We start from the raw sequence: 144,179 nt of genomic DNA on the forward strand, positions 1-144,179 counted from the left end.
CGTCTCGAAATACGAGAATCTAAAATCTTCTCCACCACATAATCCAACTCCCGCTCGACCAACCCCGGAGCAGGAGGGTCAACGGAGAGAACCATAGGCGCCACATATCTCCGCAACAACGACCTATGGAACACATTATGGATGGCAAAAGAAGCTGGAAGGGCCAAACGAAACGACACAGGATTGAGAATTTCAGAAATCTTATAAGGACCAATGAAACGAGGCTTAAACTTAGGAGAAGAAACCTTCATAGGGACATGACGAGACGACAACCAAACCAAATCCCCAACACGAAGTCGGGGACCAACACAGCGACGGCGGTTGGCGAAACGTTGAGCCTTCTCCTGTGACAATGTCAAATTGTCCACTACATGAGTCCAAATTTGCTGCAACCTGTCCACCACAGAATCCACACCAGGACAGTCCGAAGGCTCAACCTGCCCTGAAGAAAAACGAGGATGAAAACCAGAATTACAAAAAAAAGGCAAAACCAAAGTAGCCGAACTGGCCCGATTATTAAGGGCGAACTCAGCCAATGGCAAGAAGGTCACCCAATCATCCTGATCAGCAGAAACAAAGCATCTCAGATAGGTCTCCAAAGTCTGATTAGTTTGTTCGGTTTGGCCATTTGCCTGAAGATGGAAAGCCGAAGAGAAAGACAAATCAATGCCCATCTTAGCACAAAAGGACCGCCAAAACCTTGAAACAAACTGGGAACCTCTGTCCGACACGATGTTCTCCGGAATGCCATGCAAACGAACCACATGCTGGAAAAATAGTGGAACCAAATCAGAGGAGGAAGGTAATTTAGGCAAGGGTACCAAATGAACCATCTTAGAGAAGCGATCACAAACCACCCAGATGACCGACATCCTTTGAGAGACAGGGAGATCTGAAATAAAATCCATGGAAACATGCGTCCAAGGCCTTTTCGGGACTGGCAAGGGCAAAAGTAACCCACTGGCACGAGAACAGCAGGACTTGGCTAGAGCACAAGTCCCACAGGACTGCACAAAAGAATGCACATCCCGTGACAAGGAAGGCCACCAAAAGGACCTAGCCACCAAATCTCTGGTACCAAAAATCCCAGGATGACCAGCCAACACCGAACAATGAACCTCAGAGATAACTCTACTAGTCCATCTATCAGGGACAAACAGTTTCTCTGCTGGACAACGGTCAGGTCTATCAGCCTGAAACTCCTGCAGCGCCCGCAGCAAATCAGGTGAGATGGCAGACAGAATTACCCCCTCTTTGAGAATACCAGCCGACTCAGGAACTCCCGGGGAATCAGGCACAAAACTCCTTGAAAGGGAATCGGCCTTCACATTCTTAGAACCCGGAAGATATGAAACCACAAAATTGAAACGGGAGAAAAACAGCGACCATCGAGCCTGTCTAGGATTCAACCGCTTAGCAGACTCGAGATAAGTCAGATTCTTGTGATCCGTTAAGACCACTACGCGATGCTTGGCTCCCTCGAGCCAATGTCGCCACTCCTCGAACGCCCACTTCATAGCCAACAACTCCCGATTGCCAACATCATAATTACGCTCAGCAGGTGAAAACTTTCTAGAAAAGAAAGCACATGGCTTCATCACAGAGCCATCAGAAGATCTTTGAGACAAAACAGCCCCTGCTCCAATCTCAGAAGCATCAACCTCGACCTGAAAAGGGAGCGAAACATCTGGCTGACACAACACAGGGGCCGAAGAGAAACGACGTTTCAACTCCCGAAAATCCTCAACGGCCGCAGAGGACCAATTCACCACATCAGCACCTTTCTTGGTCAAATCAGTCAATGGTTTAACAACACTAGAAAAATTAGCGATGAAGCGACGATAAAAATTAGCAAAGCCCAGGAATTTCTGAAGGCTCTTCACAGATGTAGGCTGAGTCAAATCATAAATGGCCTGAACTTTAACAGGATCCATCTCGATAGTAGAAGGGGAAAAAATGAAGCCCAAAAAGGAAACCTTCTGAACTCCGAAGAGACATTTAGACCCCTTCACAAACAAAGAATTAGCACGAAGAACCTGGAACACCATTCTGACCTGCTTCACATGAGACTCCCAATCATCCGAAATGACCAAAATATCATCCAAATATACAATAATGAATCTATCCAAATACTTTCAGAAGATGTCATGCATAAAGGACTGAAACACAGATGGAGCATTAGAAAGCCCGAATGGCATCACCAGGTACTCAAAATGGCCCTCGGGCGTATTAAATGCTGTTTTCCACTCATCGCCTTGTTTAATACACACGAGATTATACGCCCCTCGAAGATCTATCTTGGTGAACCAACTAGCCCCCTTAATCCGAGCAAACAAATCAGACAGTAGAGGCAAAGGGTACTGAAATTTGACCGTGATTTTATTGAGAAGGCGGTAATCTATACAAGGTCTCAGAGAACCATCCTTCTTGGCCACAAAAAAGAACCCTGCTCCCAACGGTGACGACGACGGGCGAATATGCCCTTTCTCCAAGGACTCCTTTATATAACTCCACATAGCGGCGTGTTCCGGCACAGATAAATTGAAAAGCCCTCCCTTAGGAAATTTACTACCAGGAATCAAATTAATAGCACAATCACAATCCCTATGAGGAGGTAGGGCACTGGATTTGGGCTCATCAAATACATCTCGGTAATCCGACAAAAACTCAGGGACTTCAGAAGGAGTAGAAGGAGAAATTGACAACAACGGAACGTCACCATGTACCCCTTGACAACCCCAACTGGACACAGACATTGATTTCCAATCCAATACTGGATTATGGACCTGTAGCCATGGCAAACCCAACACGACCACATCATGCAAATTATGCAACACCAAAAAGCGAACATCTTCCTGATGTGCAGGAGCCATGCACATGGTCAACTGAGTCCAGTACTGAGGTTTATTCTTGGCCAAAGGCGTAGCATCAATTCCCCTTAATGGAATAGGATACTGCAAGGGCTCCAAGAAAAAACCACAGCGCTTGGCAAACTCCAAGTCCATCAAATTCAGGGCAGCGCCTGAGTCCACAAATGCCATAACAGAGTAGGATGACAAAGAGCAAATCAGAGTAACGGACAAAAGAAATTTAGGCTGTACAGTACCAATGGTGACAGACCTAGCGAACCGCTTGGAGCGCTTAGGACAATCAGAGATAGCATGAGTGGAGTCACCACAGTAAAAACACAGCCCATTCTGACATCTGTGTTCTTGCCATTCAGCTCTGGTCAAAGTCCTATCACATTGCATATGCTCAGGCCTCTGCTCAGAGGACACCGCCAAATGGCACACAACCTTGCGTTCACGCAAGCGCCGATCGATCTGAATGGCCAAGGACATTGATTCATTCAGACCAGCAGGCGTGCGAAACCCCACCATAACATCCTTAAGGGCTTCAGAAAGACCTTTTCTGAAAATTGCTGCAAGGGCACACTCATTCCATTGAGTAAGCACAGACCACTTTCTAAACTTCTGGCAATATACCTCCGCTTCATCCTGACCTGTCCTTGACACAAAGCCAGCAGGATTTTCTCTGCCTGATCCACAGAGTTAGGTTCGTCATAATGCAATCCAAGCGCCAGAAAAAACGCATCTACATTTAGCAATGCAGGATCTCCCGGCGCAAGGGAGAATGCCCAGTCTTGTGGGTCGCCACGTAACAAAGAAATAATGATTTTTACTTGCTGAATGGGGTCACCAGAGGAGCGGGGTTTCAAAGCAAGAAACAGTTTACAATTATTTTTGAAATTCAGAAATTTAGATCTATCTCCAAAAAACAAATCAGGAATTGGAATTCTAGGCTCTAACATAGGATTCTGAACTACATAATCTTGAATGCTTTGTACCCTCGTAGTGAGGTGATCAACACAAGAGGACAGACCTTGAATGTCCATATCTACACCTGAGTCCTGAACCACCCAGAGGTTAAGGGGAAAAGAAAGACAAAACACACTGCAGAGAAAAAAAATGGTCTCAGAACTTCTCTTATCCCTCTATTGAGATGCATTAACACTTTGTTGGCCAGCTGTACTGTTATGGACCTGGTGGTTAGGTACACCTGGAATGACCTGATGGTTAAACTAAAAAACAGGACAAGCTCTGGGAAGTGGGAGTAGCATTTTGTGCTACTCAGCAGAGTACCCCACCTATGAAGCAAGCTACACCGCCTGTTTACCTAACTACTATTTTTTAATGGCATTTGGCCAAGGAAATCCTTTTGGGCCTAGTAGCAATTTCTGCTACTCAGCACAGTACCCTGTTATGGACCTGGTGGTTAGGTACACCTGGAATGACCTGATGGTTAAACTAAAAAACAGGACAAGCTCTGGGAAGTGGGAACTCTGCTGACCGCAATCCTGATCCTAACACACACACTAGAAATAGCTGTGGAGCGTACCTAACTCTCCCTAGATGCCTCTTCACAGCCTAAGAGCTAACTACCCCTAAAGATAGGAAAATAAGCCTTACCTTGCCTCAGAGAAGTTTCCCCAAAGGTAAAGGCAGCCCCCCACATATATTAACTGTGAGTTAAGAGGAAAGTCACAAACACAGGGATGAGACAGGTTTCAGCAAAGGAGGCCAGACTTACTAGATAGACTGAGGATAGGAAAGAGATCTATGCGGTCAGCACAAAAAACTACAAAAAGCCACGCAGAGTGTGCAAAAAGACCCCCGCACCAACTCACGGTGCGGAGGTGCCACTCTGCAACCCAGAGCTTCCAGCTAGCAAGGCAATATCATGTAAAAACGCTGGACTAAAACTTAGCAAGTACTAAGAAACATATTCAGTACAAAATGAACAACAAAGAACTAGCAGGAACTTAGCTTTTGCTGGAGTAGACAGGTAATCAGAAAGATCTGAGAGAGATCTGAACCAGTACTAATACATTGACAGCTGGCATGGAGTAAAGATCTGAGTGGAATTAAATAGAGAAGCCAGCCTAGCTGCAAACGAGGGCAGCTGAGGAGGCAACCTCAGAACCAGCAGTTCCACTCACAGCCACCAGAGGGAGTCCACGGACAGAACTCGCCGAAGTACCATTCATGACCACAGGAGGGAGTTCGAGAACGGAATTCACAACAGTACCCCACCCATGAAGCAAGCTACACCGCTTTCTTTCTTTCTCAATCTAACCCCTCGGCTCTGGGGTGTCCACTCTCCCTCCAGCTCTCTCCTTCTCACAGGTGGACTACCGCGTGTTTTCACACTGTGGCGAATCTTTTGGGCCCAGGCATAAGAAGTCGTCGAAGTAATGGATAATATGTGCCGCCTTACAAACATCCATGACAACACATTCGAGGAAGCAACTAAATGCCTCAAATAGTGAGCAGGATATGGAGCACCCCATGGGCAAACAGTGATCTATGTAGTATGCTCCTTCACAGAAGCAGCCCAATGGGAGGACACTATCCGGAGGCACAGGTAGTAACCGGAACGCCCCCTCAATGTCTGTTTTGGCCATTAGGGTGCCCCTTCCCAACTTCTTGACCCATCTGATTGCCTCGTCAAAGGAGGTACAGTACATAGTACTGTACTTGGTTCCGCGTCGATGTTGTCGTTTACTGACCTGCCCCTTGGATATGACAAATGGTGGATTAGTCTGAATGTATTGGGTTCATTTTTTGGCACAACTCCCAACGGGGGTACCACTACGTCTTCTAAGGAAAGTGTTCTGAATGGACCCGCCGCCATTCTACCTAAAGATATTTCTTTTTTTTTTTTGTCAAGACGTCTGGGTGTTGGTAGAGTGAGTTTAGATTTTTACTCCAGCCTTTCTTAACTTTAGAAGGGCATGACATGCCTACATCTGTGTCTCCTCCTCCTTTTACTCCTCCACCTCTTTTCTTTTCGCATGACTATGTGTAGTTGTGACTTTTCCATGTCTTTGTTGTGTCTTCTGAGCAGTTTGTCAGCTTTTGGACACCTTTTAAGGTGTTTTCCATGTGTTTGTATGTGTTTGTGTTTGCCTGCCATTGGTTTCAATGGGGTTCGACGGTGTTCATCGAACAGTTCGACAAACAGTTCGGCGAACATCTCCCTGTTCAACGAACCGAACCGGAACACTAGGGATGTGGCTCATCTCTATTAACTAGCCCAAAATATCAAATACAAGGGATAAATACCACCCCACCATAATTGACCTAATATTGCCACTACATAGTAACTGAATACATCACACAGAAGTGGAGAAGAACAGCACTCACCACTGTACTAAAACTAATATTAGCACTGGTGACATTAAGCACAGGAGCTCTGTAGATCGTGTAAGTGCATATAGTACAGGTAAGAGCAATGATGACATTCATTTTCGATTTTCTTCTTCATTCTTACTACTGCCAGACAGGATTACAGAAAGTTACATACACATCTGCGACACTCGCTAGGGCTGTGGGGTATCAGAACCAGGTCAGATGGTTCTTAAAGGGGTTGTCACAGCAGCAGTGACCTGGTCCATGGCCCGGGGCATGCAATAAAAGGGATGAGGGAATGTTTGTAGGGGATTTCACATGACGCCACCTGTGGTGTTCGGCAATGGGTAGCCAACGCTGATTAATCGGAATGCTGGGGCCGATGGTGTTGCAGCTGAGATGGTTCTGCTCCCCACAGGTGGAGCAAGGCCCCGGGGCTACGAGTACAGTCTATCAGGGATCGTGGATGTTGGGGTGCAGGACTGAGGGTGCGGCAAAGCACTAGAGGATACAAGGGCTGCAGTTTTATTTACTTTTAATTCCTGGTTGAAGATGCAGTTTGGAGCACAGGTAACAGGTGGTATTGGAGATCCGGGCAGCCTGGAAGCAATTCAGAATCCACCTAGCCAGGTGGAGTTGGAGGCCTCCCTACTGCGCTGTTCTGTGGGTTCTTGAAGCTTTATTCTCTACTCAAGTCCCTCTCTCAGTCTGTCCATTAAATGGAACACTACCCGCATGGCAGGCAGCTTGAGCCTGTTCCAGGTGTCACTCCCTCGTGGTGACTCCGGGCTCTCATATGCTGCTGTACCTCAGGATGTAAGCTGGGGCCAGGGGACCTGCAATCTCCTACCCTCCAGTTGTAGTTGCTGGGCCTGCAGTTCTCACACAACCACAGACTCTGGTGTCCGGTCTTTGGCGCTCAGTCCTGGTGTGAGCTCAGTCACAGCTCCAATCCCCCAGGTTCTCCTCACATGCCTCTTCCTCCTTCACAGTCTCAGATACTGACTAAAACTCACTAACCCTATCTCCAGGCAGAACTTATAGCGAAGCTCCCCTGAAATCAGGTGTTAGAGCTCCCCCTTCTGGTCTGGAGTAGGAAAGGTGTTGCATGCTGATGTACCTGGAATGGGGATCCCTTCTTGCTTCCAGGCATGACATCACCCCTTGTAAGGGATGCAATGCCTCTGTGGCAACCGGACTCCTGAGGTGCCACATTCCCTCTAGTGGAATTCAGTACTCCCGGACTGAGAAAACATAATCAAATAACAGGTGAACAATTATAACTAGTGTTGAGCATTCCGATACCGCAAGTATCGGGTATCGGCCGATACTTGCGGTATCGGAATTCCGATACCGAGTTCCGATATTTTTGTGGTATCGGAAATCGGAATCGGAAGTTCCCAGTGTATGGTTCCCAGGGTCTGGAGGAGAGGAGACTCTCCTTCAGGCCCTGGGATCCATATTCATGTAAAAAATAAAGAATTAAAATAAAAAATATGGATATACTCACCCGTCCGGCGGCCCCTGGACCTTACCGATTGTAATGATTACTCAATGAGGAGTTTAGGACCTGCGATGACGTCGCGGCTTGTGATTGGTCGCGTGAGCGGTCACATGAGCGGCACGTGACCAATCACAAGCCGCGACATCATCGAGGGTCCTAAACTCCTAATTCTTAGGAACGGAGGCTGCCGGTTACAATCGGTAAGGTCCAGGGGCCGCCGGACGGGTGAGTATATCCATATTTTTTATTTTAATTCTTTATTTTTTACATGAATATGGATCCCAGGGCCTGAAGGAGAGTTTCCTCTCCTTCAGACCCTGGGAACCATCCAGGATAGCTTCCGATACTTGTGTCCCATTGACTTGTATTGGTATCGGGTATCGGCTATATCCGATATTTTTCGGGTATCGGCCGATACTATCTGATACCGATACTTTCAAGTATCGGAAGGTATCGCTCAACACTAATTATAACAGTTTACAGGATTTCAAAAACAAAAATTACAAAAAACTCAAAAATAGTCCTGTGACGATTAGTCCATGTGCTTGAAAAAGATCATGTACTGTAGATCGAAATGATGCCACAGAGGGCAGAATAAAGGAACTGCGATTTTTCACCAACATTTGAGGCGCTGTCTTCATTTTCTACTTGAATGTTTTGATGTTTTCGGGGAAGGACTCTCTGGAATTGGCATGCGCCTCCTTTGTAGGTAAAAGTTAACCCTGTATTTGCTATGAGGTGCTGTGAATTATTTATTCTTTGATTAGTCCATTTGTCATTCCTGAGCCAAGTTGGTAACTTTGTACAATTAAGGTTTTCACCACACTTAGTCCTGTGGCCCAATTGTCCTTCAACAGGTAAAATAGAATGCTTCAAAAGTTCTTACAGAATCTCTGTAGGCTCATTCGCTTGGTGGTTGCAATTATATACATTTCAACTTACTTACATTTTTTGTACATTGACATTTTAGTCCCTATACCGGGCTGGGATCTGACCTCTGGTACTACGTGTGTCTACGCAGTACAGGTTCCTCTGATGATCTAGCCTGGTCTGATGTGTTTGCTGCTGCTGTTGTGGACCCACTAGTGTGTTTGCTACTGGTAGGCCTGCAACTTACGGGTAAACTGGGCAGCCGTCTGCAACTTCTTAGACTCACCATGGGTCTGACAGATTCACCGCTAGCAGGGGTAGATTATCTTGCTCCACTGCTGGTGTGGAATTTGCTGTTTGAACTGACGGGTCTCTGCTGTTTCAGGTGCAGTAGGCTGGGGAAAGATCAGGACAGGTACTACGATGGCTTGGTTCACCTCTGTCCTTGACTAGGGAAAATCTGCAAGAACGGTATGGATTTTCTCTTCCTCTTCTTCTATGGGTTGACGGGCATCTTTATCTTCTTTGTTTTTCAGTTGGTCAGGGCATACTTTCAGATGATCCCTTGATACTGCTGCCGAGGTTTCTCCTCCATCTTTACTGATGAGGCACACTTTGGTGTTAACAAAGTTGGAAGGCATGACAGTGTAGGGTTCAGCCTCCCACTGATCTTCTAGTTTGTGAATCCTCCTTTTTATTTTGAGGACTTGTTTTCCCGGTGCTAAAGGAGTAGCCGGAGCTTCTTGGTTGTAGCTCTTTTCCTGTCTCTGTCTTGTCTGGGACAAACTTTTCTCTACACATTCTTGCACTTTGCGGTATTGCTGTCGCCGCTCTGTATCGCAGTCTGCATCTGGTGATGTCGTCTCAGGAGTTAGGACTCCCATGTCCAAGTCAATGGGTAACTTGCCAGGTCTCACTCTCATCGCATAGGCCGGAGTGCAGTTGGTGGAGTTTACCTGGATATGATTGTATAGATCTACCAAATCTGGCAACTCCTCTGGCCACAGGTTTCGCTCTGCCAGGGGTAAGGTCTTCATCAGGTCAATTACCACCTGGTTCATTTTCTCGCACATGCCATTTGTCTGCGGATGGTACGGCATCGTCCAGATTTTCTTGCTGCAGTACAGGTTACAGGATTCCTGGAACACTTCTGCCTCAAAGGCTGGCCCTTGGTCAGTGAGCACTTGTTCAGGGCAACCGTGCGATTGACAAAACTATTCTTGAAACGCTTTGGCTGCTGTGTTTGGTCTTTGACAGGCACAACTACCAGGAACCTTGAGTAATTGTCCACTATGGTCAGGGCATAAACATAGCCTGACCGGCTTGGGGCTAGCTTCACATGGTCCAAGGTTACCGGTTCAAGTGGCTGCTTCATGACTATGGGCTGTAGGGGAGTCCTCTGGCTGTTGCAGTGTTTCCTGCGCAGGTTGCATGGGCTACATTCTCGGCACCACCTCACAATGGCTTTCTTCATGCCAGTCAAATAGAATATCTCAGGAAGTAGGACTTCCAGCTTCTTCCACCCGAAGTGTCCTGCTCTATCATGGTACGCCTCTAAGACCATTGGCGCATCCCGCTTCAGGACTACCACTTACCAGACAGTTCGTGTGTGCATGAGTTGCTGTTCCTCCGACACAGGTTACCCTCATAGATGAACAGCTTGCCCTTCTCTTTCCACAACTGTTGTCAGGACTCTGAACATTTTTTATTACCTTTTGTGCATTACTGCCCTTTTCCAAGATGGCGTCTTTGGTCTCATGTGCACTGTGTCTTCCTGCTATAAAACTCCACCCCAGTCTTCAGTCTGTGCTAGAGTATTCTGCCTTGCATCCAGCTCCTGACCTCTGGTTACTCCCTGGCTATATACCTGCTCCTGTGAACCTGTGGGGTTATCCTGCTACTCTGCTCTGAGTTCCTGCTGCATACACCAGTTCCAGTAATCCTCCTTCATCTGCTGCTTGTGTTTACTTCCATCTGCATTTGCTGGACATGTAAGCTGTTGCTGCTCTGCAAGAACCTAAGACTATTACCCAGGTCTCCCTGGTTGAGCTAAGATATTATTTGAACTGCCTTATAAGCATATCTATCTGTGTTTTGGATTAAGCAAGGACTTATTCGTGTCAAGTATCCTCAAGAATAATTGTACTTCATAGACTTTCTGCATGATTGCATTTTCCTCTGAAGTTTCCTATAGACTGCTAAGCTGCATTTAATATTTACTCCAAGTGTTGTGGACTTGAGTTTCTCTCTGCACCTGTTTGAATCACCGTGTGATAATATAGACTTTACCACTTATAAAACTGTGTCCTGTAGTTGTCTTGTTCCACGCAAAGAGTCTCCTGAGTTATCCCCTATAATTATTACAACTATTGGGTCTCTTATGGAGCTTCTGGACCCGGGTGCGAATCAGCTTGTGTCAGCAACTCCTTTACTAGGCGGACTGCCGGGTCACTATCCTTCATCTCTGCCCAAACATGGTGAAGCAATGAGTTAACTGTGGCCTCTTGCATGACATAGCGCTTGTTCCTCACACAATGGGAGCACTAGGCCACCTCGGGGTGGTGAAAGGCTGGTAACTCGATTTCTTCTAGCTCTTCCGGGTCTTCTCCCTCGTCTGGTCAATTGGGCATCCTGGACAATGCATCAGCATTGGCATTCTTATGCCCCGCTTGGTAATTGATGGTAAACTCATAGTTAGACAGCCGGGCCATCCATCGGTGTTCCAATGCACCTAGCCTTGTGGCTTCCAATTGCATCAGCGGATTATTGACGGTGAAGACAGTAAACTTCTCTGAAGCCAGGTAGTATTTGAATCGCTCAGTCACAGCCCAGACTATAGCGAGAAACTCCAACTACAAGGAACTATAGTTGTCGGGTTTCAGTGGGACGAAGCTTCTTGCTGGCGTAGGCAATCACTCTCTCTCTGCCTTTCTGCACTTGTGACAGCACTGCTCCCAATCCCACATTGGTGGCGTCAGTGTAAAGTATGAATGGTTGGTCATAGTCAGGGCAGGCCAGGACTTCATCCCCCATGAGAGCCAACTTCAAGCAGGTGAAGAATTCTTCTAGCCTGCAGTCCCACTCGAATGGAAAATTCTTGTTCTTGGCATTCTTGGATTGACCCACTAGCAGGTCTTGCAGGGGTGTGGTTATCTTGGTGAAGTCCTTGATGAATCTCTGGTAGCAGCCTACCAACCCAAGGAACTGCCATACTTCAGGAATGGTGTTGGGTTTTGGCCAGTCCCTCATAATGGTGACTTTGTCAGGGTCTGGTGCCATGCCTTCTGCACTTACTACATGGCCTAGGTACTGCTCCTTGGCCTTCAACAGGTGTCACTTGGACGGCTTCACTTTCAGGCCAAAGTTGGACAGGGCTTCAAATGCCTTGGCCAGGTGCTTCAAGTGGTCTTCATAGGTCTTGGAGAAGACGATGATGTCATCCAGGTACAACAGAATGGTTTCAAAGTTTTTGTGCCTGAGGCAACACTCCATCATCCTCTGGAACGTCCCAGGTGCGTTACAAAGCCCGAATGGTATGTAATTGAACTCGCTTAAGCCCATGGATATCGTGAAAGCGGTCTTCTCTTTATCTGTCACGGGAACCTGCCAATACCCACTGGTGAGATATAAGGTAGAGAAATAGCGGATTTCGGTGCAGCTAATGTTTCCTCATTTCTGGGTAATGTGTAGGCATCCTTATGTGTAATGCAGTTAATCTGCCTGTAGCCAACACACATCCTCATTGTACCATCTTTCTTTCTAACGAGGACCATTGGAGCTGCCCAGGGGCTACAACTGTCTCTGATCACCCCAGCCTCCTTCATCACCCGTAACATACCCTTGGCACATTGATAGTGAGCTGGAGGTGCAGGCCTCTCTTTAATGGGTGGATGATCTCCAGTGGGGATATGGTGTTGGACCCCTTTTTCCTGCCCAAAGTCTAGAGGGTGTTGGTAAAGACCCGTTCATATTCTCAGACCACCCGTTAAACCCCATGCTTTTGGTGCAAAGGGGTGGAGTCAGTGCCTACGTGTAACTTCTGACACCAATCCTCCAACAGCCCCTCAGAGCCATTGTCTTCCACGTTGTCAGATGGAAGCAAGGGTTCTACTGCCTGTATTTGTTGTTATTTACAGTGAACAGCTTAGCAAGGGTGGCATATCGGGGTAAATGGACCTCTTTCTCCCCACAATTCAGGATGCGTATCGGTACTCTCCCCTTGCAGACATCTACTACCCCTCTGGCTGTCAGGATGGGCCTACTATCAGAGTACACAGGTTCTACCAGGGCTTGGTTGTCTTAACCCGAGGCCTATTGCTGCTCGACACCAGATTAACATTTCACTCCTAGGGGATATTGCAATGGGGATTGGATCACTCACTCTCACACTGCCGACTTCTCCACCAGACAGCTCTAACTGTTGTCTCTGCATCAGGGGTTTGATCTCTTTTTGCAGGACTCGCTGCTCACCGGAACTGGTGGTCTGAGCTACCTGCTGCAATAAAACAATTACCTCGCCAAGACAGTTTTCTATCACATTGGTACCTAGGGTCATCATTGGATTACATTCTCGCCAATCAATATCTACAATTATCAGACCTTGGGCTTTCAACTCTACTCACCCCACCTTAATGGTCACCTCCTTATACCCCACTTGTGGCAAAGGCTGACCATTTCTGACGACTATGGTGAGATCATTAGAGTCAGCCCAGTACCGTTTGTAAAGAATATATGGCATAGTCGTCACCTGGGAGCCAGTGTCCAATAAAGCGTTCATCGGGATGCAATCTGGACTGAAGGCCAGCTGTATCTTTTCATTTGGGGAAGATACTTGCATGGACTGCACGGTTTGAGTCTGCATAGCCATACTTTTGGTTAACTCCTGAACTTGGAAGCGTAGTTCTGCAGAAGGGTCATTATCTAGGGTCTACGCGTTGGCCTCAATGGTGGCCTGGGGAAAGCATGTTGCTTCCTGGTGGTATGTAATTGCTGGCTGCCAAGGCAGTGCTGTGCCGCTGGGATTTGGTTCACGCAGCACCTGGATGGCCCTATCTTTAAAGTGCGCAAAGTCCAGGTCTGGATTTTGTAGGACCATGATGCACAGCTGTTTCCATTGAATCAAGCGTGCAGTGGTTCCGGGTTGGGGCCTCCTGCTTCCCACCAGCTGACATCAGAGTGCGGGGCAGGGTTTCTCTTCACACCCTTTCTACTTCTTGCACGCCGCGCGGTGTGATAATGGCTGTTACCAAACAGTTCAGTAAAGTTTATGGCACGCAGGACCCGGTGGTACCGGGCTACTTTATTCCCACTCGTGATGCCAAGTAATGCAACACCCATTAGGGCCGTGGGGTACTCGGAACCATGTGGGACGATTCTAGAAAGGGTGATCAAGGCACCGGTGACGCGGTCAATGGCCCTGGTGCAATAAAAGTAATGAGGGAATGTTAGCAGGGGATTTCACGTGATGCCACTTGTGGTGTTTGGCAATGGGTAGCTTAAGGGGACCGCTGAGGCTGATGGTGTCACAGCTGAGATGGTTCTGCTCCCCACAGGTGGAGCAAGGCCCCGGGGCTACAAGTACAGTCTATCAGGGATCATGGATATTGGGGTGCAGGACTGAGGGTGTGGGAAAGGACAAGAGGACACAAGAGCTTCAGTTTTATTTATCTTTAATTCCTGGTTGAAGGTGCAGTCCTGAGCACAGGTAACAGGTGGTATTTGAGATTTGACGCTCCCGCCAAAACGCAACTTGCTGTGTTCTGGTGCGGTCAGTGGGCGCGTCTAAACAACGCATCCACATATATCTGTCCTGCATACCCAGTGTTAAAGATAGGTATGCAAGACGCATGCAGATGTATGCAGAAGTAGGTGGAGCTTAACGGAGGAAGTATGCAGCCCTCCGCAAAGCCTCCAAACGCTAATGTGAACTTAAGGTACCTTCACACGAAGCGACGCTGCAGCGATAGCGACAACGATGCCGATCGCTGCAGCGTCGCTGTTTGATCGCTGGGGAGCTGTCACACAGACCGCTCTCCAGCGACCAACGATGCCGAGGTCCCCGGGTAACCAGGGTAAACATCGGATCTCAGTCAGAGCAGGAAGCAGACGCTGGGGGACGCGCAGGTGAGCATGTACTGTTTGTTTTTTTTACTTTTACGCTGGTAACCAGGGTAAACATCGGGTTACTAAGCGCGGCCCTGCGCTTAGTAACCCGATGTTTACCCTGGTTACCAGTGTAAAACATCGCTGGTATCGTTGCTTTTGCTTTCAAACACAACGATACACGGCGATCGGATGACCAAATAAAGTTCTGGACTTTATTCAGCGACCAGCGACATCACAGCAGGATCCTGATCGCTGCTGCGTGTCAAACGAAACGATATCGCTAGCGAGGACGCTGCAACGTCACGGATCGCTAGCGATATCGTTACAAAGTCGTTTCGTGTGAAGGTACCTTAAGTCTAAGAGCAGTGATTGGAGCTGAGCTTTAATTGCTGCTAATAACCATTTATCCATTTAAATGCCGTTGTTATTCTCTGACCGTGGCACTAAAATGGAGAGAATTATGGTGTTCTTGCATTCAGACTCCCAGCAGTTCCCAATGACGCAATCTTCTAATCAGAAAAAAACTCAACTCTTAAAAAATAATCTATCAGTTTTCATACTTTCCCATTCAGGGCCCATTTACTGTAGATAGGCCAATATTTGACATAGAAACACTTGATTGCCGATTAACAGCCTGTATAAACTTACCATCAATCACCCAATGAACTAGCAAAACACTAGTCTGTGAATTTATAAGTATCCTTAAAAAAATCATCATTTTTAGTAGCACATTTTCCTACAGTATGTAATCAGAACATGCTAGTAATATGATGTGCTATGTGCACAGAGCGATCATATTATTTGTGCGATCTGTGAGTAAAGAGGTGCAATGATTGTCAATCAGTTTACTTCCTTGTTTATTTAATTATCATTACCATGTCAGGGAGGATAAATATTACCACTAACTCCTCTATTATACTGTAGATAACTACAGGATCTACAATTCATAGTCAGGGCTGCCACTAGAAATTTCGGGGCCCCATAGTGGCAAAATTTTGGGGGCCCCCTTGAGACTCTGCCCAGGCTCCACCCCAGCCCCGCCTCCATGCTCCACCCCTCGAACTGTCCACAGTCCCACTGCTCTCTCTTGGAAAATCTCCACTTCTCACCTATCACACATTAACAGTTCCCATCACCAGATCACACATATAGCCAGCAGCTTTTGTTTTGGCCAAAAGATTTTTTAAGCCGCGATCATAACACGGTAGACACTTTTGGCCAGGCCCTACTCTACTGTATCCTATTAAATATTTGTTAAAATATGCAGTACAATTTAGGTATATTTTTATTTATTTTTCAATTTTTAAAATGACGATTATTTTTCAATTTACCGCTACACCATGACCAGACCACATATTACCACCACACTGATCGAATAATATCACATACAAGGAACAAATGCCACAACGCCATGACCAGACCACATATTACCACCCCAAAGTGACCAAATAGCGCATACAAGGAACAAATACCACAACACCATGTCCAGACCACATATTACCACCACATAGTGACTGAATACCACAATACTGATCAGTAATAAAAAAAACCACAATACTATCACCATCAGTGCCATTATACACAGGAGATCTGTACTTAGTATGCAGTGTCTGTGTACAGGTAATACAGTGATCACTGGTGATATTATACACAGGAGCTCTGTATATAATGTATAGGTAATACAGTGATCACTGGTGACATTATACACAGGACCTCTGTATATAGTATACAGTGTATAGTATCAGTGTATAGGTAACACACTGACTCACCAGTGACGTCTCTATGTGAAGTACTTCATCTTTCATCCAGCACAGACCACCATCACTTCTTCCAGCCAGGGCTCATCTCTGCAGGAAATAACACAGTTATCTCAAGCTCCGCTTGCAGAACACATTACTTAATTTTTCCCAACTTCTACATTACACCACATGCAGAAAAAAAGGTGACATAGTGTCACTCTACACAGTAACAGGACCGCCCCCCCCTCATTTAAAACAGTAAATTCAAAAAATAAAATAAATACATCACTGCAGTAATAATATACCTTAATTAGCCACTATGGTGAAAATGTACCCCATCCTGGCCCCCGTGTGTCTCATTCCTGGCATCAGCCATATGTTCCCCCATCCTGCCCTCATGAGCATCCATCCTGCCCCATGATCCTGCACAATCTGTCTTCAATCCTGCCCCCAGTGTCTCCAATCATGCCCCCATGTCTTTCATCCTGCCCCGTGTCTCCATTCTGCCCCCTATGTCTCCAATCATGCCCCCATGTCTGCAATCCTGCCACGTGTCTCCAATAATGCCCCCTGTGTCTCCATTCTGCCCCATCTGTCTCCAATCCTGCCCCATCTGTCTCCAATCCCACCCCATCTGTCTCCAGTCATGCCCCGTGTCTCCAGTCATGCCCCCAGTGTCTCCAGTCATGCCCCCAGTGTCTTCAGTCTTGCCCCATGTCTTTCATCCTGCCCCGTGTCTCCAATCATGCCCCGTGTCTCGCATTCTGCCACCTTGTCCAGCATTCTGCCCAATGTCCAGCATTCTGCCCCTGTGTCCAGCATTCTGCCCCTGTGTCTCACAGTCTGCCCCTGTGTCCAGCATTCTGCCCTAGTGTCCAACATTCTGCCCCTGTTTCCAGCATTCTGCCCCCGTGTCCAGCATTCTGCCCTAGTGTCCAACATTCTGCCCGTTTCCAGCATTCTGCCCCCGTGTCCAGCATTCTGCCCTAGTGTCCAACATTCTGCCCCTGTTTCCAGCATTCTGCCCCCGTGTCCAGCATTCTGCCCCTGTTTTCAGAATTCTGCCCCCGTGTCCAGCATTCTGCCCCTGTGTCCAGCATTCTGCCCCCGTGTCTCACAGTCTGCCCCTGTGTCCAGCATTCTGCCCCCGTGTCTCACAGTCTGCCCCTGTGTCTAGCATTCTGCCCCCATGTCTCAGTCTGCCCCTGTGTCCAGCATTCTGCCCCCGTGTCTCACAGTCTGCCCCCATGTCCAGCATTCTGCCCCCGTGTCCAGCATTCTGCCCCTGTTTCCAGCATTCTGCCCCTGTGTCTCACAGTCTGCCCCTGTGTCCAGCATTCTGCCCCGTGTCTCAGTCTGCCCCTGTGTCCAGCATTCTGCCCCCGTGTCTCATAGTCTGCCCCCATGTCCAGTGCTCTGCCCCCGTGTCCAGTGCTCTGCCCCCGCGTCCAGCATTCTGCCCCCGTGTCCAGCATTCTGCCCCCCTCCGTCTCACACTCTGCTCCGGGTCCCCCAGATCGCCGCTCAATAAATAATTAAAAAAAACAAGCTCTTCCTACCTGGATGCGCTCCTGCGGCGAAGCTCTCTCCACGCAGCTGAAGCATGCAATCACCGGCGACTGACAATGACGTCAGACGCCGGCGACGTGCGCGCTACGGCTGACGTCAGCTGCCAGCCTCTGATTGGCTGGCAGCTGTTAACTATTGATGTGCGGGTGTGCGCCCAATGCGGGCCCCCTCTGCCCACCGGGCCCCATATGCCAGTCGGGGCAGTAATGCTCTGATGGCGGCCCTGTTTATAGTAGGTGATTATCAGAGCTCACCTGCTGCTTCTCCCTTAAAAAATGTCAGTGCAGAAATTAACTCGGTGCAATTTGATGAATGAGATGAATGAAAGTTAGTCAATGACTGCTGAAAAGCACAGGAAATATGGGCCCAATATTTCAATTAGTGGCAGTGTTAAAATAGCAAGATTTAACATACCGTAGATAGTGATATAAAAAAAAACATTATAAAATATTAAAAAATAAATTTAACATAAAAACCTGATTTAAATACTAGATCATTTTCTGCTTACACTTTTCTTTAAGTATTGCATTGTTATATTGATGTTTATCAATGTGGAGTGTAGAGTGCAATATGAAACAATATTTCTTAAGTTGTTGAGCTTAAACATAAATATTGAAAATTAAAATGAGATCTTTTATTTTTGTAATTATTTGCATACATTTACTTAGGCTTAAGAAAAATCATGCATTTTAAGAAAATCTGGAGAATTATTGAAATTCACAATCGATCACATTGATAACTAGGATTATCAGGTGCTATATCTAAATGACAGGTGCAGACATCTTTCATTTCCAGTGGAGGGCTATTGCTAGGGCTTCCCACCCCAGAGTCTTCACATGGTACTACTTGTGGTTCTGGATTTTCAATGCATTTTTTATGCCTGAATTGTTGTACAGTTTCCTGCTTGTGCTTTAGACGTTTGAATCGTTTCAGGCGGACTGGATCCTTGCCACTCTTCTGCGTGCATGGAATCAAGATACTCAGATCCTTTCTAAACTTGGAGCTCATCCCAAAGTAGATCAGCGGATTATAGAAACTGGCAGATTTAGCAAAGAGGCTTGCCAATATGCTGGTAAGACTGGGCACATAGAATCCCCACGCAGACCACATAGATATAACAGCATATGGAGACCAAGCAATAATGAAGGCTGTGCAAATTACAATTGAAACCTGAGAATCGTAAAATAAAGATAAAGTTTACACGATCAAAACAAATAAATGTTACAGTACTCTGAAATATTCTAATATATGGTAATTAGACAGAGAAAGTGTCACAAAAGGAGAGTCTCTTGCTCTGTCAGACCCACCTCTCATTAGGCCTACCTCATTGAGAACATTAATTTATGTTGTGCTGCACCAATGGCCTTATGGCATTATGAACTGTTCAAGCATTGTTAGCCAAAGCTAATTTAATTTTTAGCTAAGTAACTGAAAACATGGCGGAAAATAATACGATTATTATATTATCAGTTTGAAACTATTATTATTCTATATGGGATGATCATTTTTCAGTACGCCTATCCACCTGCCACATCATTAGTCTCTGGCCATTGGATGGGAGGTTCGCAAATCTCTTACCTTATGGTGAACCCCAGTGCGGCTTTTGATCACCTGGGCTAGCGGATTATGTCTCGCTATCCCAACTAATCAAAAACCATGCAGGGAATCTTGGATAGCTAGAGATTCGAGAGCCTCTCATCCTCTGGCTAGAGACTACTGACTTGGCTGATGGACTGAAGTCCTGGGAATCAATCCGCCCATTGCGATTACTAGCAGTTCAAAACTGATAAGGCATTAATTGTATATTAACATGGGTTCAGCTCCCCCTTTTTGAGCTAGGCATTTCATTCAGTTTCCCATGGGTCCTGCTCTGCCCACATCTATATTGAGATTGGCTGAGACAAGGTGAGGTTTAAATATTAGAGATAGATCCATCCCAACTGGCTACATCTTGTCACAGTGGGATGGCTTTTACGCTTTTTATATCAAAATAGTGTTAACTAAGTACCCTATGTTATTTACATGAAATATTACTATTTATTCATTTACTTTCTACAGAGTGTATGCTCATTTTCTTATTATCCAAGGTTTTGCATATTAACTGTATATTAACCAAGTTTTCAGCACTAATAGTTCTTGAATATGTAGTTAATACTTGCTTCATAAAACATACCCTGGTTACATCTCTTTCCATCTTCCTTTGCCTTTCTGATAAATTTCCTTCTGTAGTTAAAGCACGACTTGATTTCACCGTATTAATTATTGAAACATAGCAGAACACCATGACCAACACAGGTAGGAAGAAACAGCAAATAAAAATGGACACAATATATGATTTATAAATTGTAGAGAAACTAGCTTTGGTCCAGTCAATTTCACAAGTCCCATACATGCGATCTAAGAAAATGAGAGAATGAGTAGTTAATATTTTAACCAAACTAAAATTAATAGAATTGATGATATGATGATTGCAGGCATTCGGACCTATGAAATATGCCCCACAGTCTCTTTTTGTTTTATCTAAAGTAAGATCATAAGCTTGACCTTATATGAAGATGATACAAACACTATGGCTTTAATTCATCTTGACCACATAGGCCTGTTTGCAGTTACTTGAAGATAAGGAATACAAAACAGGAAGACATACAAGGGAAATCTTGGGGAGCCTTAGAAAAATCAATTTTGCAGATGTCCCACCTGAATATAAGTATACTGTGAGCATGAACACATACAGTCCAGAAAAATGAATTTAGTTAGCCACCAATTGTGCAAGTTCTCCCACTTAAAAAGATGAGAGAGGCCTGTAATTGACATCATAGGTAGACCTCAACAATGAGAGTCAAAATGAGAAAACAAATCCAGAAAATCACCTTGTCTGATTTGGCAAGATTTATTTTGCAAATTATGGAGGAAAATAAGTATTTGGTCACCTAAAAATATGCAAGATTTCTGTGTCTCACAGACCTGTACTTCTTCTTTAAGAGGCTCCTCTGTCCTCCACTCATTACCTGTAGTGATGGAACCTGTTTGAACTTGTTATCAGTATAAAAGACACATGTGCACAACCTCAAACAGTCACACTCCAAACTCCACTATGGGGAAGACGAAAGACCTGTAAAAGGACACCAGAAACAAAATTGTAGTCCTTCCCAGCCTGGGAAGACTGAATCTGCAATAGGCAAGCAGCTTGGTGTGATGAAATCAACTGTGGGAACAATAATAAGAAAAAGGAAGACATACAAGACCACTGATAATCTCACTTGAACTGGTGCTCGACGCAAGATCTCACCCTGTGGGGTCAAAATGATCACAAGAACGGTGAAAAAAATCCCAGAACCACACGGGGGACCTAGTGAATGACCTGCATAGAGCTGGGAACACCGTAACAAAGGCTACCATCAGTAACACACTACAGCGCCAGGGACTCAGTCCAGCAGTGCCAGACATGTCCCCTGCTTAAGCCAGTACATGTCCGGGCTCATCTGAAGTTTGTTAGAGAGCATTTGGATTATCCAGAAGAGTATTGGTAGAATGTCATATGGTCTGATGAAACCAAAGTAGAAGTGTTTGGACGAGCCAGAATGCTGAGTTGCATCCAAAGAACACCATACCTACTGTGAAGCATGGGGGTGGCAACATCATGCTTTGGGGCTGTCTCTCTGCAAAGGGAAAAGGACAACTGATCTGTGTACATGAAAGAATGAATGGGGCCATGTATTGTGAGATTTTGAGTGCAAACCTCCTTCCATCAGCAAGGGCATGGAATATGAAATGTAGATGGGTCTTTCAGCATGATAATGATCCCAAGCACACCACCAGGGCAACAAAGGAGTGGCTTCATAAGAAGCATATGAAGGTCCTGGAGTGGTCTAGCCAGTCTACAGATCTCAACCCCATAGAAAACCTTTGAAGGGAGTTGAAAGTCTGTGTTGCCCAGTGACAGTCCCAAAACATCACTGTTCTAGAGGAGATCTGCATGGAGGAATGGGCCAACATACCGCCAACAGTGTGTGCCCACCTTGTAAAGACTTACAGAAAACATTTGACCTCTGTCATTGCCAACAAAGGATATATAACAAAATATTGAGATGAACTTTTGTTAATGACCAAATATTTATTTTTCTCCATAATTTGCAAAATAAATCTTGCCAAATCAGACAAGGTGATTTTCTGGATTTGTTTTCTCATTTTGACTCATTTTGACTCTCATAGTCGTGGTCTACCTATGATGTCAATTACAGGCCTCTCTCATCTTTTTAAGTTTCGAGAACTTTTTCAATTGGTGGCTGACTAAATATTTTTCTTTCCCCATTGTACTACGGGAAAGCAAGGATAATTGGTGGTGCATCGCAAAGGCTGATTCATTTGAGGTTTCATGTTTTACTATTCCACATCAGTCAAAAATGGCTTCTCACCAACTTCCACTCCTCAGAGAAAAATCCCATGGACTCTTACCTTTTCATACCCACCACAACTTCACCCCAGGCAGATCATATACTGGTGAAACAGACATACATTGACAAACAGGGAAAACCGATGGGCGGGCATCATAAAACATCACCAGACATGGTACGCACAGAAGAGGACAATTGTAACTGCTATGGGGCATACTTCACTTAAAACCTGTATTAATGGTAAACTACATTTTTATAACATTGTAACATATCTCCTGTATCATTACAAATCAGTAGACTACATATATTGTTCAAACTTCACAATTGTACAAGTATGTTCTCCACCATATGTTCAACTCTCCAAAACCATGGAGGAGGGTGTAAAACTTGCTTTAGTGATTGAACTGACTTAATGTAGGGCTTGTAAGACTTCCACGAAAAATCTTATGGGTGCTTATTCCCTATCATCAGTTTTCAAAATTTGTCTTAGGCTTTAATAAAGATGAGTAATTTGTTTCACTCTGCACTGGTTCGGCATCCAATTCAGTTCTCCATGAGAGCATGGCGCTTACTAGGAACCTCGACATAAGCAGGACTAGGCCTCATTATTAAATATAATGAGGAACTACTGTATAACCATTCAAGTAACATTGGAACAATATATTCGAGCAGTGCATATATAGCAAGGATAAAATATATGCATCACTTCAAATATTGAGCCAATAACAGAATGAAGAGCAATATATTCTCAATGGTATATAACATCTCAAACTCGGACAGATTTAATAAACATAATGATGAATACTGAAAGCCTGTTGCAATATAAAGATAATATTCAGCACAATTATACGATGGCATGTACCTGACATGTTGGTGGTATAACGGTACACCCTCAATGTGCATTTCACCACACTATGGTAGTTTTCATCCAGGAGGTAATAATAAGAGGGCCTTGGTAAATGTATGAGATTGTGTTGGATGCTGGACTAGGGCAGCCAAATCAAAGTGCTCATCTCTAATATTTAATTTTTGAATATTTTTTCACATGTGTGTTTTTAGCTTTACATTTCAGTTTCTGCTTTAATTATCCGGAACCACTATCATTAGTAATGTGTAATAACCCAGTTTGTAGGCAACTCACCTCTATAGCTTCCCCAGCCTAGTAAGGGTGCCATTGACCAGAACAAAGCTGCAATCCAGATGAGGATCAATGATATTGTAATGCTGCCATTGCTAATGCAGTTTGCTGTAGAACATAACATAAGTATTATTGATGCATTTGGTAAAAAAAAAAAGAAAGTTAGAAAGTACAACTTTAGCTTAAACAGATCCTCAAGTTACACTTATTAGCCCCTTAAAGGGAACTGGTCAGCAGATTTTGCTGCTATAAGATGTGGCCACTGCCTTTCAGGGCTCATCTACAGCATTCTATAATGCTGTAGATAAGCCCCTGGTCAGACCAGCAAGTGAAGAAAAATAAGTTATATTATACTCACCTGGGGGTCAGTCCTGTGAAGTCCGGTCCTATGGGTGTCGCAGGTCCGGGTCCGGCGCCCTCCCGCTTTTTCATCGCTCCCCAGCATCGGCGCTCCTGTGCAGGCGTACTTCTCTCCTTTGTTGAGGGCAGAGTAAAGTACTGCAGTGCCAGGCGCTGGGAAAGCTCAGAGAGGCCTGGCGCCTGCGCACTGCAGTACTTTACCCTGTCCTCAACAGGGCAGAGAAGTACGCCTACGCAGGAACGCCGATGCCAAGGAGCAATGAAGAAGCAGGAGGGCGTCGTCGTAAGAAGATGGGAGGCGCCGGACCAAGACCTGCAACACCCATCGGACCGGACCGCACAGGACCGCCCCCCGGGTGAGAATAATAAAATGTATTCTTCTTCACCTGCAGGTCAGATCGGGGGCTTATCTACAGCATTATAGAGTGCTGTAGATAAGCCCTGAAGGGCGGTGGCCGCATATTATAGCGGCAAAATCTGCTGACAGGTTCCCTTTAATGCAAAATGACATATTGGTACATTAATGATAGGATGCCCTTGTGTGGAGGGGACATATGGGCTGCTGAGCTCCTTTCATTAGCAATAGATGCTGGCTATGTTATATAACTAGCATCTGTGTCTAGCAGCAGCTGGAACTGAGCTCCGATTGTTGCTGTTAACTATTTAAATGCCTCCATAACTATCTGACAGTGGCATTTAAATAAAGAGGTCCACAGTGTTTGCGCACATCAGCTCCCATCGGCCCTCCGCTACATGATCAAGAGGCATCAATGTGTTACCAAGACAGCCGAGTCCTACTGAAGACCCCATCACTGCCATCTCAGGCTACATTTACATGTTTTGCCGTGTTTTTGTGACATTTTTTCTGCACAGATATGTTAAAAAAACATGATGCCAGCAAGTGAATGAGAGACCTGAAGTGTCATACACATATTGCTTATTTGTGACTTGCAGATTTGGAGCAGAAAATAATCTGCAGCATTTCAATTCTCTGTGCATTTTTGCCAGCGTTTTTCACCATTGACTTCACTCAAATCAGCCAAAAACACAGGCAAAAGGCAAATAAAACACGGGTAAAAAATGCACCAAAAACGTGTGTTTCTGCAGTTGCGTTTTTCCTGCCAAGAGATGCAGAAATTGTGCTGAATTTTTACTCAACGTGTGCACATAGCCTTAGTCTTCCTGTGTGGTATTGTAATATATAGTATAAGCAATCAGATGATCACAGGTTCAAGTCCCCTAAGGATCAAAAAAAAAGAAATTGATATGTTGTGTATTTCAAACACACACAGCAGGATCTGGAACCGCATTTTTGATGCAATAAAAATAGGCAGCATAAAAAACATACCAAAAGCTCATCGTGGGAACATAGTATAAGGCAATGGTCACACAATGAATATTTGGTGAGTGTTTACCTCAATATTTGTAAGCCAAAACCAGGAGTAGGTGAAAAAATGCAGAAATAGTGACGTGTTTCTATTACACTTTTCCTCTGATTGTTTCACTTCTGGTTTTGGCTTACAAATAGTGAAGTAAAAAACTCACACCAAACACTAAACCTGTGCACGTGGCCTAAGGAGGAAAAAGTCAAAATGCCAGAATTAAGTTTGTTTGGTGACCATACCACTATGAAAATAAAACGGGAAAAAGCATCATATGTATTCAAAATTGGTATCAATATTCCAAATTTGAATAACAGAAAAAAGGCAAAATCAAGTGCTGTGTAAAATTTTGACCATACCCTTGGCCACACCCCAATTCATGCCCATTTACCATTTCTTTCTACCTTGGCAGGAAGAGATGTCAAAGGGGCGGTGGCAGTGAGAGAAATTCAGCAGTGACGCATGAGACTACAGGGCGTAGAACCAAATCTGGGACTGTCTGCTGTATCTTGGACAGTTGGGACTACAGAGGAGAGTATCAATTCATGGGACTTCGGTCCAGCATCTAGATCAGTGCTAACTGATGGCTGGCTGCGACTCTCTTATCTTCCCAGGCGCAGCTTTTGCATAGACAGGGCTGGTGCGACATCATCTGTGCATCACGCTCATCTCTAGTTAGGTCTTGTGGATTTATTTTTTGTTCATTCATAGTCATAGCAGCCAGAACTTTGTCATGTGTATGTAGCTTTACTATACGACATCTGGATTTTTTGTGTCTGTAAGGGCTATTTCACACGTCCGGATATTTCTGGTACTGGAAAAAACTGTATCAGAGACACTGAAGATGCAGGAAATTTCTGTGTCTGTGTGTTTGATATGTGTGGCATACGTGTGACAAACGTGTGCCGCATCAGTATCACACGTTCCATCACCCGGGAATCAATGGTACTGATCGCACTGTTCCCCAGTGCCGAGTTGTGAAGACAGCTCACATCACTGTCCCCTGTGCCCTTTATGGGATTGCTGTGGGCCACTATTTTCAGGCAGGTGGGAGCCAAAATCCATGGCCCCTTACCATCTGAGAATTCTAGTCCCCAGCTGTCTGCTTTAGCTTGGCTGATTGTCAAAAATTGGGGGGACCGCAAGCAATTTAAAAAAAAAATTAAATAATTAAGAAATTAAGAAATATGGCTTGGGGACCCCTCTATTCTTAATAACCAGCTTTGCTAAAGCTGACAGCTTAAGGTTGCAACCCGCAGCTGTCAGTTTTGCCTGGTTGGTTATCAAAAACACAGGGGAACCTACAGCATTTTTCTTTTTTAATTTATTTAAAGCACAGGTGCTGGCTAATCAAAACACCAATCAGCGGCTGCCTGTTCTTGCTGTTATCATTGAATACAACTCTCAACTTTGTCCCCTGCTCTCGCTGATCGCAGGGACAGCAGGGGGCAATGATGTGAGCTGTCTTCAGCATCAGGTGCCGAAGAACAGCGCAAACAGGACTGCTGATTCCCAGGCGCCAGTACATGTCACATGGATGACACACGGGTGTCATCTGTTAGTCATCAGTATTCACATGTGTGGGACGTATTGTGGCCTGTGCTGCTGTTGAAAAAATGGACACTTCAGCATGTTTTGCCCAAGGATACACGGTCCGTGGAAACACAATGGCATGTGTGCAGACCCATTTACTTGAATGGGTCTACATATGTAAGTGTTGCCGGTACGTATGAAAACTGTCATCACACGTACCGGAGACATTGACATGTGAAAGCTCTCTAAGGCCGTGTTTACACGTTGCAAAAATACACTGTCTTTTGTTCTCTGCAGATACCTGCACCAAACTACACAATAACAATATTATCTGATTATTGCTACATTTTTATGCCTTTTCCTCCTTTTACAGTGGGGGAAATAAGTATTTGATCCCTTGCTGATTTTGTAAGTTTGTGCACTGACAAAGACATGAACAGTCTATAATTTTAAGTGTAGGTTAATACAATGTGATTTTCTGGATTTTATTTTTGATATTCTATCTCTCAATGTTAAAATTAACCTACACTTAAAATTATAGACTATTCATGTCTTTGTCAGTGGGCAAACTTACAAAATCAGCAATGGATCAAATACTTATTTCCCCCTCTGTATGATGCATTTTAGCGCAGATGTGAAACCGTGATTTTAATGTCTTTTTTATAGAACAGAAAAGCTTTGCTTTTTTTAATAAAATAACTACAGTTTTTTTACATGCATTTTTTAGGCTCCATGTAGAAGCTTCTAGAAAGAAAAGCACCAAAACTGCACAATTCAGCAGCGTCTTTAGATGCACAAGGGACGCAGTTTTCATAAAATCACATCCACTTTGCTTGGACAGTTAGGGTATGTTTCCACAGTCAGGAATAGCTCAGTGTTTGCTCAGGATTTGACGCAGGTGAAATCTGCATCTGAGTTCACTGGCAGGTCACCTGGTTTTTATGCATTTTTTTACATGCGTTTTTGATGCCTTTTTTCCACATGCTTTTTTTTCTCACTTGAAATAAAGCTAATTGTAAGTTGGTATCTGGGAAGGAAAAAAAAATAAAAAAGTGATTTCTTGTTTGAAGGGTATGTTCCCACAGTCAGTAAATGCTGCGGGTTGGATGCTGCATACATCCACAGCGTCCCACCCGCTGTGGCCAGATGTTACAGCATAGTGGATGGGATTTGAAGAAACCCCATGTCCACTATGCGTGCACCGATGCCCGCGGATCACCCGCAGAGTCGGACATGCAGTGCATCTTTCCAGACCGCAGCATGTCTATTTATGTAGTGGAGGCGCTCAGTCTCTGCTGTGTAAATTGCCCATAGGGTATGTTCCCACGGTCAGGAACTGGCAGTGCTTTGGACGTAGCACATGTCCACTGCATCCAAAGCGATTTCGGCTTTTGAACGCAGGTGATTCCACATGTGTTCACTGAACCATGCGGAATCACCGCTCCCAATACACTGGATGGGAATTTTATCTTGCAGAGACTGAGCTGTCTCCGCAAGATAGATTGACATGCTGCGGTCTTGAAAGATGCGCCGCATGTCTGTCTCCACAGGGAAACCAGAGGCATCTGTGCATGCATAGTGGGCATGGGATCCCATCCACTATGTTGTAAGATCTGGCCACTGTGGGTTGGATGCTGCGAATGAACGCAGTGTCAAACCCGCAGCCTTTACTGATAGTGGAAACATATACTTTCATTAGATGCGGTAAAACTGCATTATCTTCCTAGTCACATGTGTATTAAGTGCGGGAACACAGCTTACTACTCATGTGTACAAATTTAAATAATGGTCAATCTTGTGACACAGATGGACATACACGACACAGGAAGGGGAGGAAAGCATGGAGGCCCCCTCTTTAATAAATAAATAATAATTACAAAAATGGTGTGGGGTCCCCCTATATTTGTTAACCAGCCAGAGTAAAGCAGACTACTGGGACTGATATTTCAGGCTGGCAAGGATCCAATATCCATGAACCTTACCAGCTTGATAATACCAGGCTGCAGCAGTCTGCTTACCTTGGATGGTTAGCAAAAATAGTGGGATCCTCTCAAAAAAAATGGCGTGGGGTCCCCTTATTTTTGTTAACCAGCCAAAGAAAAAGCAGACAGCTGAAGCCTGGTATTCAAAGGCTAGCGAGACCCATGGATTTTAACCCTCACCAGCCTAAAAATAGCAGCCCGCAGCCACCCCACAATTGGCACATCCAAGGATGCGCCAACTGTGGCACTTTACCCTGCTGTTCCCACTTGCCCTGTAGTGGTGGCAAGTGGGGTAATATTTGTGGAGTTGATTTCACCTGTGTAATGTTCGGTGACATCAAGCCAACGGATTAGTAATGGAGAGGCATCTATAAGACACCTATCCATTACTAATCCTATAGCTGTATGGTCTATAAAGACACAGCCAGAATAAAATCCTTTAACAATCTTAATTAACCATACTTACTGCACGCCGTCGATCTCCTGCAAAAAAATAAAATACTAAACCAATAAAAATACTCCCTGTCTGACGTAGTCCAATTACCGAGTTTCCCACGATGAGTCCTGCTCTGCTACATCTGGATGCCTTTGGCTGAACAGTGGCAATATGCCACCATCCAGCCGGACATCCAGATGTAGCAAAGCTTGTGGGTGACTGCCCGAGATAACTCGGTCTCCAGCAGTCACCTGCAATGCAGTTCTCACAGTTCTGATCTCATCGCGAGAACTGCAGTGGACGTGAACTTCCGGCTGTGGCAGAAGGTAAGACATTATTGAAATTAGTACCCATGTGTAGTAAGCTGCGTTTCCGCACTTACTACGCATGTGATTATAAAGATGATGCAGTTTTACCGCATCTAATGATAGTGAATGGGAAATTTATGTTGTGGAGGCTGAGCATTTTCACAACATAAACAGACATGCTGCGTTCTATAAAGACGCGCCGCATGTCAGTTTACACAGGGAACAGCGAGCGTCTTTTAATGCATAGTGGAGATGGGATTTCTTGAAATCCCCTCCAAAATACTGTAACATCTGGACGCTGAGGGTTTGACGCTGCAGCTGTACGCATAGTCAAACCCGCAGCGTTTACTGACCGTGGAAACATACCCTTAAACCGAGCAGAATTTTTGTGCTAAAAAAGCAGCAGAAAATACACTGCTCAAAAAAATAAAGGGAACACTAAAATCCCACATCTCAGATATCACTGAATGAAATATTTCAGTTGCAAATCTTTATTCATTACATAGTGGAATGTGTTGAGAACAATAAAACCTAAAAATGATCAACGTAAATCACAACTTATATCCCACGGAGGTCTGGAGTTGGAATGATGCTCAAAATCAAAGTGGAAAATGAAGTTACAGGCTGATCAAACGTCAGTGGAAATGCCTCAAGACAAGGAAATGATGCTCAGTTGTTTGTGTGTGGCCTCCACGTGCCTGTATTACCTCCCTACAATACCTGGGCATGCTCCTGATGAGGCGGCGGATGGTCTCCTGAGGGATCTCCTCCCAGACCTGGACTAAAGCATCCGCCAACTCCTGGACAGTCTGTGGTGCAACGTGACGTTGGTGGATGGTGCGAGACATGATGTTCCAGATGTGTTCAATTGGATTCAGGTCAGAGGATCGGGTCGTCCAGTCCATAGCTTAAGTCCATAGCTTAAATGCCTTCATCTTGCAGGAACTGCTGACGCACTCCAGCCACATGAGGTCTGGCATTGTCCTGCATTAGGAGGAACCCAGGGCCAATTGCACCAACATATGGTCTCACAAGGGGTCTGAGGATCTCATCTCGGTACCTAATGGCAGTCAGGCTACCCCTGGCGAGCACAAGGAAGGACGTCCACCCCACACCATTTCTGACAAACTGCAAAACTGGTCATGCTGAAGGATGTTGCAGGCAGCAGATTGCTCTCCACGGTGTCTCCAGACTCTGTCATGTCCGTCACATGTGTTCAGTGTGAACCTGCTTTCATCTGTGAAGAGCACAGGGCGTCAGTGGCGAATATGCCAATCCTGGTGTTCTGTGCCAAATGCCAAGTGTCCTGCATGGTGTTGAGCTGTGAGCACAACCCCATCTGTGGATGTCGGGCACTCAGACCATCCTCATGGAGTCAGTTTCTAACCATTTGTGCAGACACATGCACATTTGTGGCCTGTTATAGGTCATTTTGCAAGAGCTCCTCCTGTTCTTCCTTGCACAAAGGCTGACGTAGTGGTCCTGCTGCTGGGTTGTTGCCCTCCTACGGCCACCTCCACGTCTACTGGTGTACTGGCATGTCTCCTGGTAGCGCCTCCAGCCTCTGGACACTACGCTGACAGACACAGCAAACCTTTGCCACAACTCGCATTGATGTGCCATCCTGGATGAGCTGCATTACCTGAGCCACTTGTGTGGGTAGTAGAGTCTATCTCATGCTACCATGAATGTGAAAGCACAACCAACATTCAAAAGTGACCAAAACATCAGCCAGAAAGCATGGGTACTGAGTTGTGGTCTGTGGTCCCCATCTGCAGAACCACTCCTTTATTGAGTGTGTCTTGATAATTGCCAATAATTTACATCTGTTGTCTATTCCATTTGCACAACAGCATGTGAAATTGATTGTCAAACAGTGTTCCTTCCTAAGTGAACAGTTTGATTTCACAGAAGTTTGATTTACTTGGAGTTATATTCTGTTGTTTAAGTGTTCCCTTTATTTTTTTGGGCAGTGTACAAAGCATTTATGCTATATGTGGACATGGTATAAATTTAAAAGCAAAGTGGATGTAATTCCATGAAATCTCCTCCCTCTGTGCATCTAAAGACGCTGCTGAACTCTGATTTTTCTGTGCATTTTTTCTCTATACACTTCTTCTGAAAAAATGCATGAAAAAAACGCTGTTGCATTTTTAAGAGCAGAATTAACAGCTTTTCTGTACTATCTTTTAAAACACTTATTCAAAACTCAAGTTTGTAACTGCATCAAAATTTCATCAAATAAAGAAAATGCATAAAAGAAATGCTGCAAATATTCAACAATCAGAGAAGATTCTTATTGCATTGTGTGGTGCGGACCCCTGCAGAAAAAAAGCAGTAGAAAAAAAAACATTTACGCACATGTGAACATGGCCTCAGCGTTACATTTTTATTACTTTTTATGGTTTTAATAGAGAAAAAATATCAATCATACGTGGCTTAGTGGATAGCATTGCAGCACTGGAGTCCTGGGTTCAAGCCCCACCCTGGACAACATCTGCAAAAGTGTTTGTATGTTCTCTCCGTGTTTGGGTGGGTTTCCTCCGGGTTCTCTGGTTTCCTCACACATTCCAAAGACATACTGATAGGGAATTTAGATTGTGAGCCCCATTGGGGACAGCGATGTTAATGTGTGCAAACTGTAAAGCGCTGCGGAATATGTTAGCGCTATATAAAAACAAAGATTATTATTATTAATCATACCATTCTTTAACATCATTTACCGATCCTCATAAATAATTCTGATCACTGTTGTGTGGGTTATTACAACTATAGGGGCACCAAATGTCTGTTATTTGCTGATTTGTGATGTTTATTTTTACTTTTTAAATGTTAAATGCATTAATAAGACATTATTTTAAGTGTTTTCCATTATTTTTATTAATTTTATAGGGTGAAAAAAAATCTGTTATTCTCACTCTAGAATACAAATGCATAAATTGTAAACAGCAGTGAATTTCTATCAGTACGATCTTCCTGTAGAGTGAGAGCCTGCAATACAGTTCAAGTATACAAAATTCTCCCTGTTACATCACCAGAGCCTTTAGCTCCTGCCTGTAATGAAGGTTGTGGGTTTGATTACTGAGAAGCCTTACAAAAAAGAAAACAAAATTGAATTTTTTTCATTATTTTTAGTAGTTTAATATGAACAAAAACGATTTCTTCACCTTTAGTATACAGAGAACATAGAAATACATTGTTATATAGAATATATCTCTATGGACATGTACAAGTATAATCTGCTTCTGGGTTCATTACATGCAATACATATCAAGATCACCAAATTCTTTTATACAGGAAAGAAATATATCTTGGTACCGTGTTAGCCAGTAGATAGAAAAATATTTAGAATTGAGAGTCCTCAGTGGTTGATACCTTTTAATGGCTAACTGAAAGGATGGTAACAAATTGCAAGCTTTCGAGACTACATACGTCTCTTCATCAGGCAAGACTAGTCTCGTATGTAGTATGTAGTCTCGAAAGCTTGCAATTTGTTACCATCCTTTCAGTTAGCCATTAAAAGGTATCAACCACTGAGGACTCTCAATTCTAAATATTTTTCAAATTCTTTTATGTCACTTATTGCAGGCTGTGGCTCATAGCTAGAGCTGCTGCATGAAGACATGAGTTCATGTCCCAAGTAAATCCGATTACAGGAGAAGTGTATACTGTAATTTAATTTTTGCCAGAGCAGAAAGATGCAACCCCCCAAACTTCTGAATATTTTGCTTTTCTTAAATAGAAAAAATCCATGTAGCTTTGGTATTGCCGTAATCGTCCTGACATAGAGAATCATGCTGCTAGCCTGCCAGGTAATTTGTACTATACAATGAAAGATGTAAAAACAAGACACACATAACAATAGAGGAATTACAATTTTAAATCATTTCATCAGACTTGGGAATTTATTTCCAAGTTTTCAGAGGATTCTACAGTAATACAGATGATGTCATTCAAAACTGTAACTTAACCTGCAAAAAACAAGCCCTCCTACAGCTCTGTCAATGGAAAAACAAAGAAGTTATGGCTCTTGGAAGAAGAGGAGAGAGAAACGTAAATGTAATATTTAAAAATTAGCTGCAGAGGCAAAGGGTGTAAGGTCAATGTCCAAAGGGTGAAAATGAGCAAAGTACGTCACTGCAGATGTATTTCTAAAATCTTCCTGTTCTAGTTTGCTCCAGCAATGACCCTGTTCATCTTTCAGTTTTTTACAGATGTATTAACCAGAAGCAGTGTTCAGGGTCATCAAGGTGATGAGTTCCTTGATGTATTGACTAGTCTGAAATATATGACTGCTCTGGAGATAAATAGAAGATGATGGCCTACAATTTTAAGTTATTTAACTATGTCACTAGATGGAGTGTACATGTTCTTTTCCATCTGGGAAAAGGGAATGACCACTTCCAGTCAGTTCTGTTAGTGAGTTTATCTGTCCCGAAAACAAATAATTTTACATGTTTTGAGATCCAACATACAGGTGCAGCTCACAAAATTAGAATATCATCAAAAAGTTAATTTATTTAAGTTCTTCAATATAAAAAGTGAAACTCATATATTATGCAGAGTCATTACAAACAGAGTGATCTATTTCAAGTGTTTATTTCTGTTAATGTTGATGATTATGGCTTACAGCCAATGAAACCCCAAAAGTCATTATCTCAGTAAATTAGACTACTTTATAACACCAGCTTGAAAAAAAGATTTTAAAATCCGAAATGTTGGCCTACTGAGATGTATGTTCAGTAAATGCACTCAATACTTGGCCGAGACTCCTTTTGCATCAATTACTTCATCAATGCAGCGTGGCATGGAGGCGATCAGCCTGTGGCAATGCTGAGGTGTTATGGAAGCCCAGGTTGCTTTGATAGCAGCCTTCAGCTTGCCTACGTTGCTAGGTCTGGTGTCTCTCATCTTCCTCTTGACAGGTCAGATGAGTTTGCTGGTTGTTTTTAAACCATGTATTGGTACTTTTGGCAGTGTGGACAGGTGCCAAGTCCTGCTGGAGTATGAAATTTACATCTCCAGTAAGGTTCTTGTAAGATTGTGAAGATTCCACAATCAGTGATAGTTTGGAGAGCTATGTAATCTGCTGGTATAGGTACAATGTGTTTTATCAAGACCAAAGTCAGCACTTCATGCTTCCCTCTGCAGACAAGCTTTTTGGAGATGGAAATTTCATACTCTAGCAGGACTTGGCACCTGTCCACACTGCCAAAAGTGCATGGTTTAAAAACAACAGTATTACTGTACTTGATTGGCCAGCAAACTCACCTGACCTTAACTGTTATGATCCTTAGTGGCTGAGGATCACAGAATAGACTAGCTAAGTAACTGAACATAGAACAAGCTCTAGGGAGGTGGTAACTGGACTGACCGCAACCTGATCCTAACCAAACACACTAAAGGTAGCCGGTGAACGTGCCTAAATTCCTGGACGTCTCGACGCAGCCTGAGAAACTTGCTACCCCTATAGAGAAAGTAAGACCTCACTTGCCTCAGAGAAAAACCCCAAAGATATAGGAAGCCCCCAACAAATAATAACGGTGAGGTAAGGGGAAAGTACAAACGTAGAAATGAAACAGATTCAGCAAATGAGGCCCACTAATACTAGATAGCAGAAGACAGACAGGGAACTGTGCGGTCAGTAAAAAACCCTATACACAATATCCACGCTGAGAATACAAGAACCCCCACACCAACTAACGGTGTGAGGGGAGAAACTCAGCCCCCTAGAGCTACCAGCAAGCAAGGAAATCACATATTAGCAAGCTGGACAAGGACAAATAAAAAACCAAGAAACATATTGAACACTGATGAGCAAAAAATAACCAAACAGAAACTTAGCTTCTCTTGGCGAGACTGATAACGAAGGGATTCAGGAGAGATCAAAATAGCACTGAATACATCGACAGCAGGCAACCACTGAAAGTCCAGGTGAGCTAAATAGGAAACCAGCTAACAGATAACGAGACAGCTGAACCAGCCTCAGACCTGCAGAATGACACAAAGAGCCACCAGAGGGAGCCCAAAGACAGCACTCACACAGTACCACTTGTGACCACAAGAGGGAGCCCAAAAACAGAGTTCACAACAGTACCCCCCCTTGAGGAGGGGTCACCGAACCCTCATCAAACCCCCCAGGGCAATCAGGATGAGACACATGGAAGGCATGAACCAAATCGGCCGCATGAACATCAGAGGCGACAACCCAGGAATTATCCTCCTGACCATAGCCCTTCCACTTAACCAAATACTGAAGCCTCCGTCTAGAAATACGAGAATCCAAGATCTTCTCCACCACGTACTCCAATTCGCCCTCAACCAGCACCGGGGCAGGGGGCTCAACAGAAGGAACCACAGGCACCACATACCTCCGCAACAAAGACCTATGGAACACGTTATGAATGGCAAACGACGCTGGGAGGTCCAAACGAAATGACACCGGGTTAAGGATTTCCAAAATCTTATAAGGACCGATGAAGCGAGGCTTGAATTTAGGAGAGGAGACCTTCATAGGAACATACCGAGAAGACAGCCATACCAAATCCCCAACACGAAGTCGGGGACCCACACCGCGACGGCGGTTGGCAAAGCGCTGAGCCTTCTCCTGTGACAACTTCAAATTGTCCACCACATGGTTCCAAATCTGCTGCAACCTATCCACCACAGAATCCACCCCAGGACAGTCAGAAGGCTCGACCTGACCCGAGGAAAAACGAGGATGAAAACCAGAATTGCAGAAAAAAGGCGAAACCAAAGTAGCAGAACTAGCCCGATTATTAAGGGCAAACTCGGCCAATGGCAAAAAAGTCACCCAATCATCCTGATCAGCAGAAACAAAACATCTTAAATAAGTTTCCAACGTCTGATTAGTTCGCTCGGTTTGGCCATTCGTCTGAGAATGGAAGGCCGACGAAAAAGACAAATCAATGCCCATCTTAGCACAAAAGATCCGCCAAAATCTGGACACAAACTGGGATCCTCTGTCAGACACAATATTCTCAGGGATGCCATGCAAGCGAACCACATTCTGAAAAAACAGAGGAACCAAATCGGAGGAGGAAGGCAACTTAGGCAAGGGCACCAAATGGACCATTTTGGAAAAACGATCACACACCACCCAGATGACAGACATTCTCTGAGAGACTGGAAGATCCGAAATAAAATCCATGGAAATGTGCGTCCAAGGCCTCTTCGGGACAGGCAAAGGCAAAAGCAAACCGCTGGCACGAGAACAGCAAGGCTTAGCCCGAGCACAAATCCCACAGGACTGCACAAAGGAACGCACATCCCGCGACAAGGAAGGCCACCAGAAGGACCTAGCCACCAAATCTCTGGTACCAAAAATCCCAGGATGGCCTGCCAACACCGAAGAATGAACCTCAGAAATAACTCTGCTGGTCCATCTATCTGGGACAAACAGTCTCTCTGGTGGGCAACGGTCAGGTCTATCCGCCTGAAATTTCTGCAGCACTCGTCGCAAATCTGGGGAAATGGCAGACAAAATCACTCCCTCTCTGAGGATACCAGCCGGCTCTGAAACTCCCGGAGAGTCAGGCACAAAACTCCTAGAAAGAGCATCAGCCTTCACGTTCTTCGAACCAGGCAGGTACGAGACCACGAAATCGAAACGGGAGAAAAACAACGACCAACGAGCCTGTCTAGGATTCAGCCGCTTGGCAGACTCGAGATAAATCAGATTTTTGTGATCAGTCAAGACCACCACACGATGCCTAGCTCCCTCGAGCCAATGTCGCCACTCCTCAAATGCCCACTTCATAGCCAACAACTCCCGATTACCAACATCATAATTCCGCTCGGCAGGCGAAAACTTTCTTGAAAAGACAGCACAAGGCTTCATCACAGAGCAATCAGAGCTTCTCTGCGACAAAACAGCCCCTGCTCCAATCTCAGAAGCATCAACCTCGACCTGAAAAGGAAGAGAGACATCAGGCTGACACAAAACTGGAGCCGAAGAAAACCGGCGCTTCAGCTCCCGAAAGGCTTCCACGGCCGCAGGAGACCAATTAGTCACATCAGAACCCTTCTTGGTCAAATCCGTCAAGGGTTTAACCACGCCAGAAAAATTAGCAATGAAGCGACGGTAAAAATTAGCAAAACCTAAGAACTTCTGAAGACTCTTAACAGATGTAGGCTGAGTCCAGTCATGAATAGCCTGGACCTTGACTGGGTCCATCTCAATAGTAGAAGGAGAAAAAATAAAACCCAAAAAGGAAACCTTCTGTACTCCGAAGAGACATTTTGAGCCCTTCACAAATAAGGCATTAGCACGCAGGACCTGAAATACCATCCTGACCTGCTTCACATGGGACTCCCAGTCCTCAGAAAAGACCAAAATGTCATCCAGATACACAATCATAAATTTATCCAGATATTCTCGGAAGATGTCATGCATGAAGGACTGGAACACAGAAGGAGCATTAGAGAGTCCAAAAGGCATCACCAAGTACTCAAAATGGCCTTCGGGCGTATTAAATGCTGTTTTCCATTCATCCCCCTGTTTAATATGCACAAGGTTATACGCACCACGAAGATCTATCTTGGTGAACCAACTGGTCCCCTTAATCCGAGCAAACAGATCAGATAATAATGGCAAAGGATACTGAAATTTAACCGTGATTTTATTTAGAAGACGATAATCTATACAAGGTCTCAGAGAACCATCCTTCTTGGGCACAAAAAATAATCCTGCACCAAGAGGGGAGGAGGATGGGCGAATATGTCCCTTCTCTAAAGACTCTTTTATATAACTCCGCATCGCGGCATGTTCTGGTACAGACAAATTAAAAAGTCGTCCCTTAGGGAACTTACTACCAGGAATCAAATTTATAGCACAATCACAATCCCTGTGAGGAGGCAGGGCACTGGATCTGGGCTCATCAAATACATCCTGGTAGTCTGACAAAAACTCAGGGACCTCAGAAGGAGTGGAAGAAGCAATTGACACCAAAGGAGCATCGCCATGAATCCCCTGGCAACCCCAACTTGAAACAGACATAGCTTTCCAATCCAGAACTGGATTATGAGCCTGCAGCCATGGCAGACCCAAAACGACAACATCATGCAAATTATGCAGCACAAGAAAGCGAATCACCTCCTGATGTACAGGAGTCATGCACATGGTCACTTGAGTCCAATACTGAGGCTTATTCTCAGCCAATGGTGTAGCATCAATTCCCCTCAGTGGAATAGGGAATTCCAAAGGCTCCAGGACCAAACCACAGCGCCTGGCAAACGACAAATCCATCAGGTTCAGGGCAGCACCCTGAATCCACAAAAGCCATAATCGAATAGGAAGACAAAGAACAAATTAAAGTAACAGACAAAATGAATTTAGGCTGTATAGTACCAACGGTGACAGATTTAGCAATTTTTTTTACGCGCTTAGAGCATGCTGAGATAACATGAGTTGAATCACCACAGTAAAAGCACAACCCATTTTGACGTCTATGATTTTGCCGCTCAATTCTGGTCAGAATTCGGTCACATTGCATAGACTCAGGTCTCTGTTCAGAAAACACCGCCAGATGGTGCGCAGATTTGCGCTCCCGCAAACGCCGATCAATCTGAATGGCCAAAGCCATTGAGTCATTCAGACTTGCAGGCGTGGGGAACCCCACCATAACATTCTTAAAGGCTTCAGAAAGACCTTCTCTGAAATTTGCAGCCAGGGCACACTCATTCCATTGAGTAAGCACCGACCATTTCCGAAATTTTTGACAATACACCTCAGCTTCATCCTGGCCCTGAGAGAGCCAGCAAGGCCTTTTCTTCCTGGTTCTCAAGATTAGGTTCCTCATAAAGCAATCCAAGCGCCAGAAAAAACGCATCCACATTCAGCAATGCAGGATCTCCTGGCGCCAGGGAGAAAGCCCAATCTTGAGGGTCGCCACGTAACAGGGAGATAACAATTCTAACTTGCTGAGCGGAATCACCAGAGGAACGAGGTCTCAAAGAAAGAAATAATTTACAATTATTCTTAAAATTCAGAAACCTAGATCTATCTCCAGAAAACAACTCAGGAATAGGTACTTTTGGCTCAGACATAGGACTGTGAACAACAAAATCCTGAATGCTTTGCACCCTTGCAGCAAGATGATCCACACTAGAAGTCAGACTCTGAATATCCATGTCTGCAGCTGAACTCAAAGCCACCCAGAGATTAAGGGGATGAGAGAAGCTGGGCAGACTGCAGCAAAGGGAGAGGAAAAAAAAAAATTGTACTCAGGACTTCTCTTATCCCACTTCTGCGATGCATTAAACACTTTTGGGCCTGCTGTACTGTTATGATCCTTAGTGGCTGAGGATCACAGAATAGACTAGCTAAGTAACTGAACATAGAACAAGCTCTAGGGAGGTGGTAACTGGACTGACCGCAACCTGATCCTAACCAAACACACTAAAGGTAGCCGGTGAACGTGCCTAAATTCCTGGACGTCTCGACGCAGCCTGAGAAACTTGCTACCCCTATAGAGAAAGTAAGACCTCACTTGCCTCAGAGAAAAACCCCAAAGATATAGGAAGCCCCCAACAAATAATAACGGTGAGGTAAGGGGAAAGTACAAACGTAGAAATGAAACAGATTCAGCAAATGAGGCCCACTAATACTAGATAGCAGAAGACAGACAGGGAACTGTGCGGTCAGTAAAAAACCCTATACACAATATCCACGCTGAGAATACAAGAACCCCCACACCAACTAACGGTGTGAGGGGAGAAACTCAGCCCCCTAGAGCTACCAGCAAGCAAGGAAATCACATATTAGCAAGCTGGACAAGGACAAATAAAAAACCAAGAAACATATTGAACACTGATGAGCAAAAAATAACCAAACAGAAACTTAGCTTCTCTTGGCGAGACTGATAACGAAGGGATTCAGGAGAGATCAAAATAGCACTGAATACATCGACAGCAGGCAACCACTGAAAGTCCAGGTGAGCTAAATAGGAAACCAGCTAACAGATAACGAGACAGCTGAACCAGCCTCAGACCTGCAGAATGACACAAAGAGCCACCAGAGGGAGCCCAAAGACAGCACTCACACAGTACCACTTGTGACCACAAGAGGGAGCCCAAAAACAGAGTTCACAACAGTACCCCCCCTTGAGGAGGGGTCACCGAACCCTCATCAAACCCCCCAGGGCAATCAGGATGAGACACATGGAAGGCATGAACCAAATCGGCCGCATGAACATCAGAGGCGACAACCCAGGAATTATCCTCCTGACCATAGCCCTTCCACTTAACCAAATACTGAAGCCTCCGTCTAGAAATACGAGAATCCAAGATCTTCTCCACCACGTACTCCAATTCGCCCTCAACCAGCACCGGGGCAGGGGGCTCAACAGAAGGAACCACAGGCACCACATACCTCCGCAACAAAGACCTATGGAACACGTTATGAATGGCAAACGACGCTGGGAGGTCCAAACGAAATGACACCGGGTTAAGGATTTCCAAAATCTTATAAGGACCGATGAAGCGAGGCTTGAATTTAGGAGAGGAGACCTTCATAGGAACATACCGAGAAGACAGCCATACCAAATCCCCAACACGAAGTCGGGGACCCACACCGCGACGGCGGTTGGCAAAGCGCTGAGCCTTCTCCTGTGACAACTTCAAATTGCAGGCAACCACTGAAAGTCCAGGTGAGCTAAATAGGAAACCAGCTAACAGATAACGAGACAGCTGAACCAGCCTCAGACCTGCAGAATGACACAAAGAGCCACCAGAGGGAGCCCAAAGACAGCACTCACACAGTACCACTTGTGACCACAAGAGGGAGCCCAAAAACAGAGTTCACAACACTTAACCCCATAGAGAATATATGGGGTATTGTCAATAGGAAGATGAGAGACACCAGACCCAAGAATGCAGACTAGCCGAATGCTGCTATCAAAGCAACCTGGGCTCCCATAACACCTCAGCAGTGCCACATGCTGATCGCCTCAATGCCACGTCGCACTGATGCAGTAACTGATGCCAAAGGAGCCCCGACCAAGTATTGAATGCATTTACTGAATATACATTTCAGTAGCCCAACATTTCAGATTTTAAAATCGTTTTTCAAGCTTTTTGTTATAAAGTATTCTAATTTACTGAGCTAATGACTTTTGGGTTCTCATTGGCTGTAAGCCATAAGCATCAACATTAACAGAAATACACATTTTAAATACCGTATTTTCCGGCGTATAAGACGACTTTTTAACCCCCGAAAATCTTCTTAAAAGTCGGGGGTCGTCTTATACGCCGGGAATCGACTTGTACGCCGGTGTATATGGTGGGTGGGGAGGGGGAGTGATCCTGATGACGAGGGGGCGTCTCACAGGAAAGTGAGTAATCCCCATTACCTTATCCTAGCGGTGCAGCGTGGGGGTGTCAGTGCTGGGAGCGGCGGCAGCTGCTGTGTTCTGGTGCGGCGGCTCCTCTTCTGTGTGGGGCCTCTGTGCTGTGAGGTGGCGGCGGCAGCGGCGTATCTTTATCCAGTTGGGGCTCCTCCGGCATCTCCTTAGCCCTGGAGGCCCCGCCGCAACTCCATCGGTGCAATGTGGTGGCCTCCGGGAAAATGGCCGCTGCTCAGATTCAGATCTCGTGTCCCGAGATTTCGGGACGAGATCTGAATCTGAGCAGCGGCCATTTTCCCGGAGGCCACCGCATCGCACCTATTGAGCTGCCTCCGGGAAAATGGCCGCTGCATTGCACTCATGGAGTTGCGGCGGGGCCTCCAGGGCTAAGGAGATGCCGGAGGAGCCCCAACTGGATAAAGATATGCCGCCGCCACCGCCACCGCACAGCACAGAGGCCCCACACAGAAGAGGAGCCGCCGCACCAGAGCACAGCAGCCGCCGCACCAGAGCACAGCAGCCGCCGCACCAGAGCACAGCAGCCGCCGCCGCCACTCCCAGCACTGAGACCCCCACGCTGCACCGCTACGATAAGGTAATGGGGGATACTCACTTTCCTGTGAGACGCCCCCTCGTCATCAGGATCACTCCCCCCCCCCCCAAAAGGCACATATTCACCGGCCCTATAAGACGACATAGGGTGTATAAGAAGACCCCCGACTTTTAAGAAGATTTTATATTTTAACTGGTAAAGTTGGGGGGTCGTCTTATACGCCCAGTCGTCTTATACGCCGGAAAATACGGTACATCACTCTGTTAGTAACGACTCTGTATAATATATGAGTTTCACTTTTTGTATTGAAGAACTGTAATAAATTTACTTTTTGATGATATTCTAATTTTGTGAGATGCACCTGTACCTGACCTTTCTCTTGACTTCTACTGCCAATAAGTGATCAATAGGTTCACAGTTAGGCCGTAATTAATTTATCAGCTTATCCTTCTGAAATCAAGTCCCCTATCATAAGAGGAGTCTCGCAGAGACAGAGGGACTTAGGATGCATTATTTCCATCTACTATCATATATTATACATTAGTAAATATTTGGGTGACTGTTGAGGATTTAGAGAGAGCCTCCAGGTAGGAAAAGGGTAACTACTGTACAGGCTGTTTTGAGGTGAGCAAGATGCCACTTTTTCCTAATCATATATTACAGTGACACTTCAAGTCTTAACATGACATGCAGAAGAACATCTATAGCTAAACATGGAGTTGAACGTAACATGTGTCTTTGAAAATAATGTGTAAGGCCAAAAAATAAATTAGTAATAATCATTTTTTTTCTACAAATGTATAAACATCAATTTAGATTTTTAGAAATGTTATGACAGAATTAGATTTGAGCTAAAAGATTACAGGAGACTGGTTCATCAGCGAAGTCAGTAGTCTTTTAGCTTAACTCTAGTCATCATGGGTTTAGCCTTTTGTGATCTTGCAGCTGATAAAAATCTATTTTTTCAGGAACATATAGCAAAAATGAAATACTAAAATAATTTGAGCCAGTCCCGATTTCAGATTTGACAGTTAAAGGGGTTTATATTTGGTTTCATTTTTTAATTACGGTATGTTCACGATCTCAGAATTTTGTAGAATTTGTAAATTTGAAAAGATTAACTCTTATTTACTTAAAACCTCTTTAATGTGAGAATATTTCAAGCAAAACTTTTCCACAGATTTCTGCCATGGAAACCCGCTATAGGTCAGTTTTGGTTCCAGTCATCCACAAGAAAGATAAATGAAATATATGGAAATGAAAGTGAGTTTCAGAAACTAGTAGGTAATTGTGTCTCTTCAATGCTTACTTACCTCTTTGTGGATGGCAACCTTTAATATAACGAGTTACACTAATTAGGGTAAGGGTATTTATACTGGCGAGGCCAAAAAGTAGAGTGAGAAATCCATCCACCTGAAGTGAAAAGAGATGTAAGAAATTTCAATTAATTTAATACTATTTAAATAAAATGTATCTTTTTAATGAGCCTTCCTGAGAACAGCATTTTAGTTAGCATGTGTTTGTGTGCCCATACATCCACATATCCATAAATGAAGCATCAAACCTAAAGTTATACTGTATAGAAATATAATTGTGCTTAGACAAAAGTTACGTAGAGGAATTGTAAATCACGGTTCTGTTAAAACCTCTAACCCTCATGTTCTTACGGTTTTATGGGAATCTTCTCTCTGATCGGCAGAAATTGGGGTTTTAGAGAAGTTTTCCCTTTTGGTTTGTTGTTACTAATAGGTTAAAGTAAAAATAATGTAGGTTTTCTGATGTGAAGTCAGTGAAAATAGCTTTTATGTTGGGAGTGTAATGTTCAGATGGCAGAATAATTTTCTGTTTAGGAGGTTGTTATTAAAGAAATGGGTACTGGGTACAATCTGGGTGCCTTGCAAATGTTTTCTCACATTTGCCACAGATTAAACCCTTTGAATTGCAGAGAATGAAATTTATGGTTAAAATCCACAGATACAGTTACCGTACTGCAGACTTGAAATCCTCGTTGCATGTCAATTTCTCCCCATTTTTTTAAGCATCATACATGTATGGATGGGATTTGTTGAAATCTTATCTTATCCATTTTTTGGGATCTGACATACACTTCAGATTTGTTTGCCTTCAAATCCAGATGAAAAATCTTGAGCACATCCTTAGAACATAGCCTTAGCTTGTTGTCAGTAGGAACAATAATTTAGGATGTAAGGACACAAATATTTTACCTTTACATATCTGACTCATCAATATGCCAAAGGGCAGTTGACGTAATCTCCAGTGATCCCTTGATAAGCTATGAGCCATAAACTATCCCAAGAGACCAAAAAGAGGTCTTCCTTTTCTCGTTAGATCACATTTCAAAAGCTGAAGCCAAAGCCCTAAGCAATGAGCATTTGTCATGTTCATATACTGAGTAATAGAATTTGTTACTGCTGTAAAAGAAATGTTTATTGACTCATCTGTTATCTTATCCATTAAAGAAAGGAAATATAGCCATTAATCTATTAACATAAAGAGGTTCTATATCAAATATCTGGGGTTATCTGAAAGTGTGGCTTGCTCTTTGATGCTGCTCCCCTGTCAGACTGAGACGTGGCGGAATGGGCAGCGGACAGTCGCAGCGTCTCAGATAGAGGTGTGAGGATCGCGGGCATGGGTCTGAGGGGAGTTCACTAGTGCGAGCTCTATTTTCAGCTGAATGTGCGTCTTAAGGTGCACACACAGTTGAAAAATATTGCAGAGCCGAGATCCACTGAATTCCTGCCCCGCAATATCTGTACTTGCCACCAGCCTATCAAAGACTAGTGCAGCTGCTGATGTTGGCATCCCCATCGCAGGAAGCGCACTGATGTCAATGCATAACACCGCCCTTTCAGAAGAAGGAGCTGCTCATCATGGCAGTGTGGAGAAGTGAGTGGATTAGTTGTTGTTTTTTTTAATTGCAATATAAAGAACATCACAGAGAGCATTTGTACTGTATGGGGACCACAAAGGGGAACTTTATACTTTAGGTAACCAGAAAGGTGGACATTATACTGTGTGCGGGGACATTGTAATGTATGGGGAACACAAATGAGGGACATAGTTCTCTATGGGAACCACAATGGGGGGACCTTATACTACATAGGGACCAGAATAGATAACATTATACTTTATGGGGGCTAGAATGGGAGGCATCATTGCTATATTGAGGCCACAATAAGGAACATTATAATCCATGGGGGGGCACAGTTATTACTGCATTTGGGACCAGAACGGGGGCATTATTACTATATTGGGACCCAGAAATTGGGACATTATTATTGTATGGTGAAAAAATGGAGTACATCATTACTGTATGGAGGTCAGAATGGGAGACGTTATTACTGTAGGGGGCCCAGAATGGGAGACACTATACTGTATTGGGGGCACAATGGGCAGACATTATACTGTACATGGGCTACATTGTGGGACATTATTATTGTTTGGGGGCCAGAAAGGAGGACATTATTGCTCTACGCCAGCCAACTTGCGGCATTAAAGTGCTGATTGGCTACATGTTTGCCTATTGGGAATCGTTTAATGGCCTGTTTAGACAGTAATAGATTGTTCTGTGCATATAGACTGTCCTTGATCTCAACAACATATGCCCTTTTTACAATGGGCGATGCCAGACTAACAATCATTAAGCTTGATTAACAAATATTTTGATCATTCATCGAGTGATTGGCGGTTTGTTTGCACTACACGATTATTAGGAAATTATGATTGTACAGTGTGAATCCAACACGCAACGCAAGTGATGGATGATTGGTGCATGTCTCTTTGGTCACTATCTTTGACAATAAAGGGGCAGTGAGGATGCGAACAGCATAAGATGGATCATAGATGCAAATTATTGTTACCATGTTAATAAATCAGTGTTGGAGGTGTGAATGATTGCTGCAATAATTACAGTAATCACAATCTGGGGGAAGATTATGCATGATTACTGAAATGTTTACTGCGATATCCTGTGTGGTTTATTTACTACTGCCTGCTGATATATATTTATGTGAAGTGTGAAGTTTTCTGCAATACAGGATGCTTGTATAAACTTAGTTATATATAGTTTATACACTGATGAACTGTGTGTATTTTTTTTCATTTCTGGATGCTTGTACAGTATATACTGTACTTTTGTGTAATGAGTAGGAATGAGCGAGCCCGAACTGTAAAGTTCGGGGTTTGTACCTGACACCTAGTGTCCGGTAGCGAACGCCTAACACTGACTTTTTCTTTTTTTACTGTTCGGCAGTGCAGCCAATCAACAAGGTTTTCGGCTGTGGTCACTTCTGGAGCCATCACAGCCATGCCATGCAATACACAGTGCCATAACAGCCAGGTGTAGAGTGCCATAACAGACTGGTGCAGCATTGCCCTAACAGCCTGGTGCAGCATGCCCCAACAGCCTCGTGTACATTACCAGTTTTAGATTGGATGGCTGAGGATGCCTCCAGTTCCTTCAAATTATCTTGCACCCGGTCCCCTGATGAAAGCGCATGGTTAATATCTGCTGATCATGGTAATCTGACTTCTAACCCACCCCCTTGCAAATTAGCCAAGCAGTCTGAGCCCCAAGCCATGCAGTAGGCACTCCTGCTATTTGATGAATCCACTGGCTGATGTTCTGTGTTGCATCCACCTGGCCCTGCCCCACAAGTGGAAGAGATTTGAGTGCACTTGTACAGTTGGAGGATGAGTACATGGGACGTTTAGTGCACACGGTCAGCAGACCACTGCAGCACATCTCTGATGTCAAAACACAGGTGCCAACTGCTGCATCATTATGCAGTTAGAGTTTTTCTGAGAGTGGGCGGTGGGACTGTGGAAGGTTTGGGGGGGGGGAGGCGGAGCTGGAGTTGAGCCTGGGGGAATTTCTCAAGGGGGCCCAAAAATTTTGTCAGTATGGCGTTCCTGGTTTCAGCCGTGTCCCCTGATAAGCAGCTCAATAGCAATAGACAATGTACACAGAAAGCTGTGATATGGGTAAGGTAATCTTTCTTAGCTCTGCTAGATATAAAAACTTTGAATTGTGTCACAGCGGTGAGTGATACATCATTGGAATCAGGGTCTCTTTTCCTATACAATGCTTAGATAAGGTATCAAAAATCTGGTGAAATATTACTTTTAAATACCTACGTACATTATTAGCAGTGTGTGACATATTTATTTAAGGTCCAGATTTTTATATTATACATATTCTATATACCAGATTTTTGGGGTTAGAAGATGCTTTTTTTTCAAAAAAAAAAGAAAATGATGGTATGTCTTAAAATCTGTAGCTTACCGGGGAACGGCTGTGGTGGAGAGGGGTCCCAGGAGAATGACAGGGGCCGGAGTGGGGTGATGCTGTGGGCCCTGGGCTGGGAGGAGGGGGTATTCTACAGTGCAAGTCTGCGGCAGGCCCCGAGGTTTCAGAAAATGTCTAGAGTCCCCACACTGTGGTGGACTTTGGGAAAATGGCAACCAGAGGCTGCGCATGCGCACATTGAGATATCGGGAGCCAAGATATCAGGAACCGAGATCTCAATCTACACATGTACCTCCTTCGACGGACATTTTCACGATGTCCACCACAGAGAAAAGTATGTGAAGTCCCTGACATTTTCTGAAAGCCCTGGGCCTGCCGCAGCCTCGCACCGCCAAATACTCCCGTCTCCCAGCCCGGGGCCCGCAGAATCTCCCCTCTCCTGCCTCTGCTGCCAACTTCCTGCAGCAGTGACCCTGCCTCCTGGGACCCCGCTCCACCGCAGCTAACCCCCCCAGAGGTTACGTAAAGGCAGATATAAGATGCACCACTATTTTATTAAAAAAATTGGGGTGCATCTTATGGTCCACAAAATACTGTAAGTATTTTAATAGTTCATTATTTGATGTGTGAATTAATGATGACAAGGCCAAATTAATATGTGCAAAGGAATAGAAAATGATTCCAGTGAAATTAATATGTTTGTACCGTGTTTTTTCAGTACCAGCAAAGTGAATGAGATTTCTGAAAATGCATGCACATGCTGCTTATTTTGTTTTTTGTGGATTTGAACCATCAAAGCGTTTTTTTTGCTTGTTTGTTTTTTTTAAATATGCAGCATGTCAAATCTTTTAGCAATTTTATAGCAAAAAGGCATCAAAACATGTAAAAAATATGCGTATTTTACACAGCGTTTTTAGTGCCCCCACAAAAATCTGCTGCAAACACTCAACGGGCCCCACATACCCTGATACTTGTTTAATCAATGCATAATATATTTCACCTTGCTCAATGCTTTGCACTTTGTTCCTGTTTATTTATCACAACTGTCATTGAATATTTTGCCAACATTTCTCCCCTAATCCCTTTTTAACAGAGTTAGAATGGATTGAAAATAGATTGCCAAAGTAGCTATTGTATGTCATCTTAGTCTGCAGCTCTAATCCTTCTATTATCTGCTAATAAAGCTGCTGCACAAGTCACAGAAACCACATCCGATTTTTTTGTCATTTGGCTTTTGCTGAGTTTTATTTCCTTCCCATAGTATTTGTATTCAAAGACATTTCTGTTGCTGCTTTGCAAATAATGATCTAGTATCTAAAAAGTGGACCTTATAACAAATAGTAACAGTGACATTCTTAAATGGCTGATAAACCTTGTTAGGTCGGGGTCACACTTGCGAGATCAATGCGAGAAACTTGCGCGAGTCTCTCGCATCAAGTCCCAGCACTGCCGCCGGCACTCGGGAATGGAGTGTCCAGCTGCATAGAAATACATGCAGCCGCACACTCCGTTCCCAAGTGCCGGCTGCAATGCCGGGACTTGATGCAAGAGACTTGCGCAAGTTTCTCGCATTGAACTTGCAAGTGTGACCCCGGCCTTAGCTTGAGCACAGCAGGGAACTGCTTAGTCAGGTGTTCATGAATCCTTACAGTATAGTTATAACTCATGTAATATAATATTACCTGGGACTTAAAAGTGAAATTTTGCCAAAAATGATTACTTGATATATCAGAGGTATGTTTCAGAAAATCTAATGGCTAACAATAATGTTCACAATAAAGGGAGTTGTGCTTCAACCTTTGGGGTCCCATCTATATTAGAACAAGATGTGATATCTTTACCCTTCCGGACAGATGATGTCTGGGGTAAAAAGTGTATGGGCCTCTTAAGATTTCGAGTACTAAAAAATTCCTAACACATTCCATTGATTTAACTGGTGGTGCTTAGCTAGCTAATTGTCAGTGCTTGGGGGGGCTGTGCGGACATAACACTTTGGGGGATGACAAGGGACATCATACTGTAAAGGGGCACTATGGTGGCATCATATTGTGTTTGCTTCATTTTGGAGGACATCATACTCTAAAGCGATGTAGGGGTTGTACTCGCTCAGGTGCAGCGGGTGGCAATCAGGAGGCACGTTCCTTTAAAAGTTAACTGAGTTTATTCAACAACTCCAAAAACAGAAAACAAATAGCCTTTAGCTCAGGCAAAAGAAAATATCAATGTCCAGTACTTCAGGCTCAGTCCTGGAGCCTCAACACACATTGGAGGCTTTCACCTCCCCACATACAGGTCCTCTGTTAAGCAGTAGCCTACATTATATAGCTATAACCACACCCAGGAACCCATCAAATGATTAGTCACATGGTCATGACATCATCGCAGGTCCTCAAACACATATAGAGGTACTAGCTGTTTCCAGCCAGCTAACGCTCGGCACGCTCAGGAGCCTCGTTTGGTAATGTGCGGGGATGGTGCCTCATGTGCTAATGTGTGGGGACGGAGCCTCGTGTGGTAATGTGGGGGGATGGAGCATCGTGTGGTAATGTGGGGGAACGGAGCCTCGTGTGGTAATGTGTGGGGACGGAGCCTCATGTGGTAATGTGGGGGAACGGAGCCTCGTGTGGTAATGTGTGGGGACGGAGCCTTGTGTGGTAATGTGGGGGGACAGAGCCTCGTGTGGTAATGTGGGGGGACAGAGCCTCGTGTGGTAATGTGGGGGGCAGAATTATGTGTGGTAATGTGGTGGGGGGGTGGGATAATGTGTGGTAATGTGGTGGGGGGCGGTATTATCTGTGGTAATGTGGTGGGGTGGGATTATGTGTGGTAATGTGGTGGGGGGCGGGATTGTGTGTGGTGATGTGGTGGGGGGCGGGATTATGTGTGGTAATGTGGTGGGGGAGCGGGATTATGTGTGGTGATGTGGTGGGGGGGCGGGATTATGTGTGATGTGATGGGAGAGCGTGATTATGTGTGGTGTTGTGGTGGGGGAGTGGGATTATGTGTGGTGATGTGGTGGGGGAGCGGGATTATGTGTGGTGATGTGGTGGGGGGCAGGATTATGTGTGGTGGGGGTGGGATTATGTTTGGTGATGTGGTGGGGGGGATTTTGTGTGCTGGGGGTGGGATTATGTGTGTTGATGTGGTGGGGGTGGGATTATGTGTGGTGATGTGTTGGGGGACAGGATTATGTGTGGTGATGTGGTGGGGGGCGGGATTATGTGTGGTGATGGCGGGATTATAAGTGGTGATGTGGTGGGGTGGCGGGATTATAAGTGGTGATGTGGTGGGGTGCGGGATTATGTGTGGTGATGTGGTGGGGCGGGATTATGTGTGGCAATGTGGTGGGGGGGCGGGATTATATGTGGTAATGTGGTGGGGGGCGGGATTATCTGTGGTAATGTGGTGGGGGGCGGGATTATGTGTAGTGATGTGGTGGGGAGGCGGGATTATGTGTGGTGATGTGATGGGGGCAGGATTATGTGTGGTAATGGGGTGGGGGGGCGGGATTATGTGTGGTGATGTGGTGGGGGGGCGGGATTATGTTTGGTGATGTTGTGGGGGGGCGGGATTATGTGTGGTGGGGGGGCCAGATTATGTGTGGTGATGTGGTAGGGGGGTGGGTTTATGTGTGGTGATGTGGTGGGGGGCGGGATTATGTGTGGTGATGTGGTGGGGGGAGGGATTATGTGTGGTGATATGGTAGGGGGCAGGATTATGTGTGGTGATGTGGTGGGGGGGTGGGATTAAGTGTGGTGATGTGGTGGGGGGCAGGATTGTGTGTGGTAATGTGGTGGGGGGCGGGATTGTGTGTGGTAATGTGGTGGGGGGGCGGGATTGTGTGTGGTAATGGGGTGGGGGGCAGGATTATGTGTGGTAATGTGGTGGGGGGCAGGATTGTGTGTGGTAATGTGGTGGGGGGCGGGATTGTGTGAGGTAATGGAGTGAGGGGCAAGATTATGTGTGGTAATGTGGTGGGGGGCGGGATTGTGTGTGGTAATGTGGTGGGGGGTGGAGCTACTGTGCAGGGGGCGGGATTAGCGAGTACTCACGAATGATGCATCTTATATATAGATGGTGATGCCCCTACCCAGGGGTAAGGTATATGGGTAGGTAGCCAGACCCTCCCATCTCTCACAGCTACCTGTAACCCAGACCCAAGTGTACTAAATGATCCCTTAGTGCTTATGTGCATTAACCCCTTAATCCCGTATGACGTACTATCCCGTCAAGGTGACCTGGGACTTAATTCCCGGTGACGGGATAGTACGTCATACGCGATCGGCCACGCTCACGGGTAAAGTAAAAAAGTAAAAAAGTAAAAAAAAAAATTTTCCACATGTGTAAAAAAAAAAAAAAAAAAAATCCTAAATAAATAATAAAAAAAAATATATATTATTCCCATAAATACATTTCTTTATCTAAATAAAAAAAACAAAACAATAAAAGTACACATATTTAGTATTGCCGCGTCCGTAACGACCCAACCTATAAAACTGCCCCACTAGTTAACCCCTTCAGTAAACACCGTAAGAAAAAAAAAAAAAATGAGGCAAAAAACAACGCTTTATTACCATACCTCCGAACAAAAAGTGGAATAACACGCGATCAAAAAGACTGATATAAATAACCATGTTACCGCTGAAAACGTCATCTTGTCCCGCAAAAAACAAGCTGCAAAACAGCATCATCAGCAAAAAAATAAAAAAGTTATAGTCCTGAGAATAAAGCGATACCAAAATAATTATTTTTTTCTATAAAATAGTTTTTATCGTATAAAAGCGCCAAAACATAAAAAAATGATATAAATGAGGTATCACTGTAATCGTACTGACCCGAAGAATAAAACTGCTTTATCAATTTTACCAAACGTGGAACGGTATAAACGCCTCTCCCAAAAGAAATTCATGAATAGCAGGTTTTTGGTCATTCTGCCTCACAAAAATCGGAATAAAAAGTGATCAAAAACGGTCACGTGTCCGAAAATGTTACCAATAAAAACGTCAGCTCGTCCCGCAAAAAACAAGACCTCACATGACTCTGTGGAGCAAAACGTGGAAAAATTCTAGGTCTCAAAATGTGGAGACGCAAAAACTTTTTTGCTGTAAAAAGCGTCGCTGGTTTCACACTTGCGATTTTGTCTGCAGCGTTTTTTGCACAAAAAAACGCATGCGTTTTTTCCCTATATTTAACATTGAAAACGCATGCGGTTTTTTTGTACGCGTTTGGTCGCGTTTTCAAACGCATGCGTTCATTTTCAGAAATACAACCTGCAGTATTTTCTTGCATTTTTAAGCACATGCGTTTGCGTTAAAAACGCATGCGTTTTTATAAAAAAAAAAAAACAGAAAACACACTGAAAAGCCACCCACCACCATCAAGGTGATAAAGGGATCCAAACCCTAACCCTAACTCTACCCCTAACCTCACCCCTAACCGTTTAATGAACTTTTTCTGACAGTCATAGTGCCACGTATTTAAGTGCCACGTATTTAAGTGCCACGTATTTCAGTGCCACGTATTTCAGTGCCACGTATTTCAGTGCCACGTATCACGTATTTCAGTGCCACGTGTTTCAGTGCCACGTATTTAAGTGCCACGTATCACGTATTTCAGTGCCACGTATCACGTATTTCAGTGCCACATATTTAAGTGCCACGTATTTCAGTTGCACGTATTTCAGTTGCACGTATTTCAGTGCCACATATTTCAGTGCCACGTATTTCAGTGCCACGTATTTCAGTGCCACATATTTCAGTGCCACGTATCACGTATTTCAGTGCCACGTGTTTCAGTGCCACGTATTTAAGTGCCACATATCACGTATTTCAGTGCCACATATGACGTATTTCAGTGCCACGTATTTCAGTGCCACGTATTTCAGTGCCACGTATTTAAGTGCCACGTATTTAAGTGCCACGTATTTCAGTGCCATGTATTTCAGTGCCACGTATTTCAGTGCCACGTATTTCAGTGCCACGTAAAAACACATCTAGATAAGTACCTTAGGGGGTCTACTTTCCAAAATGGTGTCACTTGTGGGGGGTTTCAATGTTTAGGCACATCAGGGGCTCTCCAAACGCAACATGGCGTCCCATCTCAATTCCAGTCAATTTTGCATTGAAAAGTTAAATGGTGCTCCTTCCCTTCCAAGCTCTGCCATGCGCCCAAACAATGGTTTACACCCACATATGGAGTATCAGCGTACTCAGGACAAATTGCACAACATTTTTTGGGGTCCAATTTCTTCTCTTACCCTTGGGAAAATAAAAAATTGGGGGCGAAAAGATCATTTTTGTGAAAAAATATGATTTTTTATTTTTACGGCTCTGCATTATAAACTTCTGTGAAGCACTTGGTGGGTCAAAGTGCTCACCACACATCTAGATAAGTTCCTTAGGGGGTCTACTTTCCAAAATGGTGTCACTTGTAGGGGGTTTCAATGTTTAGGCACATGAGGGGCTCTCCAAACGCAACATGGCGTCCCATCTCAATTCCAGTCAATTTTGCATTGAAAAGTCAAATGGCGCTCCTTCCCTTCCAAGCTCTGCCATGCGCCCAAACAATGGTTTACACCCACATATGGAGTATCAGCTTACTCAGGACAAATTGCACAACATTTTTTGGGGTCCAATTTCTTCTCTTACCCTTGGGAAAATAAAAAATTGGGGGCGAAAAAATCATTTTTGTGAAAAAATATGATTTTTTATTTTTACGGCTCTGCATTATAAACTTCTGTGAAGCACTTGGTGGGTCAAAGTGCTCAACACACATCTAGATAAGTTCCTTAGGGGGTCTACTTTCCAAAATGGTGTCACTTGTAGGGGGTTTCAGTGTTTAGGCACATCAGGGGCTCTCCAAACGCAACATGGCGTCCCATCTCAATTCCAGTCAATTTTGCATTGAAAAGTCAAATGGCGCTCCTTCCCTTCCAAGCTCTGCCATGCGCCCAAACAATGGTTTACACCCACATATGGGGTATCAGCATACTCAGGACAAATTGTACAACAACTTTTGGGGTCCATTTTCTCCTGTTACCCTTGGTAAAATAAAACAAATTGGAGCTGAAATAAATTTTGTGTGAAAAAAAGTTAAATGTTCATTTTTATTTAAACATTCCAAAAATTCATGTGAAACACCTGAAGGGTTAATAAACTTCTTGAATGTGGTTTTGAGCACCTTGAGGGGTGCAGTTTTTAGAATGGTGTCACACTTGGGTATTTTCTATCATATAGACCCCTCAAAATGACTTCAAATGAGATGTGGTCCCTAAAAAAAAATGGTGTTGTAAAAATGAGAAATTTCTGGTCAAATTTTAACCCTTATAACTCCCTAACAAAAAAAATTTTGGTTCCAAAATTATGCTGATGTAAAGTAGACATGTGGGAAATGTTACTTATTAAGTATTTTGCGTGACATATGTCTGTGATTTAAGGGCATAAAAATTCAAAGTTGGAAAATTGCGAAATTTTCTAAATTTTCGCCAAATTTCCGTTTTTTTTCACAAATAAACGCAAGTTATATAGAATAAATTTTACCACTACCATGAAGTACAATATGTCACGAGAAAACAATGTCAGAATCGCCAAGATCCGTCAAAGCGTTCCAGAGTTATAGCCTCATAAAGGGACAGTGGTCAGAATTGTAAAAATTGGCCCGGTCATTAACGTGCAAACCACCCTCGGGGCTTAAGGGGTTAAAGAAAACACTCCGGGTTACATCACAGAGACAAGGCATCTCTGTGACACATAGCTTCCATCGACTATACAAACTTTAGCCACGCTACAGCGGCTATTACGGTAAATAAGTATTGTAGTATTTCAGTATACTAAGGGGCTTCAATATGGGCAAAATTACTGTGCAAGTGCCGTAACACATATCCCTAACACTGTCTTTAAAAATTTGGAGGTATGCCTTTCTGTGACTATACCTATGAACCTTGATCTCACCTACTCAGTCAAAGGTTTTTTTTGTTTGTAGGGGCCTAATTGGGATGTTTGCTATGTGGCACCATGATTTTTATGCATGCACTCAGTGGTTATCATTACTTGAAGGGGGCATTTGGGGTACTATGGGACATTATTACTCTTCAAGGACAAAACGGGTTCTTATTATTTTCTAGATAGCACTTTCCATGGGACACTATTATTTTTAGATGCATTCTTTATACTGTGCACTGTATGCACTTTTATGCTATTTGTGAACAAAAACAGAATTACTAATAACCCTGAGTTATTTAAAAGCACTTTTTTGCTTTTTTCTTATTTAGTAACAGCAGGGTTTTTCCTCATGCGTTTATGAACATGCGTTTATATGCTGCATGTATACCAACTTAGGCTGGTTTCACACTTGCGTTTTTGTCTGCAGCGTTTTTTGCACAAAAAACGCATGCGTTTTTTTTCCCTATATTTAACATTGAAAACGCATGCGTTTTTTTGCACATGCGTTTGTTTGCGTTTTCAAACGCATGCGTTTTTTGTCTGCATGCGTTCATTTTCAAAAATGCTACCTGCAGTATTTTCTTGCGCGTTTTTTTGCCGCGAAAAAACGCATGCGTTTTTTTGCGGTAAAAAAATGCATTGCTGTCTATGTAAACGCATGCGTTTTTAAGCACATGCGTTTGTTTGCGTTAAAAACGCATGCGTTTTTTTAGAAAAAAAACAGAAAACACACTGAAAAACCACCCACCACCATCAAGGTGATAAAGGGATCCAAACCCTAACCCTAACTCTACCCCTAACCTCACCCCTAACCGTTTAATGAACATTTTCTGACAGTCATAGTGCCACGTATTTAAGTGCCACGTATCATGTATTTCAGTGCCACGTATTTCAGTGCCACGTATGTAAGTGCCACGTGCCACGTATGTAAGTGCCACGTGCCACGTATGTAAGTGCCACGTGCCACGTATATAAGTGCCACGTGCCACGTATGTAAGTGCCACGTGCCACGTATATAAGTGCCACGTGCCACGTATGTAAGTGCCACGTGCCACGTATATAAGTGCCACGTGCCACGTATATAAGTGCCACGTGCCACGTATGTAAGTGCCACGTGCCACGTATATAAGTGCCACGTGCCACGTATGTAAGTGCCACGTGCCACGTATGTAAGTGCCACGTGCCACGTATATAAGTGCCACGTGCCACGTGCCACGTTTGTAAGTGCCACGTATGTAAGTGCCACGTATTTCAGTCACATTTAGGGTTAGGGGTAGGGTTAGGGTTTTCTTGTTTTTTCTTGTGTTTTCTTGTGTTTTCTTGTGTTTTCTTGTGTTTTCTTGTGTTTTTCTATAAAAACACATGCGTCTAAAAAACGCATGCGTTTTACCGCGTTTACATGCGTTTTTTCACACATGCGTTTTTTTTTTTAAACGCATGCAGATAAAAACGCAAGTGTGAAAGCAGCCTTAATCCAAGCTCAATTTTTGTGTTTTTTCACGTGCACTGTATATGTAGCAAGTTTAGGGAAAGGAGCTAATAATAGTAATGATACGGATAGAACAGTTTGGAAAGGTTATAAAAGTGAACGACCCTCACAAGAACGAATGTCACTTGTAGGTGACGAATACTGTATATAACTGAGCTTTAATCACTACCTGGTCACTGTATGCAGATAATATATTTTTAATATTCTTTTAATATCTTTTTAATGTAATGTTATATATATATATATATATATATATATATATATATATATATATATATATATATATATACAGTACAGACCAAAAGTTTGGAAACACCTCATTTAAAGATTTTTCTGTATTTTCATGACTATGAAAATTGTACATTCACACTGAAGGCATCAAAACTATGAATTAACACGTGGAATTATACACTTAACAAAAAAAAGTGTGAAACAACTAAAAATATGTCTTATATTCTAGGTTCTTCAAAGTAGCCACCTTTTGCTTTGATGACTGCTTTGCACACTCTTGGCATTCTCTTGATGAGCTTCAAGAGGTAGTCACCGTGAATGGTCTTCCAACAATCTTGAAGGAGTTCCCAGAGATGCTTAGCACTTGTTGGCCCTTTTGCCTTCACTCTGCGGTCCAGCTCACCCCTAATCATCTCTATTGGGTTCAGTTCTGGTGACTGTGGAGGCCAGGTCATCTGGCATAGCACCCCATCACTCTCCTTCTTGGTCAAATAGCCCTTACACAGCCTGGAGGTGTGTTTGGGGTCATTGTCCTGTTGAAAAATAAATGATGGTCCAACTAAACGCCTGCTGCTGCAAGATGCTGTGGTAGCCATGCTGGTTCAGTATGCCTTCAATTTTGAATAAATCCCCAACAGTGTCACCAGCAAAGCACCCCCACACCATCACACGTCCTCCTCCATGCTTCACAGTGGGAACCAGGCATGTAGAGTCCATAAGTTCACCTTTTCTGCGTCGCACAAAGACACGGTGGTTGGAACCTAAGATCTCAAATTTGGACTCATCAGTAGTGTTGAGCATTCCGATGCTGCAAGTATCGGGTATCGGCCGATACTTGCTGTATCGGAATTTCCGATACCGAGATCCGATATTTTTGTGATATCGGGTATCGGTATCGAAACAACATTAATGTACAAATGTGTAAAAGAAAGAATTAAAATAAAAAAAATCGCTATACTCACCTGTCCGACGCAGCCGGGACCTCAGCGAGGGAAGCGGCAGCGTTGTTTGTTTAAAATTCGCGCTTTTACATGGTTACGTGAAGTCCCGGCTTGTGATTGGTCAGGGCGGCCATGTTGCCGGGACGCGGACCAATCACAGCAAGCCGTGACAAAATTACGTCACGGCTTGCTGTGATTGGTCCGCGTCCCGGCAACATGGCCGCGATTAACCAATCACAAGCCGTGACGTCACTGGAGGCTGGACACGCGCGCTTTTTAAAATGCAGTTTAAAAAGCGCGCGTGTCCAGCCTCCAGTGACGTCCCGGCTTATGATTGGTCACGGCGCCATGTTGCCGGGACGCGGACCAATCACAGCAAGCCGTGACGAAATTACGTCACGGCTTGCTGTGATTGGTCCGCGTCCCGGCAACATGGCCGCGATTAACCAATCACAAGCCGTGACGTCACTGGAGGCTGGACACGCGCGCTTTTTAAAATGCAGTTTAAAAAGCGCGCGTGTCCAGCCTCCAGTGACGTCCCGGCTTATGATTGGTCACGGCGCCATGTTGCCGGGACGCGGACCAATCACAGCAAGCCGTGACGAAATTACGTCACGGCTTGCTGTGATTGGTCCGCGTCCCGGCAACATGGCCGCGATTAACCAATCACAAGCCGTGACGTCACTGGAGGCTGGACACGCGCGCTTTTTAAAATGCAGTTTAAAAAGCGCGCGTGTCCAGCCTCCAGTGACGTCCCGGCTTATGATTGGTCACGGCGCCATTTTGCCGGGACGCGGACCAATCACAGCAAGCCGTGACGTAATTTCGTCACGGCTTGCTGTGATTGGTCCGCGTCCCGGCAACATGGCCGCCCTGACCAATCACAAGCCGGGACTTCACGTAACCATGTAAAAGCGCGAATTTTAAACAAACAACGCTGCCGCTTCCCTCGCTGAGGTCCCGGCTGCGTCGGAGAGGTGAGTATAGCGATTTTTTTTATTTTAATTCTTTCTTTTACACATTTATATGGTTCCCAGGGCCTGAAGGAGAGTTTCCTCTCCTTCAGACCCTGGGAACCATCAGGGATACCGTCCGATACATGAGTCCCATTGACTTGTATTGGTATCGGGTATCGGTATCGGATTGGATCCGATATTTTGCCGGTATCGGCCGATACTTTCCGATACCGATACTTTCAAGTATCGGACGGTATCGCTCAACACTACTCATCAGACCAAAGCACAGATTTTCACTGGTCTAATGTCCATTCCTTGTGTTCTTTAGTCCAAACAAGTCTCTTCTGCTTGTTGCCTGTCCTTAGCAGTGGTTTCGTAGCAGATGTTTTACCATGAAGGCCTGCTGCACAAAATCTCCTCTTAACAGTTGTTGTAGAGATGTGTCTGCTGCTAGAACTCTGTGTGGCATTGACCTGCTCTCTAATCTGAACTGCTGTTAACCTGCGATTTCTGAGGCTGGTGACTCAGATAAACTTATCCTCAGAAGCAGAGGTGACTCTTGGTCTTCCTTTCCTGGGGCAGTCCTCATGTGAGCCAGTTTCTTTGTGGCCCTTGATGGTTTTTGCCACTGCACTTGGGGACACTTTCAAAGCTTTTCCAATTTTTCGGACTGACTGACCTTCATTTCTTACAGTAATGATGGCCACTCGTTTTTCTTTACTTAGCTGCTTTTTTCTTGCCATAATACAAATTCTAACAGTCTTTTCAGTAGGAATATCAGCTGTGTATCCACCAGACTTCTGCACAACACAACTGATGGTCCCAACCCCATTTATAAGGCAAGAAATCCCACTTATTAAACCTGACAGGGCACACCTATGAAGTGAAAACCATGACTAGCTCTTGAAGCTCATCAAGAGAATGCCAAGAGTGTGCAAAGCAGTAATCAAAGCAAAAGGTGGCTACTTTGAAGAACCTAGAATATAAGACATAATTTCAGTTGTTTCACAATTTTTTGTTAATTTTTAAGTATATAATTCCATATGTGTTAATTCATAGTTTTGATGCCTTCAGTGTGAATCTACCATTTTCATAGTCATGAAAATACAGAAAAATCTTTAAATGACAAGGTGTGTCCAAACTTTTGGTCTGTACTGTATATATATATACAAGTGCATCTCACAAAATTAGAATATCATCAAAAAGTTAATTTATATCAGTTCTTCAATTCAAAAAGTGAATCACATATATTAAAATCATTACAAATCGAGTGATGTATTTCAAGTGTTTAATTCTGTTAATGTTGATTATTATGGCTTACAGCCAATGAAAACCCAAAAGTCATTATCTCAGTAAAATAGAATACTTCATAACACCAGCTTGAAAAAATGATTTTAAAATCCAACATGTTGGCCTACTGAAATGTATGCTCAGTAAATGCACTCAATACTTGGTCGGGGCTCATTTTGCATCAATTACTGCATCAATGCGGTGTGGCATGGAGGAGATCAGCCTGTGGCACTGCTGAGGTGTTATGCAAGCACAGGTTGCTTTCATAGCAGTCTTCAGCTCATCTGCATTGTTGGGTCTGGTGTCTCTCATCTTCCTCTTGACAATACCCCATAAATTCTCTATGGGATTAAGGTCAGACAAGTTTGCTGGTCAATCAAGCACAGTGATACTGTTGTTTTTAAACCAGGTATTGGTACATTTGGCAGTGTGGACAGTCCTGCTGAAAAATGAAATTTCCATCTCCAAAAAGCTTGTTGGCAGAGAGAAGCATGAAGTGCTCTAAAATTTCCTGGTAGATGGCTGCACTGACTTTGGTCTTGATAAAACACAGTGGACCTACACCAGCAGATGACATGGCTCCCCAAACCATCACTGATTGTGGAAACTTCACACTAGACCTTTGAATTCAAGGTCCCGGAGTCTGGAAGAAGAGTGGAGAGACAGGCAATCCAAGGTGCTTGAGGTCTAGTGTGAAGTTTCAACAATCAGTGATAGTTTGGAGAGCTATGTCATCTGCTGGTGTAGGTCCACTGTGCTTTATCAAGACCAAAGTCAGCACAGCCGTCTACCAGGAAATTTTAGAGCACTTCATGCTTCCCTCTGCAGACAAGCTTTTTGGAGATGAAAATTTCATTCTCCAGCAGGACTTGGCACGTGTCCACACTGCCAAAGGTACCAATTCCTGGTTTAAAAACAACAGTATCGCTGCGCTTCATTGGCCAGCAAACTCGCCTGACCTTAACCCCATAGAGAATCTATGAGGTATTGTCAAGAAGAAGATGAGAGACACCAGACCCAACAATGCAGACAAGCTGAAGGCTACTATCAAAAGCAACCTGGGCTTCCATAACACCTCAGCAGTGCCACAGGCTGATCACCTCCATGCCACACCGTATTGGTGCAGTAATTGATGCAAAAGGAGCCCCGACCAAGTATTGAGTCCATTTACTGAATATACAGTTCATTTCAGTAGGCCAACATTTCGTATGTTAAAATCATTTTTTCAAGCTGGTGTTATAAAGTATTCTAATTTACTGAGATAATGACTTTTGGATTTGCACTGGCTGTAAGCCAGAATCATCAACATTAACAGAAATAAACACTTGAAATACATCACTCTGTTTGTAATGACTCTATATAATATATGAGTTTCATTTTTTGTATTGAAGAACTGAAATTAATTAACTTTTTGATTATATTCTAATGTTTTGAGATGTACCTGTATATATATAGTAGATTGGTGGTGCAATTCAGTCATTATATCGTGATAGATGTATGGTGGTAAAATTGGTTACTGTACAGCATGCATCTTGTTCTGCGGGGTATGGAAATATTTTTTTTTCACTGTATAGTGGTAATTGTGTTGGTCATCATGTGGCGATATTATTTGTGCTTTGCATAGTGAGAATTTTGGCAATATTGGTCTTTATATAGTGTGTTGTAGTATATACTGTACAGTGGATAATATTTAGGTCTGGTACATGATAATTAAATATGCATAGATTTTATTTTAAGTGGTAGGATCTGGGATCATATGGAAAAACATGTACTCGGGGCTTTGGGCCACTGATATATGCCCCTGGATATATTACGGTACATATGAAAGAGGGTGAAATAGAAGTGTAAAATACCTTTTATTTGTAGCTGTGTTGATGAAAATCAAGCTCTGATGTGAGGTAAAGTACCTGTTAGAAAGCTCAGCACAATTTTCCTGTGTCTACTCTGCTTTTTTCATCACTCTGCTCCTCACACCTCCTCTTGTCTTTCTTCTCCATAGAGTATAATGGGCTAAGTACATGATATCACAGTGAGATAACAGTACAAGATGGAGTTGTGCTATTTTAATCAGAATTTATGAAAAGTTCAGGAGGCATAGGCATGGGAAAAAATGGCTGGTAAGTATGGAATGAAGCAGATTTCTCTGATAAGATGTATTACAAAGTTTCTTATATTCACATATACTAGTGATTTATGTGAAGTTTGTTGACATTACAGTTCCCTTATATAAGATTTTTTGACACCTGATCCCCAAATTACTGTAAAATAAAAAGGATAGGAGACCCCAATACTTCACAAACATATAGTGACAGCTAGGGCCATGCTCTCTGTTCTTACCTGGCAGGTCCATATTGAGGTAATTAGAAAGCCATCATCTCTAAAAACATTAAAGATCTCTATGATGCCTCGGGAGTAGCCAAACACAGAGACACTGGCATCTGAAACTGCCAGGTTAAAAGTCAGGTAATCTGTGGGCAGCAAACTGTTCCTCTGCTTGTACAATATAAAAATGACAATACTGTTTCCAAACCATGACATCCATCCTGAAAATGAAATGTATGATTTGTTAATAATGAATAATATTTCATAATTATTAGTATTAGATAATGGTGATAGTTAGAGATTTAGTGAAGATGATGAATGAGCAGATGAAATAGTAGCTGTGGAATATTGTAAACCTACATTATACATGTACTGTACTTACCTTTCAGCCTTTTACAATGTATCAATAACAGTAAAATAATGCAAAAATCTAACTGGGAAAACACGACAAAGTATGCACTCATAATGTAATATATTTAAGCAAAAAGTAACATCAAAACTGGGGCTACAATCTCTGCACTTGTCTGCAACTAGTGATGGATGAACCCCTGAATGTTCAAGTCTGGCAGGTTCAGATGAACAGTTAAAAAAACTTTGGTTTGAGTACTAGATCAGTATCCAAACTCAAACCCAGAACTCATTTGAATGGGGGGCCTGTGCATGGCAGTGCAGCAAACAATGCCTCTGATTGGCAGAAAAATCATTACCGCCGGTCAAACAGCAGCTGTTCCCATGCGGTCAAGTGACAGCTTGAGCACGCAGCTCAACAAAGTTTGTCTCCGGTCACTGGCTTCAACTGATGGGACAACTACTCCCATCAGCCTACGCCTGTTGCCGCTAATAACAACAAGAGCAAGTGTCGGCTGATAGGAGTATTTATCAGCTGGCGCCTGCGCTCTAAATAAATAATAAAAAAAACTGGAGTGGGTTCCCCTGTATTTTTGATAACCAGCCAGGCAAAAGTGACAGCTGCGGCCTGCTACCCTCAGCTGTCAGAGTTAGCAAGGCTGGTTATCAAGAATAGAGGGGTCCCTTTGCCGTTTTTTAAAATTATTTAAATAAATAATTTAAAAATCCGGATTTCAAAGCAGAATCTATACCAAAATTTGTGTGAAAATGTATAACCATGCCTTTAATTCTTATCATATACTGTATGTATATCATGTCTTTCACATGCTTAAAGTGGAAGAATTTAAAAAGATGTAGTTTAGCTTAATGAGTGTTTGCTTACATGCTATGTTTTTACTTAACATTTTGGTAATTCTAAATATACACTTGCAAGTATCCAAAGCAATGGTTTACGATTAATTAAAACCCATGTTATCAGGCACTATTGTAACGAAGAAATAATCTAAGTAAAGTATTTTTCACTACCGATTATATTAAGGGACTAACAATTCCTGACTGAGACCAGCATTAAAAAAAGAGTCATGAAAATTGTCTTAGTTCAGAAGCATATAATATTAATTATACTAGCATGAAATTTAGTCAGGTGTGGGCAAAATATAACGAACATTTCCTACTCTGTGTATAGTTGGATATAAGGACATTGTATACACAGTATTCATTATTAAACTACTATTACTGAAACTAAAGAAATTCAATAGTGAGCAGGACAAGAGTAGAATAAAATTGTGACAGTAGTGCCACAAACACAAGTTGAATGAAAGGAAAGTCTCTGTAACTCTTCAGATCCCTATTTTATCACATAAAATAAAGTAATATATAGTAATTGGTGCTAGGAATGACCATCAACTAAGGCTGGTTTCACACTTGCGTTTTTATCTGCAGCGTTTTTACCGAAAAAAACGCATGCGTTTTTTTTCCCTATGTTTAACATTAAAAACGTATGCATTTTTTTTGTATGCGTTTTGCCGCGTTTAACGACGCATGCGTTTTTTTGCTGCATGCGTTCTTTTGCAGAAATGCAACATGTAGTAATTTTCAGAGGCGTTTTTTTGCCGCAAAAAAACGCATGCGTTCATTTGCGTTTGACTTGCGTCAAAAAATACATTGATGTCTATGGAAGCGCATGCGTTTTTGCGTACATGCGTTTGCTTGCGTTTTAAACGCAAGCGTTTTTATAGAAAAAAACAAGAATACACCCTGATAAGCCACCCCCCACCTTCAGGGTGATAAAGGGATCCAAACCCTAACCCCAACCTTAACCCTACCCCTAACCCTACCCCTAACCCTAACCCTAACCCTACCCATAACCCTAACCCTAACAATATGACAGTGAATACTCTCCGAGTTTATATTTTTAGTACTCTATAGCAATACCGTATATCTTGGGGTGTCCACATTGAACAAAGCTTTTTATTACAAGACTGTCCTGGTCTCCAGGTCAATATAATAGCAATCCCTATGGATCCCTATGGATCCCTAGGATCCCTAGGGTTAGGGTTAGGGTTAGGGGTAGGGTTAGTGTTAGGGTTAGGGTTAGGGGTAGGGGTAGGGTTTGGATCCCTTTATCACCTTGATGGTGGGGGATGGCTTATCAGTAGTGTTGAGCATTCCGATACTGCAAGTATCGGGTATCGGCCGATACTTGCTGTATCGGAATTCCGATACCGAGATCCGATATTTTTGTGATATCGGGTATCGGTATCGAAACAACATTAATGTAAAAATGTGTAAAAGAGAGAATTAAAATAAAAAATATTGCTATACTCACCTCTCCGACGCAGCCTGCACCTTACCGAGGGAAGCGGCAGCGTTCTTTGTTTAAAATTCGCGCTTTTCTTTCCTTTACGTGAGTCCCGGCTTGTGATTGGTTGCGTGCCGCCCATGTGACCGGGACACAACCAATCACAGCAAGCCGTGACGTAATTTCAGGTCCTTCAGGATTTTAAAATTACGTTCCGGCGTTGTGATTGGTTGCGTCGCAGTCACATGGGCGACGCAACCAATCACAGCAAGCTGTGACGTAATTTCATGTCCTTAAGGATTTTAAAATTACGTCCCGGCTTTGTGATTGGTTGCGTCGCAGTCACATGGGAGACGCAACCAATCACAAGCCGTGACGTCACGGGAGGCTGGACACGCGCGCATTTTAAAATGGGCGCGTGCCCAGCCTCCCGTGACGTCCCGGCTTGTGATTGGTTGCGCCGCGATCAACCAATCACAAGCCGGGAGGCTGGACACGCGCGCATTTTAAAATTTTAAAATGCGCGCGTGTCCAGCCTCCCGGCTTGTGATTGGTTGACCGCGGCGCAACCAATCACAAGCCGGGACGTCACGGGAGGCTGGACACGCGCCCATTTTAAAATTTTAAAATGCGCGCGTGTCCAGCCTCCCGGCTTGTGATTGGTTGACCGCGGCGCACAAAATGAGTGAGGATGAACTAAACCAAACAAGGGGAAACTGCCAATGTTGTCAAAACATCAATTGTTGCATAATAAGTTTGGTCGAATTTGCAGGATGTGTCTCACATTCCGATGTATCACCTCTCAGCTGATGTATTATACAAGCCTCCCGGCTTGTGATTGGTTGACAACGGCGCAACCAATCACAAGCCGGGACGTCACGGGAGGCTGGACACGCGCCCATTTTAAAAAGCGCGCGTGTCCAGCCTCCCGTGACGTCACGGCTTGTGATTGGTTAATGGCGGCCATGTTGCCGGGACGCGGACCAATCACAGCAAGCCGTGACGTAATTTCGTCACGGCTTGCTGTGATTGGTCCGCGTCCCGGCAACATGGCGCCGTGACCAATCATAAGCCGGGACGTCACTGGAGGCTGGACACGCGCGCTTTTTAAAAAGCGCGCGTGTCCAGCCTCCCGTGACGTCACGGCTTGTGATTGGTTAATGGCGGCCATGTTGCCAGGACGCGGACCAATCACAGCAAGCCATGACGTAATTTCGTCACGGCTTGCTGTGATTGGTCCGCGTCCCGGCAACATGGCGCCGTGACCAATCATAAGCCGGGACGTCACTGGAGGCTGGACACGCGTGCTTTTTAAAAAGCGCGCGTGTCCAGCCTCCCGTGACGTCACGGCTTGTGATTGGTTAATGGCGGCCATGTTGCCGGGACGCGGACCAATCACAGCAAGCCGTGACGTAATTTCGTCACGGCTTGCTGTGATTGGTCCGCGTCCCGGCAACATGGCCACCCTGACCAATCACAAGCCGGGACTTCACGTAACCAAGTAAAAGCGCGAATTTTAAACAAACAACGCTGCCGGTTCCCTCGCTGAGGTCCAGGCTGCGTCGGAGAGGTGAGTATAGCGATATTTTTTATTTTAATTCTTTCTTTTACACATTTATATGGATCCCAGGGCCTGAAGGAGAGTTTCCTCTCCTTCAGACCCTGGGAACCATCAGGAATACCGTCCGATACTTGAGTCCCATTGACTTGTATTGGTATCGGGTATCGGTATCGGATTGGATCCGATACTTTGCCGGTATCGGCCGATACCGATACTTTCAAGTATCGGACGGTATCGCTCAACACTACTTATCAGTGACCTGGTGACCAGGACATTCTTCTAATAAAAAGCTACCCCTAACCCTAACCCTAGGGATCCAAACCCTAACCCTACCCCTAACACTAACCCTAACCCTAACCCTAACCCTAGGGATCCTAACCCTATCCCTAACCCTAACACTAGCTAATTCTATTAATAGTGGGTTTTCTAGTTGATTTTGATGATTGGCAGCTGTCACACACTTCTCAGCATGCGTTTCAAAAACGCAAACGCAGGAAAAAATGCATGTAAACGCGTCAAAACGCCGCGTTTTTTTACTGCATGCAAAAACGCATGCGTCTAAAAAACGCAGCGTTTGCACGCGTTTACATGCGTTTTTTCACCACATGCGTTTTTTTTACAAATGCTGCAGATCAAAACGCAAGTGTGAAACCAGCCTTAAAGGACCACGATTTTTATTTTTGTTTTAATAATGATTGATTACACAATCAATTATATTTAATATAAAATCAAGTGTACAACTTGTATTGAGGCTGCTACTCCTGTCTCTAGCTGTGACATGGGCATGCCCTCTGACGTTAGCTGCCAGGGAGTGGTGGTCCGGGGTGAGGTGAGTGTCGGCGGTGGAGGGGAGAAGGGATTGCAGTCTGTCATCTGCATTAATGTACAGACTGCGATCACCACTCACTGCCGCCCTGTTCAGAGCATAGCAGGGAAATCACCACACTGCTGCTCTCTGAACAAACAGAATTGTATGCAACCCTGTGTGGGAGCGGAGTGAAAGTGAGTAGAAGCGTTTGTTTTTTTTCTATGCATTCAATATATGGGGACATATACCAGGATAGAGGACGTAAACCAGGATGGGGACGATTACAAAAATAAGGGACATATACCAGGATGGGGAACATATACCGACAAGAGAAACATATACCTGGATGGAAGAACGTATACCAGAATGGAGAACATATACCAGGATGAGGGATATACAGCTCTGGCAAAAATTAAGAGACCACCACATCAAAACCCTGTCATGGGCAGCCCAATCTCCAGACGTGAACCCCATTGAAAACCTCTGGAATGTAATCAAGAGGATGATGGATAGTCACAAGCCATCAAATAAAGAAGAACTGCTTACATTTTTGTGCCAGAAGCAGTGTGAAAGACTGGTGGAAAGCATGCCAAGACGCATGAAAGCTGTGATTAAAAATCATGGTTATTCCACAAAATATTGATTTCTGAACTCTTGCTGAGTTAAAACATTAGTATTGTTGTTTCTAAATGATTATGAACTTGTTTTCTGTGCAATATTTGAGATCTGAAAAGCACTGTTTTATTTTAAATTTTGACCATATCTCCTTTTCAGAAAAAAATCCAAAATGTATTGCTTGGAAATTCGGAGACATGTTGTCAGAAGTTTATAGAATAAAAGAACAATTTACATTTTACTCAAAAATATACCTACAAAGAGAAAAATCAGACAAACTGAACATTTTGCAGTGGTCTCTTAATTTTTGCCAGAGCTATATACCAAGATGGGGGACATATATCTGGATGGGGAACTTATACCAGGATGGGGAACATATACCAAAATGAGGAACATATGCCAGGATGGAGGGACATATAACAGGATTGGGAACATATACAAGGATGGAGAGACCTTCACCTGGATGGGGAGCATACACCAGGATGTGGGACATATACCAAGATGGGAGACAAGTATCAGGATGGGGAACATATACCAGGATGAAGGAACATATACAAGGATGGAGAGACATATACCAGGATGGATCCAAATTCAAATGAAGAGAAGGACAGCGCCACACCAGGAAGTGAAAAAAGCAGCTCACATTTTATTCTGCCTACTGCGGCAACGTTTCGGTCCGAAGACCTTTGTCAAGCACAGTGCAAAAGCATTCCAACCATCATTATATACCCTTAAGCCCACCCCATTAATTAACCAACAACCAATAGGGCCACCATATCTAGATAGAAAAAACACATAACAGTATAATATACATGCATATATATATATAAAAACAGTCCCATAAGAGTAGCAATTTATACACAACACCATCTAATACAAATCAATTATCCCTGATCGTTCCCCAATACAAAACTAAGCCCACGAACACAATAATAAGTTCCCAGCATTCAGGATGTAAACAAATCCCGTCCCACCTATCCGAACAATGCATTAGTGGTTGTCATGGCACTGTAGGCGTATTCATGGAAAAAGTAGTCCAATCAGGTCATCAAAACCAATATCATGTGACCGCCTTATACCCAGCATGCAGCGCTCATCTCTACGCAAGTCCACAGGCTGTTTTTCAAATGCGTATGTCCTAAATAAAGATCCGCCCGCATATAACAGCGTGCAGCGCTATAATGCGCATGTCCGTGACGTCACAGTCTCCGAAGGTTCCAGTGCGCATGTCACACTTCCAATCTCCAATGGCATCAGTGTGCATGTCAAGAGATGTCCGCACACCCGAAGCTGCTCATCAGTGCGCATGTCCAAGAGTTTTCCAGAGCGCTCCTTCATTCTGAGTCCATATTGCACAATGTAATGGTGCACACATCCAGACTCCATGCCTATAAAGATGATATCAAGCAATGTGCACATATCCTCTAATGTCCATACCTTTACCAGAGCTATATCGCATGTATATAAACTTTGCATCAATTACCCCATATGCCATATTTTTAGCCATTGCATTAGAACCTGTAATGATATGTAAAACACACAAGGGGAAAGAGATCCATCCCAGCAGCACAATTAAACAATACATTATGTTGTGCTACATCCACAATAGATCAAATTTCTACACTATAGTGCAACATGAAAATCCCCCCACTCTCAGTTCAGTGCATAAAATAAAGCATTGTTATACATAATATACCAACAATAATATAGAATGTTATTTATTTAAGTAAGGTATACCATCGGTAAGTTGGGACAGTCAGGCCACAATAAGGCCACATCATCACCCCATCAGTTACCGATAAAGGGTATAAATCTCCTGATACCAATAATTGAAACAATTAAACACCATAACTTCCGGAATCAGGTGAAACACAATTCCCAGCAATGGAATCAAAATCACTAGGAATAATTATATCAGTGGGAACAATAATAACAATGATACACAAAACATCCCTTCATCATGATTAACATGTCATTGGTAGTACCAATGGCAACCTATAGTACTCTAGAGGGAGATATCAGGGGGCCACAATATTAGGGATATTACTTAAACTACTCGTATCCACATATACATAACAAAAACAAAAAGAAGAATATATAACATAGTTAAAAACAATATACCGATGGGATACCACAATAGATCCACAGAACGCTAGAGAAGACAACCCTGTTGGTATTCAATATTCAATCCCTTAGGGAAGAGAGTATCGAGCTCAAATATCCATTTCAGCTCTTTTTTCTTAAGGAGAGAAACACGATCCCCACCCCGTCTTAACACAGGTACATCATCTATAACTCTATATCTTAACTGATTAACCGAATGTCCTAACTCATGAAAATGTCTTGGTACCGGGAGATCAATAAGCTTTGTTCTGATAGTGCTTTTATGTTTAGAGATCCTTGCTTTGACCTCCATCGTGGTCTCCCCTACATAGTAGAGGCCACATGGGCAGCTAAGGACGTAGACCACAAAACTACTCTTACACGTATATCGTTTTCGTATCATTTATTTTTTTCGGGTATGGGGGTGACAAAAGGATGCCCCCTTCACCATATTGTTACAACATGCGCATCCGAGACAAGGGAAATTACCCAAGCTCGGACGACTCAGAGTAGTTTATAGGTCTCTCCTTGAGCTGCCAACATCTGATACAACCAACTCATCCTTCAAATTTCTATTCCTCCTATAGGAGAACAAAGGGGGTAATTGAAACTCATTCACGTCGGCATGTCCTCTACTCAGTAGTGGCCAATGTCTCCGTATCACATCCGAAATCCGATAACTAGTACCATTATATGCTGTTACAAACGGTATCCTTTTACTCGATTCAATGGCTACTTTGGGAGTAAGGAGCTCATCTCGTTCTTTAGATAATAATTTTATTTTAAACCTATCCAAATCAACCTTGGGGTAGCCTCTTGCAAGAAATTTCTGACACATTTCATTGAGTCTATCATCTATAAGAGTATCGCTGGAAACAATTCTTCTAACTCTCAATAGTTGGCTCCATGGCAGAGACTCCACCATTCGACGTGGGTGTTCACTGGAAAAATGTAACAAGTTGTTTCAATCCATCTGCTTGACAAATAAATCAGTATGTAAATACCCATCACTCTTATAAACACAAGTGTCCAAAAACTGCATCTTAATCTGAGAACAGTCCATGGTGAATCCCAACCCAGGGTAAATTCCATTCAAATAAAGATGAAATAACTCAAGCTCATCTCGATCACCATCCCATATCAGGAAGACGTCATCGATATAGCGCCGCCAGCCCTCGACATGGCCCCAGAACCACGAACTGTACACGTGTTCGCCCTCCAGGACAGCCATATAGATGTTAGCATAAGTTGGGGCCACATTGGACCCCATGGCTGTCCCACGGCACTGCAGGTAGTACTCATCCCCAAAGAGAAAAAAATTCCTCCCAAGGATGAACTCCAGCAGCGCCAAGGCGAACCGTGCACAGTCCGGAGCCATATCGGAGCCAGCAAGCACCACACTGACAGCGGACAACCCCCTGACATGTTCGATGGATGTATATAACGATGTAACATCGAAAGAAACCAACCATGTGGATTCCTCAACCCGCACACCCTCCAAGGACCTGATGAAATCACTTGTATCCCTCACATAAGAGGGTGCTGAAACAGCAAATTTCCTCAATAAATGATCTAAAAAGATTGCCACTTTGTTACACAGAGACCCCCTGCCCGATACAATCGGGTGACCAGGGGGCCTCTGAAGATCCTTGTGGATCTTTGGAAGGGTGTACAGGACGGGAACCACAGGATGTTCAACTTTAAGATATTTAGCTAGTTTAACATCAATAAGACCACTATTCAATGCTTCATCTATCAATGTATCCAATTCCAATTTATAACCCTGGGTTGGGTTCACCTGCAATCTCTCATAAACATTTGTATCCGAAAGCTGTGACCTTATCTCACCAATGTATTGGGCAGTATCCATCACCACCAAGGCCCCGCCCTTGTCGGCTGCCTTTATGGTGATGGATTTATTGCTCCTCAAAATCCCAATTTCCTTATGCTCTGCATGAGTCAAATTACAACGCCATAATCTTCTCCCATTTTGTCTCAATCTGGCTATATCAGCCTTCACAAATTTGCAAAAGGTCTCTATAACAGGATCCTGTACCGGAGGCACAAAATCACTTTTATTATAGAGACCAAACATATCAAGGGAAAGATGTGTTTGAGGATCCAAGGTCACAGCTTTCTCTTTGCCTGAAAAAAATAACGCCAATTTCAAACGACGGAAAAAAGAAAATAAATCATTATCAACATTAAACCAATTGGTGCTACCCGTAGGGCAGAAAGATAGCCCTTTGGAGAGCACCTTAATTTGTAGATCTGAAAGGTTTAATGAAGATATATTTACCACCAGAGAGGGTGTTTCGCTGACTTCCTCTTCACTTTGAACCTGGTCATCAAACCTTGGTTCCCTTTTCCTGTGTTTCCTGCCACCCCTGTGGCCCTTCCGTCTCCTTGGGATATGTCCTCCGTCCCTTTGGCTAAAAAACGAGTTGTGTCCAAATTCATCAGACCTCCCTCATCGGTGGAATCTGCTTCACCACCTGTAAAGCCAAAAGATGCTTGTGCAATCGCACCTTTCCGAGGCTTCCTCGTTCTCCTAGGGGCACCTCTAGGGCGTCCTGACCCTGGTGTGGATCTATTTGGCAAAGAATTCCTAAATTGCCAACCATATATCCTGCCGTTGTTGTAATCGTCCAGATCTCTGAACCATTTAGATCTTTTAGTATCCTCCAATCCAGTTTTGAATTTAAGGAGGTTTTCTTCAATCTTGATGTTGATATTACCAAGATCATCAGCTGAAGTAGCAGACAGAAGAGCATTTTTGGTCTCATCCCATTTAATCTTTAGAATTTCAATCTCCTTCTTCAAAAATTCTATATTTAATAGCATAATGTCAAAAGCATATTTATTGCCAATAGCCTCAAACTTAGCACAGAACTGCATATTGTTTGGCATTAAGGTGGGTCTTAGATTAGGCCTCAACCCCCTAGGGATTCTCTTGGCCTTAAAATATTCCACCAATGTTCCAGCATGTAGTTCCAGTGAGATAAGTTTTCTCCTCTCTGTCTCCCATCTCATTTTCAGCATTTCAATAGATGGCTGACTCAGATATGAGTTGTCGACCCCAGCGTCTGATATGACCCTTGCAGCATCCTCATCGGTATAATAAAAACAGGCAGATGCTGGTTCACCCCCACTTGTACCAGCACATATATCCATATTAGTAATACAAAAGGATGCAGGCCAAACAGGACCCACACAGTGCAAGTATCAAAAAATGTAGTAAGGCCGCACCCTATAAATACACTGTCTCTATGGATATCATGGCGCACATCCTCACCAGGGGGTCCATCCCAGAAGAAAGAACCAAATTCAAATGAAGAGAAGAACAGCGAAACACCAGGAAGTGAAAAAAGCAGCTCACATTTTATTCTGCCTACTGCGGCAAAGTTTCGGTCCGAAGACCTTTGTCTCATTACAGGTTCTAATGCAATGGCTAAAAATATGGCATATGGGGTAATTGATGCAAAGTTTATATACATGCGATATTGCTTTGGTAAACGTATGGACATTAGAGATATGTGCACGTTGCTTGATATCGTCTTTATAGGCATGGAGTCTGGATGTGCGCACCATTACATTGTGCAATATGGACTCAGAATGAAGGAGTGCTCTGGAAAACTCTTTTACATGCGCACTGATGAGCAGCTTCGGGTGTGCGGACATCTCTTGACATGCGCACTGATGCCATTGGAGATTGGAAGTGTGACATGCGCACTGGAACCTTCGGAGACTGTGACGTCACGGACATGCGCATTATAGCGCTGCACGCTGTTATATGCGGGCGGATCTTTATTTAGGACATACGCATTTGAAGAACAGCCTGTGGACTTGCGTAGTGATGAGCGCTGCATGCTGGGTATAAGGCGGTCACATGATATTGGTTTTGATGACCTGATTGGACTACTTTTTCCATGAATACGACTACAGTGCCATGACAACCGCTAATGCATTGCTCGGATAGGTGGGACGGGATTTGTTTACATCCTGAATTCTGGGAACTTTTTATTGTGTTTGTGGGCTTAGTTTTGTATTGGGGAACGATCAGGGATAATTGATTTGTATTAGATGGTGTTGTGTATAAATTGCTACTCTTATGGGACTGTTTATATATATATGTATGTATGTTATACTGTTATGTGTTTTTTCTATCTTGATATGGTGGCCCTATTGGTTGTTGGTTAATTAATGGGGTGGGCTTAAGGGTATATAATGATGGTTGGATTGCTTTTGCACTGTGCTTGACAAAGGTCTTCAGTAGGCAGAATAAAATGTGAGCTGCTTTTTTCACTCCCTGGTGTGGCGCTGTCCTTCCCTTCATTTGAATTTGGATCTTTCTTCTGGGATGGACCCCCTGGTGAGGACGTGCGCCATGATGTCCATAGAGACAGTGTATTTATAGGGTGCGGCCTTACTACATTTTTTGATACGTATGCCAGGATGGAGAGACATATACCAGGATGGAGTGATATATACCAGTATGGGGGACATATAACAAGATAAGGGACATATATCAGTTTGGAGAGACATAAACCAGGATGCACTATATTGGGCACATTATACTTTGGGGCGCTATATGAAGCCGTTATACTGTGTGTCACTATCTGGGGCCATTATACTGTGGGCACTATATAAGGCCATTACACTGTCAGGCACAAAATACTGTGGTGTTCTGTCATGAATCCCAATGGCTAGGGATAGCACTGGACAAGCAAAGTACAAATAAATAACGGACGAGCTCTAGGGTGATGGAACCTGGGCTGACCGCTGCCCTACGCCTGACAAACGCAACTAGAGATAGCCAGGGAGCGTGCCTACGTTGGTTCTAGACGCCACGCACCAGCCTAAGAGCTAACTAGCACTGCAGAGAAAATAAAGACCTCACTTGCCTCCAGAGGAATGAACCCCAAAAGGTATAGTTGCCCCCCACATGTATTGACGGTGAAATGAGAGGAAGGCACACACATAGAGATGATATATATAGGTTCAGCAAATTGAGGCCCGCTGTAACTAGAAAGCAGAAGGATACAAAAGGGGTCTGAGCGGTCAGCAAAAAACCCTAATCAAAAAACCATCCTGAGATTACAAGAACCCATGTGCCAACTCATGGCACATGGGGAGAACCTCAGTCCACTAGAGCTACCAGCTAGCATAGAGACATAATTAGCAAGCTGGACAAAAAACCAAACAACTGAAAATCAGCACTTAGCTTATCCTGAAAGATCTGGGAGCAGGTAGTCAGGAACCAAACTGAGCACATCTGAATACATTGGTAGCCGGCAAGGAAATGACACAAAGGCCAGGCTAAATAGGAAACACCCAGCCTCAGATGGACAGGTGGAAACCCGAGACCGCAACCCACCAAAGTCACCCAGTACCAGCCGTAACCACCAGAGGGAGCCCACAAACAGAATCCACAACAGTACCCCCCCCTTGAGGAGGGGTCACCGAACCCTCACGAGAACCCCCAGGGCGATCAGGATGAGCTCTATGGAAGGCGCGGACCAAATCAGTCGCATGAACATCGGAGGCGACCACCCAGGAATTATCCTCCTGACCATAACCCTTCCACTTAACCAAATACTGGAGTTTACGTCTGGAAAAACGAGAATCCAAGATCTTCTCAACAACATACTCCAATTCTCCCTCCACCAGCACCGGAGCAGGAGGCTCAACCGAAGGAACAACAGGCACCTCATACCTCCGCAATAACGACCGATGGAACACATTATGGATAGCAAACGATGCTGGGAGATCCAAACGAAAAGATACAGGGTTAAGAATCTCCGAGATCCTATAAGGACCGATGAACCGAGGCTTGAACTTAGGAGAAGAAACCTTCATAGGGACAAAACGAGAAGACAACCACACCAAGTCCCCAACAAGAAGTCGGGGACCCGCGCGGCGACGGCGATTAGCAAACTGCTGAGTCTTCTCCTGAGATAACTTCAAATTGTCCACCACCTGATTCCAAATGTGATGCAGCCTGTCCACCACCACGTCCACTCCAGGACAATCCGAAGACTCCACCTGACCAGAAGAAAAACGAGGATGAAACCCCGAATTACAAAAAAAAGGAGAGACTAAAGTAGCAGAACTAGCCCGATTATTCAGGGCAAATTCGGCCAGTGGCAAAAAGGCAACCCAGTCATCTTGATCAGCAGAAACAAAACACCTCAAATAAGTTTCCAAGGTCTGATTAGTTCGCTCCGTCTGGCCATTCGTCTGGGGATGGAATGCAGACGAGAAAGACAAATCAATGCCCATTTTAGCACAGAACGTCCGCCAAAATCTAGACACAAACTGGGATCCCCTGTCAGAAACGATATTCTCCGGAATCCCATGCAAACGAACCACGTTCTGAAAAAATAAAGGGACCAACTCAGAGGAAGAAGGCAACTTAGGCAAGGGCACCAAATGAACCATCTTAGAAAAGCGGTCACACACAACCCAGATAACGGACATTTTCTGTGAAACAGGGAGATCAGAAATAAAATCCATGGAAATGTGCGTCCAAGGCCTCTTCGGGATGGGCAAGGACAACAACAACCCACTGGCTCGAGAACAGCAAGGCTTAGCCCGAGCACACACCTCACAAGACTGCACAAAGGTGCGCACATCCCTTGACAAGGAAGGCCACCAAAAAGACCTGGCCACCAAGTCTCTAGTACCAAATATTCCAGGATGACCAGCCAACGCAGAAGAATGGACCTCGGAGATGACTCTACTGGTCCAATCATCCAGAACAAACAGTCTTTCTGGTGGACAACAATCAGGTTTATCCGCCTGAAACTCCTGCAATACACGTCGCAAGTCTGGGGATACGGCGGACAATATTACCCCATCCCTAAGGATACCAGTAGGCCCAGAGTCTTCAGGAGAGTCAGGCACAAAACTCCTGGAAAGAGCATCTGCCTTCACATTCTTTGAACCTGGCAGGTATGAAACCACAAAATTGAAACGAGAAAAAAACAACGACCAACGAGCCTGTCTAGGACTCAGACGCCTGGCAGACTGAAGGTAAATGAGATTCTTGTGATCAGTCAAGACCACCACACGATGTCTAGCACCCTCAAGCCAATGACGCCACTCCTCAAATGCCCACTTCATGGCCAAAAGCTCCCGATTACCCACATCATAATTGCGCTCGGCGGGCGAGAATTTTCTAGAGAAGAATGCACATGGCTTCATCACCGAGCCATTGGAACTTCTCTGTGACAAAACCGCCCCCGCTCCAATCTCGGAAGCATCAACCTCAACCTGAAAAGGAAGTGAAACATCTGGTTGACACAACACAGGAGCAGAAGAAAACCGGCGCTTAAGTTCCTGAAAGGCCTCCACAGCTGCAGGAGACCAATTAGCAACATCAGCACCCTTTTTAGTCAAATCAGTCAAAGGTTTAACAATACTGGAAAAATTAGCAATGAACCGACGATAAAAATTAGCAAACCCCAAGAACTTCTGAAGACTCTTAACAGATGTAGGTTGTGTCCAGTCACAAATCGCCTGAACCTTGACGGGATCCATCTCAATAGTAGAAGGAGAAAAAATGTATCCCAAAAAAGAAATCTTCTGGACTCCAAAGAGACACTTTGAGCCCTTTACAAACAGAGAATTGGCCCGCAGAACCTGAAACACCTTCCTGACCTGTAGAACATGAGACTCCCAGTCATCAGAAAACACCAAAATATCATCCAAATACACAATCATAAATTTATCCAGATATTCACGGAAAATATTGTGCATAAAGGACTGAAAGACTGACGGAGCATTGGAGAGTCCAAAAGGCATTACCAAATACTCAAAATGGCCCTCAGGCGTATTAAATGCGGTTTTCCACTCATCACCCTGTTTTATCCGCACAAGATTATACGCACCGCGAAGATCTATCTTAGTGAACCACCTAGCTCCCTTAATGCGAGCAAACAAATCAGTCAATAATGGCAATGGATACTGATATTTGATTGTAATATTATTCAGAAGGCGATAATCTATACAAGGCCTCAGGGAACCATCTTTTTTTGCCACGAAAAAAAAAACCTGCTCCCAGAGGGGACGAAGATGGACGAATATGTCCCTTTTCCAAGGACTCCTTAATATAATTCCGCATAGCAGTATGCTCTGGCACTGACAAATTAAATAAACGACCCTTAGGGAACTTACTGCCAGGAATCAATTCTATAGCACAGTCGCACTCCCTATGAGGGGGGAGCGAATTGAGCTTAGGCTCCTCAAAAACATCCCGATAGTCCGACAAAGACGCAGGGATCTCAGAAGGAGTAGATGAAGCGATTGAAATCAGAGGTGCATTATCATGAACCCCCTGACATCCCCAGCTTAACACAGACATTGTTTTCCAATCCAGGACAGGATTATGAGTTTGTAACCATGGCAGACCAAGCACTAGTACATCATGTAAATTATACAGTACAAGGAAGCGAATCACCTCCTGATGAACGGGAGTCATGTGTATGGTCACTTGTGTCCAATACTGCGGTTTATTCATAGCCAATGGTGTAGAGTCAATTCCCCTCAGAGGAATAGGAACTTCCAGAGGCTCCAGACTAAATTCGCAGCGTTTGGCAAATGACCAATCCATCAGACTCAGGGCAGCGCTCGAATCCACATAAGCATCGACGGAAATGGAAGACAGTGAACAAATCAGAGTCACAGACAAAATGAACTTAGGCTGCAGAGTACCAATGGCAAAAGATTTATCAACCTTTTTGTGCGTTTAGAGCATGCTGATATAACATGAGCTGAATCGCCACAATAAAAACACAATCCATTTTTCCGCCTATAATTTTGCCGTTCACTTCTGGACTGAATTCTATCACATTGCATAGTCTCAGGTGCCTGTTCAGAAGACACCGCCAACTGGTGCACAGGTTTGCGCTCCCGTAAACGCCGATCAATCTGAATGGCCATAGCCATAGACTCATTCAGACCTGTAGGCGCAGGGAACCCCACCATAATATCCTTAATGGCCTCAGAAAGACCATTTCTGAAGTTAGCAGCCAGGGCGCACTCATTCCACTGAGTAAGCACCGACCATTTCCGAAATTTTTGACAATATATTTCTGCTTCATCATGCCCCTGAGAGAGGGCTAATAAAGCCTTTTCAGCCTGAATCTCCAGGTTAGGTTCCTCATACAGCAATCCCAGTGCCAGAAAAAACGCATCCACACTGAGCAATGCAGGATCCCCTGGTGCCAATGCAAATGCCCAATTCTGAGGGTCTCCCCGCAGGAAAGATATAACAATCTTGACCTGTTGAGCAGGGTCTCCAGAGGAGCGAGATTTTAAAGAAAGAAACAATTTACAATTGTTCCTGAAATTCAGGAAGGTAGATCTATCTCCAGAGAAGAACTCTGGAATAGGAATTCTAGGTTCAGACATGGGAGTGTGAACAACGAAATCCTGTATGTTTTGAACCTTTACAGCGAGATTACTCAGGCTGGAAGCCAAACTCTGGACATCCATATTAAACAGCTAAGGTCAGAGCCATTCAAGGGTTAAGAGGAGGTAAGAAGCAGCTAGACAGCAATTAAGGGCTAGGCAGCAAAACATCTAAAGGAAAAAAAAAAAAAAATTTCCCCAGAACACTTCTTTTTCTCCTGCTTCAGCCCAAACAATTAACACTTTGTGGGCCGGCTATACTGTCATGAATCCCAATGGCTAGGGATAGCACTGGACAAGCAAAGTACAAATAAATAACGGACGAGCTCTAGGGTGATGGAACCTGGGCTGACCGCTGCCCTACGCCTGACAAACGCAACTAGAGATAGCCAGGGAGCGTGCCTACGTTGGTTCTAGACGCCACGCACCAGCCTAAGAGCTAACTAGCACTGCAGAGAAAATAAAGACCTCACTTGCCTCCAGAGGAATGAACCCCAAAAGGTATAGTTGCCCCCCACATGTATTGACGGTGAAATGAGAGGAAGGCACACACATAGAGATGATATATATAGGTTCAGCAAATTGAGGCCCGCTGTAACTAGAAAGCAGAAGGATACAAAAGGGGTCTGAGCGGTCAGCAAAAAACCCTAATCAAAAAACCATCCTGAGATTACAAGAACCCATGTGCCAACTCATGGCACATGGGGAGAACCTCAGTCCACTAGAGCTACCAGCTAGCATAGAGACATAATTAGCAAGCTGGACAAAAAACCAAACAACTGAAAATCAGCACTTAGCTTATCCTGAAAGATCTGGGAGCAGGTAGTCAGGAACCAAACTGAGCACATCTGAATACATTGGTAGCCGGCAAGGAAATGACACAAAGGCCAGGCTAAATAGGAAACACCCAGCCTCAGATGGACAGGTGGAAACCCGAGACCGCAACCCACCAAAGTCACCCAGTACCAGCCGTAACCACCAGAGGGAGCCCACAAACAGAATCCACAACAGTGTTCTATATGAGGCCATTATACTGTGGAACACTATGTTGGGCCATTATACTATGGGTCACTATATAAGCTCATGCACAGCACTACATCTAGCTCACTCTCTGATTTTGAACCAGTCACAGAAGAAGAAGTGATCAGGCTTCTTGTATCTTCTCGCCCTACTACTTGCACCAGTGACCCTTTTCCTGCACATCTCCTCCAGTCCCTTTCCCCTGCCATCACCAGTCATCTAACAAAAATATTCAACCTCTCTCTCTCTTCCGGTATCTTTCCCTCCTCATTTAAGCATGCCATCATACATCCATTACTTAAAAAACCATCCCTCGACCAAAACTGTACTGCTAACTATAGACATGTCTCTAATCTTCCCTTCATCTCTAAACTCCTCAAATGAATTGTCCACTCCTGTCTCATCCACTATCTCTCAGATAACTCTCTTCTCAACCCTCTTCAATACAGTTTCCACTTTTTACACTCTACTGAATCCTCCCTCATTAAAGTCTCTAATGATCTACTAACAGCTAAATCTAATGGTCACTACTCCATGCTAATTCTCCTGGATCTCTCTGCAGCATTCGACACTGCGGATTATTAGCTCCTCCTCACTATGCTCCGTTCCATTGCCCTCAAGTACAGCATTCTCTCCTGGTTCTCCTCCTACCTCTCTGACCGCTCCTTCACTGTATCTTTTGCTGGCTCCTCCTCCTCTCCTCTTCCCCTTACTGTTTGGGTTCCTCAAGGATCAGTCCAAGGCCCCTTCCTCTTCTCTTTCTATACTGCCCCTATTGGACAAATAATCAGTAGATTTAGTTTCCAGTACCATCTCTATGCTGATGACACCCAATTATACACTCCTTCTCCTGATATCACGCCTACCTTTTTAGAAAACACCAGTGATTGTCTTACCGCTGTCTCCACCATCATGTCTTCCCTCTTTCGGAAACTGAACCTGTCAAAAAAAAAACTGAACTCCTTGTCTTTCCTCCTTCTGCTAACCTACCTATGCCCGACATTGCCATTTCCGCGTGTGGTTCTATCATTACTCCCCAGCATCATGCCGGCTGTCTTGGGGTAATATTTGATTCAGATCTTTCATTCACCCCCCACATCCGAACACTAGCTCGCTCTTGTTATCTGTGCCTCAAAAACATTTCTAGAATTCGACCTTTTCTTACTTTCAACCCTGCAAAAACTCTGATTGTTTCTCTTAGTCATTCTCGTCTGGACTATTGTAACTCTCTACTAATCGGTCTCCCTCTTACTAAACTCTCCCCTCTCCAAACTGTCTTGAATGCTGCAGCCAGGATCATATTTCTCACCATCGATTACACCGACACCTCTACCTTGTGCCAGTCATTACACTGGTTACCCGTCCACTCCAGAATTCAGTATAAACTTCTTACCCTCACCCACAAAGCACTCCATGGTTCAGCACCACCCTACATCTCCTCCCTCATCTCAGTCTACCACCCTTCCCGTGCCCTCCATTCCGCTAATGACCTGAGGTTAGCATCCTCAATAATCAGAACCTCCCACTCCCGTCTCCAAGACTTTTTATGTTCTGCGCCAATTTTTTGAAATACACTACCCAGGTTAATTCGATTAATTCCCAATCCCCACAGTTTTGAGTGTGGCCTAAAATGCATTTCTTCAGATGGGCCTACCACCCCAACACATTAATCTAACTATCACTGTGTTGCCCAGTCAAAATTTTTACCATAACCAGGTTCCTCGCAGGGGCGTAACTACCGCGGTCGCAGCGGTCGCCAGTGCGACTGGGCCCGGCAGGTCAGAGGCACCCAACACCATGTTGCAGTGCAGGAGATTTGCTATCTAATTATACTCACCTACTGCTGGCGCGGCCCCTGCGCGTCCCTGCTTCTTCCAGCGCTGCATATTCTTCCTGTACTGAGCGGTCACATGGTCCCGCTCATTACCGAAATGAATATGCGGCTCCACCTCCCATAGAGGTCGAGCCGCATATTCATTTCGGTAATGAGCGGTAACGGTGACCGCTCAATACAGGAAGAAGATGCAGCGCTGGAAAAAGCAGGGATGTGCAGGGACCGCGCCAGCAGTAGGTGAGTATACAGCGCTGCGCGATATTTACCACTCCTTGTTCCGGTGCGGCTCTGTCATCAGCGTGATGCTCAGGTCAGAGGGCGCGGTGACGTAGTCAGTGCGCGCCCTCTGCTGAGCGTCAGTGCTGGAGACGGAGCCCCACGAGGAGCAGGTAAAGCGCCGGCGTCCTGAGCGAAGAGAGGTGAGTATGTGATTTTTTTTTTTATTGCAGCAGCAGCAGCAGCATTATATATTGCACAGCTTTATATGGAGTATCTATGGGGCAATAATCAATGGTGCAGAGCATTGTATATGGCACAGCTTTCTATGGGGCAATAATCAACGGTGCTGAGCATTTTATATGGCACAGCTTTCTATGGAGCATCTATGGGGCAATAATCAACGGTGCAGAGCATTATATATTGCACAGCTTTCTATGGAGCATCTATGGGGCCATACTGAACGGTGCAGAGCATTATATGTGGCACAGCTTTCTATGGAGCATCTATGGGGCCATAATGAACGGTGCAGAGCATTATATATGGCACAGCTTTCTATGGAGCATCTATGGGGCCATAATGAACGGTGCCTGTCTCCCCTAGCCCCCTTGTGCCCTCTCCCCTGCCCCCTCATCACCATTTGCTCGTGTCTTTCTCACTGCCCCTGTATGGAGGGGCTGCATTACACTATGAGGGGGGCTGCGTTGTATTCTATGGGGGTTACATTGAGTTGTATGGCAGGGATGCAGGGGGAGGGCCCCATTTGGAAGTTCGCACCGGGGCCCATAACTTTGTAGTTAAGCCACTGGTTCCTCGTATCATGTTCTCACACGGTTTATGCATTTAATAGCACTCTGTGTCTGTACTGCTACATATTCAGGCTGATAACCGGCTCATGCAGCATTACATGAACACCCGATCCTTACACTATGGCTGGTACAAACAATGAAAGCAATTGTTACCATCCACCTTTCTTGTCTCCCCTATTTCCTCATAGATTGTAAGCTTGCCAGCAGGCCCCTCATTCCTCTTGGTGATGTATGTGATTATTGTTATGCTTTAATGTCTTTTGTCTGTACAAGTCCCCTCTAAAATGTAAAGTGCTGCAGAATATGTTGGAGCTATAGAAATAAAATTATTATTATTATATGAGGCCATTATACTGTGGGGCACTGTGTGAAGCACATTATAGTGCAGTGCACTATATGGAGCCATAATACTGTGGTGCTCTATATGGGATCATTATACTGTGGCGCACTGTGTGAGGCACATCATAGTGTAATGCTCTATATGGGGCCATTATATTGTAGGGCACTATATGGGGCCACTATACTGTGGGGCACATTATGCTGTGGAACACTATATGGGCCCATTATAATGTGGTTCTCTAAATGTGATCATTATATTGTGGGGCATTATATGAGGCCATTATACTGTGGTGCACTTTTTGGGGTCATTAAAATGTGGGGCACTGTATGGAGGCCATTATACTGTGGGGCACTATAGGGTGCCATTATACTGTGGGGCTCTATATGGGACTATTATACTGCGGATAACTGTGTGAGGCACATTGTAGTGTGGTGCACTATATGGGGTCACTATATTGTGGGGCATTGTATGGGACCATTATACTGCAGGGCACTTATAGTGTGGGGCACATTGTACTGAGGGGCACTGTATGGGTCTGCGATGCGTCACTTCAGGGATGGCAGCGGGCTGGTATTTTTAGGCTGGGAAGGGCCCAATAACCATGGACCTTCCCAATCTGATAATATCAGTTCGCAGCTGTCTGCTTTACCTTTGCTGGTTATCAAAAATAGTGGGGACCCCACATAGTTTTCTTTTCACTTATTTAATAGAGTAAACAAAGCTAAACATCCTTTAGGCCATGTGCACACGTTCAGTATTTTTCGAGTATTTTTTGCGTTTTTTTCGCATTTTTTCGCTATAAAAACGTGATAAAAACGCGAAAAAAACGTTAACATATGCCTCCTATTATTTCCAGTGTATTCTGCATTTTTTGTGCAAATGTTGCATTTTTTTCAGCGAAAAAATCGCATCGCGGAAAAAAAAGCAACATGTTCATTAAAAATGCGGAATTGCGGGGATTCCGCACACCTAGGAGTGCATTGATCTGCTTACTTCCCGCACGGGGCTGTGCACACCATGCAGGAAGTAAGCAGATTATGTGCGGTTGGTACCCAGGGTGGAGGAGAGGAGACTCTCCTCCACGGACTGGGCACCATATAATTGGTCAAAAAAAAAGGATTAAAATAAAAAATAGTGATATACTCACCTTCGATGGCCTCCGGAGTCTTCCCGCCTCTCCGGTGCATGCTGCCGCTTCGGTTCCTATAGCTGGTGTGCGGTGAAGGACCTGCGATGACGTCGCGGTCTTGTGATTGGTCGCAAGACCGGTCATGTGACCGCTCACGTGACTGCGACGTCATGGAAGGTCCTGCACACACACAGCATCTATAGGAACGGACGCCGCTGAGGAGATCCGCTGTCTGCAGGTGAGTATAAGCATTTTTTTAATTTTTTTTTATTATTTTTAAACATTCTATCTTTTACTATAGATGCTGCATAGGCAGCATCTATAGTAAAAAGTTGGTCACACTTGTCAAACACTATGTTTGACAAGTGTGACCAACCTGTCAGTTTTCCAAGCGATGCTACAGATCGCTTGGAAAACGTTAGCATTCTGCAAGCTAATTTCACTTACAAAATGCTAAAAAAACGCGAAAAAAACGGGAAACAAAACGCAAAAAAAAATGCGGATTTCTTGCAGAAAATTTTCGGTTTTCTTCAGGAAATTTCTGCAAGAAATCCTGACGTGTGCACATACCCTTAGTGCTGCATAAAAGGCACAAAGGGATGCAGGTTTATTATATGTAGAACGTAAATCCGCAAGGACAGGGTCCTCTCCCCTCTGTACCAGTCTGTCATTGTAAATTTGTTTACTGTAAACATTATCTCTAACCTTGTACGTAACCCCTTTTCTCATGTAGAGCACCATGGAATTAACGGTGCTATATAAATAAATAATAATAATAATATGTAGGGGTTTGAGAAATTATATATTTACAGGATAACTATATATTATTTTATATTCAATGTGGGGCGACTATATTGTGTAGCACTATGCGGGGCTCACTGGACTATATGGAGAAACTAGGGAGTTGAATAGGACAAAAAATTATTTGTAAGGTCTGCAAAGTTATGAGATATGCTCTTCCGTGACACTGCTGAATATTATTTTCTTTTAGGGGGTGGGGACGCAATTAATGTGTGACCCTACTCTTTCCACTACCATGGGAGTAGTAATATAGTGGACGGAGCAAGACAGAGCTGGGTCTCACATTTCTAAGGGGGCAGTGGTGTATTGTGTGACACTGCTCTGTGCACTTCCATGGAAACATTGATGCAATGTGTGATCCCATGCTGTCCACTTTAATGGGAGCAGTGGTGTAATGTGTGACACTGCTCCATCCAGTTGTATGGGAGTAGTAATGTAGTGGACAGAGCAGGGTCACACATTACACTACTGTTCCCATAGAAGTGAATAGAGCAAGGTCACACATTACACCACTGCTCCCATAGAAGTGAACAGAACGAGGTCACACATTACACCACTGCTCCCATTGAAGTGGATGGAGCGGAGTCATGAACTACACCACTGATTCTATAGGAGTGGATGGAGCAGTGTCACATATTGGACACTGCACATTCAATCCCATCCTGTGTGATACACTCCGCTGAGCACAATATCTAATCCCATGATGTGATAAACTACACTTAGCCTTGTAACTAATCCTAGTGTGTGTTACTTTAAGCGTATCTAATCACTCACGTGATACACTTCACGTATCTAACCCCAGCTTATGATACAGCGAGCAGCACCAAGTAACAGAATCGGCGCTGCCGGCCGTGATCGGTGACAAACTGCTTATCAGTATCACCTTGCAGTCACCAACAAAATGGCTCTGCACTGTGATCCTAAACTTCATCCTCTGTTACACATGCCCAGAAGGGGAGGAGCGAGATGACATCACACACATGTGAGCAGACGCCGCCACATTTACTGCAGTCATAATGTGAGCTAGTCGTACACTGGGTTTTCATGGCAAATTTCAATAGCTGCTCCCCCTAGTGTTTAAATGTGGAAATACCAAACCGTTTTAAATTATTTTTCATATTTGACTTAATGAAAAACAAATTATAATAATTAAAAAAGGAAAACATGAAAACATTAATACTTTACATTTTTTCAATTGTTTAAGGTAGGTTAACATTAGTCGACAGGTGGCAGTAACCAACCACCAATCCACCATTTGTTTGCTAATCAGCAAAAAGCCTGAACACAGGCAGACCAAACTTTGAAGGCACACTGAACGATCTGTAATAGTTCTGTGCCCATAGACTGCTATTATTCTTGGCAGATCAGACGATGTGGTTTTGATATTTTGTGCGAACCAAAATATCATTTCATCTAAAAATGAATATTTCACTTGTTGAACAGATGATCCTGTAGACGGCACGATTATCCATTTTACGATAATCGTGCAGTGTAAATGCCCTTTAAGTCTATCAGTCCAATCCCTGAATCAACTCGAAACCATTTTTTCTAAGCCAAGAACATGGTCAGAGAAGTTATTATTTTCTTTCCTTCCCAGGTTATATAAAATGCATTACTCAGTAGGGGATGTCAATGGGCTAATGGGAAGAAAACATTCATCCCTCTCTCACTTTCTATATCTCTATTAATCTAGTTTATACTATCTTCTCCTCTTCCACTAAAGGTGCCCATACACCGTAGAAGATAACAGCTGTCGAAAGCTCTTTTAGCCAAAACTTGTCTTTTTTCAACTTCTCCATACACATTAAGTTCAGCTGAGCATAGATGAGCTTTCAATAGGGAGAGGGGATAACCACTGCCAGACAACTGTGGCAATGGCCTAGAGAAGACAATAAGAGTGCGTGTTGGTATTTAACATCATCTGTCAGGGCCAAGTCAGGAGTCTACCATTAATATTAGCTGGTCGGCAGGCCCAAGCAAAGGGAATAAATGAAAGGCTGAAATCTATAATTAAGTGGTCTGTCCATCATCATCACAAGTATTTATACTAAAAATCCTGAATTGACATTCTTGACTTTAGTTTGTTTCCATGGAGTACTTGATCGCAGGATAACATAAGTAGCTTATGTAATGGGATAAGTACTTCCATTGATACATATTTTGGACATGAGTGTAGTGGAAGAGGTTGATGCTCCGTTATCTTGACAGATCCACTTATATTAATGACAGATCTACTTGTACCTTATCATAGTTGTTCTGATGTATCCTGGAAGGTGAATTGTTGTATCCAATTAATTGAAATATGTAACAACTATAAGGCAGTGCGGATCAAACAAATTACAATAGTAGTATCATTTACAACCTTAACTTCAAAATATCATTGAAAAATACTAGAAAATTAAAAATGAAAAAAAAAAAAAAAACTGATGGCAATGAAAGAACCATTACATGTGCTGTATACACTGTATTACCAAAATCTTATGGTTAAGATCAATAGATAGATAGATAGATAGATAGATAGATAGATAGATAGATAGATAGATAGATAGATAGATAGATAGATAGATTCATGGATAGATAGATGGATGGATGGATAGGTGGATGGATAGATGAATAGATAGATAGATACAGTAGGTAGATGGTTGGCTGGACAGATAGGTAGGTGGTTGGATGGACAGATAGGTAGGTAGATGGATGGACAGATAGGTAGGTGGATGGATGGATAGATAGTTAGGTAGGTGGATGAATAGATAGATAGATAGATACAGTAGGTAGATGGTTGGATGGACAGATAGGTAGGTGGATGGATGGACAGATAGGTAGGTGGATGGATGGACAGATAGGTAGGTAGATGGATGATAGATAGTTTAGGTGGATAGATAAATAGATTGATATGGGATAGATAAATAGATAGATATGGGATAGATAGATGATATATAGATATGAGATAGATAGATAGATAGATAGATAGATAGATAGATAGATAGATAGATAGATAGATAGATAGATAGATAGATAGATCGTTTGATCTTTATTGGACCCAACATACACAAACAAGTATCAGGTGTAATAGTTATACATGATACTGACTGTACATACCTAGAGATAGAAGATATACGCCTATTATTGTCTCCCCTTGCTCTGACAGTGGATTTTCTTTTTGTGGTAGGGTCATATTATTATTCCTCCATGGTGCCGGCCGTGGAAACTGTATGGACATTTTATGTGGGGTCTGGATGAAAATAATAAATTACCTATAGGATGGCATGAATTGAGAGAATTTTCCTTCTGTCTAGCATTTAGAACTTGCTTGTGACTTACGTTTCAAGATTAACAAATTAAGGATGAAAATCTTCTCAGCAGACAGGGGCTGTGTAAATGTTTGACCCCCTCCTCCTCATTCTGTAATCCGGGCTATAAATACATCACAGTATGTCACTGAACAGCATATATAATAGATAGGTTTACCTGAGATGTCTGTTATCATTACTGGATATAGATCAAATTAAGACAGGGCAGACTGAGTCCTAATTATAGAGTGCTTGTACTTAAGGCACTATTAGCCTTCTTAATAAATTACAATATTTAACTATCGCTAAATAGGTAATACATGGAGATGACTAGGCCAAAGGCCGCCATCTTTCTGATTTTGTTCACAAATTCTCACAAGGAGACTGATAAATAAAACACACTGACAACAGTTGTAACACTGACATTTTATAGGGGGTTACTTTTGTTTTAAGGATTTTTTTTGCTTATAATAGACAAATTGTAACTGTCCAAAAGCCGAAACCACCAGTAATATTGAGATTTCATCCAATTGGTCTTTGTTTTTAACAGAAAAGTGGCAACAAATTTTGGTTAAAGTGTTTGTTCAAGGGCTCCTTCTCACTTGCGAGAAATACGTGCGAGTCTCGCATGTTAAAACCAAGCTCTGGCACCGGCACTCCAGAGCGGAGCGTGCGGCCGCATAGCAATACATGGAGCTGCACGCTCCGCTCCCAAGTGCCGGTGCCAGAGCTTGGTTTTAACCTGCGAGACTCACACGTATTTCTCGCAAGTGAGGAGACCTAAAGGGAAGACTAATGGGGCCCTGGAGGACAGTATATCTATAAAGTAATAAATACATAAATACACAAATACAAATAATCAAAAAGTAAAAATGCATAGAAAATGTAACCCAAAAATTAAACCTCTCTTCCAGCCCACTTGTACCGCCATGACAATCCAATCTAGTCTTATTTTGTATACACAGTGCATTACATTCCCATGTGATAACTCCTGAAAATAATAAAAATGTTTGGAAACTCAAATCCATGCAAATAATTCATAGTTCTAAAATGTATGCTAAAAACATTTCTAGGTACCAATGGGAGATGAGCGGATCTCTTTGAGCAACCAAGGTCCAGGTCAGTGCTCTCTGACCGTGGACAGGAGCTGCGTGAATTTCCCAATATTCTGGCATTCCAGGTTCAGTTTAAGATTTCCTATGCTGGAGCATTGTCACCTGTGAGCTGCAAGCAACATTATTATTATTATTATTATTATTATTATTATTTATTTATATAGCACCATTAATTCCATGGTGCTGTACATGACATAGGGTTACATCAAAATACAAATATCACTTTCAGAAAATAAAGTAACAATTACAGACTGATACAGAGGGGAGAAGACCCTGCCCTTGCGGGCTTACATTCTACAGGATTGTGGGGAAGGAGACAATAGGCCGGGCGTTGAAGTAACTCCAATGGTGTTGAGGTGGTCATGTGGTCATTACAGGTTGTAAGCTTCTTTGAAGAGATGGGTTTTCAGGTTCCGTTTGAAGGATCCAAATGTGGTGGATAACTGGACGTGTTAGGGTACAGAATTCCAGATGATGGGGGATATTCGGGAGAAGTCTTGGAGGCGATTGGGTGAGGAGATCTTGGGAGGACTGGAGATTGTGACGGAAGATATTGAGAGATTAGTATGGAAATATATGGAGGGGAAAGGTTATGGATGGCTTTGTAGGTCAGTGTTAGTAGTTTAAACTGGATACGCTGGGAAATTGGGAGCCAGTGAAGGGATTTGCAAAGAAGGGAAGCAGGAGTGTAGCGAGGAGAGAGACTAATTAGTCGGGCAGCAGAATTAAGGATGGACTGGAGGGGTGCGAGAGTGTTAGAGGGTAGGCCACAAAGGAGGATGTTGCAGTAGTCGAGGCCAGAGGTGATTAGGGCATGCACAAGCATTTTGGTAGAGTGAGGGTTGAGGACAGGATCATGGAGGATATTACCCAAGGCCAGAAAATCAAATGGTACCCGGTACCTCAGGAAATTCACGCAGTTCAGTCTGCGGCCAGAGATCACTGACATGGACCGTGGTTGTGCCATGCTATCCGCTCATTTTCAATTTGTACCTAGAACTGTTTTTAGTAGACATTTTGGGACAGCGAACAATTTGTATCAATTTGAGTTTCAGCAGTTATTGCATTGGCATGTGATGTACGAACATGCAAAATAAGACTGAACTGGATTGTCATGGTGGTATCAGTAGGCTTGAAGAAAGATATTTGGGTTCAAATTTATATTTATTTTTACTTTTAATTATTTTTGTGTATTTATCACTTTATAAACATCCTACGTATGTTTACCGCTCTTCTCTAGTACCAACCTTGGTTCTTTCATTGTGTTTTTGATTTTCTATTAAATGCAGTAGATACCGGTATATGGTGAAAAGAAAAATTGTCACTTAAAAAAAATATTGCTCTACTAGTTGATTTTGACAGCAATATCGGTAAAAGACCTGCTTCAGGACACTAGCAATATCACTTTTATGACCACTCTTAGAGTGTACAGAACAAATTAAAACAGAATTCAATTCCAAGAATATTATTGCTGCCTTAAGTTCCTGGTAAGAGAAGGTTAATCTCATTAGGGCTTAAGCTATTTAAGTTACACGAGAAAAAAAATATGAGGATTTACATTTTACTTTACACGAAAAATTTCTACATTTACACTGGAATTCAGTATTTCCCAAAATGTAACACTACATACTTTGTTTTAAGGCTGTGCAACAGAATTTCCAATTAGAATCACATTAAATTGCTGCCTATATGCAAGCTAAGCCTTAACAAATGGGAATTCTTTTATTTTTTTCTTACTTAAGAAATACAATTTTAACACTTAGGCCGGCGTCACACTGGCGAGTTTTACGGACGTAAGAGCGCAGAAATTACGCACGTAAAACTCGCAAAATAAACGGCACAATTATTCTCAATGGGGCTGCTCCTATCAGCCTTATATTACGGTTCAGTATTATACGGCTTTCTACGGCCGTACAAAATCGCAGCATGCTGCGTTTGTCAGCGTATTGCGCAAAAAATTTGCCAATGAAAGTCTATGGGGGCGAGAAAAATACGGATTCCACACGGACCAGCAGTGTGACTTGCGAGAAATACGCAGCGGTGTTAGTGAAAAGTCGGTAATTCAATTGCCGGCTTCTCATTTCTCCTGCACAAACCCGACAGGATATGAGACATGGTTTACATACAGTAAACCATCTCATATCCCCTTTTTTTTTGCATATTCCACACTACTAATGTTAGTAGTGTGTATGTGCAAAATTTCAGCGCTGTAGCTGCTAAAATAAAGGGTTAAATGGCGGAAAAAATTGGCGTGGGCTCCCGCGCAATTTTCTCCGCCAGAATGGTAAAGCCAGTGACTGACGGCAGATATTAATAGCCAGGAGAGGGTCCATGGTTATTGGCCCCCCCGTGGCTAAAAACATCTGCCCCCAGCCACCCCAGAAAAGGCACATCTGGAAGATGCGCCTATTCTGGCACTTGGCCACTCTCTTCCCACTCCCTGTAGTGGTGGGATATGGGGTAATGAAGGGTTAATGCCACCTTGCTATTGTAAGGTGACATTAAGCCAGATTTATTAAGGAGAGGCGTCAATTATGACACCTATCCATTATTAATACAATTGTATTACATACGGAGGATGCCATGCGCAAAATACGCTGACACACCCTGACTACGGAACAATATTTTGGGAACATTTCTCCGTATTACGGCCGTAGTACGGACGTATAATACGTGGCGTATTGTCTTACGCCAAGTGTGACGCCGGCCTTATAGTGGAAAAAGCTTTTTTGGAGGCGCTTCCCTCTAGTAGCTGGAATCCCAAAAAGACCTTGATTCTGGAGCAAACTCCAGGTGGTGTTCCAGAGGAACAATATTATACTTGCGTGTTTACAATTAAATTTATTCTAAAAATATTTTTTAAAGTGCTCATGCACTAACAATATGAAAAACTTTTTAAAAAACACAATGCGTTTCTGCTTTGAAAGAGCCTTCCTCAGGAGTATGTTTTAACACTTAAAATGTGATTGCTCCAAAATCACTATAATAAAGCCTCAGTGTTATTTCTCTATGCGCAGCAGTTTAAATACACAAGATTGTTTATGCGGAATATGTTGGCGCTATATAAATAAAATTATTATTATTATTATTATAACACAGGAAGTTGCACTTTAAAGGAGTTTTCTCATCTTCTATTCCCAACCTCCTGACTTCCTGCATGTCAAGTGGTGCGCTTTTGAAGATTCACTTTTTAGACCAGCAGAAAGGTCACCTGGTGGTCAAAACTGTGCTTTGCCTCTGTAGATTGAGAGGAGCACAATGAAACTTAGTCCATGTTCACACATCATGGTTTTGTAAATGGCTTCTTCAAAATCCCAGTCACACTTTGAGGAAATAAATCTGCACAAAAATGATATCATGGTGTGGATTTCAATGCTACAGCATGCTCATTATCATATTGTATTTCAATTGCAGTTTTCACCCTATGGAACAAGCAGAAGAGGAAGACCTGCAGAACTGACATCATCATACTATCAAGATAGTAGGTGTCATGATCTCCATGGCCAGAGAACTAGCATAAGCCTCTATAGGAACAAGCTCTTGGAAGATGTAACTGTACTGACCATGAACTAAACCTACCGCATCATCTAGAAGTAGCCAGGTAGCATGTCCTACTTTTTATCCCTATATGCCCAGCGCCGGCCGGAGAACTAAATAATGCTAGCAGAGGGAAATATAAGACCTGACTCACCTCTAGAGAAATGCCCAAAAAAAAGGAGACAGAGGCCCCCCACATATATTGGCGGTGATATGAGATGAAACAACAAACGCAGCAGGAAAATAGTTTTAGCAAATTTGAGGTCCGCTTTCTAGATAGCAGAAGACAGAAAGCATACTTTCATGGTCAGTAGAAAACCCTAACAAAACACATCCAGAAATTACTTTAGGACTCTGGCATTAACTCATAATACCAGAGTGGCAATTCCTGATCAACAAGAGCTTTCCAGACACAGTAACGAAACTGCAGCTGTGAACTGGAACCAAAATACAAAAACAAAACATGGACGAATGTCCAACTTATCTAGTAGATGTCTGGGAGCAGGAACAAGCACAGAGAGGCTTCTGATAACATTGTTGACCGGCAAGCATCTAACAGAGAAGCCAGGTTATATAGCGACACCCAGATCTAATCAGAACAGGTGAACAGGGAAGATGATGTCACAAGTTCAATTCCACCAGTAGCCACCGGGGGAGCCCAGAATCCAAATTCACAACAGTACCCCCCCCTCAAGGAGGGGGCACCGAACCCTCACCAGAACCACCAGGGCGATCAGGATGGGCCCTATGAAAGGCACGAACCAGATCAGAGGCATGAACATCAGATGCAGTGACCCAAGAATTATCCTCCTGGCCGTATCCCTTCCACTTGACCAGATACTGGAGTCTCCGTCTGGAAACACGGGAGTCTAGGATTTTTTCCACAACGTACTCCAACTCACCCTCAACCAACACCGGAGCAGGAGGCTCAACGGAAGGCACAACCGGTGCCTCATACCTGCGCAATAACGACCGATGAAAAACGTTATGAATAGAAAAGGATGCAGGGAGGTCCAAACGGAAGGAAACAGGGTTAAGAATCTCCAATATTTTATACGGACCGATGAACCGAGGCTTAAACTTAGGAGATGAGACCCTCATAGGGACAAAACGAGAAGACAACCACACCAAATCTCCAACACAAAGCCGAGGACCAACACGACGGTGACGGTTGGCAAAAAGCTGAGTCTTCTCCTGGGACAACTTTAAATTGTCCATCACCTGCCCCCAGATATGATGCAATCTCTCCACCACCGCATCCACTCCAGGACAATCCGAGGATTCCATCTGACCGGAGGAAAATCGAGGGTGGAACCCCGAATTACAGAAAAACGGGGACACCAAAGTGGCAGAGCTGGCCCGATTATTGAGGGCGAACTCCGCCAATGGCAAAAAAGCAACCCAATCATCCTGGTCAGCAGACACAAAACACCTCAGATATGTCTCCAGGGTCTGATTAGTCCGTTCGGTCTGGCCATTAGTCTGAGGGTGAAAAGCAGACGAAAAAGACAAATCTATGCCCATCCTAGCACAGAATGCCCGCCAAAATCTAGACACAAATTGGGTTCCTCTGTCAGAAACGATATTCTCAGGAATACCATGCAAACGAACAACATTTTGAAAAAACAGGGGCACCAACTCGGAAGAAGAAGGCAATTTGGGCAGGGGAACCAAATGGACCATCTTAGAAAAACGGTCACACACCACCCAGATGACAGACATCTTCTGAGAAACAGGCAGATCTGAAATAAAATCCATCGAGATGTGTGTCCAAGGCCTCTTAGGAATAGGCAAGGGCAACAATAATCCACTAGCCCGAGAACAACAAGGCTTGGCCCGAGCACAAACGTCACAAGACTGCACAAAGCCTCGCACATCTCGTGACAGGGAAGGCCACCAGAAGGATCTTGCCACCAAATCCCTGGTACCAAAAATTCCAGGATGACCTGCCAATGCAGAAGAATGTACCTCAGAGATGACTCTACTGGTCCAATCATCAGGAACAAACAACCTATCAGGCGGACAACGATCCGGTCTATCCGCCTGAAACTCCTGCAAGGCCCGCCGCAGGTCTGGAGAAACGGCTGACAAGATAACTCCCTCCTTAAGAATACCTGTGGGGTCAGAGTTGCCGGGTGAATCAGGCTCAAAACTCCTAGAAAGGGCATCCGCCTTAACATTCTTAGAACCCGGTAGGTACGATACCACAAAATTAAACCGAGAGAAAAATAATGACCAGCGCGCCTGTCTAGGATTCAGGCGCCTGACGGTCTCAAGATAGATCAAATTTTTGTGGTCAGTCAATACCACCACCTGATGTCTGGCCCCCTCGAGCCAATGGCGCCACTCCTCAAACGCCCACTTCATGGCCAAAAGCTCCCGATTCCCAACATCATAATTCCGCTCAGCGGGCGAAAATTTACGGGAAAAGAAGGCACAAGGCCTCATCACGGCGCAGTCAGAACTTTTCTGCGACAACACTGCCCCAGCCCCGATCTCAGAAGCGTCGACCTCAACCTGAAAAGGAAGAGTCACATCAGGCTGACGCAACACAGGGGCAGAAGAAAAACGGCGCTTAAGCTCCTGAAAGGCCTCCACAGCATCAGGGGACCAATTAGCAACATCAGCACCCTGTCTAGTCAAATCGGTCAATGGCTTAACGACATCCGAAAAACCAGAAATAAATCGACGATAAAAGTTGGCAAAGCCCAAAAATTTCTGAAGACTTTTAAGAGAAGAGGGCTGCGTCCAATCACAAATAGCTTGAACCTTGACAGGATCCATCTCAATGGAAGAGGGAGAAAAAATATATCCCAAAAAGGAAATTCTCTGAACCCCAAAAACGCACTTAGAACCCTTGACACACAGAGAATTAGACCGCAAAACCTGAAAAACCCTCTTAACTTGCCGGAAATGAGAGTCCCAATCATCCGAAAAAATCAGAATATCATCCAGATACACTATCATAAATTTATCCAAAAAATCGCGGAAAATATCATGCATAAAGGACTGGAAGACTGAAGGGGCATTAGAAAGACCAAAAGGCATCACCAAATACTCAAAGTGGCCCTCGGGCGTATTAAATGCGGTTTTCCACTCATCCCCCTGCCTGATCCGCACCAAATTATACGCCCCACGGAGATCAATCTTAGAGAACCACTTGGCCCCCTTTATGCGAGCAAACAAATCAGTCAGCAACGGCAATGGGTATTGATATTTAACCGTGATTTTATTCAAAAGCCGATAATCAATACATGGTCTCAAAGAGCCGTCTTTTTTTGACACAAAGAAAAAACCGGCTCCTAAGGGAGATGACGATGGACGAATATGTCCCTTTTCCAAGGACTCCTTTATATATTCTCGCATAGCAGTATGTTCAGGCACAGACAGATTAAATAAACGACCCTTTGGGTATTTACTACCCGGAATTAAATCTATAGCACAATCGCACTCACGGTGCGGAGGTAGTGAACCCAGCTTGGGTTCTTCAAAGACGTCACGATAATCAGACAGGAACTCAGGGATTTCAGAGGAAATAGATGATGAAATGGACACCAAAGGTACGTCCCCATGAGTCCCCTTACATCCCCAGCTCAACACAGACATAGCTCTCCAGTCAAGGACTGGGTTGTGAGACTGCAGCCATGGCAATCCCAGCACCAAATCATCATGTAGATTATACAGCACCAGAAAACGAATAGTCTCCTGGTGATCCGGATTAATACACATAGTCACTTGTGTCCAGTATTGTGGTTTATTATTAGCCAATGGGGTGGAGTCAATCCCCTTCAGAGGAATAAGAGTCTCCAAAGGCTCTAAATCATACCCACAACGATTGGCAAAGGACCAATCCATAAGACTCAAAGCGGCGCCAGAGTCGATATAGGCGTCCGTAGTAATAGATGACAAAGAGCAAATCAGGGTCACAGACAAAATAAATTTAGACTGTAAAGTGCCAATGGGAACGGATTTATCAAGCTTTTTAGTACGCTTAAAGCATGCTGATATAACATGAGTAGAATCCCCACAATAGAAACACAACCCATTTTTCCGTCTAAAATTCTGCCGCTCGCTTCTGGACAGAATTCTATCACACTGCATGTTTTCTGGCGTCTTCTCAGTGGACACCGCCAGATGGTGCACTGGTTTGCGCTCCCGCAGACGCCTATCGATCTGAATGGCCATTGTCATGGACTCATTCAGACTTGCAGGCACAGGGAACCCCACCATAACATCCTTGATGGCATCAGAAAGACCCTCTCTGAAAGTAGCCGCCAAGGCACACTCATTCCACTGAGTACGCACAGACCATTTACGGAATTTTTGGCAGTAAATTTCAGCTTCATCTTGCCCCTGCGATAGGGACATCAAAGTTTTTTCTGCCTGAAGTTCCAAATGAGGTTCCTCATACAGCAAGCCCAAGGCCAGAAAAAACGCATCCACATTGCGCAACGCAGGATCCCCTGGTGCCAATGCAAAAGCCCAATCTTGAGGGTCGCCGCGGAGCAAGGAAATCACAATCCCAACCTGCTGTGCAGGGTCTCCAGCAGAACGAGATTTCAGGGACAAAAATAACTTACAATTATTTCTAAAATTCTGAAAGCCAGATCTATTCCCTGAGAAGAATTCCGGCAAAGGAATTCTCGGCTCTGATACCGGAGCATGAACAACAAAATCTTGCAAACTTTGTACTTTCGTGGCGAGATTATTCAAACCTGCAGTTACACTCTGTAGATCCATTATAGACAGGTGAACATAGAGCCATTCAAAGATTAGAAGGAGAGAGAAAAAAAAGAAAGACTGCAGCATAGACAGACTGGCAAGTGATCCAATTAAGAGCACACTAACTACTAGAGAAAAAAAAAAAAAAAAAAATTTTCAGCAGACTTCTTATTTCTCTCCTTTCTCAGCCAAGGATTTTAACCCTTTAGCGGGCCGGTCAAACTGTCATGATCTCCATGGCCAGAGAACTAGCATAAGCCTCTATAGGAACAAGCTCTTGGAAGATGTAACTGTACTGACCATGAACTAAACCTACCGCATCATCTAGAAGTAGCCAGGTAGCATGTCCTACTTTTTATCCCTATATGCCCAGCGCCGGCCGGAGAACTAAATAATGCTAGCAGAGGGAAATATAAGACCTGACTCACCTCTAGAGAAATGCCCAAAAAAAAGGAGACAGAGGCCCCCCACATATATTGGCGGTGATATGAGATGAAACAACAAACGCAGCAGGAAAATAGTTTTAGCAAATTTGAGGTCCGCTTTCTAGATAGCAGAAGACAGAAAGCATACTTTCATGGTCAGTAGAAAACCCTAACAAAACACATCCAGAAATTACTTTAGGACTCTGGCATTAACTCATAATACCAGAGTGGCAATTCCTGATCAACAAGAGCTTTCCAGACACAGTAACGAAACTGCAGCTGTGAACTGGAACCAAAATACAAAAACAAAACATGGACGAATGTCCAACTTATCTAGTAGATGTCTGGGAGCAGGAACAAGCACAGAGAGGCTTCTGATAACATTGTTGACCGGCAAGCATCTAACAGAGAAGCCAGGTTATATAGCGACACCCAGATCTAATCAGAACAGGTGAACAGGGAAGATGATGTCACAAGTTCAATTCCACCAGTAGCCACCGGGGGAGCCCAGAATCCAAATTCACAACAAGTAGGTACAGGTGGACCTATCTAGGCTTGCACAAGATTGACCTTCCTACAGAGCATTCACTCAGCAAGTCGCCATGGTTCAAGATTAAGCTGAAGGCCGCTAAATAATAGTAAATAATAATCTAGTGAGTTTGGCCAGAGGGGATGGTAATGGGCTTTGCTGAGTGCTAGATGATATTGAAATATATGAAAAAATTATAATTCATTGCTACACTACAGTACGCTGAGCCTGTGTGGTGCCAGTGTCAGCACCAGTTAGATTGACTGCAGGAGAGTATGAGTTTTGCTCATACCAGGTGAAATGGGAGGACTGTTAGGAGGAAGAAACTGTGTGGGCAGTGATTTATGTATCTTGAGACTGTGTAGGAAGTCTCAGGATGGTGCTTTGCAGGTAGAATGATTGGGCACTGAAGGTGGGTTTGAGGAAGCTGTGGTACAGATTCAGTTCTGTCTCTTGGGAAATGTAGTTTAGATGAACAGAGAGAGAACTTGCAGGAAGTTCAGGGCGTAAACAACAGGAGACCACAACGATGGCTGCAGGGAGCAAAAGAGGAAATGAAAAAAAGGAAAATACAGGTAACAGTGGATTGAGATTGTGGATGCATTACAGGTACAATCCACATGGCCTTTTTTCTGAAAAACCTTTTAAATTTTCTATAAAATGTTATTCTCTTTTGCTCGTTTACTTTAGTGATAAACCCAATCTTAACAACTTAGCACCGCTTAAGAACTTTCTATAAGTTTAACAACTTTTTTCATGGTCTTTGCATGGTAGTGGAGCTAGGGAAATACAGGACAGGTGACTTCCATAATGTTAACAACAAATCTAAAAAATAATTAATAGTTTAGTTTTTAAATGTTGTTCCAAGGCTTTATACACATGGCCAAAAGGGTCCTGCCCCAATTCTTTCTGCTTACTATACATCAAAACAAATGGAGATCAGCAACGTCAGAGGACCTCATAGTTCACTTATCTTCAACCTAATGAATTTGAAATAATACGTAATTCCTATATCAAATACCATTGTATCTTACCTGTAATGTATACAATCTGTACAAATATGGAATAAATAATATAAATACAATTAAAATAATTAAATGAAAGATTCTTTTTATGCAAGATCATTCACCTCTGATATGTCCATTCAGACAGGACATATATGAGTCAACAAGATGTTGAATCTCATGGAAACACCTCAGGCTGTCAAAGTGATTTTCTGAAGCCCTGATGTCATGTCGGATGCTGTTCAGACCAGGTCATCCGACAGACAGCGGTAATTCCGCTTTTGACCACTATTTGCTCATTGGCGTCGGCTAGATTTTATCTAGCTGTTCCGGGGTTAATTTACCTGATCCTCAGATTGGAAGCTGGGCCATGCCCATTGCCTTTAAATAGTTCTCCTGATCATTGGGCGTCGCCGATTATAGCTTCTGTCTTGTGCGTTATTATCTCGGTCTGGAGTGGAGAGCTGGTTGTTGGTGGTGTATTTTCCTTTGTCTTATTTACTCCTTCCTATATTTGTATTTATTTTGCCCTGCACATTTATAGTGTATTCCTGAGTGACTGCGGCGTGGTGTATATTTTCCTTTATCCTTGTCTGTGCTAACTGTGGGTATTGGAATATTACCTCTTCACTGGGTGGTGGGCGGAGGTATCAGCCTAGGGTTGAAACAGGAGACAGGGTGAGGTTCGAGGCCTGGACATGCACACCATCAGTGTAAACTCCAGGTAGAGGGTCAGTCAGGATTTCCCTAGTCTGAGGGAAACTGCAGGGGCCCGGGTTATTAGCTCTCGCTCACCTAGTCTCCCCGTGACACCTGACTGCCATGACCTTTGTTCTCAAGCTTATTAAATCTATTTGTTTCAAGTTAAATTTTCAAGTATCTCAACCTGAACTACAACACTATGTCTATCTATCTATCTATCTATCTATCTATCTATCTATCTATCTATCTATCTATCTACTGTATTAAATTAACACTTAAAACAAACTTTCAATGTGAGTAACCCTGAATTTTTCAGATATTTACAATTTTGCTATGCTGCAAGAGCCCGGGACACTATTTCAGTGTCCTTACACATATAATTTACGCAAGTAGTTCAATCCTTTCACTTTCCATTTCCCAAAACCTTCAAAACTTTGCCCCTTTTAACAGGGGTTATTCCAAATAGGAGTATATATTGAGTATTCTCCCATTCCCAACCAGTTCAGGACCACCAAATTTTATGAATAAGAGTAAGTCAGAAAACCCTTAGAATTGACCTTAAACTTACCACCCCCACCCATAAATTTTAGCATTATGACCCCTGCCCCTTCAAACTGATGCAGAACCCAGCCTCTAAAATTGTGGAACTAAGAGGCTAGAAAGTATCACCAGGTTTGTGGTAATGCTAATACCCCCAAGTTTTTAGGCAGCTGAAACTTTTCCAGCTTTATCCTATGTAATCCTCTCCTCCAGACCAAATCCCTGAAAATATTGTGTATCTTTCTAAACCAGTATTTAGGAGTAGAAGTAGGTGAATTATGTAGTATTTAAAGAATGCTAGGCATAAGGCAGATTTTGACAAGGTTTGTACTCCCCAAAGCCGATAATGTCAATTTACCCCAAGTGCTCATTTTTCTTTATTTCTAACATCATTCACTATTAAATTTATTTGACATTTTAACTTTATAATGTAGATTTTTTTATGGGACAACCTTTAGTTTGCACTGGTTTCATTTTTGGGTAACTTTTTATCAGTTTTTTGTACACTTTATTTGTGAGGTGGCATGTAGAAAAAAAATCAATTCTGTTTTTTTATTTTAGTTTTATTTCAACTTTGCTGATGCAGATTGATATGATAATGTCAATACCCAATTCATATGATTTATAATTTGATCACTGTTTATTTTGCTTTTTTGCATTCTCTGGGCACAATAGCTAATGATACAATTTTATAGTATGGATCGATACAAATGCAAAAATGCCCAACAATTCACTTTATAACAGAAAATACTACATACAGAATACTCTTACAATATTGCGCAATATATATATATATATATTTATATATATATATATATATATATATATATATACCTATATATAATGGTCAAAGGGGCATTCCGTCTGTTTGTCTGTCTGTCTGACTGTCACGGAAATCCCAAGTCGCTTATTGGTCGCGGCCAGCCGGCCGCGACCAATCAGCGACGGGCACAGTCTGGCCGTGAAATGGCCGCTCCCTACTCCCCTGCAGTCAGTGCCCCCTCCATACTCCCCTCCCAGTCAGCGCCCGCCACCCACGTAGCGTTTTAGCAGTCCATTAAACCGACTGCGTTACACCGCGGCATAATGCAGTGTAACGCAGTCTGTTAACACTGCTATTAACACTGTGTGACAAACTTTTTACTATTGATGCTGCCTATGCAGCATCAATAGTAAAAAGATATAATTTAAAAAAAAACATGGTGCTATTCTCTCCTTCCGCTGTCCACCAATGCGCGCGAGCGGCGAGGCTGCCGCCAGCACCTCGCACGCATCGGGACAACTTCAGTGGATGCTGGAGGGTGAGTATATAACTATTTTTTATTTTAATTATTTTTTTAACAGAGATATGGTGCCCACACTGCTGTATACTACATGGACTGTGTTATATACTGCGTGACTAATATATACTACGTGGGCAGTGTTAAATACTGCGTGGGCTGTGTTATTTACTGCGTGGGCTGTGTTATATACTACGTGGCTGCTATATACTACGTGAATAAACATAAACCATACAGGGCAACATAAATAAAGGGGTGCCACAGAGACCAAAGCCCATGTGGGTATCTCAAAGGTGCACCTATAGGATACTCCCAGGAATAGTATAAATCATAAGAAAAATGGAGTAAAGTCCTAAAAGTAATCAAAATATAAATTTATTGAAAATAATACACAACATGTAAACAGACTAGGATATGGTAATAAAAACAAGGACAAGAATAACCTGACAAAGGATGTAACTGTATTCACATGGGTAAAAGTGCTCAAGTGCAACAAAATGAGACCAAAAAAATCCAAGGTAAGTAATAGGGATAAAAGTATCCAAATGGCTATACTAATCTGCACGCTATGCCATTATATAGGACCGGGTCCCACGCTTAAATCATTGCCTACCCATGGTGTAAATATGTCAGGATCAGTGCCCACGCCGCCACCGACGCGCGTTTCGCCTCTTTTCGCACCTTGAGTCAATAGAAAATGTCCATTTATTCCACCAAAATGTTGTTTTGGCCCCAAGTTTTCAATTTTCAAAAGTGATTATAGGAGAAAATGGACCATACAATTTATTATGTAATTTATAGTGAGTTCGTCAATACCCCGTATGTGGTCAAAAACTACTTTTAAGGAACAGAGCAAAGCTCAGAAGGGAAAGCGTGCCATATTGAAGTTCAGATTTTGCTTGAATGGTTTGATGATGTCATGTCACATTGGCAGAGGTGCCAGAACAGCAAAATCCCTCTATAGGTAACCCCATTTTATAAACTATACTTTTCAATGAATTCAGATAGCGGTGCATTGAGCATATTGACACCACATGTGCCTCACAGAATTTTATACCCTTAGGCGGTGAAGAAAGAATAATTACATTTTGACCACTAAAATGTTTTTGCCTCAAGTTTTTTATTTTCATAAGGGCTAATAGGACAAAATAGACCATTTTGTTTGTTGTGCAATTTCTCCTGAGTGTGCCAGTACCCTACATGTAATGTAGAAAGGAAGGAGAACCATATGTTATAGTGATATAGTGCAGATTTTGATGTTATGGTTTGCGGGTGCCGTGACCAACTGGAAAAGCCCTTGAGGTGCCAGTACAGCAGAACCTACCCACAAGTGACAAAATTTTGCAAGCTATACCTCTCAATGAATTGATCTAAGGGTGTAGCGATTATATTGACACCATGGGTCTGTCACAGAATTGAAAACCATTGAGCAGTGAAAAAAGAAAATTTTAATTTTTATCACAAAAATTTTGTTTTAGTACAAACTTTACAATTTCACATGGGGAGATGGATAAAAATTGCATCAAAATTTGTCACTTAAAGAGAATCTGTCACCACTTTTTTGGCATATCATGTAAAAATATCATTCAGTTCAGTGTTACCTATGCATTATAACAGTACTTTTGATACACCTTTGATTCATAAATACCATTTTTATTCCTCCCGCGGTGTATGTAAATATGCTCGGTCCAGTCCGATGGGTGGGGCTTATTGTCCGTCTTTTCCCCCTCCTGCCTTGCCTTAAGCATTTCTTTCGGGTAATTCCTGCATTCACGTACTGTTACCGCACATTCGAATGGTCCTTCGAGCGTGCGCCGTATGCTTTGCCCAACAGTGGGCAAAGCATAAAATCAATATTGCGCATGCATTGGCATACGCCATTACGTTCTATGGCCCAGAAGTATTGCGGCAAAGCATACTGTGCACGCGCAAAAGCCCATTTGATTGCGCATGCATGATAACGCTACGCGATCGGTGATATTCACAGAAACGAATACGTACAGCAAGCCGAGGAGGGGGGTGGAGACAGACAATAAGCCCCACCCATCGGACGGGACCGAGCAGATTTATATACACCGAGGGAGGAATATAAGCAGTATTTATTGATCAAAGGAGGGGAGTCAAGGGGTGTCAAAAGTACTGTTATAATGCATAGGTAACACTGAATTGAATTATATTTTTACATGATATGCCAAAAAAGTGGTGACAGATTCCCTTTAATTTCTGCTGAAAGTGGCAGTACCCCATATGTGGCTGTACAGCACTGCTTAGCCACACAGCGAGACTTGGGAGGTACATAGCACTATTTGACTCTCGGAGAACAGATTTTCGTGTGCTCCATATACAGAGCCCCTAAGTACCAGAAGAGCAGAATCCTCCTTCAAGTGGCCCCATTTGGGAAATTACACCCTTTGGGAATTTCTCCACAGGTGCAGTGACTCCATGGGTGTTTTCCAGAAACAAGAAGCAGTGGATGTTGCAAAGTGAAAATTGCAAATCTGCCATTGTAGCGCCCAGTACATTGTAATGCCCCACAGCTCCTGCTTCTGGAGATATCCGCCTGTAAATTAAGCAGGCACTTCAAACAATAAAAAATGCTTTTTTTAAAAACAAAAACAAAATTGGCATCGCCATATTTTGATAGCTATTTTTTTTTTACATTTCTACAGACGGAGTCATGTGAGGGCTTGTTTTTTGCGGGACAAATTGACATTTTCGGGCACATAACATTTTTTGATCGCTTTCTATTCCGATTTTTGGGAGGCAGAGTGAGCGAAGAACAGAAATTCAGGAATTGTTTTCTGGGGTATTTTTATGCCATTCACAGTGTGATAAAAGTGATAAGACAGCCTTATTCTTTGGGTCAGTATAATTACAGCGATATCACATTTAATTTTTAATGTTTTGCCACTTTTACACAATGAAAACTATTTTATAGAAAAAAAAAATTGTTTTTGCACTTTGAGAGCTATAAAAAAAAATTTATTTCTCTGCTGATGGAGCTGTTTTGTGAGAGACATGATAACAGTTGCCACTTTTTTTTTGTGGTGTTCACTGAAGGGGTTAACTAGTGGGACAGTTTTATAGATCAGGTTGTTCCGGATACGGCGATATCAAAGTACCTTTTAAAAATAAATGAATAAATAAATATACGTATTTATTGGGGGGTTTTTTTCATTTTGTATTTATCTTATGCTTTTCTTAAAAATTTTTTTTTTTTAACATTTTTACTTAGTCCCTCTATGGGACTTTAACTTTCATTGCACTCATCGCTGGTATAATAAAGGGTGGGCCAGTTATATGGATACACCTAAATAAAATGGGAATGGTTGGTGATATCAACTTCCTGTTTGTGGAACATTAGTATATGAGAGGGGGAAAACTTTTCAACATGGGTGGTTACCATGGCGGCCATTTTGAAGTCGGCCATTTTGGATCCAACTTTATTTTTTCCAATGGGAAGAGGGTCATGTGACACATCAAACTTATTGAGAATTTCACAAGAAAAACAATGGTGTGCTTGGTTTTAACGTAACTTTATTATTTCATGAGTTATGAGTTTTATTATTTCATGAGTAAGTTTCTGACCACTTATAAAATGTGTTCAAAGTGCTGCCCATTGTGTTGGATTGTCAATGCAACCCTCTTCTCCCACTCTTGACACACCGATAGCAACACCACAGAAGAAAGGCTAGAAAAGGCTTCCAGTATCCGATGTTTCAGATGCTGCACACCTTCACAGCATAGACAATTGCCTTCAGATGACCACAAAGGTAAAAGTCTAAGGGGGTCAGATAAGGAGACCTTTGTGGCCATTTAACTGGCCCACGACAACCAATCCACTTTCCAGGAAACTGTTCATGTAGGAATGCTCGGACCTGACACCCATAATGTGGTGGTGCACCATCTTGGGTGTCAGGTTCGAGCATTCCTACATGAACAGTATACTTTAAGAATTCGTAGACAAGACTACTCTGATATCACCAACAGCCAGCTTCTCAAAGCGCCATTCTAGGCCATTGACCAATGTCTTGCTATGGGAGAGACCTGTCAATCACCTGCTGTTGAACTTGGAAAATCTGGATGGGGCAGCATTGAACTAGTCTCATCTCCTAATATCTTAAAATATACTTTCTCAAAAATACCAGAACATTCCAGAGAAAAACATACCTGGCTACAATTGTGCAACCAGGTTCTGATTCATGTTTATTATGGTTTGAGGAGCATGAATCGGGTGACAGTTCTTTTTTAAGAAGAAATCGATTTTTTACTATATTATCCCCTTTCAAAAGTTTACACAGATGTATTATTACATACAGACTTGACAGGAGCATAAAGCATATTGAATAGCTGTAGACTATTCTCAAAAACTTCCCATGACTATAGCAGATACAATGGCTTATTAATATTTGACCAAGCACACTAAACCTGAAGGAAAGGTTATGGATTTAATTTCATGAAGGCTGTTTTTCATGGCTGATGTGCATCCGTGGCTTACGGCATGAAAGCAAATCCTTCCCAATGCCCTTCAATGTTTTCTGCAAGTTCACACAAGACAAAAGAAATGTAGGTTTTGAAAGGAGAGAAAAAAAATAAGCACTCTTTAATCCAGTACCTTTTGCTGTACTTTCATAAACTCTCTTCAAAGTTCACATGCTAATTAGCTGTCTTTTATTGAGTTACATGTGACAAGCTTTCTTCAAAGATTAGAGTCATTTAACTAATGAGACAGTTGTTGGCAACCTAAGGCAAAGCTGAAGAAAGAACAGACCTGGAGCTCTGGACAGGTTGAAGATCTTTTTTTCTGGGTTAAGTGCTCTTGTTTTGTGTGTGTCTATGTGTTGATGGGCAAAATAATGAGAAGTTCCGGGAGTTTTTTTGTTCAATGCCTTTATAATCCCTCTGTTGACTTAAATATTCAGTAACTTGTAGTTCTCCTAGTTATGACTCACGCATTAAGAATTCACAGCAATAAATACTTACAGGCTTATCCAAGGTGAAACATAGTGAGGTTAGATTTAGGGTTCATTTAAAAAAGGAGCTCAGGGTGAGCATGGTAGATAGATAGATAGATCGATAGATAGATAGATAGATAGATAGATAGATAGATAGATAGATAGATAGACTTGCAAAAGTATTCACCACCACCCCATCCCACCAAATACACACATATTTTTGGCTTTTTGCCTATTTTGTGACATTACAACCTGGCGTTATATATTTTTGTAAACCGATTGGTGTGTGATCATCAGCACTAAATAGTCTAAGTTCCTGAAGTCAGAAAAATATAGGCATAAATTAAATTTATGGAATCAAATAGCTAAAAATGTTCATGTACATATGCATTCACCCCTTTTGCTATGAAGCCCTTACAAATTTCTGTTGCAACCATTTACCTTCATAAGTCCCATGCGTCCACCTGTGTGCCATCTAAGTGACCCCTTAGCAGTCTGAGAATACCAGCCCCAGCTGTCTGCTTTAGCTTGGTTGGCTGTCAAAAATAAGGGGACCCCTAGACATTTTCTTGAATTATTGATTTCAATAATTTTAAAAAATAGCGTGGGACCCCTCTATTCTTGATAACCAGATGTCCATAAAGATGGCAGCTGAAGGTTGCAGCCAGCAGCTGTCAGTTTTACCTTTTTATCGAAAGTCACAGCTGCTTTCTCACACTGTCATCCGACAGCATGTGAACCGCAGCTATCTGACCTGTGGTAATAATTGTACCGGCTGATCAGAGCCACCAATGTTTCTTGCACTTTGAAACAGATGACAGTGTGGGCAACAGCCACATGGACTTCCAGGAAAAGGCGGTGTTTGGGTCCGTGCATGAACACTAGGTGTTCGGCAGGGCCGTATTTAGAGTTTCTGCTGCCCTAGGCACTTTTAGTGCTGCCTCCCCCTTTGGTGAGTATGACACTATCGGCAGTGACTTTGGCAAGAATCGCTGATGTGAAAGTAGCCTTTTGCAGCAGATCCGGCAGTTTTTCTGCATGTGCCGCGTAACGGATCACTTACGGCAACACTGCGTTTGGCCTCATTCATTCCCTATGGGATTTGCGGCACTTGCCATGATCTGGCAAATGCGGTACCATACCTCCCAACTTTTGAAGAAGGGAAAGAGGTATAAAGTTTGTGGCGCACGTAGTGCGCCGCGGCAAATTTTAGGCCATGCCTCTGACCACACCCATTTCACAACTAGTCACACCCATATCCACGTCCCAACCACAGCCATTTAGCACTGCTGATTACACTGTTTTATATACAATAGTTATAAACAAAAAAAATGGCCATACAGTGCTCCATACTGTATAATGGCCACACATGATGCTCAATACTGTATAGCGGCCACACATGATGCTCCATAGTGTATAATGGCCACACAGTGCTCCATACTGTACAATGGCCACACATAGTGCTCCATACTGTATAACGGCCACACACAGTTCTCCATACTGTATAATGATCCCACATGATGCTCAATACTGTATAACGGCCACACATGATGCTCCATACTGTATAATGGCCACACATGATGCTCCATACTGTATAATGGCCACACATGATGCTCAATACTGTATAATGGCCACAAATGATGCTCAATACTGTATAACGGCCACACATGATGCTCCATACTGTATAATGGCCACACATGATGCTCCATACTGTATAACGGCCACACATGATGCTCCATACTGTATAACAGCCACACATGATGCTCCATACTGTATAATGGCCACACATGATGACCCATACTGTATAACGGCCACACATGATGCTCCATACTGTATAAGGGCCACACACAGTTCTCCATACTGTATAATGATCCCACATGATGCTCAATTCTGTATAATGACCCCCCTTCTGTATGCATGGCTCATCTCCCTCCCATATGCATGGCTCATATCCCCCCTCCTGTATGCATGGCTCATATTCCCCCTCCTGTATGCATAGCTCAAATTCCCCCTCCTGTATGCATGGCTCAAATTTCCCCTCCTGTATGCATGGCTCATATTCCCCCTTGTATGCATGGCTCATATTCCCCCCTGTATGCATGGCTCATATTCCCCCCCTGTATGCATGGCTCATATTCCACCCCTGTATGCATGGCTCATATTCCCCCCTGTATGCATGGCTCATATTCCCCCTGTATGCATGGCTCATATTCCCCCTTTATGCATGGCTCATATTCCACCCTGTATGCATGGCTCATATTCCCCCTGTATGCATGGCTCATATTCCCCTCCTAGTATGCATGGCTCATATCCCCCCTGAATGCATGGCTCATATCCCCCTGTATGCATGGCTCATATTCCCCCCCTGTATGCATGGCTCATATTCCCCCCTGTATACATGGCTCATATTCCCCCCTGTATGCATGGCTCATATTCCCCCCTGTATGCATGGCTCATATCCCCCCCTGTATGCATGGCTCATATTCCCCCCTGTATGTATGGCTCATATTCCCCCCCTGTATGCATGGCTCAAATTCCCCCTTCTGTATGCATGGCTCATATTCCCCCTCCTGTATGCATTGCTCATATTCCCCCCTGTATGTATGGCTCATATTCCCCTCTTGTATGCATGGCTCATATTCCCCCCCTGTACACATGGCTCATATTCCCCCCTGTATGCATGGCTCATATTCCCCCTCCTGTATGCATGGCTCATATTCCCCCTCCTGTATGCATTGCTCATATTCCCCCTGTATGCATGGCTCATATTCCCCCCCTGTATGCATGGCTCATATTCCCCCCTGTATGCATGGCTCATATTCCCCCCTGTATGCATGGCTCATACCCCCCCTGTATGCATGGCTCATATTCCCCCCTGTATGTATGGCTCATATTCCCCTCCTGTATGCATGGCATGGTTCATATCCCCCCCTGCATGCATGGCTCATATTAGCTCCCTGTATGCATGGCTCATATTCCCCCTGTATGCATGGCTCATATTCCCCCCCTGTACACATGGTTCATATTCCCCCTTGTATGCATGGCTCATATTCCCCCTCCTGTATGCACGGCTCACATTCCCCCTGTATGCATGGCTCATATTCCCCTCCCTGTATGCATGGCTCATATTCCACCCTCCTGTATGCATGGCTCATATTCCCCCTCCTGTATGCAGGGCTCATATTCCCCCTCCTGTATGCATGGCTCATATTCCCTGTTGTGGATTCTGTTTGCGGGCTCCCTCTGGTGGTTACTGCTGGTACTGGGTGACTTTGGTGGGTTGCGGCCTTTGGTTTCCATCTGTCCATCAGAGGCTGGGTGTTTCCTATTTTACCTGGCCTCTCTGTCATTTCCCTTGCCGGCTATCAATGTGTTCAGATGTGCTCTGTTTGGTTCCTGCCTACCTGCTCCCAGATCTTTCTGGATAAGCTAAGTGCTGATTTTCAGTTGTTTGGTTTTTTTGTCCAGCTTGCTTAGAATGTCTCTTTGTTAGCTGGTTGCTCTAGTGGACTGAGGTTCTCCCCATGTGCCATGAGTTGGCACATGGGTTCTTGTAATCTCAGGATGGTTTTTTTGATTAGGGTTTTTTGCTGACCGCTCAGTCCCCTTTTGTGTCATTCTGCTTTCTAGTTTTCAGCGGGCCTCTATTTGCTAAAGCTATATACATCATCTCTATGTGTGTGCCTTCCTCTCATTTCACCGTCAATACATGTGGGGGGCAACTATATCTTTGGGGTTAATTCCTCTGGAGGCAAGTGAGGTCTTTGTTTTCTCTGCAGTACTAGTTAGCTCTTAGGCTGGTGCGTGGCGTCTAGAACCAACGTAGGCACGCTCCCTGGCTATCTCTAGTTGCGTTTGTCAGGCGTAGGGCAGCGGTCAGCCCAGGTTCCATCACCCTAGAGCTCGTCCGATATTTATTATACTTTGCTCATCCTGTGCTATCCCTAGCCATTGGGGATTCATGACAATTCCCCCCCTGTATGCATGGCTCATATTCCACCCCTGTATGCATGGCTCATATTCCCCCCTGTATGCATGGCTCATATTCCCCCTGTATGCATGGCTCATATTCCCCCTTTATGCATGGCTCATATTCCACCCTGTATGCATGGCTCATATTCCCCCTGTATGCATGGCTCATATTCCCCTCCTTGTATGCATGGCTCATATCCCCCTGTATGCATGGCTCATATTCCCCCCTGTATGCATGGCTCATATTCCCCCCTGTATACATGGCTCATATTCCCCCCTGTATGCATGGCTCATATTCCCCCCTGTATGCATGGCTCATATCCCCCCCTGTATGCATGGCTCATATTCCCCCCTGTATGTATGGCTCATATTCCCCTCTTGTATGCATGGCTCATATTCCCCCCCTGTATGCATGGCTCATATTCCCCCCTGTATGCATGGCTCATATTCCCCCTCCTGTATGCATGGCTCATATTCCCCCTCCTGTATGCATTGCTCATATTCCCCCTGTATGCATGGCTCATATTCCCCCCTGTATGCATGGCTCATATCCCCCCCTGTATGCATGGCTCATATTCCCCCCTGTATGTATGGCTCATATTCCCCTCTTGTATGCATGGCTCATATTCCCCCCCTGTACACATGGCTCATATTCCCCCCTGTATGCATGGCTCATATTCCCCCTCCTGTATGCATGGCTCATATTCCCCCTCCTGTATGCATTGCTCATATTCCCCCTGTATGCATGGCTCATATTCCCCCCCTGTATGCATGGCTCATATTCCCCCCTGTATGCATGGCTCATATTCCCCCCTGTATGCATGGCTCATACCCCCCCTGTATGCATGGCTCATATTCCCCCCTGTATGTATGGCTCATATTCCCCTCCTGTATGCATGGCATGGCTCATATCCCCCCCTGCATGCATGGCTCATATTAGCTCCCTGTATGCATGGCTCATATTCCCCCTGTATGCATGGCTCATATTCCCCCCCTGTACACATGGTTCATATTCCCCCTTGTATGCATGGCTCATATTCCCCCTCCTGTATGCACGGCTCACATTCCCCCTGTATGCATGGCTCATATTCCCCTCCCTGTATGCATGGCTCATATTCTCCCCTGTATGCATGGCTCATATTCCACCCTCCTGTATGCATGGCTCATATTCCCCCTCCTGTATGCAGGGCTCATATTCCCCCTCCTGTATGCATGGCTCATATTCTACCCTCCTGTATGCATGGCTCATATTCCCCCTCCTGTGTGCATGGCTCATATTCCCACCCTGTATGCATGGCTCATATTCCCCCCCTGTATGCATGGCTCATACCCCCCCTGCATGCATGGCTCATATTAGCTCCCTGTATGCATGGGTCATATTCCCCCCCTGTACACATGGCTCATATTCCCCCCCTGTATGCATGGCTCATATTCCCCCCTGTATGCATGGCTCATATTCCACCCCTGTATGCATGGCTCATATTCCCCCCTGTATGCATGGCTCATATTCCCCCCTGTATGCATGGCTCATATTCCACCCCTGTATGCATGGCTCATATTCCCCCCTTTATGCGTGGCTCATATTTCCCCCTGAATGCATGGCTCATATCCCCCCTGTATGCATGGCTCATATTCCCCCCATGTATGCATGGCTCATATTCCCCCCTGTATACATGGCTCATATTCCCCCCTGTATGCATGGCTCATATTCCCCCCTGTATGCATGGCTCATATCCCCCCCTGTATGCATGGCTCATATTCCCCCCTGTATGTATGGCTCATATTCCCCTCTTGTATGCATGGATCATATTCCCCCCCTGTATGCATGGCTCATATTCCCCCCCTGTATGCATGGCTCAAATTCCCCCTTCTGTATGCATGGCTCATATTCCACCTCCTGTATGCATTGCTCATATTCCCCCCTGTATGTATGGCTCATATTCCCCTCTTGTATGCATGGCTCATATTCCCCCCTGTACACATGGCTCATATTCCCCCCCTGTATGCATGGCTCATATTCCCCCTCCTGTATGCATGGCTCATATTCCCCCTCCTGTATGCATTGCTCATATTCCCCCTGTATGCATGGCTCATATTCCCCCCCCTGTATGCATGGCTCATATTCCCCCCTGTATGCATGGCTCATATTCCCCCCTGTATGCATGGCTCATATCCCCCCTGTATGCATGGCTCATATTCCCCCCATGTATGCATGGCTCATATTCCCCCCTGTATACATGGCTCATATTCCCCCCTGTATGCATGGCTCATATTCCCCCCTGTATGCATGGCTCATATCCCCCCCTGTATGCATGGCTCATATTCCCCCCTGTATGTATGGCTCATATTCCCCTCTTGTATGCATGGCTCATATTCCCCCCCTGTATGCATGGCTCATATTCCCCCCCTGTATGCATGGCTCAAATTCCCCCTTCTGTATGCATGGCTCATATTCCACCTCCTGTATGCATTGCTCATATTCCCCCCTGTATGTATGGCTCATATTCCCCTCTTGTATGCATGGCTCATATTCCCCCCTGTACACATGGCTCATATTCCCCCCCTGTATGCATGGCTCATATTCCCCCTCCTGTATGCATGGCTCATATTCCCCCTCCTGTATGCATTGCTCATATTCCCCCCCCTGTATGCATGGCTCATATTCCCCCCTGTATGCATGGCTCATATTCCCCCCTGTATGCATGGCTCATATCCCCCCTGTATGCATGGCTCATATTCCCCCCATGTATGCATGGCTCATATTCCCCCCTGTATACATGGCTCATATTCCCCCCTGTATGCATGGCTCATATTCCCCCCTGTATGCATGGCTCATATCCCCCCCTGTATGCATGGCTCATATTCCCCCCTGTATGTATGGCTCATATTCCCCTCTTGTATGCATGGCTCATATTCCCCCCCTGTATGCATGGCTCATATTCCCCCCCTGTATGCATGGCTCAAATTCCCCCTTCTGTATGCATGGCTCATATTCCACCTCCTGTATGCATTGCTCATATTCCCCCCTGTATGTATGGCTCATATTCCCCTCTTGTATGCATGGCTCATATTCCCCCCTGTACACATGGCTCATATTCCCCCCCTGTATGCATGGCTCATATTCCCCCTCCTGTATGCATGGCTCATATTCCCCCTCCTGTATGCATTGCTCATATTCCCCCCTGTATGCATGGCTCATATTCCCCCCTGTATGCATGGCTCATATCCCCCCTGTATGCATGGCTCATATTCCCCCCCTGTATGTATGGCTCATATTCCCCTCTTGTATGCATGGCTCATATTCCCCCCGTATGCATGGCTCATATTCCCCCCCTGTATGCATGGCTCATATTCCCCCTCCCATATGCATGGATCATATCCTCCCCCCCTGTATGCATGGCTCATATCCCCCCTGTTTGCATGGCTCATATCCCCCCCTGCATGCATGGCTCATGTTAGCTCCCTGTATGCATGGCTCATATTCCCCCTGTATGCATGGCTCATATTCCCCCCCTGTACACATGGTTCATATTCCCCCCATATGCATGGCTCATATTCCCCCTTCTGTATGCATGGCTCATATTTCCCCTGTATGCATGGCTCATATTCCCCCCCCTGTATGCATGGCTCATATTCCCCCCTGTATGCATGGCTCATATTCCCCCTCCTGTATGCATGGCTCATATTCCCCCTCCTGTATGCAGGGTTCATATTCCCCCTCCTGTATGCATGGCTCATATTCCACCCTCCTGTATGCATGGCTCATATTCCCCCTCCTGTGTGCATGGCTCATATTCCCACCCTGTATGCATGGCTCATATTCCCCCCCTGTATGCATGGCTCATATTCCCCCCCTGTACACATGGCTCATATTCCCCCCCCTGTATGCATGGCTCATATTCCCCTTCCTGTATGCATGGCTCATATTCCCCCTCCTGTATGCATGGCTCATATTCCCCCCCTGTATGCATGGCTCATACCCCCCCTGCATGCATGGCTCATATTAGCTCCCTGTATGCATGGCTCATATTCCCCCCCTGTACATGGCCCATATAACCCCCCTGTATGCATGGCTCATATTCCCCCTCCTGTATGCATGGCTCATATTCCCCCTCCTGTATGCATTGCTCATATTCCCACTGTATGCATGGCTCATATTCCCCCCCCCTGTATGCATGGCTCATATTACCCCCTGTATGCATGGCTCATATTCCCCCCTGTATGCATGGCTCATATTCCACCCCTGTATGCATGGCTCATATTCCCCCCTGTATGCATGGCTCATATTCCCCCCTGTATGCATGGCTCATATTCCACCCCTGTATGCATGGCTCATATTCCCCCCTTTATGCGTGGCTCATATTCCCCCCTGAATGCATGGCTCATATCCCCCCTGTATGCATGGCTCATATTCCCCCCATGTATGCATGGCTCATATTCCCCCCTGTATACATGGCTCATATTCCCCCCTGTATGCATGGCTCATATTCCCCCCTGTATGCATGGCTCATATCCCCCCCTGTATGCATGGCTCATATTCCCCCCTGTATGTATGGCTCATATTCCCCTCTTGTATGCATGGCTCATATTCCCCCCTGTACACATGGCTCATATTCCCCCCCTGTATGCATGGCTCATATTCCCCCTCCTGTATGCATGGCTCATATTCCCCCTCCTGTATGCATTGCTCATATTCCCCCTGTATGCATGGCTCATATTCCCCCCCCTGTATGCATGGCTCATATTCCCCCCTGTATGCATGGCTCATATTCCCCCCTGTATGCATGGCTCATATCCCCCCTGTATGCATGGCTCATATTCCCCCCATGTATGCATGGCTCATATTCCCCCCTGTATACATGGCTCATATTCCCCCCTGTATGCATGGCTCATATTCCCCCCTGTATGCATGGCTCATATCCCCCCCTGTATGCATGGCTCATATTCCCCCCTGTATGTATGGCTCATATTCCCCTCTTGTATGCATGGCTCATATTCCCCCCCTGTATGCATGGCTCATATTCCCCCCCTGTATGCATGGCTCAAATTCCCCCTTCTGTATGCATGGCTCATATTCCACCTCCTGTATGCATTGCTCATATTCCCCCCTGTATGTATGGCTCATATTCCCCTCTTGTATGCATGGCTCATATTCCCCCCTGTACACATGGCTCATATTCCCCCCCTGTATGCATGGCTCATATTCCCCCTCCTGTATGCATGGCTCATATTCCCCCTCCTGTATGCATTGCTCATATTCCCCCCTGTATGCATGGCTCATATTCCCCCCTGTATGCATGGCTCATATCCCCCCTGTATGCATGGCTCATATTCCCCCCCTGTATGTATGGCTCATATTCCCCTCTTGTATGCATGGCTCATATTCCCCCTGTATGCATGGCTCATATTCCCCCCCTGTATGCATGGCTCATATTCCCCCTCCCGTATGCATGGATCATATCCCCCCCCCCTGTATGCATGGCTCATATCCCCCCCCCCTGTTTGCATGGCTCATATCCCCCCCTGCATGCATGGATCATATTAGCTCCCTGTATGCATGGCTCATATTCCCCCTGTATGCATGGCTCATATTCCCCCCCTGTACACATGGTTCATATTCCCCCCATATGCATGGCTCATATTCCCCCTCCTGTATGCATGGCTCATATTTCCCCTGTATGCATGGCTCATATTCCCCCCCCTGTATGCATGGCTCATATTCCCCCCTGTATGCATGGCTCATATTCCCCCTCCTGTATGCATGGCTCATATTCCCCCTCCTGTATGCAGGGCTCATATTCCCCCTCCTGTATGCATGGCTCATATTCCACCCTCCTGTATGCATGGCTCATATTCCCCCTCCTGTGTGCATGGCTCATATTCCCACCCTGTATGCATGGCTCATATTCCCCCCCTGTATGCATGGCTCATATTCCCCCCCTGTACACATGGCTCATATTCCCCCCCCTGTATGCATGGCTCATATTCCCCTTCCTGTATGCATGGCTCATATTCCCCCTCCTGTATGCATTGCTCATATTCCCCCTGTATGCATGGCTCATATTCCCCCCCCTGTATGCATGGCTCATATTCCCCCCTGTATGCATGGCTCATATTCCCCCCTGTATGCATGGCTCATATCCCCCCCTGTATGCATGGCTCATATTCCCCCCCTGTATGTATGGCTCATATTCCCCTCTTGTATGCATTGCTCATATTCCCCCCGTATGCATGGCTCATATTCCCCCCCTGTATGCATGGCTCATATTCCCCCTCCTGTATGCATGGCTCATATCCTCCCCCCCCTGTATGCATGGCTCATATCCCCCCCCTGTATGCATGGCTCATATCCCCCCCTGCATGCATGGCTCATATTAGCTCCCTGTATGCATGGCTCATATTCCCCCCGTATGCATGGCTCATATTCCCCCTCCTGTATGCATGGCTCATATTTCCCCCTGTATGCATGGCTCATATTCCCCCCCTGTATGCATGGCTCATATTCCACCCTGTATGCATGGCTCATATTCCACCCTCCTGTATGCATGGCTCATATTCCCCCTCCTGTGTGCATGGCTCATATTCCCACCCTGTATGCATGGCTCATATTCCCCCCCTGTATGCATGGCTCATATTTCCCCCCTGTACACATGGCTCATATTCCCCCCTGTATGCATGGCTCATATTCCCCCTCCTGTATGCATGGCTCATATTCCCCCTCCTGTATGCATTGCTCATATTCCCCCTGTATGCATGGCTCATATTCCCCCCCCTGTATGCATGGCTCATATTCCCCCCTGTATGCATGGCTCATATTCCCCCCTGTATGCATGGCTCATATCCCCCCCTGTATGCATGGCTCATATTCCCCCCTGTATGTATGGCTCATATTCCCCTCTTGTGTGCATGGCTCATATTCCCCCCGTATGCATGGCTCATATTCCCCCCCTGTATCCATGGCTCATATTCCCCCTCCTGTATGCATGGCTCATATCCCCCCTGCATGCATGGCTCATATTAGCTCCCTGTATGCATGGTTCATATTCCCCCTGTATGCATGGCTCATATTACCCCCTGTACACATCTCTCATATTCCCCCTCCTGTATGCATGGCTCATATTCCCCCTGTATGCATGGCTCATATTCCCCCCCCTCTATGCATGGCTCATATTCCCCCTGTATGCATGGCTCACATTCCCCCTCCTGTATGCATGGCTCATATTCCCCCTCCTGTATGCAGGGCTCATATTCTCCCTCCTGTATGCATGGCTCATATTCCACCCCTCCTGTATGCATGGCTCATATTCCCCCTCCTGTGTGCATGGCTCATATTCCCACCCTGTATGCATGGCTCATATTTCCCCCCTGTATGCATGGCTCATATTCCCCCCCTGTATGCATGGCTCATATTCCCCTCCTGTATGCATGGCTCATATTCCACCCCCCTCCTGTATGCATGGCTCATATTCCCCCCCTGTATGCATGGCTCATCTCTCCTCCCCCCGCTCCCATCTTGCATGGCGCGGCTTACTGTACTCCTTCATCCCCCCGTCCCCTGTCCCCCCGTCCCTCATACTCACCTATCCCACACCGCGCGGCCGCGCAGACATCCCTCTGGCTTTGTCCCGACTCCTGGCACAGCACCTTCTTCCTGCGTGAGCGGTCATGTGATACCGCTCATTAAGGTCAGGAATATGGCGGGGGGGTGATCGGTTGGGAGGTGACCCAGGACTTATTAAAAAAAAAAAAAAAAACCTTGCTCAGGTGCCGCCCCCTGCATTGTCCCGCCCTAGGCACGTGCCCTCAATTGCCTAGTGGCAAATACGGCCGTGGTGTTCGGTATGAACTCCGAACTTTACTGTTTGGGTTCTCCCATCTCTAGACTCACTAACAGTAATTTTGACCAGAAGTGCCCCATCTTTTACATGCCACTGTAAGGGTCATTTAGTAATACATTAGAGTTTATTATTTTGTTATTTATATAATTTGCTTACTCATATAGCTCCAGTAATTCCACAGCGCTATACAGACATTATCACTGCTGCCCCCAATGAGGCTCAAAATCAAAATTCTATGTCAGTATGTCTTTGGAGTGTGGGAGGAAGCCCATGCAAACATGTGGAGAACATTCAAATTCCTTGCAGATGTTGTCCTTGGTTAGACTTGAACCCAGGATTCTAGTGCTGCAAAGCAACAATGCTAACCACTGAGTTATGTAGAAAGTCAAATATTATTTTTATTATTGTGCCTTACTGTTCTTAAGTAACATATACAGTATATATTAATGGCATTGCGCTTCCCCGCAGGAAGCGACATCTACGTGAAATGAGCGTTGGGGAATGTGGCCATAGCTCGGGCAGGACTAACAGGTACGAGGGGTGAACACTCACCTAAGTTCATTTTGTCTGTTACCCTGATTTGTTCCCTGTCATCTTACCCGGTTATGGCTTTTGTGGATTCAAGTGCTGCCCTGAGTCTGATGGATTTGTCATTTGCCAGGCGCTGTGGTTTTGTTTTGGAGCCTTTAAAATTCCCTATTCCACTAAGGGGAATTGATGCTACACCATTGGCTATGAATAAACCTCAGTACTGGACGCAAGTGACCATGTGCATGACTCCTGTTCATCAGGAGGTGATTCGCTTTCTTGTATTGCATAATTTGCATGATGTCGTCGTGTTGGGTCTGCCATGGTTGCAGACTCATAATCCAGTCCTGGATTGGAAAGCAATGTCTGTGTCAAGTTGGGGTTGCCAGGGAATTCATGGCGACGCTCCTGTGGTGTCAATTGCTTCATCCACTCCTTCTGAAGTCCCTGCATTTTTGTCGGACTACCAGGATGTATTTGATGAGCCCAAACTCAGTTCTCTACCTCCTCATAGGGATTGTGATTGTGCTATAAATTTGATAATTTGATTCCTGGTAGTAAGTTTCCTAAGGGACGACTCTTCAATTTGTCAGTGCCGGTGCATGCTGCTATGCGGAGTTATATAAAGGAGTCTTTGGAGAAAGGACTTATTCGCCCCTCCTCCTCCCCTCTTGGTGCGGGGTTCTTTTTTGTGGCTAAGAAGGATGGTTCCCTGAGACCTTGTATTGATTATCGCCTTCTAAATAAGATCACGGTCAAATTTCAGTATCCTTTGCCATTGTTATCTGATCTGTTTGCTCGCATTAGGGGGTCTAGTTGGTTCACCAAGATAGATCTTCGTGGTGCTTATAACCTTGTGCGTATTAAGCAGGGTGATGAATGGAAAACTGCATTTAATACGCCCGAAGGCCACTTTGAGTACTTGGTGATGCCTTTTGGACTTTCTAACGCTCCTTCTGTCTTTCAGTCCTTCATGCACGACATCTTCCGCGAATATCTGGATAAATTTATGATTGTGTATCTGGATGATATTCTGTTTTTTTCTGATGATTGGGAGTCCCATGTTAAGCAGGTCAGGATGGTGTTTCAGGTCCTGCGTGCCAATGCTTTATTTGTGAAGGGCTCAAAATGTCTTTTTGGAGTCCAGAAGGTTTCTTTTTTGGGTTTCATTTTTTCTCTTTCTACTATTGAGATGGACCCAGTCAAGGTTCAGGCTATTCATGACTGGACTCAGCCTACATCTGTTAAGAGTCTTCAGAAGTTCTTGGGTTTTGCTAATTTTTACCGTCGCTTCATCGCTAATTTTTCTGGTGTTGTTAAGCCTTTGACTGATTTGACCAAGAAGGGTTCTGATGTTACTAATTGGTCTCCTGCGGCTGTGGAGGCCTTTCGGGAGCTGAAGCACTGGTTTTCTTCTGCTCCGGTCTTATGTCAGCCAGATGTCTCTCTTCCTTTCCAGGTCGAGGTTGATACTTCTGAGATTGGAGCGGGGGCTGTTTTGTCGCAGAGAAGCTCTGATGGCTCTGTGATGAAGCCATGTGCTTTCTTTTCAAGAAAGTTTTCGCTTGCCGAGCGGAATTATGATGTCGGTAATCGGGAGTTGTTGGCTATGAAGTGGGCATTTGAGGAGTGGCGACATTGGCTCGAGGGAGATAAGCATCGTGTGGTGGTCTTGACTGATCACAAAAATCTGATTTATCTCGAGTCGGCCAAGCGGCTGAATCCTAGACAGGCTCGTTGGTCGTTGTTTTTCTCTCGTTTTGATTTCGTGGTCTCGTACCTGCCTGGTTCAAAGAATGTGAAGGCTGATGCTCTTTCTAGGACTTTTGTGCCTGACTCTCCTGGAGATTCAGAGCCGGCTTGTATCCTCAGAGAAGGGGTGATTTTGTCCGCCATCTCCCCAGATTTGCGACGAGTGTTGCAGAAGTTTCAGGCGGATAGACCTGACCGTTGTCCACCGGATAGACTGTTTGTCCCAGATAGATGGACCAGTAGAGTCATTTCCGAGGTTCATTCTTCGGTGTTGGCGGGCCATCCTAGAATATTTGGTACCAGAGATCTGGTGGCCAGGTCCTTTTGGTGGCCTTCCTTGTCGCGGGATGTGCGTTCCTTTGTGCAGTCTTGTGGAATTTGTGCTCGGGCTAAGCCTTGCTGTTCTCGTGCCAGTGGTTTGTTGTTACCTTTGCCTGTCCCGAAGAGGCCTTGGACGCACATTTCCATGGATTTTATTTCAGATCTCCCTGTCTCTCAGAGAATGTCTGTCATCTGGGTGGTGTGTGATCATTTTTCAAGATGGTCCATTTGGTGCCCTTGCCTAAGTTGCCTTCCTCCTCCGAGTTGGTTCCACTGTTTTTTCAAAATGTGGTTCGTTTGCACGGGATCCCTGAAAATATTTTTTCCGACAGAGGATCCCAGTTTGTGTCTAGATTTTGGCGGACCTTTTGTGCTAAGATGGGCATTGATTTGTCTTTTTCGTCGGCCTTCCATCCTCAGACGAATGGCCAAACCGAGCGAACTAATCAGACCTTGGAAACTTATTTAAGATGTTTTGTTTCTGCTGATCAGGACGACTGGGTCACTTTTTTGCCATTGGCCGAGTTTGCCCTTAATAATCGGGCTAGTTCTGCTACTTTGGTTTCTCCTTTTTTTTGTAATTTGGGGTTTCATCCTCGTTTTTCCTCGGGTCAGGTGGAGCCTTCTGACTGTCCTGGAGTGGATATTGTGGTGGATAGGTTGCATCAGATTTGGGATCATGTGGTGGACAATTTGAAGCTGTCACAAGAGAAGGCTCAGCGCTTTGCCAACCGCCGTCGCTGTGTGGGTCCCCGACTTCGTGTTGGGGACTTGGTGTGGTTGTCTTCTCGCTTTGTTCCTATGAAGGTCTCCTCTCCTAAGTTCAAGCCTCGGTTTATCGGTCCTTATAAGATTTTGGAAGTCCTTAACCCTGTGTCATTTCGTCTGGACCTCCCAGCATCATTTGCTATTCATAATGTGTTCCATCGGTCGTTGTTGCGGAGGTATGTGGTGCCTGTGGTTCCTTCGGTTGAGCCTCCTGCCCCTGTGCTGGTTGAGGGTGAATTGGAATACGTGGTGGAGAAGATCTTGGATTCTCGTGTTTCTAGATGGAGGCTTCAGTATTTGGTTGTGGAAGGGCTATGGTCAGGAGGATAATTCCTGGGTTGTCGCCTCTGATGTTCATGCGGCCGATTTGGTTCGTGCCTTCCATGTGGCTCACCCTGATCGCCCTGGGGGTTTTGATGAGGGTTCGGTGACCCCTCCTCAAGGGGGGGTACTGTTGTGAACTCTGTTTTCGGGCTCCCTCTTGTGGTCACAGGTGGTATTGCGTGAGTTTTATTTTTGGGCTCCCCCTGGTGGCTTTGTTTGTTATCTTGCGGGTCTGTGGCTGGATCAGCTGCCTCGTTATTCTCTAGGGAGGTTCCTATTTAGCTCTGCTTCACCTCCACTTGTTGCCGGCTGTCGATGTATTCAGTGCTATTCTGATTTTTCCTGACTATCTTGGTTTTCTGTCTCTTCATGAGAAGCTAAGTTCTGTTTGATTATTTTTTGCTCATCTGTCTGCAATATGATTTCTGTTTATGATGAGTTTAGTCCAGCTTGCTAATATGTGATTTCTTGCTGCTGGTAAGCTCTGGGGTACGGAGTTGCTTCCCCCGCACCGTTAGTTGGTGCGGGGGCTCAAGCAATCTCTGTGTGGATATTTTGAATAGGGTTTTTCATTGACCGCACAGTTCCCTTCCTATTTTCTGCTATCTAGTGTTAGTGGGCCTCATTTGCTAAATCTATTTCATCTCTGCGTATGTGCTTTCCCCTTAACTCACCGTTAATATTTGTGGGGGGCTTTTCTATATCTTTGGGGGTCATTTCTCTGAGGCAAGTGAGGACTTACTTTCTCTCTAGGAATAGTCAGTTTCTCAGGCCGTGACAAGACGTCTAGGATTTCCAGGTAACGTTCCACGGCTACTTATAGTTGTTTGCGGATAGGATCAGGTTGCGGTCAATTCAGTTACCACTTCCCCAGAGCTAGTCGTCGGTTCAATTTCTTAGCTAGTCAGATTTGCGATCCTTGCCACTAGGATCATAACAGGAGTCATTCAATTTCTTTTCGATTTCTTGTGCAGATAGAATGATGATTTTGCAAATCATCAGTTCTTCTCTGCAGACCTCGGTCTTCACCGGTCTTCTGTAGCACAACCAAACACGGTTCCCTTAAAAATAAGTGTTATTATAATGCCTTCTGCATACACATATCTGTCCATACTGTACCCTAAATAAGCCTCCTATGGTATATGGCATCCACACTGTCTGCCCAAATGAGCTACACCCACTACACTGTTCACCTTAGTGAACTATAATTACCACACCATCTTACATTATCTATATATATAATTGTCTAAGGGTCACTTCCATTTGTCTGTCTGTCTGTCTTTCTGTCTGTCTGTCACGGATATTCATTGGTTGCGGCCTCTGTCTGTCATAGAAATCCAAGTCGCTGATTGGTCGTGGCAAAACAGCCACGACCAATCAGCGACGGGCACAGTCCAGCGTAAAAATGGCCGCTCCTTCCTGCCCACAGTCAGTGCCCGCTCCGTACTCCCCTCCAGTCACCGCTCACACAGGGTTAATGGCAGTGTTGACGGCGGTGTAACGCACTTGGTTAACGCTGCTATTAACCCTGTGTGACCAAATTTTTACTATTCATGCTGCCTATGCAGCATGAATAGTAAAAATATCTAATGTTAAAAATAATAAAAAAAATAAACAATAGTTACATACTCACCCTCCGTTGGCCCCCGGATCGAAGCGGCCGGTTACCGACGCTCCTCGCAAGGCCCCGGTGACCGCTCCATGCATTGCGGTCTCGCGAGATGATGACGTACGGTCTCGCGAGACTGCTATGTCATCATCTCGCGAGACCGCAATGCACTCTTCAGACCGGAGCACGCGAGGAGCATCGGTAACCGGCCGCTTCGATCCGTGGGGCAAAGGAGGGTGAGTATATAACTATTTTTTATTTTAATTCTTGTTTTTAACAGGGATAAGGTGCATACTACGTGACTGGCCAATATACTATGTGACTGGGCAGTATACTACGTGTCTGTGCTGTATACTACGTGACTTGGCAATATACTATGTGGCTGGGCAATATACTATGTGGCTGGGCAATATACTATGTGACTGGGCAATATACTATGTGGCTGGGCAATATACTATGTGGCTGGGCAATATACTATGTGGCTGGGCAATATACTATGTGGATGTGCAATATACTACGTGGCTGTGCAATATACTACGTGGCTGTGCAATATACTACGTGGCTGGGCAATATACTATGTGGCTGGGCAATATACTACGTGGTTGGGCAATATACTACGTGACTGAGCATTATACTATGTGTCTGTGCTGTATACTACGTGTCTGTGCTGTATACTATGTGGCTCTGTGCTGTATACTATGTGACTGGGCATTATACTATGTGGCTGGGCAATATACTACATGGCTGGGCAATATACTACGTGGCTGGGCAATATACTGTGTGGCTGTGCAATATACTATGTGGCTGGGCAATATACTACGTGGTTGGGCAATATACTACGTGGCTGGGCAATATACTATGTGGCTGGGCAATATACTGCGTGGCTGTGCAATATACTATGTGGCTGGGCAATATACTACGTGGTTGGGCAATATACTACGTGGCTGGGCAATATACTGCGTGGCTGGGCAATATACTATGTGGCTGTGCAATATACTACGTGGCTGGGCAATATACTACGTGGCTGGGCAAAATACTATGTGGCTGGGCAATATACTATGTGGCTGGGCAATATACTGCATGGCTGGGCAATATACTACGTGGCTGGGCAATATACTATGTGGCTGGGCAAAACACTACGTGGCTGGGCAATATACTACGTGGCTGGGCAAAATACTACGTGGCTGGGCAAAATACTATGTGGCTGGGCAATATACTGCGTGGCTGTGCAATATACCATGTGGCTGGGCAATATACTACGTGGTTGGGCAATATACTGCGTGGCTGGGCAATATACTATGTGGTTGGGCAATATACTACGTGGCTGGGCAATATACTATGTGGCTGGGCAATATACTACGTGGTTGGGCAATATACTGCGTGGCTGGGCAATATACTACATGGCTGGGCAATATACTACGTGGCTGGGCAATATACTACGTGGCTGGGCAATATACTATGTGGCTGGGCAATATACTACGTGGTTGGGCAATATACTGCGTGGCTGGGCAATATACTATGTGGTTGGGCAATATACTGCGTGGCTGGGCAATATACTACGTGGCTGGGCAATATACTATGTGGCTGGGCAATATACTGCGTGGTTGTGCAATATACTATGTGGCTGGGCAATATACTACGTGGTTGGGCAATATACTACGTGGCTGGGCAATATACTGCGTGGCTGGGCAATATACTATGTGGCTGTGCAATATACTACGTGGCTGGGCAATATACTACGTGGCTGGGCAAAATACTATGTGGCTGGGCAATATACTATGTGGCTGGGCAATATACTGCATGGCTGGGCAATATACTACGTGGCTGGGCAATATACTACGTGGCTGGGCAAAACACTACGTGGCTGGGCAATATACTACGTGGCTGGGCAAAATACTACGTGGCTGGGCAAAATACTACGTGGCTGGGCAATATACTGCGTGGCTGGGCAATATACTGCATGGCTGGGCAATATACTACGTGGCTGGGCAATATACTACGTGGGCTGTGCAATATACTACGTGGACATGCATATATTCTAGAATACCCGATGCGTTAGAATCGGGCCACCATCTAGTTAGTTATAACTGCCACAATATCTGCTCATATCAGCTATAACTGCCACAGCATCTGCTTCTATAAACCGAGGCCCCCTCTTCACACTGCCCTCATACTGCCTGCCATGCAGCCCTCTACAAACTGTGTCTCCTTCTCATATTGTTCCCCTATACAATATGATGTTCACTACAGCCACCTATACAGTATGATCACCCCAGCCCTCCATATGCAACATGATGTCCAGTACAGCCCCCCACAAAGCATTATATCCACCACTCCACCACATACAGTATGGTTACCACAGCCCCTCAAACAGTGTGTTGTCTCCCACAGCACCATAGTCAATATGATGACCACACCAGCCCCCATATAGTAAGACAGCTCCCATAGCCCTTACATTATGATAGACCCCCCAGTTCCCCATAGGGAGGATGAGAATGGAGAAAGAGAGGGCCATAGCCCTGGAGCTGTTTGCCTTGCTTTGAAATTACGGAATAAGAGTACTGTGCAATTGTTTGCAGTAAAGGAATTTGTGCAGAAGTAGAGAACAAAGCAAGATGGAAATCAACCTGCAGAAGGAAGAAGATGCGGATAAGAATAAAATTGTCAACACTGCATATCAAATAGTTGAAAGCAGAGAAGGAAAGGGGGCAGTGGAGAAATGGGTAAAGTTGTTTGGGAAGGGCCTTAATGCCTTTGGGTGGTGTTCTAAATGATATTGAATGGGAAAGGTTCATACAAAAATAATGGGGGTTGGTTGAAAGATCACGGCATAAAGGGTGACTGAATACCATCCATGGAGGACAGGGGACCAGCTGACCATGCTGAAACAGCTCCCAGACCCTGAAAAGAGTCCGACAGCATTTGCTAGATCCCTACAGCGGATATAAGTGACTTATAACATATCAAATGCATTTGCATCTTAAGGACACAAATATATTTGAGTGCAGGGAGGGAACATCAGCTGGGGCTCAGCCAGAGAGAGGTGAGCAGTATTAGTGAATCACTGACACTGCTCATCCATGCCTGGTTCCTGGCTGTCAATATGCTGAATGCCGGCAGCCGGAGAAATTGCCTTTTCTTTTTTTTTTAGCTGCAGGTACCTACCATGCCTATCCCTCATCTCAGCCCTGTCTACACTAAAGCTCATTAGGCAATATGTAAAACCTAAGTCATAATTTCGACCCATAGGGAACAAGTTCATAATCATAATCCATATTGTTTTCCATAGATCCTGTCGATACACTTCACTTTTAACTGCGCCAATCCTCTACATGGTAATCTAGAAAGTGCCTCTCAAGGGGTTTTCCCTGTGAAGTTTCAGGGTATAGATATCTCTTGCCCCTGCCATATCAATTGTATATCACATATGAATCAAAGCCATAAAACTGGAGATAAGGCCCAGACTGCTAATCTGCCTTTTCGGGCAACTGCCCACCTGCACCACCTCTTGGGGGGCTGCCAGCCTGTTTTCCGGCTGCTGGACCCTTTAATTTTTCATGCACCTTGTAGTGCAGCATTACGGAGGGCGGGATGCACAGCGTGCACATGTGGCGGTCCATGGCCAGCTTTAGCAATATGCACGCAGCGGCAGTACTGGGAGGGGGCAGCTCCGCTACTAGGCACACAACTTAAAAAAAAAAAAAAGAGGAGAGTGTGTTACTTACACCATGACAAGGTGCCCTGTGTGCCCACTGGCAGGAGCACTCTCCAGGTAACCTCTCCAGCTGCCTATGTCAGCTTTTTCCCTTCACCACGACAGCACCCACTAGAAAGAGGGGATCTACCCATAGGAACAGGAAACCTACAGAACTAAAAGGGGAATCCCCGAGGAAGCAAGAGTGCGAAACGCACGTTGGGGTTCTCTTCCCACAATCAGGAGCAGGTCGGTTCATTTATGTAATACCATTTCATTTTTACCCCACTTGGTCTTACCTCTTTCTTTCAATTATAGGGTACCCCAGTAATTTTCTCAATTATTGTTATAGCTATTGTGGCTCTATTTAGGTTGTGACTATATCCTATGTATTGTTAGCACTATGCACTTTGCCTTTGTAGTCTCCCAGTAATTTTCTCAATTATTGTTATAGCCATTCTGGCTCTATTTAGGTGGGGACTATATCCTATGTACTGTTGGCACATTGCACTTTGCCATTATTTGGCTAATTTGTATGAATTTGATATGACATTTTGAACCGTTAGTCTATATACTGTACATAGCTCTGTGAGTTACCACTAAAATCCTATAGAGAGAGATCTAGAGAGTTATTATATTGTGTAGTTCATTTAATATAAAGTGGCTATGTTGATTATTCCTATTATACTCTTTCCCAGAAACAGCATCGGGGAGTTCTGTCCATCAGCCTCCCTCATCGTCTGGTAAGGCATCCGTGAGTACCGTGTCCGGGGAGGCTGCCCCGACACGCGCGACATCACGGGGAGCAGATGCCGGCCGCCTCTGCTACTCCATGGAAGCCGATATCAGTGGAGTGGCCGAGGGATGATCAGGGCCGTGCAATATACCAGAGAATGCTCCTGCCCGGAAGTGGTGGATACTTCCGGGACAAACCGGAAGAGGTGGGACAGCCGGCAGGAACTACGCCAAATTAAAAATATAAAATCTAGAAGAAAGGGAGAACAGTGTGCTAAGATGTTATCCCCACAGGAAGAGGCTCATAACGTGCACCCACCAGAAATGGACTCTCAGGTGCAGAGTGCTGAATCCAAGCACTCCAGCAGAGGTTCCGCAGGCAGGAGTTGGAAGGGTGATGTGGCAGATGCACCCAGGACTCGGACTGTACCTCGTCCTCCAGAACCGGTATTGTATAGCTTCACTGGGTGAGTGTATGGGACTCTACCTATTAGGCTTACTTCTCCACTTGCTATTTACCCCTTCTTTCAGACCAAGAAGAGACAGAAATCAAAACATAAAGAATGTGCCCTATGTACCCAGCCCTTCCCTGACTCCTATCCTAAGAGATTGTGTCAGGATTGTATTAATAAAACAATGCAGGAGGAGGCTGCGGTGTCATCAGTAGACATCAGCACGATGATAAGGGAAGAGCTGCAGCAGGCCCTGAGCCAGACCAGTATACCCCAAGGGCGCAAGAGCTAGAGGAAGGAAAGGTGGCCCATCCTCACTTTGGTATCTGACAGTGACATTAAGGGAGGCTCCGACTCATCACAGTCATCTTCGTCATCTCTTTCATTGGACATAGAAGGATGCTTGTGCTTCCCTATAGATAGTATCGACCACCTAGTTAGATTGGATAGGAACACTATAGGGTGCACAGATACCAAGGAGGCCCAAACAGCGCAAGAGCTAATGTTTGCAGGACTGGCAGAAATGAAAAGAAATGCCTTCCCTGTAATCCCAGCAGTAAAAGCCCTAATCAAAAGGGAATGGGATAAACAAAATCAGCGGGGCTTCCTTCCCTCAGCTTCTAAAAAGAAGTATCCATTTAGTGATGAGGAGCTGCTGAACTGGTCTAAAGTCCCTAAAGTAGACGCAGCGGTAGCCTCTACTTTCAGACAGTCAGTTTTACCAGTGGAAGATGCGGGTATGTCATCGGATCCACTCGGTCGCAAAGCAGAATCTTCACTGAAAAGGTCAAGGGAAGCCGCTACTGGAGTTTTTAAACCAGCCATAGCCAGTACATGTACGTCTAGGTCCATGCTGGTATGGATTGATCAGCTGGAGCAGCAAGTTCAGCACAAAGTGTCCAGAGACAAATTTCTATCTGCGATTCCGTTAATCAGAGGGGCAGCAGCATTTATGGCTGATGCTTCGGCTAGCTCTTTACGCCTGGCAGCTAGGTTGGCTGGCCTGATTAATAATGCAAGACGCGCCCTATGGCTTTAAAGCTGGAAGGGGGCACGCAGTCTATATCGAAAATCTGCACTATCCCGTGTCAGGGTGAGTTTCTTTTTGGAAGTGTTCTAGATGAAATTCTCACCAAAGCAAAAGAAAGAAAGAAGGGTTTCCCTAATCCATCTCTCCCATTCTATAGAAGAACATTTAGGAGATGACCATTTAATAAAAGAGGGACGTCAGAAAGACGGGGCCGTTGGACTACAAGGGAAGACAAACAAAAGGTGCCATATTTAAAGGATCCTTCTTCCGGAAAGGTGGCGGATACCGATAACCTGATCCTGCAGTAGGAGGCAGACTGAAATTTTTTTCCCAAAAATGGGAGGCAATAGCAGCAAGTGCCTGGATTTTGAACATAGTTAAAAAGGGGATGACATTAGAATTCCATCAGATTCCCCATGAATCATTTATTATTACATCTCTCAAGTTGCCAATACAACAGGCGGCTCTTGAGTCAGAAATTTGCAGCCTATTATCCAAAGGAGTTCTAATAAAGGTTCCGGAAGGCCAGGAGGGAAGGAGATTTTACTCCCCTTTTTTCCTGGTCTCTAAACCAGATGGGTCGTTTAAGACAATTATTAATTTAAGGAAATTAAATACATTAATCCGCAATCATAAATTTAAAATGGAATCAATTAAGTCCACCATAAAACTTCTGTTCCCTAGATGTATGATGGCTGGCCTGGATCTGAGAGATGCATACTATCATCTGCCCATACATGGCGAACATCAAAAATACCTCAGAGTGGCGGTGTATTTCGGGGGAGAGATCCACCACTTCCAGTTCATGGCAATGCCCTTAGGTCTCTCTATTGCACCCCGAGTTTTCACAAAGGTGATGTTGGAGGTTATGGCTTTCTTATGTCAGAAAGGCACATTATTTATACCATATCTTGATGACTTCCTGATAGTAGGAAATTCAGCCACCCAATGAAAAATCGTCTAGCTGATACAATTTCGTCCTTGCAGGCATTAGGGTGGATCATCAATTCCGAAAAGTCCAGGCTCGTACCACAAACCCTCCAGTCCTTTTTGGGTCTTCACCTAGACTCAACGAGTCAGAGATTCCTACTTCCAGAAGTAAAAATATTACTCATTAAATAAAAAATTAAAGCAGCAATTTACAGACCCCGGATGTCTCTAAGGGAGGCTATGTCCCTGCTATCCCAGTGGTCACATGGGCCCAGTATCATACCGGGAAGCTGCAGCATCAGATCCTCCTTGAGAAGAAATGTTTGCAGGGTCATCTTGGAAGAATAGTAACTCTTTCCGCAGAAGTCTTATCATCTCTGGTTTGGTGGTTAGATAATACCCATCTATCTAGCGGTGTCTCTTGAGTGGTGAAACCTTCCTGTATAATCACTATGGAAGCTAGCCCTATGGGATGGGGTGCCCATATGAAAAATAATGTCACATAGGGTCAGTGGAATATAAGAGAATTACAGGGGTCGTCAAACCTAAACTAATTAAATGCGGTTAGTTATGCACTGCACCATTATCTCCCACAGCTTCAAGGGAAACACATAAGAGTAATGTCAGACAACACCACAGCAGTCGCCTATGTGAACAGACAAGGCGGAACCAGATCAGAAAGCCTGATGTCTTCCGAAGAAAGAATTTTCGATTTAGCTGAAGGTCATTTGCTATCCCTCTCTGCTCTTCATGTCAAGGGCAATGACAATCTAAAAGCAGATTTTCTAAGCCACCACCAAATATTCAGAAAGATCGTGGACATGTGGGGTCTTCCTCAAATAGACCTTTTCGCCAAAAGAAACAACAAGCAAGTACCGAAATTTACCTCCCTGAGCGTAACAGATCATCCGGAAATAGTGGATGTCCTTCAAGCTCCATGGCATTTCAAACTAGCGTATACCTTTCCGCCAATAATACTATTGCCGCTGGTCATCAGGGAGGAGAGGATGAGAATAATCCTGATCGCACCATTCTGGCACAGGAGGCCATGGTTCTCCTGGCTGCAGGCCATGTCAATATCAGACCCATGAGTCCTCCCTTCAGTCCCCAATCTGCTCTCTCAAGGCCCATTCTTCTATCCTCAAGTGGACAGTTTACACTTGACGGCCTGGAACTTGAGAGGCAGTTATTAAGATCAAGAGGGTTCTCGGAAGGACTAATTAATACGCTCCTACAGAGCAGGAAACTGTTGTGAATTCTGCTCTTGGGCTCCCTCCGGTGGTTGTAAGTGGTAGCGCTCCTGTCTCTGAGTCGCAGCATTTGTCAGGTGTGTTCACTTTTTGCAATTCTGACTGGGCTATTTAGTCTTGCTTGACTGTTATGGACCTGGTGGTTAGGAGGCTTCAGTATTTGATTAAGTGGAAGGGCTATGGTCAGGAGGATAATTCCTGGGTTGTCGCCTCTGATGTTCATGCGGCCGATTTGGTTCGTGCCTTCCACGTGGCTCATCCTGATCGCCCTGGGGGTCTTGATGAGGGTTCGGTGACCCCTCCTCAAGGGGGGGGGTACTGTTGTGAACTCTATTTTTGGGCTCCCTCTAGTGGTCACAAGCGGTACTGTGTAGTGTTGTCTTTCTGCAGGTTGACAGCATCAGCTGGTTCGTTATCCTTGGTTGGTTTCCTATTTAGCTCACCTGGATACTCAGTTCCTTGCCTGCTATCAATGTATTCAGTGCTCTTCAGATTCCTTGTGACTACCTTGCTCCCAGTCTCTCCAAGACAAGCTAAGTTTTTGTTTGTTTATTTTTTGATCATCAGCAGTCATCATGTTTCTTGTCCAGCTTGCTAAAATGTGATTTCCTCGCTTGCTGGTTGCTCTAGGGGACTGAGTTTCTCCCCCCACACCGTTAGTTGGTGCGGGGGTTCTTGAAATCTCAGTGTGGATATTTTGTAAGGGTTTTTTACTGACCGCACAGACCCCTTTACTATTTTCTGCTATCTAGTATTATTTGGCCTCATTTGCTGAATCTACTTTCACCCCTGTGTATGTGCCTTCCTCTTACCTCACCGTTATTATGTGTTGGGGGCTTCTATATCTTTGGGGATTATTTCTCTGGAGGCAAGAGAGGTCTTTCTTTCTCTCTAGGGGTAGTTAGTTCCTCAGGCTGGCTCGAGACGTCTAAGATTTTTAGGCACGTTCACCGGCTACTTCTAGTGTGTTTGGATAGGTTCAGATTTGCGGTCAGTCCAGTTTGCCACCTCCCTAGAGCTTGTCCTATGTTTGTTACTTAGCTGGAGTATTTTGTGATCCTCAACCACTAAGGATCATAACAGTATAGCAGGCCAAAAAAAAAAAAAGTGTTTAATGCATCGCAGAAGTGGGATAAAAAGAAGACCTGAGTACATTTTTTTTTCCCCTCCCGCTTTTCCTTTGCTGCAGTCTGTTTAGCTTCTTTCATCCCCTTGAACTCTGGGTGGTTTTGAGCTCAGCTGCAGACATGAATGTTCAGACTCTGACTTCTAGTGTGGATCATCTTGCTGCACGGGTGCAAAGTATTCAGGATTTTGTTATTCATAGCCCTATGTCAGAACCAAAGATACCCATTCCTGAGTTGTTTTCTGGAGATAGATCTAGGTTTCTAAATTTTAAGAATAATTGTAAGTTATTTCTATCTCTGAGACCTCGTTCCTCTGGTGATTCCGCTCAGCAAGTTAAAATTGTTATCTCCTTGTTGCGTGGCGACCCTCAAGATTGGGCTTTCTCTCTGGCGCCAGGAGATCCTGCATTGCTTAATGTAGATGCATTTTTTCTGGCTCTTGGACTGCTTTATGAGGAGCCTTATCTTGAGAATCAGGCAGCAAAAGCGTTGCTGGCTATCTCTCAAGGTCAGGATGAAGCAGAGGTGTATTGTCAAAAACTTCGGAAATGGTCGGTGCTTACTCAATGGAATGAGTGTGCCCTGGCTGCAAATTTCAGAGAAGGTCTTTCTGAGGCCGTTAAGAATGTTATGGTGGGGTTTCCCACTCCTACAAGTCTGAGTGATTCTATGGCTTTAGCCATTCAGGTTGATCGGCGTTTGCGGGAGCGCAAATCTGCTCATCCTTTGGCGGTATTTTCTGAACAGAGATCTGAGTCTATGCAATGTGACCGAACTCTGACCAGAATTGAGCGACAAAGTCATAGACGTCAAAATGGGTTGTGCTTTTACTGTGGTGATTCTACTCATGTTATCTCAGCATGCTCTAAACGCTTAAAAAAAATCGCTAAACCTGTCACCATTGGTACTATGCAGCCTAAATTTATTTTGTCTGTTACTTTGATTTGTTCTTTGTCGTCCTACTCGGTTATGGCTTTTGTGGATTCGGGTGCTGCCCTGAATCTGATGGATTTGTCGTTTGCCAGGCGCTGTGGCTTTGTCCTGGAGCCTTTGGAATTTCCTATTCCTCTGAGGGGAATTGATGCTACGCCATTGGCTGAGAATAAGCCTCAGTATTGGACGCAAATGACCATGTGCATGACTCCCGTACATCAGGAGGTGATTCGCTTTCTCGTTCTGCATAATTTGCATGATGTTGTCTTTTGGGTCTGCCATGGCTGCAGGCTCATAATCCAGTTTTAGATTGGAAAGCTATGTCTGTGTCAAGTTGGGGTTGTCAGGGAATTCATGGCGATGCTCCGTTGGTGTCTATTGCTTCTTCCACTCCTTCTGAGGTCCCTGAGTTTTTGTCTGACTACCAGGATGTATTTGATGAGCCCAGGTCCAGTGCCCTGCCCCCTCATAGGGATTGTGACTGTGCTATAAATTTAATTCCTGGTAGTAAATTCCCTAAGGGACGACTTTTTAATTTGTCTATACCAGAGCATGCCGCGATGCGGAGTTATATAAAGGAGTCTTTGGAGAAGGGACATATTCGCCCATCCTCTTCCCCTCTTGGTGCAGGATTTTTTTTTTGTGGCCAAGAAGGACGGTTCTTTGAGACCTTGTATAGATTATCGTCTTCTGAATAAAATCACAGTCAAATTTCAGTATACTTTACCACTATTGTCTGATTTGTTTGCTCGGATGAAGGGTGCCAGTTGGTTTACCAAGATAGATCTCTGAGGTGCGTATAACCTTGTGCGCATTAAGCAGGGAGATTAATGGAAAACAGCATTTAATACGCCCGAAGGCCATTTTGAGTACTTGGTGATGCCTTTTGGACTCTCTAATGCTCCTTCTGTGTTTCAATCCTTCATGCATGACATCTTCCGAGAATATCTGGATAAATTTATGATTGTTTATCTGGATGACATTTTGGTCTTTTCTGATGATTGGGAGTCCCATGTGAAGCAGGTCAGGATGGTGTTTCAGGTCCTGCGTGCTAATGCTTTATTTGTGAAGGGCTCAAAATGCCTCTTCGGAGTACAGAAGGTCTCCTTTTTGGGTTTTATTTTTTCTCCCTCTACTGTGGAGATGGACCCAGTCAAGGTCCAGGCTATTCATGAGTGGACTCAGCCCGCGTCTGTTAAGAGTCTTCAGAAGTTCTTGGGTTTTGCTAATTTTTACCTTCGTTTCATCGCTAATTTTTTTAGCGTGGTTAAACCTTTGACGGATTTGACCAAGAAGGGTTCGGATGTGACTAATTGGTCTCCTGCGGCCGTGGAGGCCTTTCGGGAGCTGAAGCACCGGTTTTCTTCAGCTCCAGTCTTATGTCAGCCAGATGTCTCTCTCCCCTTCCAGGTCGAGGTTGATGCTTCTGAGATTGGAGCAGGGGCTGTTTTGTCGCAGAGAAGCTCTGATGGCTCTGTGATGAAGCCATGTGCTTTCTTTTCAAGAAAGTTTTCGCCTGCCGAGCGGAATTCTGATGTTGGTAATCGGGAGTTGTTGGCTATGAAGTGGGCATTTGAGGAGTGGCGACATTGGCTCGAAGGAGCTAAATATCGTGTGGTGGTCTTGACGGATCACAAAAATCTGAATTACCTTGAATCTGCCAAGCGCCTGAATCCTAGACAGGCTCGTTGGTCGTTGTTTTTCTCCCGTTTCAACTTCGTGGTCTCATATCTGCCTGGTTCGAAGAACGTGAAAGCTGATGCACTTTCTAGGAGTTTTGTGCCTGACTCTCCGGGAGTTTCTGAGCCGGCTGGTATTCTCAGAGAGGGAGTGATTTTGTCTGCCATTTCCCCAGATTTGCGACGAGTGCTGCAGAAATTTCAGGCGGATAGACCTGACCGTTGTCCATCAGAGAGACTGTTTGTCCCGGATAGATGGACCAGCAGAGTTATTTCCGAGGTTCATTCTTCGGTGTTGGCGGGTCATCCTGGGATTTTTGGTACCAGAGATTTGGTGGCTAGGTCCTTCTGGTGGCCTTCCTTGTCACGGGATGTGCGTTCCTTTGTGCAGTCTTGTGGGATTTGTGCTCGGGCTAAGCCTTGCTGTTCTCGTGCCAGCGGTTTGCTTTTGCCTTTGCCTATTCCGAAAAGGCCTTGGACGCACATTTCCATGGATTTTATTTCGGATCTTCCTGTATCTCAGAAAATGTCTGTCATCTGGGTGGTGTGTGATCGTTTTTCCAAGATGGTCCATTTGGTGCCCTTGCCTAAGTGTCCTTCTTCCTCCGATTTGGTTCCTCTATTTTTTCAGAATGATCCCAGTTTGTGTCCAGGTTTTGGCAGACTTTTTGTGCTAAGATGGGCATTGATTTGTCTTTTTCGTCGGCCTTCCATCCTCAGACTAATGGCCAAACCGAGCGAACTAATCAGACGTTGGAAACTTATTTGAGATGTTTTGTTTCTGCTGATCAGGATGATTGGGTGACTTTTTTGCCATTGGCCGAGTTTGCCCTTAATAATCGGGCTAGTTCTGCTACTTTGGTTTCGCCTTTTTTCTGCAATTCTGGTTTCCATCCTCATTTTTCCTCGGGTCAGGTTGAGCCTTCTGACTGTCCTGGGGTGGATTCTGTGGTGGATAGGTTGCAGCAGATTTGGAACCATGTGGTGGACAATTTGAGGTTGTCACAGGAGAAGGCTCAGCGTTTTGCCAACCGCCGCCGCGGTGTGGGTCCCCGACTTCGTGTTGGGGATTTGGTGTGGCTGTCTTCTCGGTATGTTCCTATGAAGGTCTCCTCTCCTAAATTCAAGCCTCGCTTCATCGGTCCTTATAAGATCTTGGAAATCCTTAACCCGGTGTCTTTTCGTTTGGATCTCCCAGCATCGTTTGCCATTCATAATGTGTTCCATAGGTCTTTGTTGCGGAGGTATGTGGTACCTGTGGTTCCTTCTGTTGAGCCTCCTGCTCCGGTGCTGGTCGAGGGCGAATTGGAGTACGTGGTGGAGAAGATTTTGGATTCTCGTATCTCTAGACGGAGGCTTCAGTATTTGGTTAAGTGGAAGGGCTATGGTCAGGAGGATAATTCCTGGGTTGTCGCCTCTGATGTTCATGCGGCCGATTTGGTTCGTGCCTTCCACGTGGCTCATCCTGATCGCCCTGGGGGTCTTGATGAGGGTTCGGTGACCCCTCCTCAAGGGGGGGTACTGTTGTGAACTCTATTTTTGGGCTCCCTCTAGTGGTCACAAGCGGTACTGTGTAGTGTTGTCTTTCTGCAGGTTGACAGCATCAGCTGGTTCGTTATCCTTGGTTGGTTTCCTATTTAGCTCACCTGGATACTCAGTTCCTTGCCTGCTATCAATGTATTCAGTGCTCTTCAGATTCCTTGTGACTACCTTGCTCCCAGTCTCTCCAAGACAAGCTAAGTTTTTGTTTGTTTATTTTTTGATCATCAGCAGTCATCATGTTTCTTGTCCAGCTTGCTAAAATGTGATTTCCTCGCTTGCTGGTTGCTCTAGGGGACTGAGTTTCTCCCCCCACACCGTTAGTTGGTGCGGGGGTTCTTGAAATCTGTGTGGATATTTTGTAAGGGTTTTTTACTGACTGCACAGACCCCTTTACTATTTTCTGCTATCTAGTATTAGTGGGCCTCATTTGCTGAATCTACTTTCACCCCTGTGTATGTGCCTTCCTCTTACCTCACCGTTATTATTTGTTGGGGGCTTCTATATCTTTGGGGATTATTTCTCTGGAGGCAAGAGAGGTCTTTCTTTCTCTCTAGGGGTAGTTAGTTCCTCAGGCTGGCTCGAGACATCTAGGATTTTTAGGCACGTTCACCGGCTACTTCTAGTGTGTTTGGATAGGTTTAGATTTGCGGTCAGTCCAGTTTGCCACCTCCCTAGAGCTTGTCCTATGTTTGTTACTTAGCTGGAGTATTTTGTGATCCTCAACCACCAAGGATCATAACACCTTACCTTGCCTCAGAGAAATTCCCCAAAGGTAAAGGCAGACCCCCACATATATTGACTGTGAGTTAAGAGGAAAGTCACAAACACAGGAATGAAACAGGTTTTAGTAAAGGAGGCCAGATTTCACTAAATAGTCAGAGGATAGAAAAGGGAACTATGCGGTCAGCACAAAAGACTACAAAAAACCACACAGAGTAAGCAAAAAGACTCCCCACACCGACTCACGGTGTGGAGGTGCCACTCTGCACCCCAGAGCTTCCAGCTAGCAAAGGAATATCATGATAGCAAGCTGGACTAGAAATAGCAGTACTAAGAAATATATTCAGGAAGCAGTAACAACAAATGAACTAGCAAAGACTTAGCTTCTGCTGGAGTAGACAGGTCCTCAGAGAAGGCCAAGAGAGATCTGAACCAATACTGGAACATTGACAGCTGGTATGAAGTAACGATCTGAGTGGAGTTAAATAGGAAGCCAGCATAGAAATAAACGAGAGCAGCTGATAAAGCCAACCTCAGTGACCAGCAGTTCCGCTCGAAGCCACCAGAGGGAGTCCAAGAGCAGAACTAACCAAAGTACCATTCATGACTACAGGAGGGAGTCCGAGAACGGAATTCACAACACTTGACCCTTTAGTCAGTGCCAGTTGTCCATTGTTCCTGGAGGATTCACATCCTTTCCTGGTCTCTCCTGCTTTGCTGTTCATTTCAACAAAGATAAGTTCTGGCCTTGATTTTTGCTGTCCACATGCTGTGGCCTTATTGTTCAGTTCTTTTTCATGTTTTTTTTCTTGTCCAGCTTGGTCTGTATAAGGATTTGTTTAGCCAAGCTGGTATCTCTGGAGATGCAGATATACCCTCCATATCTTTAGTTATCTGTGGAGATTTTGTATTTTCTGTGGTGGATATTTTCTAGTGTTTTAATACTGACCGCATAGTACTCTGTCCTATCCTTTCTATTTAGCTAGAAGTGGCCTCCTTTGCTAAATTCTGATTTCAGTCTGTGTATGTTTTTCCCTCTCCTCTCACAGTCAATATTTGTGGGGGGCTGTCTATCCTTTGGGGATTTTCTCTGAGGCAAGATAGTTTTCCCTTTTCTATCTCTAGGGGTAATTAGTCCTCCGGCTGTGTCGAGATGTCCAGGGAGTGTTAGGTACATTCCACGGCTACTTCTAGTTGCGGTGTTAAGTTCAGGGTCTGCGGTCAGTACAGGTACCACCTTCTCCAGAGTACGTCTCATGCTGCTCTTAGGCCACCAGATCATAACAGGAAATATTCCACAACAAAAATTTACTCCAACATATGGCGAAAATTCCTAGGTTTCTATACAGACACCTGCTCCAGGGATGTTCCGATAACACCTCTCTTAGAATTTCTGCAAAGAGATAGAGATTTAGTCCTGTCTGCTAATACCTTAAAAGTCCAGGTATCTGCTCTAGGGGCTCTTTACGGTCATAATGTAGCAGGAGATAGGTGGATATCTCGGTTAATCAAAGCGTGTGAACGTATGAATTTGGTCCACATATCTCGTATTCCTTCCTGTGACTTGAATCTAGTCCTGGAGGCCCTGGCATGACCCCCCTTTGAACTATTAGACTCAGTTCCACTAAAATATTTATCTCTAAAGACAACACTTCTAGTAGCGCTGACATCGGCCAGAAGGGTTAGTGATATCCAGGCGCTATCCATAGACCCACCTTTTTTATTAATATCCCAGGATAGTTTAATACTTAAACTGGATCCCTCATATCTCCCTAAGGTGGCAGCGAAATTTCATAAATCTCAAGATATCTTTCTTCCCTCCTTCTTTAGTGATCCCGACACTCCAGAAGAAAAAAAAATTAATGCCCTAGATGTGAAAAGAGCAGTCTTGAAGTACATAGATAGATCTAGGGAATGGAGACAGCACAGGGCTCTGTTTATATCCTTTCAGGGCCATAAAAAAGGGTATGGAGTCACGAGGGGCAACTTATTTCGCTGGATCAGGGATACGATTTACCTGGCTTACGCCGCAAAAAATGAAAGTCCCCCGGAGGGTATAAGAGCGCATTCAGCTCAAGCCATGGCATCTTCCTGGGCTGAGAGAGCAGACGTTCCAATTGACTATATGTAAGGATGCTACATGGTCGACTCCGTCTACTTTCTATAATCACTACAGACTCGATCTTTCATCCTCTTCTGACCTAGCCTTTGGCAGAGCTGTACTCAGCATGGTGGTCCCTCCCAGGTGATGGATCTCTAGAAATCTCTCTAGTGGGTGCTGTCGTGGTAAAGGGTAAAAAGCCGGATTACTTACCGGTAATGCTCTTTTTATGAGTTCACGACAGCACCCTCTCACTTCCCTCCCTAAGTTAGTTGTAAATAGTACACGTAATAAATTGTAGATGATTAAATAGTAAAATAGGATTTCTGGATGTATAACTTCATATTTCATGTGCCTAATACTGGGGCAGTTCCTCTGGTACTCTGAAATCCAACTGAGGAGGAGAAGTGAGCATGTGGGAATGGGGCATTTGACAAATTAAATATGGCAGGTTAGAGTATAAGTGTAAGTGCTCATACCCATTTGCGAGAAAAACGGACGAGTGCAATCCGATAAAAAATCAGATTGCACTCGGACCAATGTTATTCAATGGGTGACATCTCATCTGCGATTTTTTTCCTCAGCTGAAATCGGATTGAGAAAAAAATCGCAGCATTCTGCGATTTGCTGCATATCTCGGATGAGACTCACCAATGCAAGTGTCACATCTTTGCTTCCACCGCAGCTCCCTGCTCCCTCTTGCACTCACCTGTCTTCGGCGCCTCGGTGCACCTCCTTTGCTGCAGGTTCCCATCCGGCGTCCTCTCCTCTGCGTGCGCTCCCGGACTCTGCGTCCTCTCCGGCTGCGTGCGCACGCTCAGTTCAGCACTGCACGAACATCTCTGAGAGTGTCCCTGCCGCTCCATCCTCTCCTCTCTATCCCTGGAGGACTCCAACCCAGAAGTCCTCACAGCGCTGGCCTTATTATTCCACCTCTTCCTCCTAACCTTGCCTTGTGTTCATTTGTGCTTGGAACTGACTTTGGCCGCACTATTGTCCAGCGTCTCTTATACCTGACCTTGTGTTTTTTCATTATTTCCCTAGGTCCTGTCCTAGTTCCTCATCCAGCCTACCTCCACATTGTCCTGCCTGCTTGTCCATTTCCACTGCACCGTCCTTGCTTCACTCGCCGGCCTGACCTCAGTTACCTTCCGGCTCATGCTGCTCTCTTGTACCACCTCTCCATCCTGTCTTATCTCTCTTAGTCTTGTAAACCCTCCTGGTTCCTATTTCTAGCCCTCTCACTCTGCCTTCCAGCTGCCATGGCGATAGTCTCTCACGGGTCTGCCGCTAATGCTCCCTGTATAGGGGGCGGTTCCATCTGGTCAGCTTGCCTGTTGGAGGATCGTTGTCACGGTCCAGTGGGTCCACCCCTTCGTACCTTCTTTGCATCTCCGTCGCTGTCACAGTTGTTACAGTAGCACAAGGCCATGGACCCCACTGGTGTTTCCACTACTCAAAAGGAGCTACTTTTCCTACGAGAAAACCAGACCAGGATTATGTCCTTTCTAAAGACTATGGAGTCCCGTCTCTCGTCCCTACAGACCACCGATCCTGGTAACGCTTCCCAGTTGGCTGCTCTCCAGCAAGAGCTTGCCCAGCAACGAGACACTCAGTCTCATATTCTGAATTTCATGACCTTGGTGGATAACCGGCTTCTCTCTCAACAGAGCTCCACCTCCGCTCCTGTCCAAGCCCCTCCTTCGCATTCCTCACCCTGTTTGGCCAGACCTCCGCGGTATAGTGGGGATCCTAAGTTGTGCCGTGGGTTTCTCAACCAGTGCCAACTACATTTTGAACTGTCACCACTACTATACCCTACTGACCGCGCTAAGGTGGCCTTTGTGGTCTCCCATTTGGAGGGTGAGGCGTTGGCTTGGGTTAATCCTCTCTGGGAACGTGACGACTCTCTAGTCTCTCAACTCACTCCCTTCTTGGTCACCTTTTGTAAGGTATTCGACGAACCCAGTCGTCTGGACTCTATGACTGAATCCCTTTTCAACCTTCACCAGGGCACTAGTACTGTAGGTCAATATGCCATTCGGTTCCGCACGCTCTCCTCAGATTTGGGTTGGAACAATGAGGCTTTGGTGGGGGCTTTTTGGCGAGGACTATCTCCTCGTATAAAAGATGAGTTGGCAGGACGAGATACTCCCACCTTATTGGAAGACCTGATTTCCTTGGCTACTCGCATAGATTTACGCTTCCAAGAGCGTTCTCGCGAGGTCACCAGAGAGAGAAGACCTCTTCGTTTGTCCTCTGCTGTGCGAGGTTCTTCTTACTCCCAACCCACTTCTGTACCTTCTTCTTCCTCTCCTGAGCCCATGCAGGTAGATCGTCTCAAGCCCCCAGAACTTTGCCGCAAGAAGAGACTCGCACAGGGCCTTTGCTTCTACTGCAGCAGCGCCTCTCATCTTCTGCGTTCTTGCCCTCAGAAGCCGGGAAACGCCTCCGCCTAGGACAGGTAAGAGAGGTCTTCATAGGTAACCATGAATCCTCTCCCCCTTTGACTCTTTCCATTTTATTGCATTTGGGTTCCAGTCGTTTTTCTCTGGAGGCGTACATTGATTCGGGAGCGGCAGGGAATTTTGTGCAACTTGAGGCA

The 144,179-nt window shown here is 44.5% G+C and overlaps 1 protein-coding gene and 1 long non-coding RNA gene across 2 annotated transcripts; one reads left to right on the top strand and one right to left on the bottom strand.

The window, feature by feature from the left end:
- Window positions 1-18,616: 18,616 nt before the first annotated feature.
- On the bottom strand, window positions 18,617-89,523 carry LOC143809190 (visual pigment-like receptor peropsin). Its single transcript, XM_077292327.1, has 7 exons — window positions 89,492-89,523; window positions 89,270-89,402; window positions 62,886-63,091; window positions 43,743-43,842; window positions 23,514-23,618; window positions 20,152-20,375; window positions 18,617-19,148 (listed from the first exon to the last, which is right to left on the bottom strand). The coding sequence occupies exons 2-7, from the start codon at window positions 89,388-89,390 to the stop codon at window positions 18,696-18,698; spliced, it is 1,209 nt and encodes a 402-aa protein (XP_077148442.1). The 5' UTR covers window positions 89,391-89,402; window positions 89,492-89,523; the 3' UTR covers window positions 18,617-18,695.
- On the top strand, window positions 62,370-100,118 carry LOC143809191 (uncharacterized). The gene is made up of 3 exons (XR_013222135.1): window positions 62,370-62,665; window positions 93,990-94,060; window positions 99,793-100,118. It is a non-coding gene; the product is annotated as an uncharacterized LOC143809191 (long non-coding RNA).
- Window positions 100,119-144,179: the final 44,061 nt, after the last annotated feature.

Source organism: Ranitomeya variabilis, chromosome 2, assembly GCF_051348905.1.
Source record: "Ranitomeya variabilis isolate aRanVar5 chromosome 2, aRanVar5.hap1, whole genome shotgun sequence".
NCBI classification, from domain to species: Eukaryota; Metazoa; Chordata; class Amphibia; order Anura; family Dendrobatidae; genus Ranitomeya; species Ranitomeya variabilis.

What these genes read in the sequence shown, in the direction of transcription:
- LOC143809190 (XM_077292327.1), bottom strand. Translation starts at nt 89,390, where the DNA reads ATGTCCATACAGTTTCCACGGCCGGCACCATGGAGGAATAATAATATG. An exon ending in CGTATATCTTCTATCTCTAG is followed by an intron (nt 63,092 to 89,269) that starts GTATGTACAGTC and finishes TTTCATTTTCAG; the next exon opens with GATGGATGTCATGGTTTGGA. An exon ending in AGGTTGCCATCCACAAAGAG is followed by an intron (nt 23,619 to 43,742) that starts GTAAGTAAGCAT and finishes TATGTTCTACAG; the next exon opens with CAAACTGCATTAGCAATGGC.